The sequence below is a fragment of the Ictalurus punctatus genome, chromosome 14 (assembly GCF_001660625.3).
Source record: "Ictalurus punctatus breed USDA103 chromosome 14, Coco_2.0, whole genome shotgun sequence".
Lineage (NCBI taxonomy): Eukaryota > Metazoa > Chordata > Actinopteri > Siluriformes > Ictaluridae > Ictalurus > Ictalurus punctatus.
The window spans coordinates 20,492,876-20,621,436 of record NC_030429.2 but is presented as its reverse complement, the minus strand read 5'-3'; the positions used below and the strand labels follow the sequence as shown (position 1 = coordinate 20,621,436).

General features: G+C 39.1%; 4 protein-coding genes across 6 annotated transcripts; 2 read left to right on the top strand and 2 right to left on the bottom strand.

Moving 5' to 3' along the window:
• Positions 1–16,860: 16,860 nt before the first annotated feature.
• ciao2a (cytosolic iron-sulfur assembly component 2A) lies at positions 16,861–25,091 on the bottom strand. Its single transcript, XM_017486206.3, has 5 exons — positions 24,846–25,091; positions 23,772–23,936; positions 19,540–19,589; positions 19,208–19,253; positions 16,861–18,178 (listed from the first exon to the last, which is right to left on the bottom strand). Exons 1-5 carry the CDS (start codon positions 24,955–24,957, stop codon positions 18,078–18,080), a joined length of 474 nt encoding a protein of 157 aa, XP_017341695.1. The 5' UTR covers positions 24,958–25,091; the 3' UTR covers positions 16,861–18,077.
• A 337-nt stretch (positions 25,092–25,428) lies between these two features.
• spg11 (SPG11 vesicle trafficking associated, spatacsin) lies at positions 25,429–59,567 on the top strand. 2 transcript variants are annotated; one of them, XM_047159833.2, is made up of 41 exons: positions 25,429–25,865; positions 27,070–27,239; positions 27,670–27,897; positions 29,804–30,002; positions 30,224–30,361; positions 30,804–31,177; positions 31,384–31,529; positions 31,751–31,880; positions 33,555–33,710; positions 33,917–34,095; positions 36,245–36,421; positions 36,572–36,643; positions 36,876–37,003; positions 38,091–38,266; positions 38,508–38,718; positions 39,518–39,727; positions 40,913–41,019; positions 41,983–42,128; positions 42,381–42,545; positions 45,952–46,018; positions 46,160–46,325; positions 46,493–46,701; positions 46,868–46,976; positions 47,156–47,315; positions 47,909–48,181; positions 48,396–48,596; positions 48,856–48,963; positions 49,846–50,014; positions 50,156–50,370; positions 52,039–52,188; positions 52,336–52,879; positions 53,666–53,811; positions 54,316–54,520; positions 55,068–55,202; positions 56,696–56,829; positions 57,041–57,148; positions 57,233–57,401; positions 57,573–57,649; positions 57,774–57,929; positions 58,812–58,963; positions 59,115–59,567. In XM_047159833.2, exons 1-41 carry the CDS (start codon positions 25,651–25,653, stop codon positions 59,299–59,301), a joined length of 7,167 nt encoding a protein of 2,388 aa, XP_047015789.1. In that variant the 5' UTR covers positions 25,429–25,650; the 3' UTR covers positions 59,302–59,567. The 2 variants fall into 2 exon arrangements, with proteins under 2 accessions (XP_047015789.1, XP_017341540.1); XM_017486051.3 differs by having other exon boundaries at positions 55,065–55,202.
• Positions 59,568–63,332: 3,765 nt separating this feature from the next.
• LOC108274439 (neuronal acetylcholine receptor subunit alpha-7) lies at positions 63,333–88,321 on the top strand. Of its 2 annotated transcripts, XM_053685943.1 has the most exons (11): positions 63,333–63,558; positions 65,166–65,305; positions 70,865–70,909; positions 73,683–73,792; positions 74,120–74,199; positions 77,157–77,324; positions 78,380–78,574; positions 82,963–83,049; positions 83,890–83,999; positions 85,507–85,969; positions 88,245–88,321. In XM_053685943.1, the coding sequence occupies exons 1-11, from the start codon at positions 63,498–63,500 to the stop codon at positions 88,304–88,306; spliced, it is 1,521 nt and encodes a 506-aa protein (XP_053541918.1). In that variant the 5' UTR covers positions 63,333–63,497; the 3' UTR covers positions 88,307–88,321. The 2 variants fall into 2 exon arrangements, with proteins under 2 accessions (XP_053541918.1, XP_017340104.1); XM_017484615.3 differs by lacking the exon at positions 88,245–88,321 and having other exon boundaries at positions 63,336–63,558; positions 85,507–88,108.
• Positions 88,322–89,366: 1,045 nt separating this feature from the next.
• On the bottom strand, positions 89,367–96,059 carry si:ch211-284k5.2 (sperm axonemal maintenance protein CFAP97D1). Its single transcript, XM_017484891.3, has 5 exons — positions 95,773–96,059; positions 94,934–95,014; positions 93,544–93,662; positions 91,646–91,829; positions 89,367–90,356 (listed from the first exon to the last, which is right to left on the bottom strand). Exons 1-5 carry the CDS (start codon positions 95,863–95,865, stop codon positions 90,246–90,248), a joined length of 588 nt encoding a protein of 195 aa, XP_017340380.1. The 5' UTR covers positions 95,866–96,059; the 3' UTR covers positions 89,367–90,245.
• Positions 96,060–128,561: the final 32,502 nt, after the last annotated feature.

Sequence of the window (128,561 nt, the reverse complement as noted above, 5' to 3'; positions counted from 1 at the left end):
CCTCACACCTAAAGGGTTGGGGGTTCGATTCCCACTGCAGCCCTGTGTGGTCAGAGTTAGCATGTTCTCCCCCTGCTGCGGGGGTTTCCTCCGGGTACTCCTTTTTCCTCCCCCAGTCATGGATGGTAGGCTGATTGGCATGTCCAAAGTGTCCATAGTGTGTGAATGTGTGTGATTGTGTCCTATGATGGATTGGCACCACGTCCATCCTGTAAGATAAGCGGCATAGAAAATGGATGGATGGATATCATCCTATAATATTGTAACACTATCTTATTATATTTAGTATTGATTTCTTATTAGTATAGTATTATACAAGCAAGCAAAGGGTTTAAGTCAAACCTTGAATTCAAAAACAATAAATGTATGTCACTTTGGACCCTATGTGCTCTGTTAGAGAAAAGTTCAGGTATAAACAACTGTATAGCTCCTCTGAATAGCCAGAATATAATTGTACAAATGTAAATAATGAGCCTAATAGAGTATATAAATAGATGAATTCCATCCTTCCAGCCATTCTCTGTACCACTTATCCTACACAGGGTCATGGGGGAGCATGGAGCCTATCCCAGGGAACTTGGGGCACAAGGCGGGGGACACCCTGGACAGGATGCCAACAAATCACAGGACATAATAATACACCCGTTGACACTCTATAGACAATTTGGAAATGCCAATCAGCGTACAATGCATGTCTTTGGATTAGCGGAGGAAACCAGAGCACCCAGAGCACAGGGAGAACATGCAAACTCCACACACACAAGGTGGAGGTGGGAATCAAACCTCCAACCCTTCAGATGTGAGGCAAATGTGTTAAACACTAAGCCAACGTGCCCCCCTGAATAGATTATTTATGTTCATAAAGTGAATAAGTGCTAAATGGGTCTGTTTATTTTAAATGGTTCCCTGATTTGCATAAGTGACTGAACACTTACCGTAACTTTTCAGAGATGATGTAGACTGAAGACTGTATGGCCAAAATGACTAACAACCAATCAAAAGAGCATAGGGATCTCGTTTTTCATTTCATTTATATCACAATAATTAGCATGCTACATATCTGTAGGCGCCCTATAAAGATGTAGTGAATTAGGGTATCACAATGTAAATGACTACACATTGCATAGACTTTGTAGCTTATCATTATTATGACAGTTCAGTTAATTTCACTTAGCAACAGGGGGAAAATAACTTCATTATCTTATGCTGAAGATATATAGTATGCCACTGATTAGGTGTGATTCACTGATTTAGGAACATGGGCATGACAGGCAAATAACTACTAAGTAACTACTATGAATTATTCAGTAAATACCGTAAAAAATAATAAGAAAAGTATGTAGTTACAGGAGTAATGCAAGTCTGGTCCCTTTAATGGGTCCTGGGAGTTTAGTGCGTATATGATTCTAAAGGATCAGATTCATGCATCAAAAGCCAAATGGAGAATAATTGAGTTGAGAATAATGTATCTTCTCAACATATGCATTTAGGAAATATTCTCTAGTAATACATGGACATGTAAAAATGAAATAAAGAACATGATTTTAAAAAAATACTAGATTTCAAGATACAGATACTAAGTGCAAAGATATTGAAAGTATTCCTGTTTGACCTATTGCATTTGTGACTTACATGGCGACACACTCTATCCAGCTGTGGCTTCTTGGGGAACTATTTTATTGATGGAGCAAAAATAACAAACAAAATATTTGGCCATATTCGGTATGAAATTGGGTCAGCCTCTCAATATTAATTTTTTGTTGTATAAAAACCAAATCACACTCCTCACAATCGTGTATTACCTACAGTTGAATTGATACACAGCCATGTTGATATTCACTACAACAGCACTCTTGCTTGTGCAATATCGCTTAATTATATTCATCCATCCATATTCCATATCACTTATCCTACACTGGGTTGCAGGGGAGCCTAGAGCCTGTCCCAGGGAGCTCGGGCAAGCGGGGACACCTTGGGAAGGGTACCAACCCTTTGCAGGGCACAATCGCACACACACTACAAAACATTTGGAAATGTCAATCAGCTTACAAGAGCAGCACGAGGAGAATATGCAAGCTCCACACACACAGGGTGAAGGCCGAATTTGAACCCCCAACACTGTAAGTGCAAGGTGAACGTGTTAACCACTAAGTTAACCACTCTTTATCAGTCTCTGGGATCTCCATGAGAGGCAGGGATTATGAATGGAAATGCACCGAACTATGGAGTTATAAAGGGATTTGGTGATCAGGAATGTAATGCAAGTAGAATGGAGACGTCTGGTGTGCACGGTTATGGGAATGGTGCTCATCACTGCTATTCATTGCCCAAGGGTTCATCATCTATATCATGAATACTAAAAGGGTGTTTAACAGGGATGACAGGGAATTTCATTTGCTTGCCTACTTCCTCATCTGTGAACTTATCAGCTGCCACAGAATCTACACTTGACTTTGAGTACCATGACAAATAGTCTGGTGAAGTGCGTTTTTTAAAGAGATAGGCAATGGGCATGCTCACCTTGTCAAAGGTATTTTGGGGAAAATATTGATACTAATGTCCTTTTAGTACTCTTAGTTCTCTTTACTACTCTTAATGTAGCTTCCCCTCCACTGATAACATTGCACAGCAGCATAAACAAGCTCTACTGCATCCCTCTCTAATTTCCAATTTATCTCAATTAGTTGAGGGCTGGTAATTTGTTGGAGTTTTCTGGTCCTTAGCAGACTATTAGTTTGTATGGGCAGATAAATGAATTTATTTTAGGGGCATTTGCTCATCCTTGCAAGCTAATTTAGTTTGTAAACTCTCATTCAACCCACGATGAAAGACAGTACTCATGATGGGTTAGCAGCTTTCCCTTTCTTGACTGATAATATCTGCTACCTGGCATCTCTTCCATAAAACAGGCTGATCAAACACTTCCCAGAATGCTCGTTCAAACTGTTGGAAGGATAGTTGTAGGATCTTGGGTATAATAAATGATGGTGGTTCAATCAAAAGCACTTCCAGTGAGTAGTGATATTGGTAAAGTTATTTTGTTGATGTCCCAGGCGTAGAGTGATTAGGAGTTGGTGAACAGGAGCGAGAACCAAAGGAAGAACCCTATGTGTTCACCCAGGGCCCATTGTACTTTTCTGGTAGGGTTACGTGAGGCTTGGGCACGTTGATTTCTGGTTTAGTTGCCTGTACTTGGTTACTCATGTTTGCCTTTAGAACTTAGGAGGGAGGAGCATTCCCTTGACTAACGTGAATTAACTCCTCCAAGGAGATAAAAATATGCTGTAATTGTTGAGCATGAGCTCCCAGGCATAGACCTTGCGAGGCAATGGCAGACCATAACTCCTGAACATCTGCTGGATCCATGTGAAGTCTTTTGTAGTGAACCAGAATGTGGAGGTAGGTTAGGAGCCATGCGCAGAGAATTTTGGATTTATTTACAAATCCAAAACAGAGCCCAATAATCAAAACTGCAGAACAGGCAAGGGTGAAAACATGATCAGGCATGAAATATCAACATGATGATGATCCAAGAGTTATATAGGCAAAGGGTCACAACTTGCACAAGAATATTGGCAAGACTTTGTAATGAGTAGCTAAACTTGTAAGCTTAAACACATGAACAGGAAGTGAATGCCAGAGGTCTTGCCATTAAGGCTCTTCAACTGCAAAGCTTAGCTCAAGCCGTTTGCTAACCTATGAATGCACCTCAAACCTAAAGCACTTTTCCCGTGTTGCTATCTTGGCCTTTTCTCTAACTCATACACACTCAAATGGTGGAAAGTGGAAAATAGGCATGGGCATGTTTGTGTTAAGGGTTCAGAGCTATTGTCTGCCACTGGTGGAGTTGATTGTATTTGCAGATCTGCACAGTCATTATTCTATGGGGTTAGAATTGTTTCATAATTACAAATAAATAGATTACGATCCATAAATGAAAGCAGTGAGATTTATAACATTTACAAATGCGTTGAATGAGATGCATAAATATATGTTAGTAGTTTCACAAAAAGAAATTAAATTGACAAATAAATCAAATGAGATTTGCAAATATATATATATATATATATATATATATATATATATATATATATATATATATATATATATATATATTTTTTACAAATATGTTTTTATGTCACAAACACAACTCTGCCCTTCGTTCATTTGTGGATCGTGTCCTGTGCATTTGTGGATTTTGAAACATTTCTAGCGTCAAAATAGTGCACACATCCACAAATAGTTGAACTGCGCCCACCGTCTACTCAGGCCAATCGGATAACGACCACATCGCACTGACCAATCGTAGCACGTTCTCACTCCAACCAATCACGTTTTGTTTTACAACAGGACAGGAACAAAGTCATACTGCACTGAACTCGCATACTATGAAGGTTCACCAACACGGCAGATCAGGAGGAATGACAACAGGAGAGTGGATCTAACCATCTAACAGCATCACTGTAACAACATCTGAAAGAAAACCAGCACCGTTATGGGTCATAAATGCACTGTTATTATAGATGAGTGGTCTGATGGGTCAGTAATGATTGATTCACTGATTCAGTAAGGATTCGTTAGACTCATTCAACTCGGTAACTCCTAAAGTTCCTGAGTCTTGTAGCACAGTTCATTACAGTAGAATGTAATCCTTAGCCCGTGAATTGGATGACACTGGTCGTGCTGTTTTGTCAGGCTACATGCGAGGACAACATTTTCTTACCAGTGCCATCTTTTCCAGATACACAGTCTTTTAATCTCACCACACTCAATTTACTGTAAAATCACAACTCGATTTCGCCATGGATTTGGTGGTCATGAAGGAAACACTGATGAAAACACATATATTCCCTTAAAATAAAGAATGTACAACCCATAACGGTGCTGGCTTTCTTTGAGGTGTTGTTACAGTGATGCTGTTAGATGATTAGATCCACTCTCCTGTTGTCATTCCTCCTGATCTGCCGTGTTGGTGAGCCTTCATAGTATGCAAGCTGGTGCAGTATGACTCTGTTCCTGTCGTGACTGTAAAACAAAACGTGATTGTTTGGAGTGAGAACGTGCTATGATTTGTCAGTGGAATGTGGCCCTTATCCAATTGGCTTGAGTAGATGATGGGTGGAGTCCAACTATTTGTGGATTTGTGTGCACTTGACACTAGAAATGTTTCAAAATCCACAAATGCGTGCAGTGATCCACAGATCCACAGAGTTGTGTTTGTGACATAAAAACATATTTGTAAAAAAAATTTTAAATAAAAATTTGATTTATTTGTCAATTGAATATATTTTTGTGAAACGACTAACATATATTTGTGGATCTCGTTCAACGTATTTGTGAATTTGTTTCATTTTTGTAAATCTCACTCCATTTATTTAAGGATCATAACCTATTTATTTGGAATTATGAAACAATTCTAAGCCCATATTATTCTTGTAAAACAACAGATACAAAAAGAGGACCTTTTAAACTGTGAGAAAATAATAGAAGATAGAAAGTATGTGCTATTTTTTTGTTCCTTGGTCAATACCATAGGAATTTTGCAAGTGACAAGTAGTGATTATCAATCCCGGATGACTGATTAACCTCTCGGTCATTTTACTCACTTACTCTCCATGCTTTAAAAATATTACTCTTTCTGTCTCAGGCTTCTATTTATTCTTCGAAGTGACTCCTTGGCTAAGCAAAAACCCTTACATACAACTACCACACACAAACACACACACACACACACACACACACACACACACACATCCTAATCCCTTCTCTCTCAGACAGATGGAGACAGTGCTTATTCCTGTGCCATCATTGCATCTCGTTTCCCACGAAAAACAGATTAATGCACTAATATGACAACAATCAGGATTATTAGCCCTCACCCAACCTCCTGTTTACATACACAGAAAACAGATGAATGCTATTTTAATTCAATTTTCGTATGCTTTCACGCTAAGCATCAGTGGGTGATTGGAAACACAGGAGTGTTGACTGTGAGATTTATTTTGACTAATGCACAATAACAAGTGCAAGTCCAGCAACCGTAATTCATTTTGAGTTGTTCTTCCCATCCGACATTTGTCACTGACCAAACCACATAAACAACTTTATACACTGCTGTTGAATACTGTTCTTTTTGTACATTTGGCACATTTGGCCCCACACCTTTACAATAGAACTACTAATGTAGAAAGCCTCTTTTTATATAATGTCAAATGAGTAGTCATGCAGCTTTATCAAGCCTGGAGAAGATATGATTACAATATGTCAGGATCTAAATTTGTCCAAGGAATGGAAAAGGAGATATTCCAAAGACTAACATTTTCAGACACGTCTACAGGCTGAGAAATAACTGGACTAATGGTCAGTAAGAGCAGACCGTTGAATGCATCGTGCAGAACGCAGCACTGCTCAAATGCAAATTCCTCCACAAACTGTGTCTCAGGCAAATTTAGAAGTTAGTCTTGTCTCCAGATGTGGTGTGCATGTGAAACCACAATGAATCACAAAGTGATTGTTAATAATATTTAGGATATACAGTTATAATAGTAAAATAGCTTATAATATTATAATAGACACAATTTGTGGAGGAATTTTCATTTGAGCAGTGCTGTGTTCTGCACAATGCATTCAATGATCTGCTCTTACTGACCATTAGTCCAGTTATTTCCCAGCCTGTAGAGGTGTCTGCAAATCTTAGTCTTTAAAATATCTCCTATTCCGCAATTCTGCAATGTAAGCATATGACCTCAACTATAGGTGCAATTTATCTTAGCCAAACCATATACTGCCATGTTTTTAGGAGGTGGAAGGAAACTGGAAAGAGCAGAGGACATGTGGAGAACATTCACAGAAGCTCTACACAGACAGTAACCCGAGCTCAGGACCAATCATATGCCCTGGACCTGTGAGGCAACAACACTGCGCCATTGCACAGTACTACAGATGTTTAGACTGTTACTAAACATATTGATGTTTCTTAGATCTCGGAGAGAAAAAAATAAACGTTTGGCCTTTAGTATACAGAAGCCACGCAAGACTAATTTAGACACCAACCAGATATTAGAACAGTTGAAATTCTTTGAATGTTCTTCCACTAAATTCATCTCCTTTTATCACCGCCTTTTTTGACTTTGCTATCATGCTTTCCACACAAATACACCTCGGCATTTAATAGCATCCTTATTGTGTTTAGTGTTAAACGATTCTAAATGTTTATTTATTTTACATTAAATGAATATCAGAACATTTTGACTCAGAAACATGCAAATATACAGAGAGAGAGAGTGATAGAGAGATCATGTTGAGGCAGATAGCACATGAAAGACTACTACTTGAGTCTCATGTCAGACATGAGAACAGAATAGTAAGAGGCATCTTCACCTCATACTAACCTCTCCTCCAGACCTCCTGAAAGCGGTGCCTATCTAACGCAGGGTTTAAATGTCATGGTCGATAGCAGGAGCAGCAGATCAGCCCTTGTAGACTGCTTCTCTGATAAGAGATGAAATTGACTTGTGGCCCCTATCTTCTCTGTTCCTGTTAGGAGTGATGGCCACAAAGAGCTCTGATAACATTATATTGCTGAAAACAACCCAGCCAATGAGCTGATCTCCAAATGTGAATGTAAATATGCTGATTATTATGTCACTGTATATGACAGAGCAAAGCAATATATATATATATATATATATATATATATATATATATATATATATATATATATATATATATATATATATATATATATATATTTGTAAATAGGATCTGATGAATGCTCATACTGTTTCAAATGCAAACATTTTGAGTGTTAAAAATCTATTTTTCTTCATTTAGCATCCCATGTTTTAAGCTACATACAGTGTATTTACACAGCATTTTGCTCCAATACTCCCGTTTTCACCATCCATTTCTCTTTCAATTAACTATGTGTCCAGAGCTAAAGTGAATTATGCTTGTGGTGACCTTGTTAATGTCATTACGAGAAACAGCCAATGTTGCATTGTGGTCCCGCGAGAGACATTTGTGACTGTGTTATTGTGTGAAGTTTCCCATTTTTTTAGTCTGATGTGACCTCTGGTATCATTCTCTCTCTCTCTCTCTCTCTCTCTCTCTCTCTCTCTCTCTCTCTCTCTCTCTCTCTCCTCTCTTTCTCTCACTTTCTCTCTCTTTCAGATGATCTCAATATACAGTTGCAATCAAAATAATTCAACCCAAATTGCAAATCAGGTTTATTGTCAAAATGTACAGACTTTCAGCTGTTTGCAATGAACAAATCCAACAGAGGCAACTGCAATATTTCAACACAACGAATGCTTCAAGTGGTTTCCCCAAATTCAACTGCACTGTAAAACCGGATAAGTTCATTTAACTCAAACAATTTGAGGAAACTAATTAACTCAAGTTGATAAATCAATTTCTTTAAGCCAAGTACACTTAAATATAACAAAAATTTAACTCAAACTTGTTATATTTAAGTGTATTTGGCTTAAAGAAATTGATTTATCAACGTTAAAAAATTTGAGGTAATTAGTTTCCTCAATTTTTTTGAGTTAAATGAACTTATCCGGTTTTACAGTGTGAAAATGCAACCTATAATGATTTCTCCAGCTTAAACATTATTCAACCCCTTCATAGCAAGCATCTTTAGTACTTAATAGAGCACCCTTTTTTGCTGTTATGACCTGCTGCAAACGAGACGCCGCTTAGCCCATTCCTCATGAGCAATGGCTTCCAGTTCAGTAATATTTGGACATTGTCAAGTAACTAGTAAATGTGGAATGGGAAAATAAGTTGTATATACATTGCAAGGCTGCGACTCTTTTACATAACCTACATACAGTAATCCAGCAGATCTCAGCAGAATTGTACTGTTTCTTTAGTGCTGCATACCACAATATCACAATTGCTTCATCGGCTGTATCTTTCATACTAAAATGAACTTTTCTATACCAATATATTGTACTGTATCGTACTGTCCTGACCTTTACTGTATGTGAGACGGCACAAGAAAGAACTGCTTGTACACCTTGTACTTGGCGAATAAAAACATTTATTTATTCATTCATTCAGGTGACAGAGGAAGAGCCGTTCTGATCTTCTGGGTGACAGAAATGCTGTCCTCTCTTGTTCCCAATTTCATCATTCTCTCACTTAGTCCTTTTATCATTACCTTTCCATGGACTCTCTCTCACTCACTCACTCTCTCTCTCTCTCTCTCTCTCTCTCTCTCTCTCTCTCTCTCTCTCTCTCTCTCGCTCACTCATCATTTGAGAGCAAACTTCTTTGATTTGAGTAGCTCTGAGGTACACATGAATGGTTCCAGGTACATCAAGGCATCAAGGTTGTCTTTCTCAATGATGAAAGCTATGTAACAGCCATCTTGTATGTCCTTGAGGACAACAATAACCCGAGACAAAAAATTAACAGTTTTAGCACAGAATACCATTATCCATGACCTTTTATCACTGTGACCCTTCTAATGGTTCCTACACACTGATTGAATGGGGATGAATCTTATCCTTCATTTGATGCTAGATTTAATGCTTGGATGTGAAGCCCTGATATCTCTCACTATTTATGTCCTCTTATCCTTTTTTCTATTTCTCTTTCAGAATGGGAGCTTAGATATTCATGAATCTGAATGAGATTCAAAGTGGACGGTCTTACGAGGAGCCTAGCTACACAAGAATCTGAATGAGATCAAAAGCTTCTTTAAAATCCTTACACTTGGAATGACACTAATCAGTTTAGTAAACAAATCTTAATCCATTCACTGGCGTCTTTTATCCAAATGTTGCTCGTGCTAGCATTTTACACACAAAAAAAAAAACGTTATGTCCAAAGCTATACAGTATTTAGTCTTTTTTTTTCATAGATCATTTTCAAACATGCATTTTTTCCCCCTCAAACACTCATTCACAATTACCAGGTTTATCCCCATTAAATACTACAACCATGAAACAGTTTTGCTGAGTGTTTTTAATCCAAGAAGATTAAAAACATGCATATTCATTAAAATGAACCTGTCCGTTTCCATTTATAAAGTGGATAGTTTCTTATTAATATAATTCCATTAAGCAAAAAACGTCCCTCATGGAGGAGAAATACAGGTGTGACCTCTGGTATCATTCTCTCTCTCTCTCTCTCTCTTTCTCTCTCTCTCTCTTTCACATGATCTCAATATACAGTTCCAACAAAATTATTCAACCCCCATTGCAAATCAGGTTTATTGTCGAAGTTTACTGACTTTCAGCTGTTTGCGATGAACAAATCAAACAAAAGTGATTGAAATAGTTCAACACAACGAATGCTTCAAGTGGTTTCCCCCAAATTCAACTGAAAATGCAACTTATAATGACTTCTCCAGTTTCAAAATTATTCAAACCCTTCATGACAAGCATCTTTAGTACTTAGTAGAGCGCCCTTTTTGCTGTTATGACCTGCTGCAAATGAGATACACAGCTTCTGGCAGCGTTCCTGAGGAATCTTAGCCAATTCCTCATGAGCAATGGCCTCTAGTTCAGTAAGATTCTTGGGTTTGCGTGCTGCAACCGCCTTCTTCAAATCCCACCAGAGATCTTCTATGGGGTTCAAGTCAGGTGACTGTGATGGCCCTGTGATGGAGTTTTTCTCTCACCTCTGCTTGGAACCACACTGTGAACAATTTACTGTAGATTTTACAGTGACTTAAATTAACCCGAGTTGCTCCACCACCACGCCCCACCTAACCCTTAAATTTCCTGATAAAACCGCAGTGCTGTTTCGTGGAACGTGTGTAGTGTGAGTTGGAGGATAAGCAGGAAAGTGTCAGTTCCAATAAGATGAAAATGCAGACATTTGATCAGTAAGTAAGTAACCTCAGTGATATTGAGAAGTTACACTGTGACGTTTATGATTGTGGTCTCTATCGAGTGTGATTTGAAATGGTCTTTTTTTTTTCTTGATTTCGAATAAACCTATAAGAAATATAGAAATATAAAGCAGGAAGAATGATCAGATGCTATATAAAAAAAGGGCTGTAAGGGCATCAGAATTAAAGTGGCGTGAGTTTGGCTCTACTGCAGTGATTGAATGTTAATCAGAGTACGATTAAACCTCTGAAGCATGCTTACACAAGGAACAGAAGAAAGGGAGAGATGGTGTAAATGGGGACAGACATATTTCTCTTTTATGATTAATGAAAGTGGCTACCTTACATCTTAAGTAGCTCCCTCACATGTCCTTTTTAATTTTCTTCATTTACCCTATCCTTTTTCCTGTAAATGGCTTATCACATTTTTTCCCTTCCTTCTCTTTATTGTACACTCTCCTAACATATTTCACTCCAGTGCATTCCATGAATTTGTCTGTGTTTATGTGTGAGTGAATTAAGTTTTCTTTCATCTGTATGTTTTCAGGATTGGTGATTGCTATGACATGGTTCCAATTCCTTAATGAACTAATCTCATTAATCTGGATTACACAGCATGGTATAGAGAGAGAAAAAGACAGAGACACAACATCATTATAGAACATTGTTCCGCACAGTAATTGCGTTATAATGATATTTTTAAACAGGTCAACATCGTCATCATTGTGAATGGATAAGTATTTGTCCCTCACGTCAAATGATTGTCTTTCTTAGTTTGTTTAATCACATTTTACTGGCTAATATATTGAGAAATAGGATTATCCTATTGAAATACTACATTGTTTCCCATTACTGAAAGCCAGCTAGTTACACTCCTAGCTCAGGGATTTTGAGGTGACAGGCAATAAAGTTCTGGAGGAGAAAAAGAATGGCAGCTTCCTGCAGTTTCCTGCTTATTAATAGCGTCTAGAATCTTAATTATTTTCAGTGGAACTGTCTTAAAGGTATTTTATGGCAATGTTAGTAACATGGCAAGTTGTGGTTGAAGGTATATTACGCCTTAAGTGAATATGTCAGGGTTACATCGGAATCTGCGCTTGACTATATATCCCATCGGTCACTGCACTTTACTGGATCATGTCACATGACTGTTTGCACCTGTGTCACGTTTTGGTTTAAGTCCTGTCGTGCACCTTACTTATTGTCTACCTTTTGTCTTATGTTGTTGTTTGTTGTTACGTTTCGCTCTCTAGTCTATGAACGTTTGTTTGCATATGTCATGTTTTGGTGTCTAATTCTGTGCTGTCTGTACCGTTTGTTTCTCATTAAAATTGAGATCTGCACTTGCATCTGCCTCCTCTACAAGATTCCTGACAGATTAATATAACAACGATGTATCATAATTACTCCTACTACTGTCTGACATCCGTCCAAAAGTATGAGCACGTCCCACGAGTCTCAATTTAATCGTACCAATCACAGTGGGATTTTATTCTAGTATACTTGCTCATTCCTACTGAAATTCATTCCTGGTTATGCCACAGCACATATAATACATAATATGCAGAGCTCACTAGGAATGGTAAGAAGAAACCTGTGTATGAGAGATGATTTGTGATCATGTGGCTATAGAGCCCTCCACTAATATTGGCACCCTTGATAAATATGACCAAAGAAGGCTGTGAAAAATTGTCTTTATTGTTTAACCTTTTAACATTTTATTCAAAAAAATTCACAAAAATACTCTCCTCTCATGGACATCCAACAATAATAACTATAACTGTGTTTTCACATGAAGTCTATTTTGTTGAAGTTATCAGCTGTTCACTGATGGAGACTTGAGTGCAAAAACTGTTCATATCAATTGGAGTCCAAAGCCATCTTCATATACTGTACGTGCAATCCTCATAGTACATGGAAAAGATGGACAAGACCTCTACACTTATCTAAGGTCAGCATTTCTGTTTAAATAGTCTCATTTTGAGGACGGGTTCCCTTTTGAGTCTCGTTCCTCTCAAAGGTTTCTTCCTCATATCATATCAGGGAGTTTTTCCTCGCCTCCTTTGTCTCCGGCTTGCTCATTAGGGATAGATTCATACATTTAAAATCTATATTCTGAATTTACATATTTCTGTAAAGCTGCTTTGGGACAATGTCCATTGTTAAAAGCGCTATACAAATAAAACTGAATTGAATTTTATTCTGAAAATCTAAGCCTGTGAATCAAGAAATGTTTAACAAATCTTTCCTGAATTGAAAAATTTTAGAAAATACTATTTTATTGGAACAATTCAGATCTAATCTAATCAGAAATGGCCACTTGTTGCACATCACATATTTATGTTGTACAATTATTACTAGCACTGTCTAAAAGCTCTCATTTACTCCCATTAGGATCTGCGAGGGACTAGTTAATAAGATTTCCTTTTCCTTATTCAATTGCTATTCTGTATCGTTTGGTTTGATCTGTAATAATAGTCTTTAAACTGTAATAAAACATTTTAGAAAATCCTTCTGACTCGCAGGACACTGTTGAAACTATTAAAAATGTGGATAGATGGCTCACCATTCCTGTTGGCTCACTTGTTGCACAGCAACAAGCTTTAATTCAATTCCGTTTATTTAAATAGCACTAAGTTTTACAAAGCAGATTTACAGAAATCCAGATGTAGATTTCGGTCCCTGACGAGCAATCCAGAGGCAGCAGTGGTGAGGACAAAAACTGAGATGAGATGAAGAAGAAACTTTGAGAGGACCCAGACTCAAAAGGGAATTCATCCTTTTCCAGGTGGCACTAGATAGTTGGATTATAAGTTATTACTCTTCCACAGCTGAATAAAATACAGTTAAACAGTTCTGTGCGTTTAAAGGATCTTCATCATGAGCATGAGAGTCGTTTAGGGTTATAGAAGTTTTTTAGTTTCAAATCTCCTGTCTCCAAGTGATAGTATCCACTAAATAATGCGTGAGAGCTTTAGGGTGTCTGTATTGGACCATCCACAGAAATCTTTGCGGTATCCATTTGGGACTATCCTCAGCAGCAGTGACTGATTCTCAAAGGAAGGAAGCTGGAAGCAAAAGGGCATCAAGATGGGCTAAGTACCTTTGTTCTAATTGTTTAGCATCAAAACATCCCAAAACTCTCTACACCCTACTCATGAACCCTCAGATCTGCCCCTTTACCTAAGAGAAAATCTATTTAACAAAGAGCTTAACATTATAAACAGGATTTCAAACTACAGGCTGTCCCAAAAGTCTCCATTCATCAGTGGATGTTCGTAGATGTCCACTTTTTCTCGGTCGGTCCACATCACTTCCAGTCTTTTTGAATTTGTTCATAAGTTTGGCAGCTGTGTGTGGTGTGTGATGTGCTCGCCATGTTTTCTGTTAAAGTCTATCACAGCCTTGCGAAAGCTTCCCGATCCAGATATGAGAATGATTTCAGTACTTCTTCTTTTGTCAAAGGCATTCTTAAAGGATATCCAGAAAAAAATGATATATAATATATATAATCTGAAAACGTTTGGAAGACATTTTGCTAAAAAAAAAAAAAAAAAAAAAAAAAAAAAAAAGGGTTCCCCCATGTATAGAGACTTTCAGGACACCCTGAAGTATCTCAAACACTAGCTTTATGCTCCCTGTCTGCAGGAGTTTAGTCAATGGCTACTAGCACTAATGTAATTATACTATTCATGATAAGATTTAATTGTTTGGAGGGGGCACGGTGGCTTAGTGATTAGCATGACTGCCTCGCACCTCTGGGTTTGCACGTTGTCCCTGTGTTTCAGGGGTTTCCTCCAAGTACTCCAGTTTCCTCCCCCAGTCCGAAGACTTATGTTGTAGGCTGATTGGCATTTCCAAACTATCCATAGTGTGTGAATGTGTGTGTGATTGTGCCCTGTGATGGGTTGGCATCTTATCCAGGGTGTCCCCCACCTTGTGTCCAGAGTTCCCTGTGTAGGATAAGTGGTATGGAAAATGGATGATTGTAATCATTTTTGTGATTGCAATTATATAAGTTATATTTATACAAACAATGATATAATATATACTGTATTATATTTGCTTGTCCTGTAACAATTTAGGGACTGACGTCTTTGCAGACTCAACTAACATTTGTCTTAGAATCCAACGTCCAAGAAATTATTTCTACCTTGACTTCATAACAGCTTTTGAAATCACCATTAAAATTAGCCATGGACAATCCATTTTGTGAAATTAGAACAAAGCTCCATCCAGTTTAAACAGAGGTTCCAGACATGGCTGTCAGTTCAGTTCATCTCATCGTATGGTTGACTTTTTTTTCTGTGACTTTGACATTATCATAAGTTAATGAGGTTGATGGGTTGTTTGTTGTGATTTCTCTTGGTGAAGTGAACCTTCCCCATCCCCGTTTCTCTGTTTTAGTCAGGGTTTGAGTTCAGTGCAGCAATTATTCTCTAAGTCCCATCTGTCTGTATGAACTGTCAGAAACAGCAGTGCCTCTCTTTATCCTCCCTCACTCATCGGACTTTGAACTTTCATTCCACTGGCTCTTTTCAGATTTCAAGACTGTCAGTGAATTATGATTTCTCTACTTCTTTCTTAAATCTCATTATTTTTGTCTTTAGTAATTTACCATTGGAGAAATTGAGTACCATAATACTGTAGGTTCAACCAGCAAATACTCAAGTGTTCCAAAGCCAAGAAGACAAACAGTAAAGATTCTGAATAAGCGTCCGCCATCGCTCTGGGTCTTGTGTGTGTGTGTGTGTGTGTGTGTGTGTACACATGTGTTTCACTCTCAGGGTTCATCCCATTCACATTGTGTGACTGATTAAAGCTGGTGAAATCAATATGCTTCTGCATGTACTGTATGTGTGTGATTGTCTTGCTTAGTTATTGATTTGGTCAGTCCTCTTGAGCTGATAAATCAGGTAAATCAGGTGTATGTGTGTGTGCGTGTGCATATAAACGACACTGCTTTAAAAAAAAACAAAAAAAAAAAAACCAACCAGAGTACCTATGAATTGTACAAATGAAAAAATGAATATCCCATTTTCTTATCAATTTTTATGAGATAACGATAAATAAAAGATAGTTCCTATGGTGCATGCTTAAAAAATATAGAAACATTTAAGCCCAAAACGTGGCATTCTAGTGAAACGTTGTGTTACAGAACAAGAGATTTAAATAAAGGTGAGCATGTACTAATAATTAGCACCGGAGGCGACTATACAATTCTAATGTCTCAACTTTGGTAATTACATACATTGTCTGGAATTTACATTGAGCAAAAAGTAATATACATGCATTTAACCTTCACTGTGCCTAGTTCCATTGTTATTATAGGTTTCGCAGAAGGAAAAGTTAATTTGCATAAGTCTTTTCAAGGTAAAATGTCATGGGCATGAAGAAGTGGGCTTAATGAATTGGTAAGTGTTTCTTTTTTCTTTTTTTTAGTCTTAGCTTGCCTTTGAAGCTTCATAGATGTGGGACATGCTGTGCCTCTTTATCTCTATAAAACCAAAGGCAATTTGCCATGACATATGTTGTTTTTGAGAGCTTGATGTTTAGAAGAAAAAAAAAAAGACCTATAATGAAGTCTTGGCTGAAATAAAGTCTTACGAAGTATAGCAATTAAGCAAAACATAACCAACCCAAGCCTAAGTGGGCACCACCAAGTAAATATTTAAGTGACAGGACTTTGTCTTTCCACAGTCCACAGTTTTAGCAAACAACAACCTCGACTGATGTGTTCATGTATCAGAGGGTGGTTTACTGATTTGTAAAGCCAAACAGAAGAAATACCTTCTCTCTTTTTTTTTTTTTTTGTTTCCTGAGGGAGTGGGGAGGGGTTGTCTTTTGGCACTACAAGTCTCTGAAGCAACACACAATCCCATGACCATTTCACCATTTCATTCAGTGCAACTCACAGTTATGTATTGAGTAATATAGCCTTTTGCATTATTGTTCTGGGTCTGAAAACCTGTGATATAAAATAATGTATGTAAAATAATGCATGTACAAGATTTAAAACGCTGTAGTATGCTTTATTCTTGAAACCTTTTAAACAACTTTTTTTTTTTTACGATAACAAATATATTTACAAGTTATATAAAACAGGTTGAACAGAGATCAATAAGGAAGTTGATTTGATAAAATCAGAACTAGAGGTGGACGCCATGAAAGATGAGAGCTGACCCTAGAAATGGATAACAGGAAATTTCTCTCGGAGATGTACACAGACAGTAACAGCAAGCTATATAAAATTATGGCTGGGGAATTTCAATACTCGTGATACAATAAAGGCTGATGATGGTTAAGGATGATAACTGACTGGTTGGGAGGTTTACTCTGATCGCCGTCTGATAATAGGACAGAATATATTAAATAAAACTCAAATTCCCCATCAAGTTTTTAAATATTTGTTGAGACATCCTCAGACTGGAATTTTATAGTATTTCCACTACATGGTTTGATGAAATGCTGCTAAGAGAATCTGTCCATTTTCCATACCGCTTATCCTACAAAGGGTCACGGGAGAGCCTGGAGCCTATCCCGGGGAACTCGGGGCACAAGGAGGGGGGGGACACCCTCTTGGGTGGGGTGCAAACCCATCACAGGGCACAATGGTGCACACGCTCACACCCTACGGACAATTTGGAAACGCCGATCAGCCTACAACGGATGTCTTTGTACTGGGGGAGGAAACCGGAGTACCCAAAGGAAACCCCTGAAGCACGTGAACACACAAACTCTGTGTGGAAGGTGGAATTTGAATCCCCATCCGTGGAGGTGTGAGGCAAACGTGCTAACCTTTAAGCCACCATGCTGCCCGCTTAACAGAGGATTTATAAAAAAAAAAATTAAAAAAAAAAGACAAGTAAATTAAATGGTATTCAAGAAGTGCAGATTTATCCTCAACCCTGAATATAATCTTAACACTCCTGGGAAATTAAACCATCCACAGTTTAGTCTGCAGTCAAAACTCTCTGCCTGGCTTAACTCTCTGAAGAACTCTCTAAAAGACAGCGATCACTACAACACAGAGCTTACTGCTCTCTGATATTGATCGCGGTGTTGCCTTGTCAGCATAGTAATAGAAAAAGTCAACATTGCAGATCACTACCAATCAGCAGGACACTTATAATTCTGCACGTTTCTAAAAATACAGAGAAGTTTCACTACGTTTCAAGCCGTGGTTTTTAAACAAAATTGTGTAATGGACACTGTGTGAGATGAAGCTTTAGTCATCAGACTCAATAACACACTGCTCCACTATTTCCCGCAGGTTAGGGTTCTCCATCGCTGCCGCTACCCGCTCCTTATCGTTGATCTGTTTGTTAACTGCAAGAAAAAACAAGGCGCATGAATGAATTACATTAAAGCCACAGGCTCCAATGTCTTAACACATTCTCTCACAGTAAAATAAGGATTGAGAAGTGAGGAGGACAGATTTGTACATAAGTACATATTCACACATGCATAAATATACAATCTCTTCAAAAGAAAGGGATTACTTTATGTACTACAAAAAGTTACTTAGTTAGTTACAGTTATATTTACATAGCGCTTTTCTGGACACTTAAAGCTCTTTACATTGTGGCGGGGGGGTGTCTACTCAACCACCACTAGTGTGTAACATCCACCTGGATGATGCGACTGCGGCCATAGAGCGCCAGAACATCCACCACATACCAGCTATTAGTGGAGAGGAGAGAGTGATGTAGCCAATTCAGAGATGGAGCTTATTAAGGGGCCCTGATAGAGAAGGGTCAGTGGGGGAATTTCGCCAGGACACAGGTGGTATACCCCTACTCCTTTACGATAAGTGTTCCGGGATTTTTAATGACCACAGAGAGTCAGTATCTCGGTTTGACGTCTCATTGTAAATTTAGTAAAATAAAGTTTTTTGTTAAATTTTACAATATAGTGTCTCCGTCACTATACTGGGGCATTAGGCCGCACACAGACCACATGGTGAGCGCCCCCTGCTGGCCTCACTAATACTGTACCACTCCCAACAGCAACCTTAGTTTTCCCCAGTTTTCCAGGTACTAGCCAGGCTCGACCCTGCTTAGCTTCAGTGGGCCACCAGGTGAGAACTGCATATTGATATAGCTCTGGCTAAAAACAATTTTTCTGTATGTATTACTTTTTAAAACGCCAGTTCAACAGCTACTAGTCTAAGCCAGCATGAGTATTTTCTGTTCTCCAGCCACTTTCGGTTAAAGTTACAATAACTCATGTCAGCCTGGACCGACCCTGAATAATGTGATGTGATGTTAATTATAAAAGTCTAAAAGTCCAATTAAGAATTTTTAAGCACACTATTCAACTCCATTTCCTTGCATTTTTACACTGGTACACACTTACTGTCTTCCTCAGTTGAATGTGTTCCCTCCGTAATGTAAATTTCGAGCTGTGAACAGATAAACACAATAGAAAAACAATAAATGTGCATAATACTGGCTGTTAAAATGGAGCTTAAGCACTAGATGGACAATCCAATTTTGCACAGCTTTATTAACCATTTCTATTCCATCTCATTAAACACTCACAGCATGAAGCCATTACTGTAATGTCATTACAGAACGCTAAACATAGCATGAATCATATGAGCCCCTGGAATTAGTCTACATGATACTAGTTGAATTGAGATAATACCAAATAGAAATGTAAAGCTTTGAATCTGGATCAGTCTTTACCTTGTGCTTAAATGGAAGGCATCGCTGTAGTTTCACTTGTAAGCAGAGACCTGCAACACAAATCATTATAAAGAACCTAAACTGTTAATGTTGTCTGTCTAAAATAAAATGGCAGTTCAGCAGTTAAGGTTATGTGCTAGTAAAATGCTATAAATGTAAATCCCAGGGAAGAGCTTTAAAAAAAAAAAAAAAAAAAAAAAAAAAAAAAAAAAAAAAAAAAAAAAAAAAAAAAAAAAAGACACCACACAGGTGGGTGCTTTAGCTAGGCTCTGTTGTACTAAGAATAGCCCACTGCATTTTCAGGTCCTAGTTGAGGATTACTCAAGGACCCAACAGAAGTCTCTGGCAATCCTGGGACATGAACACAATCTTTGCTGCATTAGAACCTTCAAAGATAGAGAGAGCACACTGGTCATGTGATCATGTTTTTTCATGGACAGCCTGCTGCCATTAACAAAACTGGAATTGTCTGCCCTTGTGAAGTGCCCGATACCTCTGGATTGCTAGGACCAACATGTCTTTTTATTTTAACTGTTATGTAGCACCTCATCAGAAGCTTAAAAGTGACACCAGCCCCACATCTCTGCAATCTACAGTGCCCAAGACGGAGGCCGACTTTAGAGCTCGGTTTCCTGCTGGGTTTACCCTCCTGTCTCACCCTTACTGTAAACAAATGCTCGTGGTCTAATACTTAATAGACCTCCGGAGTTGCGGGTTCAAATCCTGCCTCTGCCCCATGTGATCGGAGCTTGCATGCTCTCCCTGTGCTTCAGGGATCTCCTCAGAATAGTCTGGTTTCCTCCCCCTGTCCTAAGACATGCGTTGTAGGCTGACTGGCATTTACAAAACTGTCTGTAGTGTGTGAATGTGTGTGCAATCGTGCTGTACGATGGGTTGGCACCCCTTCCAGGGTGTACCCCGCCTTGTGCCACGAATTCCCTGTGATAGGCTCCAGGCTGTGTAGGATTAAGTCAATGTTAAAGATTAATATAATTATAAATTATAATTAAGGAAATGTTTTAAGGAATTAGTCTAATTTCATGGCACATCCTCTGGATGCATATTCTGCGGATGCATATTCTGCATCCACAATACTGTAGGGCATAGTTTAAAAACAGCTGAAATGCAGTGCATACAGGATTACACAGAGGTTTTTATTTTATTTTTATTGTTGTGGACAAAAATGCTTGATTTTCAAAATTTGTGATGCAAGTTGATGAGTTTTTTGTGCTTTTCTTAAAAACTACTCGAATTGGAGAAATTACAATTGCACAAAATTTGCAATTTCACTACAACTTCTGCAGTGATGTTTGTTGGTAAATGAGACCTTTTAACTGTACTCATGTCCGACATGTGAATCAAAGAGGGCCTTGGCTGAATGCACGTTGTGATGGCAGATGGCGCTGTGGCGACGAACATGCACGAGCGGCTTCAAAGTGCGCACGTGCTTGAAATGCGCATCTACGTTAAGACTGTCAAGTGTTGCCAGCTGTCGGTAATTAAGAGAAGGGTGACTGGTTATTTAAACCCCTCGCGTTGCTGCGCACATCGCACGGTATTAAAGTAAAGAGTGTTTATGCCATGCCATAGTTGAGTGTGTTTATGCCATGCCTAGTTGGGAGTGTTCATGCCCAAGTTAAATGAGTGTTCTTACCTGAGTTAAATGAATGTTTCATACCTGAGTTAAGCTAGTGTTTCTAGGCATAGGCCTGTCCTAAGTTTTGTGCGTCATGTCTCATCCCGAGTTGAGGGAAAGGTTTTCCGTTGTAAGTCTTTAGCTTAAGTTCAAATAAAGACGTCACTCCTGCGCTTACTTCCTGTCTTGAGTCCTGTGTCGTAACAGTGGCATTGCAGGGGGTTCATGAGACCGTGATGGAAATGTCAATGTTGCATTAACTTAAATTTTAACAATATATATTTTTTTACAAGTAAAAAAAAAAAACTAAATGAATTAAAACCATTAATAATGTAGCATTTAAATGTGACCTCATAAATAAAAAGTGACAGAGGTTTGCTGCTTGGTTACTCATGGTTCATGTCATGAGTTTGTAGTTCTTTACCATGTAAGAGTTAAACGTAAATTACAGTAGTAGTTAGCTAAATCATTCACTGTCTCAAAAAGCGTCTTCATCTTTAGAACCCGTTAAAATCATTAAAAATGGGAAGCAAAAGAAAAACCACAAGAGGAGGAACATACAGGCTCAAGTTAGAGCTTCAAAGCAGGAAACGGTATATTTAACGTTTGGATTTACACGCAGGGTCAGTGACGAGGCCAAGGCCTTTCCCCAACTGTGTTTTCTAATGAAAGAAATGAATGTGTCGGCACAATTATATTTTTGTATACAACACAGTTTTCGAACATTTAATCATACACCTTCAGATCAAAAGGTTTCAAGATCATGAGAAACATTTCAGTCGAGTGTCCCAAAACTTTTGATCGGTAGTATATGTTTGACAAAAATATTGGTGTCTGCTTAATCTTTGACCACAAAATTATAATGGCCATTATTGGCTCACAAAAATAATAAAAGTCAGAGCAATACACCAACTCAACTGCATGGATTGCTCAATTGCCACATCAAACACTTCTCAATTTCATGAGTGAGTCATTTCTATAAATCCACTACAATGGTATTTTTGCATGATTTATATTACAGGAACCAAATGAACTAAAGCTAAAACTGTATTCCAAAAGGTTCCATGCTCCCTACAGACGTGTCTATGGAGTGTAATATAGGTCACCATTTGGAATTCAGCCTTTGGTTGAGTTTCCAGCTATAATTTTTTTTTTTTTTTTTTTTTTTTAAACAAAAACACTTACACTAGCATTTAGGTTGCATGTTTTGAGCTCATGAAGAGAGTAAAACAAATACACACCAAATTACAAGTATGTATGTTTGACTTTCCCCAGTGAAATGTACAGACAATAAAGCCATAATCTCCACCTGTCTCAGGATTCATTTAGTGAGAGTCATTCAGTTTAATCAGTCACAATTACTATTAAATAAACTGTATCTGTTATGCCAGGACACATAAGCATTGTAGTCTGGGGAAAACCCGCTGGATGCCTAAATTCTGGCAAATGGCAGAAAGAAAATCACTTTAAAATATTTAAAACAAAGAAAGTCAATGCTCAATATCTTAAATACCTAATATTCAAGATTCTGCACTATTTCTAGGTCTAAGCACCTAGAAATCTAAGCAGATGTCTGATACTGACCATGTTAACTGCTTTGTACAAAGGGTCAGATTTTCCTCATGTCTAATCTGCTCTATTGAAGCACGCGTTCTTACACGGGGAATGTCAGGCTTTCCCAACGACATAAATATAATCCTAATCAATGCAGTTTGTAATCAGAAATTGGCTGTCGAATTTGCCGTCATATCATCAAACTGACAAAAGCACTTATGTACTCTGTACAGACAACGGTTTTACCAGTCAAACAGAAATCACTGAATTCATCTGCGATCATTGCAGCACTTTTATCGGTTGAGTAGCGTTTACGTCATGTCAGGTGATAATACTAGAAAGAGTTCTGTAGTAGTGCTAGCTGATTGAAATGCTACAACTAAACGTTTTAAAATACACCCCCCCCCCAAAAAAAAATAAATAAAAAATAAATAAATAAATAAATAATCTATAATAGGATAATTGATTATTAAAATAATCCTTAGTTTCATCCTTAATTATTATGTCAATCTGAAAGCCTTAGAGAAGTCTATGTGAAGACTTAGTGAAGTGAATGTTCAAGCATTACAGGAGAGAAGACAAGGCTCTGTGCTAATGACTGGAATGTAGGGCTGGGTGAGATATATGGATATAATATTGCTAGAACACTTTTCTGAAATATTGTTGGTAAAGTGATGTATTTTTTTTAAATGTACATTTTTATTCATTGCAAATTAAATGGTACTGAATTTCTTCTTTGTTTTTGTAGGCATTAAAGAATAGTATCATTTACTATGAATGGTATCTGTTTATTTTACTACCTTTTTTGGACAGTTTGTTAGCTAAATTATATATATCGTGATGCGCATCGCGTATCGTAGAAATGTCCTCAAGTATCGTGATATGATATTTTTGTCATATCGCCCAGTCCTACTGGATCGTTGTGAGTTCAAGTCCCAAAATTGCCAAAGAGCCACTGCGGGGATACTACAACAGCGACGTGCTTCACTCGGATAACAGATTTCAGCCGTTAACTGAACATTTTCTTTATCTTTTCACCCACCTATCAGCGTGGCCAGAGAACAGTGTGGCACTGTAGGGGAGAACCTGATAATGATGAGGTACTCATCGTCTCCTAGGTCTTGAACTTCCACACATTTTTCAGTCACCACGTCCAGCTCCTCCAAAGTATTGGGTTTCTCCGGGTCCCGAATGGTGCGAATAACATCTAAAAAAAATAATAATAAATCAAATTCAAGGCCTTGACACTCACATACAAGACCTTGTCTAGAACAGCACCCCCTACCTTAAAACTCTCCTTAAGGCTTATGTTCCCTCACGCAATCTGCGATCGGTTAACGGCCGACGCTTAGTAGTGCCTACTCAGCGTGGCTCGAGGTCCCTTTCCAGAACCTTCACACTATCTGTCCCTCAGTGGTGGAATGAACTTCCAACCTCAATCCGGACCACAGAATCTGTCAGTACCTTCAAAAAAACTGCTAAAGACCCACCTCTTCCATGAGCACTTAACTAACCCATAAAACGAAGCCTACTCTGGATCTTACACCTCTACTCTGCACACTTTGCTTCTCTAGAACTCAATTATAAATCTTGTATAGTAGCACTACTTGTATTGTCCTCCGCTTGATATATCGCTTTGCTTGAATTTCCTCATTTGTAAGTCGCTTTGGATAAAAGCATCTGCTAAATGAATAAATGTAATGCAGATAAAGTAATTAATTCAAATATATCTTCTTTTACTGCTTTAGTGTATCAACCCACACACCGACATTTATCATGCAGTAATACTGTCCAGAGACTATAGTGCATTTAAGTAGGGTTAAGATGCTGGACTTCTGATCAGAAGGTTGTGTGTTCAAATCCCAGCACCACCAAGCTGCCCTTAAGCAAGGCCCTTAACCCTTATACACCTACTGCTGTAGAAATAAGCTGAATGTAAGTCGCTCTGGATAAGGGAGTCTACAAAATTCCATTATTTATTTATATTTACGGTTTCGAAGTAGCCAAAGTAAATTAAACAAACTTTACCAGTGAAGACTCCAACACTTCCTGGTTAATCAGTAAACGGTTCAGCACTGTTTCACTGTTAGCCGGTTAACCCTCCTGCCCCACTTACCATACACTTCTAAAGCCTTCTCCTCCATTTTTTGGGACCTCGGTACATTATTTACGCTAGAAAGTCTGGAAAGCTGAAAGACCTTATTTAAAACGCTGGAAATTATCTCCATTTTCTAAACGGCTCCATAATCGCGCTCTGTGACTTTGACACTGGAGAGTCAAGCTGCATTCGACTGTGCTGGTGGTGTCGTCTCAAAACACCTCCCTGTCCGCTAGATAAGCACACTTTATAGGCTACGACACAACGGAACACTAGAACACTAGCAGTCCAACAGGGAGCGATTTGGAATTCGACCTTAATAGTATTTACAGCCGTACCTTTCATTTCCGTATTTATATAAGGCTCGAGTAGATGATGACCGACTTGGAGGCGACAATAATAAAAACGAAAACATAAAAATAATACTTGTAACGTATTGTTCAGTAAATCTGTAGCAAAGAATAAAAATATTCATAATTATGATATTTCTTTAATCGAACTTGTCACCGTTTGTTCAATCTGTTATCTGTTGCTCTTGTCTAGCTTCCCTGAAACCTTAACTAGCTGTTGTTTTATTGGCTAAGCGACATCACGTGACGACACATGGCACGTGATTGTCAGCTGCGTTATGTTTGTTTCGTTTAAGAATGGTTTTCATGTTTACTAACACCAGAGGGATTTCAGTTTTCTGAGTTCCCCTAAAGCTTACACAGGAGACATTAGTTCGTATAGGTTATCGCGCAGTCTAGGCAGTGTCAGGTTTCTGAATAAATATATATAAACAGATGTTGCAGTGTATAGTTGTGTTATAAAACGTTAGATCATGTTAAGCAGGCCTGAAGCGCGTGCACAGAGTGCATTAGAAGTTGTTCTCGTACCTGACAGTGGATTATGTCGAGACGTCGAGCTGAGTGTTAAAGCCGGAATGGCCGCTGGCTGTTCACTGCTTTGCTGTCTGAATGTTGACGGGAAACTGATGCTCCGTGATGTTTCTCTACCTGGCAGTCCGGTGCACGTGCTTCAGGACTCATACACAGAGTGAGTTAATGTCTTTTCATAAATCTATAGCTTTTCCCTTTATATGGGCTGCCTCCTCTTCTTATTCATTCATTCATTCATTCATTCATTCATTCATTCATGATCTATCTTTATGTCTGCCTGTCTGTCTGTCTTTCTATATATCTACCTGGATCTATCTACATATCTGTCTGTCTGTCTATCTATCTGTCTGTGGGCCTGTCTGTCTGTCTGTCTATCTATCTATCTATCTATCTGTTTGCCTGTCTCTATCTATTTATCTATCTGTCTGTGGGCCTGTCTGTCTGTCTATCTGTCTGTGTGTCTCTTGATCTATCTGTCTGTGGATCGATCTATCTGTCTGTCTGTCTTCTGTTTGCCTGTCTCTATCTACTTATCTGTCTGTCTGTGGGCCTGTCTGTGTGTCTCTTGATCTATCTGCATATCTATCTATCTACCTATCTACCTATTTGCCTGTCTCTATCTATTTATTTATCTGTCTGTCTGTGGGCCTGTCTGTCTGTCTGTCTATTTCTCTCTATCTGTCAGTCTATCTATCTGTTTGGCTGTCTGTCTGTGGATCTATCTGTATTTCTATCTAGACAGATCTGTCTGTCTCTATTTCCGTATCTATTTATCTATCTGTCTGTTTTGTAAAATATCTATTATTCTATCTATTTATCTGTCTGTCTCTGTTTCTCTATCTGTAGCTGTCTATCTGTCTGTAGGTCTGTCTATCTTAAATGAGTGCTTTGTCCTGGTCAGGGTCACGGTATATCCGGAGCACAGGGTGTCCCATAAATTCAGCATCATAAGAGACCACTAAAACACAGCAAAATATAAGCATTTATTCACAATACTCACTCAATATGTTCACTTTGAGTAAAATCATTTGGATTTATTCTTCCTTGCCCAGATACATCATGGACTGTAAAAATATATTTTTAAAAAATATTATTTATCCCTGTGATGCTGGACTTATAGGACAGCATGTATATCCTGGGAACACTGGAAACTAGACAAGCTGGATCAAACCCACGACGACACAGGGACAAAAAGCCTAGAAAGTTTACACAGGCTGTAACGCAAGCTCCGGATTCATCAAAAGTTGCCCTCTTTTGCTCATCTACACTCTGTAAATCTCTTGTAAATCTTTTTTTCTAAACAAATCCTCAGCCATGATTGCAGTAAAAATCATATTTTTTTTCCTTATCTTGTTTGATAGCTTTCTCTGGGAGGTGTCCACTGAGCAAAATAAATTCGACAAACCCAGACTCCTGACTATGACACCAGGCTGTAATCTTAGACTTCATGAGATTCATTCAGAAAGGCAACCGACCTCAGTGTCCGAGTGTGCTACAGACCGACTCCTGCAGCTTGTCAGTAAGGAATTAAGTGAGTGTTAAAACATGTTTTATATAAATATTCATATACATAGCTGGTATGTTATGGTTCATTTATATTTTTCTTAATTGCTAAACAGTTAACGTCCTGCATGCATTTCACTGGTGTAATGCGAGAACGTTAGCCAGAGCCCTACAGGTTTAACTTTATGCTGTTTAACCAGTGGTCGGTAATGGATTTTTTTTATTGGGTAAATACTTCCAGAAGGCTGTCTACTTACTACTTAGATCCAGTTTTAAAGTATTAGTCTTGAGGAAGGATTTGGTTTACTTCAATTAAATTGTGAATCATTATGTTGTGAAAACATTTCTGCCTTCTCAATAGTAATATCAGACTGTTAAATAATCATGTCTATTATACTGTTGCTGCTGGAATAGTATTTAACTTTGTCCTCTTCAACCAATCACCGTTACTGTTCCAGATGGGAGTAAGCTGGCCTCTACAAAACTGCTGTCATTCATGGACGGCCTCTGTCACTTCCTGCTGAACGGATGTGTCCTGGTACATCTTCAGTGGCAGGAGGGCTCTGCTGAGCCAGAGTTGCTGTCTTCTTGTGTCCTCAGCCTGCCTTCTGAAACTCAGGAAATGTTCACTGACTACCAGATCTGCAAAGGCATTTTATTTATCCTAACCAGCCCTGGGTTCATATGTATCCTGTTTATTAACTGACATGTTGAGCAGATGTGAAACTGTGGTGTGTTTGTGTAAAACATTGTGAGTCTGTCGAGAAAGTAACTGATCCAGTGACTGATTGTAATTCATTTGCTTTTATGTTCGCTATATGGCCATAGGTTTGTGGACACCTGACCATTATATACAGTTATGGGCTTACAGTTGCCTAGAATGTCTTTGTGTGCTGTAGAATTTAAGAGGCCCAAACCTATACCAGCATGACAATTTGAGCTCCATGAAGTCATGGTTTGCCAAGGTTGGTCTGGAAGAACTCTGACCTCAATCCCACTGAAAACAATTAGAATGAACTGGAACACTGACTCTACCCCAGGCCTCCTCACCCTACATCAGTGCCTGACATCACTAATGATCTTGTGGCTGAATGAACACACATCCCCATAGCCATGCTCCAAAAGCTAATAGAAAGCCTTCCCTGAAGAATGGAGGTTATTAAAGTAGCAAAGGACGGACAAAATCTTAAATGGGATGTTCAACAAGTACATACGGGCTTGATTGGTCATGTTCCACATACTTTTGCCCTTATAGCGTACAAATAGTACACTACAGGACCACCACTGCCGAGATATTTTTTTGAGTCGTGAACCATTCTCACCACAGCACTGACATGGTAGCGACATGTTACACCGGTACTAGTGTACCGCACTTTTGCTGAGATCAACATAAAACCATCCAGGCAACAGCAGTCCTGTGGACAGAAACTGATCTCTACTGGAGTCTCAGCAGCACAAATGGCAAGGAAAAGGGACGTATATTCTATAAATATAAATCTACAATGTGCCGCAAAAAGACAGGTATTTCTAATAAAGTGGCCAATAAATATTCTCAGTATCACTGTTGTGCCTGATGTACATGTACCAGCACCACACATGCTACCATGTCAATGCTACTGCTGTGCTCAGAATGTTAAACACTCAGATAATATCTTGTCTTATGATTGTGCCTTTTAAATGGTAGAGTGGGTCTGAGTCATTGTGCATATAAGCAGCTGGGCTACCATCACTAATTACAAAATTTGCGATGCAAGTTGCTGAGTTTTTTATGCTTCTTTGTGGAAAACCACTTGAATTGGCGAAATTGTTTTGCACAGTCTTTCGCAGTGATGTGTTGGGTTTGTTTTGTCTGTTTTTTTTTTTTGTTTTTTTTTTTTGGGGGGGGGGGGGTAAAATGAGACCTTTTAGCTGTACTCATGTTCGACGCATGTGAATCGAAGGGGGCTTTTGGTGAATGCATGTTGTGATGACGTCACACCACGCGTCTTGGCCCAAATCTGCAGAAAATCTGCCGTAATTTTTAAAAATCGCAAGCTCCTCCGAATATTGAGGAGTTCGCTCGATTTTGCGTTCATTTGCAAAATGATTGCAAAATCCTGGAGGGACTGATTATAGGCTTTCCTGATAAAATGGCCAGAAGTGCAGGTACCTGGACAAGTTTTATGGCTGGATTATATTTGCTTTTAATTATGTGTACACGTACATAAGATGGCTGCTGTACCTATCCTGCAGCAGCTACTTGTCCACATGTTGCAATACCAGCGTAAATACCAGGGGCAGTATAGCACCATGTGACACTGTGTCCACAACTGACTAGCACTGGTGTATTAAATCGCATACTTACTGTACATACCTGTACAGTGTCCTAGACAGTTATTGAGCTGATTTTTCTATTACGTTTAGTGTTTGAATTTTTTTTTTTTTTAAATAATAAAAACACTTACATACCTATGAAATGTCTGTTTTGCTAACCTGAATTTTCTAGATTAATAAGTATTTTTCAATCTGAGGTCAGAGTTTTCGATTTAAGAAGCCGATCGTGACAACAATCACGATTTTTCACTCGGGCCTTTCCTTAACTGTATCTGTCAGATGTCTTTGACAGTGCAGATGGGAAGCACCTTGCTACAGTGGATCTCGCTGCTTACTACATATCAGGACCGAGAGATGCAGAGCTTGTGGAATCTCTCGCTTCCTTCTGCCTTCTCCACATCTCACAAGACCTCAGCATAGCTGTGGCTGCCACCAGACAAAACCAAGCACTGGCAGTTGATCTCAATGATTATTTCAGGTGTGTTTAAGTCCGTTTCATAATGCTTGCTTGTCTTCCATGTCGTTTCCCTAAATGTTATGGGGACATTTTTTAAAATGTTTTGTTTGCTGGCATATAGAGTAAATCTGCTCTTGCTAGATATTTTTGATAATGATATGAATGTGTAAATGTACTCACTTTGCATTCAATTCCTTCATTATGAAGTTATTTATTTATTTATTTATTTATTTATTTTACAGGATTCACATAAATCACTTGCACTGTCAGCAGGACCCCAGACCTCTTCCTCTCATACCCACAAAACCTTGTGATCAGGACAGCGTTGCTAACTCAACTTACAGTCAGTCTGTACTGGGTACCCACTTCCAAACCGATCAGTAAGGCAGTATATACCGTCACCTTTTGCATTCTTTCTTTCTTTTAAACAACTCCATATTCAGTGTGTGCTATCAGATCTGGTATTAAGTGCCAAATTATTATCATTATCCTGTTTCTGTGTTGGTACTGATCTACTGGTGGTCTCCGATTGGCTGAAACCATTCCTTGGTAGACACCCCTTGGTATTATTCTTTCCTGTGCTCTTTCGAGATCCAACTGAAAATATACCTTTATGTATGCAGAAATGTATCATTCTTCGAAATCCTTAACCCTTTTCTTTGTTTGTAAAACTGTAAAGTGATTTAGAGTGTCACTATGTAAAAGATGCTTCATAAACAAGGGGTACATTTTACTGATAAATAAATCAATGCTCTTTGATGTGTTCAACATGGTTTACCTTAGACCCTAACCACTTACTCAGTCTTAACGCTTTGTGTCCAGCTCATGGGAGGCAAGGCTGGCATTGCTCTATAAGCAAGCTAAAGCTCCAGTTCCTCCAACTCTACAGCTGCCGTGGTACAAAGACCTCCCTCGCGTTGAGTGCCGTCAAGCAGCGGCCACCGCCAAACTCAGTCAGTCCATTCTATCACCAGGGGGTGCTGTAATGTCTTTCAGTCTGCCTGAACGGACCACACCAACCGTGTTGACTGTCTCCGGATTTTCAGCAGTGCTTAGCTTTACCTCAGCTGGTAACAGCAGCACAACCCTGGCCTACTGGGACCTGGAAACTCAGAGTGTTACATATCATTATATCGATGTTCCAGCTTTGCCTGTTTGCTGGTCAGAAGAGGAACACCTCTCTCTGATTCTGAAAGGTGAAACGTGTGAACGTCACCATTTTGCACATACACGCCAGATAAATGCTGTTTTGTCATAAAGCATTGGTCTGACTGCTGCTGCCTGTGATTCGTTCTATTCCCTTTTGTTTGCACTTTTACAGGCACTTCCTAAGCAAGATGAAATGTTTGAGATTACAAAAAGTATGACTAGTTTGTGACGTGTCTGCGTGTGTTCGTTTCAGCATCAGGCATGTCTCTAGTGCTGTTCACGGTTTCTCAAGAGGAGCTGCTGAACAGATTGATGGTGTTTGGAAGTGCTGGGATGGTGGACTCACTGTGCCATCGTAATGCTTGGGGACGCTGTTCAATTCCTATCCATTCGCTGCAGGTGCACATAATCATCTCAGTTCTAACCATGAAAACAATGATTAAATCTGAAAGAGAAGTTTTTTAATCATAGGCTGTAATCTAAAAAAGTATGTATATTCAGTGTTTGTGTTTGAACACAAATCCAACAATTTTTAGTGTAATGGAAAAAACAACAACAATGTTTTATTGCATAATAGCATTATAGTATAAACAAATAGCTTTTTTGCCCCTTTTTTTTAGGCAGGACTAAAGAACCGGCAGCTGGACATGGTGGATTTCTTCCTGAAGAGTAAGGAGAACATTCTCTTCCCACCCAGGAGCTACAGTCTGCCTGAGCACTCAGCCACCGCTACACAGATACAGCTGAAAAGTAAGACTTTTGTGGTCTTTTGTAAATTCAAAAATGAACTTTTTTTGTGCATAAAATGAAGCTAATTTTTGGAACTTACACCGGTGATTCTCTCCAAATACTAGCTTATGTTTGTGAGCTTCTACAGAATCCAGACTGCAGTTCAGCACTTTCATATTTGAAGCTTAAAAGTCACCACTTACCCACATTATAAACCGTTGTAATTTCTAATACTTCGAAATACAGCATGTGTGGTAAATACTTATTGAAATAGCTGTGAGATTCGGACGAGCGTGTTATCACAATTAACGTTCCTGTATTTCTCAGTCTCAGAATTTCATAACACTGTCGCAGTGAATATCCTTCTAAATAATGTAGACTGAGTAAACATAATGTTCATTTTAGCATGTTTAAAATGTAAAAGTATTGGTGTATGAAATATACATGTGCATGGCGTACAAAATAATATCTTACTCCAATTAGCTCCGATGCGCTGCCCAGGTCTATGTTTTAGCTGCCCAGAAAATTACTAGGCTAAAATGTTGTAGCTAATATAATGTAATAACATAGAACAAGCTAATTAATTGCATCAATACAGATTTTGCATTATTCATTCATTCACTGATCTTCATTAACCACTTTAAACAGATTCTAAACGGTTTTTGAACAGAGAAATGATTTCTGACAGCCTAAATACATACTACTGAGTGTGAGTAATGAACAGCTTTAATTGGAAAGAGCAGTGGTAATTACTCACATGATTAAGCATACAAACCTAATCATAATATACTACAGATGATTTGATTAGACGGGCTGCACATTGAGGTAGAGGGAGGAGGAGTTGTTTGTTAAATGAGAGAGGAATGAAGAAAGCTGTGTACTCGGTTGACTGACTCTGTGTAGACATAGACTGTGTACTGAAGTGATGCATTCTGACATTGAGCTAGATTAACTTTGTGTGTGTGCGCTCATGCATTAGACTTCATATTAAACTATAATGAACTTTCCTTTACTTTCACACTATCCGTTGTTACCCAGATGAGGACGGGTTCCCTTCTGAGTCTGGTTCCTCTCAAGGTTTCTTCCTCATATCATCTTAGGGAGTTTTTCCTCGCCACCGTCTCGCTCAATAGGAATAAATTCACACACTTAAAATCTATATCCCGTGTTTATATGTTTCTCTAAAGCTGATTTGAGACAATGCCCATTGTTAAAAGTGCTATACAAATTGAATTGAATTGAGCTAGATTAACTTTGTGTGTGTGCTTGTACAGTATTCTTATTTATTTATTTTTTTTTTCCTTTTTGCTTTTTTTTGCTCTTTTCTATTTAGGTTGTCAGCATAAATATAATTTTTCCTTACTTCATGTAATGTTTATTTGATTCTTTGTCACCTTGCCTAAACATATATTACAAAAAAAAAAACCTGGACCTTTTCATCTATAAATAGATAGATAGATAGATAGATAGATAGATAGATCACGCGTCATAATTGAGGAACTCCGATTTCATTCTGCGTTTAATGATTAACCTTAAATGAAGTGATACAGAAGTTTTCATTATTTAACTCTGGAGTAATGTATTGTATAATTGTATTCGGTATGTGATTTAGTTGTAGGTTGACATGATAAGCTGTAACTTGTAACCACAGTTGCATGAGTCTATACATTATTGATTTATTTTTGTGCGTAATAGATGTTCAGGATCTATGTCCAGCATTGGATCTGCTTCAGTCTGCTATCCGAGACACAAACATCGAGGCTCAGAGTCGGCAGTTCTGCGAGCAGCTGCTCAGCATGACGCTAAACTTCCTCAATACACAAATCAGAGTCATCCTAACCAGCTCTCCAGGTAACATACGCGCGCAGTTTATTCACAAATGTTTTTAAGACTCCTACGTAGTGGTGTTACTGATTCATTCGAAGTATTCTCAATATGGTTGATGTGTAAAAGACATAATCTGTACTAAGCTGAAATGTAATAAAGATGCAAAAAAAGCATATAATGTCATGTCTAGTGATATTTTTCTGTACAAGTTCTTCATTCTGCTGTTGCAGAGCTGGATGCTAACTTGCACGAGTGTGTGAAGGTTTTGAATGGATATATCTCTGAACTGCGTACCTATTTGAGGAGGTACCCATGGCTGGAAGGGGGTGAGAGTCAGACTCCTGCCTCACATGCTGCCTCTGCCTCTGATACCACCATTGAGAATGAGTGGGAAACATGCTCCATTGAGGTATGGGCCTCTATAGGTGAAACACATCTATTGCCATGAATGTAGTAGTCACAAGCATTTCAGAAGTTGCTTTGATTTATATTATAGTCATAAACATGTTTCCTGTCTCTGTGCTGGTTCTAATTCTGGATTATTAGACGATTACTTGGATTGAATTTAGAAGTAATTCTAAATCAATATTTCTGATTTATTGGACAATTTAGAACAGCAGATTTATTAGCGAATGTGTTCAGCCTGAGACTTATTACATTTAAACCACCATATAAACCACCTCAGATTTCCCGTACATATAGTTAATAATAATAATATTTACATTTAGACAATCTATATGCAATTTTCATTCAAATGGAATGGAAAATCCTGGTATTAGTTTGAAAAGTGTCTGACCCGGATACACATTTTGCACATTATTTGATTGATTCAATGAAATTAAAGATATGCGTATGTTTCATTTTTAACATAATGAGTCTTTATTGGTCACATATACAGTAGAGCACAGTGAAATTTTTTTCTTCGCATACCCCAGCCTGTCAGGAAGCTGGGGTCAGAGCGCAGGGTCAGCCATGATACAGTTCCCCTGGAGCAGAGAGGGTTAAGGGCCTTGCTCAAGGGGCAGCTTGGCAGTGCTGGGGCTTGACCCCCCGACCTTCCGATCAGTAACCCAGAGCCTTAACCGGCAAGCCACCACTGCTCCTGAGTAGTAACGTGTAGTATCCCTCAATAACTGCTACATCTGAACTTCCATAGACTACTAAGGGGCAATAGTTTGATACACCAATCATGTTTTATGACAGCAGGACAAGGGTAAGCCCGTCAAATGCCTACTGAATGCTGACTGGCTGGTGGTGACCACAATTTTCAAATAATCAGGTTATTCTAAGAAAACCCCTTACAGGCTGAATTATAGATGCAGGAAACAAAATGTCAACCTATTCTGACAAGCAGTTATAAGAGAGTTATTTAACTGTTCCAGGGCCCCCTATTGACAGACACATCCCAAACTTGATGTTCGTCCTACAAGTTCAAGTTTTATGAAATCTAAGCATTCACACCAAGCTTATTGTTAATATATGAAAGCATTGTAGAAACATGGCCCCAGTTTCTTGCAGTGACATGATATAAGGTGTCAGAACACACAGTGTGCTGCATATGGGGCTGCGTAGCAGCAAACTGTCTGCCTCCGAAAGTGCCTGCAATGGGAACGTGAGCATCAGAACTGGACCTTGGAGCAGTGGTAAAAGGTGGCTTGGTCTGATGAATCATGTTTTCTTTTACATCATGTGGTCAGCTGGGTTTATGTGTCACTTACCTGGGGAAGAGATGGCACAAGGATGCGCTATGGGAAGACAGCAAGCTGGCAGAGGAAGTGTGACGCTCTGGGCAATGTTCTGCTGGGAAACCTTTGTCCTGGCATTCATGTAGGTGTTACTTTGACACGTACCACCTACCTAAGCATTGTTCCAGATCAAGTACACCCCTTCATGGCAACGGTATTCCTTAATGGCAGTGGTCTCTTTCAGCAGGATAATGCACCATGCTCTCAGAAATACAGTTACATTTATATAGCGCTTTTCTAGACACTCACAGCACTTTACATAGTAATGGGGGGGGGGGGGGGGGGTCTTCTCAACTACCACTTGAGGTAGCACCGACCTAGATGATGTGACTGTAGCCATAGTGCGTCAGAATGCCCACCACACACCAGCTATTAGTGGAGAGGAGAGAGTGATGTAACCAATTCAGAGATAGAGATTATTCAGGGGGAATTTCACCAGGGCACCGGGGTTACACCCCTACTCTTTTATGATAAGTCTCCTGGAAATTTAAATATCCACAGAGAGTCAGGACCTCGGTTTAACTTCTCATCTTAAAGGCGGTGTTGTATTTTACAGTATAGTGTCTCTGTCACTATACTGGGACATTAGGCCCCACACAGACCACTGGGTGAGCGCCCCCTGCTGTCCTCACTAATACTGTGCCACTTCCAGCAGCAACCTTAGTTTTCCCCAGGAGGTCTCCCATCGAGGTACAGGCCAGGCTCAACTCTGCTTAGCGAAGCCAGGCGAGAACTGCAGGGAGATATGGCTCTGGCGAGAAATAAGTGTACACGTGTCTCTTTGTGTGTGTTTTGTTTGTGTGCATATTGTAGGAGGTTGTCCAACATGCAGTTTTAAACAGGGAGCTCCCACGTGCACAGGCTTATCTCCGCAGGCGTAACTGTCCAGAGCAGAAGCTGGAGGAACTGAAGAAAACAGGCCTGAGACTGGCCTTCACTTGTCTCACACACCGAGACCTGCAGCAGGCCACAACACTGCTCACTAACATGGTACACATGTTCATGGACCATTACATATACACACTCTGGCAGACAGTTTCAAAATACTATTTGAAGTTTATGTGTACACATTTTTCACTTCTTGTTGTCTGGGTCTCTCTCCTACTTCCTTTCTGTCTTTTCCCCGTCACTCTTTTTCAGGGATTTAATGTGAAAGAGCAGCTCCACAATATCTGTGTTTACACGGCTGACCGAGACCTCAGGGCTTTTATGGTGAGTAAGCATGTCCTCAAATTATGACACAGACTGCAAACCAAAGCTGCCACATTCCTTTAAAAAAAAAATTCATAAGTTGATAACACTGCAGTCAAATTGAGGTCCCGGTTATAATTATGGGATGTAAATGGCCTGTCTGTTAACTATTTACACTTGTAGCTCAGTTTGAAGTTTGAAATTATCGGAGCACTTTTGCTGATTGATTTTTTTTTTTTTGCTAATTAAACAGGTAGAGGAGTTGAAAAGACTTAATCATCTCTCCACTGAGGACTTGAAAAAAGTGGAGTTCATTAAACAGATTGAAAATTTGTGCTCCAGACCAGCAACAAGATGTTCAAAGACTTTTGACAAGAAAAGGTAAGGCAATTCCTTAGGCCTTAGGGGTTAGAAATAAATCACACTATGATGTGAGTCATTTAAATGATTACTGTCCCAACCTATATATATTAAATCATACTATTTTGTGTTTTCTGACACAAATAAGAGAAGTATGTAGGTATGAAGAAGAGTGTAAATCTGAACCCACAGATTGTTTTTTTTTTATTGGTAAAATAATTTAAATCAGCCATGTAAGCCAGCTTTATTTGTATAGCACATTTTATATATTTGGTACGTATGAAAAATCATAAATTAGGCAAGAAATTTAAATGATGAAAAGCAGATAAAGAGAGATGATTATCGTACGTTAAAAGAAAATTAGAAACTATTTAGAAGATTTGTCAGGTAATTTCTGTGAGTATATTTGCGTTTTGTGTATTTGTAGCTGAGATGGCTTGCTTTGGTATGTAGTATTAGAGCTGGATATTTAACCCTCTCTCGCAGTAAACTGGTGTTTCATTCCACCAGCAGAATGGAAATCAACTTATCGGACATTTTCAATCAGTGTAAACGGAGGAATTATTTCACCGCCGCAAGTCTGTTATAAGATTAGTCAGGACACTGTTGGGTTTCTGTGTGTAGAGTATCATGTCTCTGTGTTTAGCTGGGAGATGGGAAAGGGGAGGGGTATGATCCCCCTGCTAGTTAAACAATTGACAACTTTCCACAATAACATTGGTACAGAGATAAAAATGGACAGCACGACTAAAGGTTTTTTTGACAGTAAGAAACCGTATATAATTGCCACAATAAAATTCCAACATTTCTAAAATAAACTTAAAAAATTCTTTTGAAAAACAAACAAATTCAATGCCGGACATGAGCACCCCCAAAACAGGCAGAAATTCACATTTGTGGCCTTTGGTAAAAAGAGTTAAACTGGTACAGTACATGTTGTGCTGTATAAAACACAAACAGAATAGTACTCAAATTATTCTTTGTTAACAGTTTGAAACCTGCCTACAGTTTCAATATCTCAGTGATCATTTCCGGTCGGGTCAGTTTGTTATGAAAATAAACGAGAGCACTGTATATAACTTGTGGATGTTGCATCTCCTGTGTATAGGGTTCTTCAGAAAAGCCAGTCGGAAGCTGAGAGCAGAAACCTGCTACAGGAGATATTGCATGAACCTGTGTCTTGCTCTATCCAGTCTCTGGTCGGCTCAGTGCGTCTGGACTGGGTCAGGCACTGGGACGATGATGCACAGGAATCTGTGCTGCTCTCCCGACTCCCAGACCACTGTGAGTGTATGAATTAATGTTACCTATGATAATTTATTACATTATTTAAGCCGCAGCAACAGAGCTTTTAGGAGAGAATGCATTATCTACTTAGGAACTAAATCACAAAAAGCCCTTCTGTTGCAAGTTCAATTTGGACAATGACCTTGTTTGTTTTGTGGAACCAGGGCCCATGTGTAAATCCAGTATAAAAGCTGTTTCGTTGTTTTATTGCTTTAATGCTTCTGCCGTCATGCTTTAGTGTTGGGCTCACATGATCCAGCTGTGCTGTGGTCCTACCTCACGTCCCTACATGACCAGGACAGAGTTACTGCATGGCTTACACACACAGCCACACAAGACAGCGAGAACACTGCTGCCTCCAAGTGGCCTGCGCTCACTGCTGCTGTTGTGGATGGAAACACCTACTGTAGTGATTATATGAAAGACCAAATTCTGGACATGCTTGCCAGGTTAGAATAATTAGCTAAACTGTAAAAGTAACCTAAAAGTTCAAGTTAAACTTCCTGTAAGATTTGTGTCTTTTGTATTTTCTGTATGGAATAAGTTTTGAAAAATGTCCCCTTTCCACCCAGAAACACTTAAAACACTTTATGTATGATACGCTTATGGTTAAACACTTACAATGTTGTTTAATAGGAGAAAACATTTTACTAACCTCAAAGATCAAAACAAGCGATAACGACCAGGTTTCACCGTTTGCTGTGAAAAACAGAAAAGCAAGAGCTTCTTTTCTCACTCATGATTTTTTTTTTTTTTTTTTTTTTAGTGGCGTTCAGTGTTACGTTAAGGAGAAATCTAACATGGAAGTAGTGAGAATAGAAGTTCCACGATGCTATACGACGCAGTTGCGATTTTAGTTTGCAATCTATGAGATGACTAGCTTGGTGAATAGCCACACCTGATTTTGTTTGACCAGAGTACAGATAAGAAGGTGAGAGAGCCGGACTGTTTAAAGGACTAAAGCACTGCTGCATCGTTTTCTTTAAGTAGAGATGAAGTCCCACAGGTAGTCGAAGATGAAAAGAAGAACCAAAAATGTCGATTCGGCACCCAAAAAAGTCAACAGAATTTCATCATAAAATAAATTTTGTACACATTTGAAGATCACATATTAATTCTAAATATTCATATGCAAATCATTTAGGGTGGATCTTTCCATTAATATCTTTTTTGTGAAGTCTGCTGGCAAATTTCTATCCTGCTGAATTAGAAGAAAACGAAGCTTTTTGTTGTTTCTGTGCTACACAGACAAGAAGTGTTTGTGCAGTCCGAGATGTCTGACTTTGAGCAGCTGCTGTGGAGGTTAGGGCAGGCCAGAGGTGTTATGCGAGACATCAATGGCCCTCCTGTCCCACAATTCCATACTTCCAAAGGACAGGATTTCCACACATGCTTTATTCAGCATTGTCTTGAGAACAACCTACATTATCTGCTCTATACCTACCTGCAGCATTACAGGTAAGTTAGTAACCTGTAGTTGGGCCAGTTTATTACAGTGTGCATTTAAGTACAAATCAATAGCATGTTTTGAATATGTATATTCAGAAAACATAGATTTACCTGGAGTAAGATCATCACATCAAAAACCTGATTGAGTAACTGTGTACAAAAGTTTGTTTACCTGACAGAAGCCGGTGTATGTAAACTCAGTAAAAAAAGAAAAAAAAAAAGAAACGTCCCTCTTTCAGGAGACAGTATTTTAAAGATAATTTAGTCAAATCCAAATAAGCTTTACAGATTTTTATTGGAAAAGGTTTAAACAATGTTTTTCATGCTTGTTCAATGAACCATAAACAATTATTGCACATGCACCTGTGGTACAGTCCTTAAGACACTAACAGTTTACAGGCGGAAGGCAATTAAGGTGACAGTTACAATAAGTTAGAGACCCTAAAGAGACCTTTCTACTGACTCTGAAAAACACTAGAAAGAATGGCTAGGGTTCCTGCTCACCTGCGTGAACATGCCATAGGCCTGCTGCAGGGAGGCATGAGGACTGCAGATATGTCCAGAGCAATAAACTGCAATGTCTGTAATGTAAGACGCCTGAGACTACAGGGAGACAGGAAGAACAGCTGATCGTCCTTGCAGTGGAAAATTACATGTAACCGTGTGTCCCCCAGACGCGATCGAGAACTTACAAATGCCTTGGTGGAAGAGTGGAGTAACATCTCACAGCAAGAACTGACCAATCTGGTGCAGTCCATGAGGATGAGATGCACTGTAGTACTTAAAGCAGCCGGAGGACGACAGATACTGACTGTTACTTATAATATTGACACCCCCCCCCCCCCCCCCCTCTTTATTCAGGGACTTATTATTCCATTTCTGTTTGTTGTCAAATGTCTGTGCAACTTGTTCAGTTTATGTCTCAGTTGTTAAATCTTTTTATGTTAATACAAATATTTATTTAAGAAATTTGCTGGAAATAAAAGCAGTCGATTGTGGAGTAAACGTTTCTTTTTTTTGCCGAGTTTATGTGCACATGTATGTAAGTGCAGATAGCCAATAAGATAACAGCATTAAGCGTTCTAAGTGTAAAAGTCGCCAGTCCAATTGGTGTTCATTTTATTCTACATGTAAAAGGCTGATGTAGTATTACTCTAAACTTTTTTTTCTGATTTTTCCCTCTCTCTAAATCAGATTGACTCCCAGTAACTGCCCTGCAGTTGGAGATAGAGATTTATACGAGAGTCACCCCTGGTTTGAGATGATGGTCAAAATGCAGAGCATTACAAGAGATCTCAAAAGTAAGTCTTAAGTTTCTAGAATAGCTACTGTATTGTGTTCAGTTAAAAGTTTATTGAAGGTAAAAAAAATTAAAAAAAACTCACATAGTGAGACTTTGTAATACTATTTATTGCACCATTGGAGCAACTTGCTTATTATGAGCATGCTAAAGTGTAAAAGAAAAATAATAATACATTTTTAAAAAATTCAAACTCACACCCTGATTAATTGTCAAGATGTAAGGTGATAAAACAATATTTGATTTGATTAATTAAGATTTGGTAAACAGTAAGAAAATAGGTTACTAAGCCCTAATAATTTGAGGCATTTGCTACGTCCCAATTCACCTACTTATACTATGCACTTAAAGAATGTACTCTTTTTGTGGAGAAAAAGTACATACATTTGAGTGTGTATCAAAAGAGTATGCAAGTACTCGGACATACCAACACGTCATGTAACAAAAGAGAATATTGTTGCCCGGAAGAGAACACTGTCACCGTAAACACTCCTCGTTGCATTTCAACTCGTCATTCCTTCTATAATTTAGAAGGATGTAATTATATACTATATCATTTAATTTACCGTTCCCTTGATTTATTTTTCCACGTTTCATTTACACCTCTCTAAAATACACACCAGCATTACTCTCGTCAGCCATGTTTGCAGGTTGAATTCAGCTAAGCAAACCGTCACAAAACTCCTCCGCCTCACTCACGCAAGGAGTCGTGGTCAATATTAGCTGAAAAAGTGTCCCCGGATCCACACTACAGAAATCTACCGGAAATCCATCGAGGTACATTTGAGATACTCATTTGCACGTACTACGATTTGGGACACAGTAATTCTAATCTCGGATACTGTTTAGGACGGGTAGTAGACGAATTGGGACGCAGCAATTGTGTGCACCTGTTATTGATTTTTGTGTATGTTTTGTGGATTTTATATCAGCAAAACAGTTGTTTGTTGTTGTTGTTGTTTAGATCCAGAGCGAGTGTTTCAGGCGAGTCTGACAAGTGCACAGGTGCTGTTACCAGGCAGTCAGGCTAGTGTTAGCAGCATGCTGCTGGAGGGACACAGCCTTCTTGCTCTCTCCACTATAATGTTTGCACCTGGGGGCATTGATCAGGTAGGGGCACTTTAGAATCTTCCAGGTCTTACCATTTAACACACAAGTAATTGGAAATTGGAATTGAATTAACCGTTAATTCTTCACACTTTCACATAGGACTTTTGCTAATTAGGTTTCTCCTCCCCCCTACTGTTAATCTGTTTTATAGCTTTCTTAAGAAGCCGTCAGCCTAAGGAAGGAAACCTTCAGAAACAGAAACCTTCTGGACTAATAGTATTCTTCTTAACTTTATTATATGTCTGTATGCAGGTGGTGACCGAAGGCGATAAAGGACAGAATGTCCTATCTAGAGTGGACCCACAGCTCCTGAGGATGGCACTGAGTGCATACCCCAAACTCAAAGCTGCTCTTTTTACCCAGACTGCCCCAAGAGTCACTTCAGTTTGTGATGTATCAATATACCACCTCATGCAGGTACGTACAGCATAAATTATTATGCCTGGCCCATTTATTATTACTTTATTTCAAACAAGTTATGCTCAGGAGTGTTAATAAACAACCCTAGAGTTACAGCACAGAGCAACATGCCACAAATGAGTTTAACCTCAAATGACCCAACACATTACTTAAACTACTTTAGAAGTTAGCAAAGTTTTTATTTTATTTTATTTTTTCCATTTAATTAGCAAGAAAATCCCTCATCCTGGGAGTTCTAAATGAATGGCTGTTGTCACTTAGTGTTGTGTGTGGGAAAAGGTCTACTAATCGCCTCGTCAGTGATCATGACACACTTGGACAAAACTGAACCGTCTGTCCACTGAGGTTCTTCAAACATCTCACATGGTCGTACATGTTTCAGAGTAATTAAAACAGTCTCATGTTGGAGAGAATTAGCATTCAGTCTTCATTACCGCCTTTCATTAGGTGTCTGTGTAATTGCTGTCCTCAAACACATCACACTCTTTTATAATTAGCAGTTCTACCCTGTTTGTAGGACTCGGAGACTTCTTGCATTTTTGGCAGCTTACACCCTCAGGCTAGTGATGGAGGCTAACGAACCGAACAGCCTCTCCAGATAATGAACGTCTCAGCTATTAACTTGTAGCAGGTTAAGTTAGGACTCCACTTTTTGCTGCCATGAAAGAAAGAAAAACTGTATTAAGATAAAGCGGACTTCCTGAAGCACTGCTGTCTGATTTCTCATTAAGATTGTCTTGTCATTTTCAGTTTGAATTGTGCCTGTGTGTTCGGATAATAAGCTAGAGGCAAGAAGATGCTGTTCAGGTTGAGCTTCATGTCTTTTCCTCGTGGGAAAATGATCTTGACAAGCCAATATTGTCTGAGACAGACAATGCAGCATTGCAGCCCTCAGAAAAATGCTAAGTTTCCTAATCCAGTTCAACTTTGATTTTGTGAACAAAAATGCAGAATTCAGAGGCTAACAAATGGTCAAATTCTGTACCCAAATCAGCACAGACACAGTTCATAAATTTTTTTTCATAATTAGCAACCAAATTAGCAGTATGTGATATTCTAGCAAATTATGTTTACACCTACCCAGAAATAAAACCCTAAGTAGTTTTCTTCCGTTGATCAAATCTGGCACGTTTCATACACCATATACGAATAAAAAGAACAATAAATATTCCAATTTTATTGTAAAATGGGGGAAACTGTAAACTCTCAGTGAATACCAAGAGAAAGCAATCAAAAAATAAGACTATATGCTTGAACAGTAAGTGTGAATATAAGAGAAGTTATAAATGTTCGATTTTTATCACCTTTTGTATTGGCTTTTATATTTTTTATTCATTTTTGTAGAGTGCTTTTATTCTGGCTCTATAAATGACCGCTTGTTTTCCCCAGCATTGCCCACCAGTAATTAATATTCATAAAACAGATCTCTAACGTTTATGAATATTTTTTAGCTAGCTAATAATAGTGTTCTCAGTGAAGGGAGAGGTGTTTTAACCCTCTTACCCCTTAGTTCCCACAGTATTATGTCCCACAACCCTATATTCCCCATAGAAACAGCACGCCAACCCTGAGTTCCCAGGCCAAAATTGGCCCCTAAATCAACATCTTAATTGTAACATTTTTAGGCCTTGAAACAACTTATAATAATGTATTTGTGTAATATTACTTTGAAAATGGAGCGGTTCAGTGTTTTTACTCCACTTAGAGCACAATTCCTAACTAGAGAAATGACGAAAAATGCTCGCTAAAATCCTTCTACTCGTTTAGAAGTACCATACGAGCATCAGCGTGGTCTATGCCTTTGAATAAATTCAAGTAAATAATTAATAAATAAATAAATGCATTTTAGCGCCAAAAGTCAAGTTTCTGGTGATAATCAGAGCAGCAGATAGAGTTTTCACGAATGCACAAAGATGGTCAGGTTATGACTCCAGACCCCTGCAGTGTCAGTTGCACTGGTTGATGCTGAAGGTGAAGACGGATCAGGGTCTGAATCAGGAGAGTTTGCGTCTATCAGTTTCGGTTTCGGTTTCAACATCGCCTGAACTTTCACTGCTGTCACTATCTAGAATCCTCGCTCTCGCCTGTGTAACTGTGTATGTTTTCTTTTTTTCCACTGTTTTAGATGTACCCGTGTTCACTGTAGGTGTAACTTTAGCTGGAACACGATTATCTTTTTTCGCTTTGGCATTTTTAGTTCACTTCTACTATTACACCTATGTTCACGCTTGGGTAATCTTCATCGTAATGACGGCGTAATAACGTTATCACGTCGTGACGCCATGACGTCATCAACCTTCCGGGTTAAAAAATAATAATTAAATAACTAAGGAATCATAGCAGAGTAATGCCGGTACACCGGCCTTACGGGGATAACATTTACACTGTAAAGCCGCTATATCGGCCTTACGGGGATTTGGCATAGACGACCAAGCCGGTATATCGTCCTTACGGGAATAGATCAAAGACGGGCAAGCCGGTTTTTCGGCCATACGGGGAAAGAGGGTTAAATGTCAGTACAATATATTTATATAACAAACCAATCTGCCATAACATTAAAACCACGTGCCTAATATTGTGTAGGTCTCCCTTGTGCTGATAAAATAGCTCTGACCCGTCGAGGCATGGACTCCACAAGACCTCTGAAGGTGTGCTGTGGTATCTGGTACCAACACGTTAGCAGCCGATCCTTTAAGTCCTGTAAGTTGCGAGGTGGTGTCTCCGTGGATCGCACTTGTTTGTCTGGCACATCTCACAGATGCTGGATCAAATTGAGATCTGGGAATTTGGAGGCCGAGTCAACGCCCTGAACTCTTTGCGAGGATCCTCAAACCGTTCCTGAACAATTTCTGCAGTGTGGCAAGGCGCATTATCCTGCTGAAAGAGACCACTGCCATTATGGACTACCGTTGCCATGAAGGGGTGTACTTGATCTGGAACAATGCTTAGGTAGGTGGTACATGTCAAAGTAACACCTACATGAATGTCAGGACTCAAGGTTTCCCAGTAGAAACAATATAAAGGATTTAAAGGATCTGCTGCTAATGTTTGGTGCCAGATACCACACGTCTTGTGGAGTCCATGCCTCAACAGGTCAGAGCTGTTTTGGCAGCACAAGGAGGACCTACACAATATTAGGCAGGTAGTTTTAATGTTATGGCTGATCTCTCTCACACACATACACACACACACACACACACACACACACACACAAGCACATTATTTAATGTAGTGAAACCTAGAAATAAATCAAATGTTGCAATCATTGTGACCTGTGTATGTGTAAAAAGCCAGGAGACCACTTTAAGGATCGCTAACAGAAAATCCATTTTTGATGGACCAATCATAAGACAGCAGAGTTTTTCCTGAGTGTTTCATGAGCATTTTTTTCCCCCGCATGCAGTCATTGCATCCACTGGATCCCTCCAGACTGTTTGGGTGGCAGTCTGCTAACACACTAGGCACTGCAGGTGAGCATTTCAGCATTTCAGTCACTGCTTAAGAAATTCGTTATTACAAAGTTTCAAAGTCACTATTTGGCCACTTTGGAATGTTTTGTTAAAAAAAAAAAAAGATCAAGTTTTAAACTCTGACGCTCAATCTTTCTATAGAAACATCAGCAGATCTTCCTCATTTCTCCAGCCCCCACCTGGTTAATAATTATGCACTCATTGAGAACCTGGACTTTTTATACTATCTCCACCATGGCAGACCTTCCTTTGCATATGGGATTTTCATTATTCAGCATCTGGCCGATTCCAGTAGTGCCAAGCTACAGTGAGCGTTCTTTATGATCTGTTAACATGCTTGTTTGTTTTATACACAAATTAATTTATTATTTACAAGCTAATTAATAATACAATGATCTTGTATCCCCAATGTAATTTGCCCATTCAATGAGATCTATATATATATTGTGTCATTTCCTTTTTAACATCATGCAGCATGAGACGGGCAGTGGAAGAGACGTACTCTCTGGGCCTCCTGAATTTCAGCTCTCCATCTATAGCTTCAGCGTGTGTGTGTTTCCTTGAGTTATTGGGTATATGCAGTCTGAAATTGAGGGTGGACCTTAAGGCTCTCAATCTTATCCTCAAGCTCTGGAGTCAGAACTGTGAGGAGAGCAGCATGGCCTCACTTAAACAGTCTCTGGGTAAGGCAAAGAAGAAATTTTGGGATATATTTTGGGCGTGAGTATATGCATTCTTGGGAGGGGGTTTGTGTATGTTCAAATTTGTGTGTATTTTTGTGTGAGTGCAATAGTTTTAAATGTAATCATGCATTGCTTTATTTCTCTTCCACTCTTTTCTTCGTCTCAGTGGACAAGGTAAAAAAGGTGGTGGCAGCTGAGAGACAGACTCTAGAGGAATTACTGTTGCATCTGGAGGGGGCAGTGAGGGACAGTGTGGAGAGCAGAGGCATCAGCAGGTTAGAAAGTTTTCTTTAGTTAACTCTAATCTCCACTAAATTTGCATAACGTTTTGTTATAAAAAAACAATGCCTTGTGCAGAGAAATGTTGAAAGCGCATATGTTCGATTCCTGCATAATTAGCAGGACTGTTTAGGTAAAACTCAAATGCATCACGTTCTCCTTTAATCATTTTAAGGTCTTCATATGAAGCAGGACAGGAGTGGGCTCTCCCTGTTCAGTTTTGCCACCTGCATGATTTGCCCCTAAGCACCCAGTACCTGCAAGAGTGTGCCACCGATGGCCAATGGCTTAACTTCCTGCTGTTTGTACAGATCCACCACTACCCTCCACAACAGGTGCCTCACAATTATTTCTAATTATAAGCCTTTGCAAAATAATCTCTTGAATCCCAGGAAACTTAAATTTACAGTTGATTTTTTTATTATTTTAAGCCAGCTCTATGAAGTTGGGTATGAATGTTGGTCTGAATGAAGGTTTAAATGAGGGTATGAATGAGTGTATGAATAACTGTATGAATGAGGGTATAAATGACTGTATGAATGAGGGTCTGAATGACGCTATGAATGAGGGTATAAATGACTGTATGAATGAGGGTCTGAATTAGGGTATGAATGAGGGTATGAATGACTGTATAAATGAGGGTATGAACGAGGGTCTGAATGGTGCCTTGAAAAGGTTTGTCTGCACTTCGCACCCAGCATTCCTGAATAGGCTCCGGATCCACAGCAACCCTTACCAGTATAAAGCAGTACAGAATACAAATTAATAAATTAATGAACTGAAGTTTGGTGTCATACTTTACGTAATTAATTTTTAACTTCATCACATAGTTAACGAAGTCTGTTACTTTGCTTCTTTTTTTTGCATACATCATGCTGTTTTTTTGTATGTTACATTTGCTTAATTGAAAGTGGTTCCTTTTGGACAGGTGAGATATCTGGCAACCAGCTTCAGCCCAGGTCTGAAGGCTCACCTCTTCCTGGCCTTCCAGGACCTTCAGCTAGTGCATTCTCAGCAAGCCCTGGAAGGCCAGAGAGACTCCCTGTGCCCATTGATGAAAGAGGAAAGCTTGGGATTCCCTAAGGATCTGTTCCAGTTCCTGTTTCATAGCCAGGAGCAGCCTAGCCCCTGGCAGTACCTGCTGGCTGAAGCTGTTACACTGCACAGTCCACCCCTTACAGTGCTGGCTGCTTGTCACCAGGTATGTGAAATTCATCAGGAATTGCAAATGAAAGCATGTAATAATTACATTTGAAATTCCAAAGTGTACAGTTGTGGCCTAACTCTAGAGCAGGTACACTGCACAGTAGGTTCCTAGACTAGCTAGTGTGTGTGTGTGTGTGTGTGTGTGTATGTATATATGTATGTGTGTATATGTATATGACTGATGCATTTGGTCTTAATTTAACTGACAGGATGCGGAGCTACTTCAATGCCTGTGTGTATGGATCCTGACCTCTGTCGATGATGACACTGCCCAGGAAGCTACCTCCCATATCAACGAAAGTCCTGGCCACCACATATGGAACCTTTATGACCTGTCAGTCTTATGGAAGACCCTCTTACAGAAGTGCAAGATCAGACCTCTGCTTCATGGCTTCCAGCTGTTTCAGACGGTTAGGCACTTTGATATACCCCCATTAACATTAGGGCCTGTAGGAGCCACTCCTATCGATATATGGTCTTGCTGTCCTCCATAAACCCTTCAAAATATTTTGTTTATTACAATCAATTGGTGTGTTCTGAGAGGATGATATATATTTTTATCTGTTATCTGTGGCATCACTTCCTTTAATCATCACTCAAAACCTGTTGCTGTGTGGATAACTTATAATGTCCAACTGTCTGACCTGTCTTTCATTTTCCTCCACTTAGGAATCTCCCCTGATCCACATGTTGCAGATGTATGAGCTCTGCTATGACTACAAAAACTACCAAGGGGCTAAAGACAAGTTACTGGAGTTCCAGAAATATCTGCTTAATGTGAGGGGGGGGGGAATACTGTTTTTCTCCATCGCTCTTTATTTTTGGGTTTCTGCCCATTTCATTTCATCCTTAGATCTCTCCTCTGAGCATGTAAATCTTTTTCCTTGCCAAGCTTTCTCTTCCACATAAATGAGCTCACAAGTGCCCACAATTTAGTAATTGACAGGGCAAAGACATTATGCCAGAACTCCCACCCAGACAGCATGACCAGTTTTGGACTCCCACGGCAGATGGCTGTGGCATTGTCAGGAATACAACTTGCAGTTTTAAACTAGATTTAATAGCATTCATTTTAGTAAAAGAAGATAACTGCATAAGAGAAACCTCTTGGACCATTCCTTTCTCCTTGAAACTGTGCTTACTTATTGATTTTGTTTTATTTTTATTTTATGTCAATTTTTTGTTTTTGTCCTTGCCTTCTATGCCAGTTTTTAAGTCTTTTTAAAAATAACATTTTCATCTCCTTTTAATCTCCATCTTTCCTTAGATCTGGAATAACTCTAGTCTGCTGAATGCTTTTTTTTTTTTTTTTTTTTGCTCACTTTTGCCACACCTGCACAAATTAGGGACTGTTTAATGTAAATTAGTTGTATATGCGTGTACACTGGGGCATTCTGTATGCATATGACGTGTAAATTAGTGACCAACTCTTAAATGCAATTAATCAACTGAGCTCAAATCACTTTTGATGTCATATGATGGCTTCATGTATCAGACACGGATTTGCTCATTCATTATTATGTGCAGTCATTTCTGTGCAAATTAAAGCCAGTGAGCAGAGCTGGAGCTGTGGCTTTACATGACGTCCAACTCCACATAAAGAGACTGCTACATTTGTTTATTTCCAAGCCTTTAATGGTCTTCTCACTCTCTTTCTAGCTGAGGAACAGTGGTAGTATCCTGGGTTCGGAGTGTCTCCCAGTTCAGTGGGTGGAAGCTCAGGCCTCTGTGCTGCTCATCACTCTGTTGCAGCAATGCGGGACACAGTATGAGCTGTGCAGGCTGCTGCAGCTACTAGCTGATATGGAGCGTATGCTTAAATCTAATGGTAAGTATTAGACATCATAACCAAGCTAAACTGTAAATACAACAAAAACCATGCTACACACTTGAATGAAACAGAATGAGTGTTGAATCAAACCGAGGATTTTAATGGGCCCACAACTCACTCTTGTCTTATTCCATCAAGGTCCTGACTTTAAAAAGCTGAGCCTGTTGAGCCAAATCCTGGCTGACACACCAGTGCCTCTGTCCCCATGCCTTCTGGAGAACTGTACCACTAAGAGCCTGCAGAGAGAGTGCCAGAGGATGCTTGAGGAGCTGCAGGACCTTGGTCTCTTCCCTCAGGCCAGGAAAGTGGCTGAGCTGGCAGGGCTGCCCATTGACCACCTGATAATAAATGAGGTGATATAATATTGATATGAGGAATCTCGATTGAATTTCTGTTCTGGATTGTTTGGAGTCTGATTGTTTTGGGGGTTTTTTTTTTCCTTTTCATTTTCTAATTTGATTCCTCTGCTGCTTTTTGTCTAGTCAATTAAGACTAAGAACTCGACAGCATATTTGTTTTTAATAGGTTGTTATACTGGTATTTTTCTCATCTTATCTACTTCCATACAGTCATGTACAGTGCTGTGAAAAAGTATTTCAAAATACAGTTTTTAAATGATAATGTTATTTATTGAAGCAAAACGTTATCCAATACCAACTGGACCCGTGTGCAAATGTATTTCTGGGGTTCAGCTGGCCTAGACACAACCAGGCCTGATTACTGCAAACCCTGTTCAATCAAATCAACACCTCAATAGAACTTTTTCAATAACATGAAGTTGGTTCAAATGTCTTACAGTAACACACGATGCGAAAATTGAAAGAAATTCCAGAAATGATGAGGGAGAAAGTGATTTGAATTAAATCAGTACAGGAAGGGTTACAAAGCTATTTCAAAGGATCTGGGACTCCAAAGAACCACAGTGAGATCTCTAAATGGAAAAACTCGGCACAGTACTGAACCTTCCCAGAAGTGGCCGGCCTTCCTAAATTCCTCCAAGAGCACAGCAACTACTCATCCAGGAAGTCACAAAAGAGCCAAGGACAGCATCAAAGGACCTACAGGCCTCTCCTGCATCAATAAAGGTCACTGTTCATGAATACACTATCAGAAAGACACTGGGCAAAAATGGCATCCATGGAAGAGTGGCGAGGTGAAAACCACTGCTAACCCAGAAGAACATTAAGGCTTGTCTGAATTTTACCAAAGCACACCTTGATGATCCTCGAACCTTTTGGGAGAATGTTCTGTGGATTGATGAGTCAAAAATGGAACTGTTTGGAAGACAGGGGTCCCGTAACATCTGGTGTACACCAAACACGGAATTCCATAAAAAGGACATCATACCTACAGTCAAGCATGGTGGAGGGAGTGTGATGGTGTGGGGATGCTTTGCTGCTTCAGGGCCTGGGCAATTTGCAATAATTGAGGGAAACATGAATTCTACTCTCTACCAGAAAATCCTAAAGGAGAATGTCCGGTCTTCAGGCTGTAAATTGAAACTCAAGCGCAGCTGCATTAAGCAGCAAAACAATGATCCAAAGCATACGAGTAAATCCACCTCTGGTTAAAAAAAGCAGAATTCAAGTTTTGGAGTGGCCTTATCAAAATCCTGGCTTGAACCAATTGAGATGTTGTGCAGGACCTTAAACTGGCAGTTCTGCAAAGAGGAGTGGACCAAAATTCCACCACAGTGCTGTGAAAGACTGGTCTCTAGTTATCGGAAGGGTTGGTTACAGTTCTTGCTCCTGAAGGTGGCACAACCAGATTTTAAGTTTAATTAGTTTTTCACTTGGGTGATGGGTGTTGGATTACTTTTTTTTTATTTTTTGCTTCAATAAATAAAAACTGTATTGTGTGTTAACACAGGTTGCCTTTGTTTTATGATGTATTTCATTTGAAGATCTAAAATTATTTAGTATGAGAGCTACACAAAAATAGAAAAAAACAGGATGGCGGTAAATACTTTTTCACAGCATTGTCCAAGTTTCCTTTACCATTTTCTCTGTCACCACTTGAAGCTGTTGAGGGATTTGAAGGTGTTAAAGACGACACGTCAGTGGGACAGACAGGAGACTCATCTGGCCTTCTGGAGGAAATGTCAAGAGCAGTTTAAGGCAGACTGCATTGGAGCAGAGTCAGCCTACCAGTTTTTTCTGTCCCAGGCTGAGGTTATATTCTATTCCATTCCATTATATTATATTACAGTGTCTTATTTATAAGTTTTATTTCTGAATTTATTTCCTTGTTTCTTCCTTTTTATACATAATTTTAAATGTCGGTTCTGTTTCATTATAATTTTTAATTTGTTTTTGCAGGATCCTGTGCAGAGAGCCACAGAGCTCCTTCAGGTTCAGGAGCGATGCCTTCTGTTGGCTTTAGCTGCTCATTGGCTTTGCCAGCACAGCCCCCCTGCATTGGAACGTTTAGCGGAGCTGGAGAAGCGCCAATGGGAGTGGCGCATCCGCCGGATGGTCCTCACCACAGCCCTGGAGCAGCAGAGCCTGTTCACTCCAGCCACTGGACCAAATGCTATTGACAGTCTCCTCAAAGAATACTCCTTTTCCAAAATGGCCATCCTGGACGATCGAGCATATTTGAACATTGAGGGTCTTCCAACGACAGACGAAGCTTGCTTGCTAGAGGAGGAGGAGGAGCGAAAGGCACTGTCCACTCTCATTGGTCAACTGTTAGACGAGGGGAGTGTTCATGAAGCGAGTCGAGTGTGTCGATATTTTGAGCTGCAGCACAGAGATGTCCGGCTGGTGTTGCAGTGTCGGGGTTTGGCCTGTGGAGAAATCCAGCCAGGACTGCAGGAGCTTCTCAGCTCTGACCAAGAGTCCAGGAGAAGCTTACCCAGCTGTAAGGATATTGTGCTCAAACTGTCATTAAATTGTGGTTGTTGTGTGGAATTAAAATGCTAGTACTGTTTGTGTGGTGGCCTGGGAAAACCCGTCAGATGTCGCTGCACATACTTTCTGGAATACAGTCAAAAATAGTGAAAAGTTTTGATTAAAATTTCTGCCATAGCACATTTGTCATCTGTCGTTTAAGAAAATATAAAGAGATTTTACCAAACTCTCTATTTAACACTGCAGTAAAAACAATCAATCTGCCTAAAGACAAGCGTTTGTTAGCTAATTTTTGCTAGCTCGGTTTGTTATTAAATAAATGTCATGCTTTGATTAAGTTGTTGGATACATGCAATAGCAAAATGGAGAGAATATTAAGACATTTTTAGAATAGAACTCACTGAATTACTTCCACACCAATATCAAAGCCAAGGATGAAATCACACGAGTGACTTTTACCTCAGGTAACAATGAAATGATAATGAAAGTGATGGAAATTCGTTTCTGATTGTAAACTGTACTTCTGTTTGAGACATATCCGAAAGGGAAACATTTCAGTTCAGGAAGACTTTTTTTTTTCAGAACTGTATATACCAGAAAAGAAAAATAAATTGGACACTGAACAGTTTTCCCATGCTGACACACACTTATGGTCAGTTTTGATAAAGTTTTTTGTTTGTTTGTTTGTTTGTTTTTTTTAGGGTAAATCATACTTAGGTATATCTATTTAAGAGGCAGTGCACTACTCAATATTTGGTTGCCATTCCACGTTATGCTTTGTTTCTTCTCCCTTCAGGCTCCAGCACAGGAAGTCTGTCCTCTTTTGTGGTGGTTTCCTCCCCTGAAGACCAGGCTCTCTCCCAGCTTCAGCTTCTAGTGGACCAGTGTCGTCACGGCAAGAGCTACTGCAAGCAGGTCCTCAGCCTGTACGAGCTCTCCAAGGTACGGAATAATTCTTTTTGCTTATATAGAAAAATGGTTTATATATATATATATATATATATATATATATATATATATATATATATATATATATATATATATTGACATTGACAAGAGCATAGCCATCATCTTACCAAAGCCAGATTTGCACATTTGTAAATTGAACAAATTATGAAGAAGACATTTTACCTAAGTGTACAGTGCATAGTGTCCTCCACTAATATTGGCACCCTTGGTAAATATGAGCAAAGAAGGCTTTGTAAAATTGTCTTTGTTTAAGCTTTTGATCTTTTGTTTAAAAAATTCACTAAATACTCTGCTCTTATGGATATCAAACAATTGCAAACAAAACACAGGTTTATATTAAAAAAAAAAAAATCTTGTTAAATATAGGTGTGCAACAATTATTGGCACCCTTTTAGTCAATACTTTGTGCTACCTCGCTTTGCCAAGGGTGCCAATGTTGGTAGAGGGCACTGTATCTTATCTGTTGCCTCCTTGCAGGAGCTGCATTGTCCCTACAGTGAGATCTCCTCTGAAGAGCCTGGGGAAGTGCTACGGAAAGTTCTTCTGTCCCAGCAGCCTGAGCGCTATAAGAAAGCACAGGCTTTTATTAGTGTGCAGGGCTTACAGCCTGACTCTGTAGCACAGCTCATCACCTCCACAGTGTTTGATGACCTACTGGCCTCCTCACAGGACAGAGAGATGGGTAACAAATTAGAATGGGTTTTTCTCTCTCTCTCTCTCTCTCTCTCTCTCTCTCTCTTTTTTCCCCCAGATTTTAAAAAATATTTTTGAGATTTTGTTTTTACTATTTCTGTCTTAGGTATTACATAATCAGGCAAGTTTACAGATCTGCTGTAAAACACATGATTTAGGTTTACAATCAAACTACCTCTAATAATGTAAGGAGATTTCCAGCTACTGCAATCTACAGAGCTGGGACTCTTTCAAAGAGCAGTTTTATTCCATTCACTGATTTTACATTTGCAAATCCAATTTCATAATGTTAGCATTTCAAATGGTTTGAGTGTTCAGATTTGTGTTAATTGCATTTCCCTTTATTGTTGCTCTTTGACCACTGCAACTTGCCTTGATAAATAATTTAAATAAAAATTAAACAGCTTATATTGTAATATCAGCTTTATACGAATGTAACCGATAACAAATGGGAAAAAAAAAACATACTGTGAGTATAATCCAGATTTCATGTTTAGTATGATGCTGATGCTTATTACCTGCTCATTTTACAGCAGAGCGGCATGTATACAGTCCATCTGAAGGCAAAGAGGCCTTCTTGCAACTGGCTAAACTGTGCGGTGACCCCAACTTGGTGGGCATTAAGTTATTGGACATCATCCCTACAGTACCTCTGGCAGAACTGGGATGCAGTAAGTTACACATACTTATGTCTCACTCACAGCACGTTCAGTGTCGAGTGTAATCCTTTAGAACAGGGGTGTCCAATCTTATCCAGAAAAGGCCGGTGTGTGCAGGTTTTCATTCCAACCAAGCAAGAGCCACTCCTGAGTCTATTGAAAGCCAAGATCAACTGATTAAACAAGTGGAATCAGGTGTGGCTCCTGCTTGGTTCAAATGAAAATCCACCAGTAAATGCCCCTTTTTGAGGTGAGAGCAAAAACACGCTGTTTTCGCGTGCGTCTCTTTAAATGCAAATGAACTGCTGCTGCCCGCCCCTTTCCGGAAGAGGGCTGTGCCTTTACAGCTCGTGTTTTGGATACTTCGGTAACAAAAAATCAGGAGAACCAATATGACTGCAACTGTAAATACCCGTGTTCAGCCTTATATGTATGATTATACAGACAGTAAGTGTTTTCAGGTTAAAAATAAAAATGACGACATAGCTCTGGTCTCTGTGAATACAATCAGAGACACTGCTAACTTTAGCCACGGAATCTGCTAACAAGCTCATTCGGAAAGGCGATTTGCAATCATTCACAATATGAAGCTGGATCACGAACAGCTGCTATTGATCCATGCCTGAGAATGAACTTTTCAGCAAATCCTGCTTTGTATTGACACTGGTTCACAAAGCAGTCTGGTGTAAAATGATTCTCACAAACATATACGAATGTAGCTATTTTTGGGGGCACATTTCCTTCAAAACTAAAACTACTCCACTGAGTCTTCAGTGGCTCTGATGCCGGGAGTACGTGAAAACTCTTGTTTTCGTTAGTACAGCCAACAACAGAACACTTACAAAGCTTACGAAGCTGAGACATTCTTCTGATCACTATAGCTGCTCAAGCACTGAGAACATGGCGGACTACGTGCAGGGGAGGAGCTATGCTAATAGGGCAGAGTCTGTCAAAGCTGTGGGCGGGGTCTGTTCCAACATGACATCACGACTCATTTGCAGACACCGTTTATGATTTCGGGCGAATATTAAAAAAAGGAAGGGGTGGATTTTAACCATTATAGGGTGGTTGTGTGCACACACTGCTCAAATGTTCAAACACCATGTAAAAGTCAATTTTGCATTATAGGTCTCCTTTAAATAGTGACCTAATAGTGAACAACTCAAGAGGAATCTTGATTATAGAGTCTTGAATTGTTTTAAATGGAAAAGAAATTAATGTTCCCAGATTTTCCATGTGGTCTCAGACATTTGGACCTCAGTGTGTGTGTGTGTGTGTGTGTGTGTGTGTGTGTGTGTGTGTGTGTGTGTTATGTTATGGAAAAGGTCATCCTAAATATTAGTCTAGAGGCAAAATAAAGCAACAAAATCTGTATTTGCAGCAGTTGCAAAATTTGTAAGTGCGTTATGTTTTTTGATTTATTTTGTTTAGGTGACATTTCACATGCAATTCATCCTGTGCTTAAATGTTTGAACTGCTGAGGGTGTGATGTTTGTTTCCTTTAGCTGTGGAGCTGCTTATCCTGGCACATGACTGCTTCAGTCTCACCTGTAACATGGAGGGCATTGTCAAGGTCTTGCAAGCAGCCAGACACCTCAGCCACACACATCTGGCCCATGGGGAGAGATATGGGCTGCTGGTGAGGAAGTTCCCCAATTCTCACTGCTCAGTTTGTGCTATCATTATCTTCTGTGGCCAAAAATTTTAGGCTTCATTCAGTTTCAACTTCCAAGTAAAAACCTTAAGGTGGTTGAAATTAATTAATGTTTCGTCTTACTGGGTTTTTTTTATTTAACAGCTATTGTTCTGTTTTTATTTATTTATTTATTTATTTATTTATTGTTCTGCAGGTCCGATTATTGACTGGTATCGGAAGATACAATGAAATGACGTACATCTTTGACCTTCTCAACCAGAACCATCGTTTCGAGATGCTGCTGAGAAAGAAAGTGGAGTCGGTAAAGTTGAGAGAGGCATTTTTCAAACTCAGCCATGTACTTTTCATCTTTGAGTGGGAGTGTGACTGTGCATATGTGTTACAGAACACTAGATTAAAGACCGCGCTTCTGGACTACATTAAGCGCTGTCTGCCGGGGGACAGTGAGAAATACAACATGGTGGCTCTTTGTTTCAGCATGCGCCGAGAGATCGGAGAGAATCATGAAGGAGCTGCTCGAACACAGCTGAAACTTATCGAGTCCCAGCCATGGGGTAAGCAAGGCGTGTAGTATTAATACGAGGCAGACCTCGGAATATACGCGCATTAGTTTAACATATTTATTAAAATACTCTATATTTTATGAAATAATGTTGATAGTGTGTTTTTTTGTTTTTCTCTTTGAAATAAAAAGTCATATTTGTCCATTTGTTTTCTTATATCAGTAGTTACCCCAGAGCTCAAAAGTGGCTTAGAGAAGGTCCTCTTTTTGCTGAAAGATGCGGCAGAAAGTTATTCAAAGGTACTGGTTAATCCGAAAACTTTGTTTAGCCTTGGGTAGTCTTCATGAATATATCTGACTGTGTGCGTGTGCGTGTGCGTGTGCGTGTGTGTGTGTGTGTGTGTGTGTGTGCGCGCCCCTGTAGGATTCATGCATGCGACAAGCATTGAGGTGTGTAAAAATGGCTAAACTCATCACTCTGCAGCTTCACTTCCTCAATCATGGACAGGACCATCGTGTCGTCAATCTCCGCCCATCAGAACTACTCAGTGCCATGATTGCACTGCCGCGGTGTTATCAGGTCTCCTGTTTACTCATCATTTTCTTCAAGTTGCACATATAATCAGATTTTTTTTTTTTTTTTTTTAAGCTCTTGCTCTGGTAATTTGAGGTTTTTTGTAAATTGACATGTAAATTCCTGTAAAATAATCATATATAATATACTAACTAATATTATATGTAAGGAATAAAACACAAGGGGGGTGTACTGTTATAGGACAATAATAAATGACAGGTGTTGTGGGCAGAGTTACTGTTACAACCACAAAGCTGATTTATTTTCCTATAACACCACATCCCAAAGTGTTTTGTTCCTCTTATTCTGCAGCAATTTACCAACAATTGCGTTTTTTATTTATTAATGAACGAGATATTACTTCTTTTTTTTTTTATAATTATGAAAAAAAAAATGTCTGTAAGAGAAGTTAGTTCCTGTTATCACTTACACTATAATAGCTTTTCCTCTTTACATTAATTAAAAAAAAAAAAAATCGTCTTACCAAGAATCTGCGAAATGGAAAGTCTTCCGTCCTGAAGACCGCCCCATGGCAGAAAACTTAAAGGAACAGCTTCAATTCTCACTCTTACAAAGCACTGACACTGGTGACGTCTTCCATATATGTCCCCCGAGCATCATCATATCAACAGTTAGATGTTTTTCTTTGTTAAATAACAGTTTTCAAATCCATTTATTAATAGAATTAGGTTATATGGAGCTTCCACCATGCATTATATTAACTGTTACCATAGAAAGTTGTTCACATATGAACACGTGAAGAATGAATCGTGAATGTTTAAACGATGCAAGAAAGATATACTGCAGAAGAGATGGATTACTAAAAAAAAACCTGGATTGGTAATTTCTTGAACTGATCTGGAATCTGTTCTGTTTTGTGCCACTCAGTCATTTGTAGTAGCTGAGGCATACGACTACAGTCCTGACTGGGCCGAGATTCTGTATCAGAAGGTGATTCTGAAGGGAGATTTCTCCTACCTGGAAGAGTTTAAGCTGCACAGACCACTTCCAGCGAGCCTGTTTGAAGAAATCTCTAAAAAGTAAGCTTCATTTATTTGTACTGCAATTGTAATTCACTGAGCTTGTAAAAACACAATTCTTCTTTTGTGTAATGAACAGAACATAAATTTGAGTCTCTTGATAGTTTTACTAATTTAACTTTTGTCTCTCCCCCACTCCCCCACCCCAAAGACTGTTAGTTAACAAGCTGCCGAGCACTGTGAGTCAGAACCTGAACCTGAAGAAGCTTCTGCAGTGTTGTGAAAACGTCCATACCCACTACAAACTGGCCTTTGATCATAATTTTGTCGACGTGGCCAACACGCTCCTACAGGACTCCAAAACAAGCAGTTACCTTAACGACCGATTAAGCAACTGACTATACCCTTAACACAGTTCATGTCAACATTCCTCTACTTTGACTTCGCGTGTAGTGCTTTGAGCCTTGTGCTATGATTTTGTGGCAAGCCTAAAAGAACAACATTTTGTACACATCTTGCAGTATTTTCAGCCATACTATTCTTTAGAATTTTTTTCAACTTTTTTTTTTTTTTTTATTAATTCTGTAATGATTTCAATGAAATTATAGAACTGATGATAAAAAATGTGCATATTTCAGAGATTAAATCTAACTTTGCTAATTTATTGGTTGCCCAATGCTCTGTTCTTTCTTGTACTGAGCCCATGAGTGAGGTTTGAATTTGACATTAATATCTTGATCCATGTTTAGCAGCAATGCAGAACATCTGTCTCTTCCCTAGATGCTGTGCTTAATGTTTATATTACCAAGCAGGGAAATGGTTTCTGAAAATGCAGCCCAGAGCCAGGAGTGGGTTATTCATTTTACTTTCACGTCCTGTCAGTATTTACGTAAGTGACGATGTATTTTATATTGAAATGTGGCACAGTGTCTCATATTATGATGTAAACATTGTAGCTGAAAGCACGAAAAACTAGAAACAAAGTGATCACGCTGATATTCATGTTTTGTTTCACCAAATTTTCAGCGTTTGAAATGGTTGCTATATATTTGAGGAATTTATATATTTGCTTCTCTTACATGGCCATCATAAAAATATACATTATGTTGATCCATGAGATATCTAACAACAAATTTGTTAACGTCATGATTCAATGTCAATGTAAAATGACTTGACACGGTTTGTATATGGCTGGAAACTATATAGTGTACTACAGTGAGATGCCATCTGTGCCCCTGAAATAGCAGGAAATACCCCCCCCCCCCCTTTTAAATATGACCTATGACCTTGTCCTCAGTTTGCCAGCAGTTATAGTATTTCCTCAGGTGTTGCCAAGTGGTACATGATCTGTCTTAAACTGCTATGTGTTTCACAATAGGGAAAAAAATTAGTTCATAATGATGGACATGTTTATGTCCGTTCATACTACAATATATGGCCAAAAGTTTGTGGACACCCGATTATCACACCCATATGTGCTTGTTTTAGTCCCCTTTGTTGTCATAATGACCACCACTCTTCTGGGAAGGCCTTCCACTAGATTTTGGAGCGTGGCCATGGGGAGACATTCTGTTGTCTATTGTGACATTCACTTGTGTGCGTAGAACTTTGTGGTAACAATTTGGGGATGGCCCACATACGGTTGTGGTCAGGTGTCCACATCATTTTGGCCATGCCTTTAGACATTTAGCAAAAGAAAAAATCTTGATGTAAAGTTTGATTTATTTGTGGTAATACTATTATACACTCACTAGATAATACTAGGTAGGGCTTCCCTTTGCTCTCAAAACAGCCATGGCATGGATTCCACAAGATGTTGGAAACACTATTTTGAGATTGTGGTCCATGTTGACATGATTACATCACGCAATTCCTGCAGATTTTTCAGGTGCACTTTCATGCTGTGAATCTCCCGTTCTACCAGGTCCCAAAGTTGTTCAGTTGTGTTCAGATCCCAAGTGTCCCAAGAAAACATTCCTCACACCATTACTCCACCTCCACCAGCCATGCTGTTGTCACTAAATTTTACCCCTACTATCTGTGTGCCTCAGCAAAAATTGAGATTCATCAGACCAGGCTACGTTTTTCCAGTCTTCAACTGTACAGTGTTGGTGAGCTGTGCCCACTGCGGCCTCAGATGTCTGTTCTTGGCTGACAGAAGTGGAACCTGATGCAGTCTTTTGCTGTTGTAGCCCAACTGCTTCAAGGTTTGACGTGTTTTTCTGACAATGCTTTTCTGCTTTTCTGTTGTAAGGAGTGCTTATTTGAGTTACTATTGACTTCCTGTCAGCTCAAATCAGTCTGGCCATTCTCCTGTGGTCTCTCTCATCAATAAAGTGTTTCATCCTGCAGAACCTCTGCTCACAGGATGTTTTTTGTTTGTTTGTTTGTTTGTTTGTTTGTTTTTCACACCATTCTGTGTAAACTCTAGAGACTGTTGTGTGTGTGAAATTCCCAGATCATCAGCATTTTCTGAAATACTAAAACCAGCCTGTCTGGTACCAACATCCATGCCACGATCAAAGTCACAGAGATCAGACTTGTTCTTCATTGTGGTGGTTGATGTAAACTTTACCTGAAGCAATGATTTTATTCGTTACGATTGGCTGATTTAGATAACTGCATGAATGAGTAGGTGTACAGCTGTTCCTAATAAAGTGCTCGATGAGTGTGTTGCACTTAAAGTCTTACTAATGTAAGCTAACTAGCCACTCATGGTATCTTCAGAAGTTGTTTATGTGAAAGTATTGCAATTTCTGAATGTGATACAGCTATATCTTGATGTTTTATATTTTCTTATGTGTTTAATGTGTCCTTTGTGTTTCAAAGCACATATTTGTGGTTTAGAAATGTATTTTAAAAACAATTAGCTTTACTACTCTCAGGAGAATGTACATTTGAAATGTATTTCTCTGCACGGGGAGCCCTAACGGGATTGATCTCGGATCAGCGTGATGTGAGTTTGGCTCTGCAGAAAGAACAGAGACCCCCATGGCCCCAAGAGGATCATTACAGGGGGCTTGACTGGAATACTGTGAGTTGGTGAGGAGAAGGAATTAGCTTGATATGAGTACGTCTAGGCCCCTCATGAGTGAAATTATACCTTGCTTGTTGATTTGATTCTTTTACTGTATTGTTATTTAGAATAATGTGGATATTAACACTATGAAGTAACACATGGGATTGTGCAATGACCAAGAAAAGTGTTAAACAAATCAAAACTTATTTATATTTTAAATTCTTATCAGTATTTCTGATTACAGTTTGGACACTCTTGACCTCTTCTCAACCAGCTTCATGAGGAAGATTTAGGTCTCCTAACTTGTATACGGAAACTAAGATTTTTTTTTTTTTTTACGTTAAAAACTACTTTAAAAAATAAATAAATAAATAAATGGATGTGGTTCTTCCCCAAAGTGTTGGCACAAAGTTGGAAGCACAAAATTGTATGAAATGTCTTTGTATGCTGTAGCACTACAATTTCCCTTCACTCGAACTCAGAGGCCCAAACGTTTTTCCACTATCACAATACTTTTGTACACAAACCAAGCACAAAGAAGACATGGTTTGCCAAGGTTGGACTGGAAGAACTCGAGTGTCCTACACAGAGCCCTGACCTCAACCCCACTGAACACCTTTGGGATGAACTGGAACACTGACTGCACCCCAGGTCTCCTCACCCAACATCAATGCCTGGCCTCACTACTGCTCGTGTAGCTGAATGAACGCAAATGCCCAAAGCCACGGTCCACAATCTAGTGGAAAGCCTTCTCAGAAGCGTGGACAGAAAAGGGGCAATAAATCTGGAATGGGATGTTCAATAAGTACATCTCTGGTGGGGGGGACCCAATAGACCTCTCTGTGAATTTGTACTGGTTTTAATGGTTATAATGGGAATTGTATTGTTTTTAATGGAAACTGTAATGGTCCCTGTGGGTCTCTATTGGTTATTTCTTGCCTTCGATTGGTGGCATGTTATGTCTAGTGGATACCATTAAGGACCAATAATGGTAATGGTTTTAATGGTTAGCTGATAGTTTGCAATGGTATTTGTAGTGGAAACCATTAGATTTTCTGCGATGGTTTCTACTGGGGTTTTTTTTCCCCCCAGCGGGAATGTGTGTGTGTGTGTGTGTGTGAGAGAGAGAGAGAGAGAGAGAGAGAGAGAGAGAGAGAGAGAGAGAGAGAGAGAGAGAGAGAGAGAGACAGACAGACAGACAGACAGACAGACATTCATTCTGATACACGTTTATACACAGTCAGTAACTTAATTATTTACATTATATAGCCTATTTCAATTTGAATAATTATCTAGCGTCTGCTAAATGCTCTAGTACCAAATATACATTTAGTGTGTCCAAACTTTTGACTGTATAAAAGTACTAATTTACTGTATCCTACAGTTCGGTTCACTTCACTATGGGGTTCCATTCATTCGTGCTGTGAATCGATTGGAGCGAATCGTTTAAAAGAGTCGTTCAAAAAGAACCGATTCCCTCACTACTCTCCCGTCATTACTACCCAGGAGCGTGTAAAAGCGCCGCGGCTGAGTTTCCCTTTCTGCAGACTAACCTGTACGGTGTATTCTCTCAGTATGAGGATGGGGAGAAATCATTTCACAGTGTATTTGGTGACCGCTGCCTTCCTGGTTCACGGTAAGCTTTCAATATGCGCTCAAATTCATCTTAGGTTTAGTCCTGACATGTAGCCTTGATTATAGTGTGTTGGACGCAGATCTTAGACATATGATATCATGTCAGTGGTATTCACTTGTTCTATAACATATTCGAAGTGGTGTTGCATAGATCATTTTGTATTATGTCTGGTTTTTAACCACAAAAAAAAAATTGGCACTTTTTAAATATATATATATATATATATATATATATATATATATATATATATATATATATATATATATATATATATATTGCGCTACTCACATAGGGTTGAAAGACACATTGTGATGTTCAGAAGTTCTTCTTGACAGCATTTCTTTCATTGATTCAGTCCTTGTTTCTGGTAACCATCACCAACGGTGATATCCAAATACCTCAAGACTGTTATACATAATTCAACACTGCTTAAAATCATTTTTAAAAACTTTCATAGAATTTGTAATGGTTTTAATGGAAAGTGTAATGGTCCCTGTGGGTCTCTACTGGTAATTTCTTGCCTTCTGTTGGTGTTGTAGTGGATATCATTAAGGACCGAGTGGATGTCTAGTGGATATCACTGAGGACCGGTAATGGTTTTAATAGTTTGCTGATGGTTTGTAGTGGAAACCATTAGAGGTGATGGTTTCTATAGTTGTTTTTGTTGTTTGTTTGTTTTTTAGCAGGGCAGCCTGTGTCTTTTATTATTCACTTGGTACTGCGCCCACTGAGCTGATGCAAATGACTGTAACACTGCTGTAGGACTGATATATCGGTATTAAATAAGGATATTGTCCTTTTTTATCTTTCGAACACACGCTGTCTCTTCATACGAGGACATATTAGGATCTGGTTTTATGGGCCAGAGGTTAGTTCCCTCGGCTTGCCTTCTAAGGCACTACAGGGAGGAGAGGTGAGCTATGTGGGGAGCTGTAGTGCTGCTGACGCACAACCCATTGTAGAGGATCTTAATCTAAGAGCTTTTGAGCTCTTAGTAGTTACAAATGCAGTTTGGAACAACAAACTGAAAGACGAGCGAGAACATATACATACAGAGTATACAGTATACATAATATACAGAGTGGTAAGAGAGGGTGTTTGTAACAGTAAGTCAATTTCAGAATGTACACCTTTCCATGCGCTTGGGCTATTTTGAGGTTTGAGATATGATCTCTATAAGAGACAATCATATATATTGTATATGCAGCCAAGTGTACAGATGGGAGATGCTTGATGAAATTCTCAGATCAATATGTTGCCATCTGGGCTGACTGCAGAAGATCTGATCTACCTCGTCTGATTTGTACGCCTTTCGCTCCCTTGCATTCAGAACGTTTACTCAGGGTCAATACCTAGCGCACAGTAATTTCTAACAGTTTAGCGGAGAATTTCTGGTTTGCCTGTTGTAGAAATTTTGGATCTGTGGAGGTATTGTACATAAAGTTATTCTAGCTGTAAAATTCGATTATGGATTCAGTGTTTTTCTTTTTTGTTAGTTCAGTTTTTTCCCCCCACTCTTATTTAGAAATGTAATCTAAAGCAAAACAAGATCGATGTCTGGATTTCATTCCTGTCTTGATATGTCTGCTGTGGGTGTGTGACCTTAGTGACCTTGCAAGGTGAGCACCAGCGACGTCTTTATAAGGATCTCATGCAGAACTATAATCCTTTAGAGAGACCTGTGTACAACGACTCTCACTCCCTGACTGTTCACTTTAGTATCAGCCTCATGCAGATCATGGATGTGGTGAGTAGCAGTACACACACACACACACACACACACACACACACACAACCAACCATCTGTTTATGCGTTCCATTACTTCATACAAATCACATAGTAAACATGTGCTGTGCACGACATGATGAAGCACCCACAGTCAGATGCTGTGAAAAATATATGACTGAATTAAATCGAAGGCCATCAGAAATCTCTCGCACATAAAATCATCTCTCGTACAGCCAAATCATCAAGTCAAGTTCAGAAATACAAAAGGTTAACACAACATGTGGGTAGTTATATTATATTTAATTGTAATAACTATGGTGGGGCATGGTGGCTTAATGGTTAGCACGTTTGCCCCGCACCTCCGGGGTTGGGGGTTCGATTCCTGCCTCTGCACTGTGTGGCTTGCTGTGCTTCGGTAGTTTCCTCCAGGTACTCCGGTTTCCTCCCCAAGTCCAAAGACATACATTGTAGGCTGATTGGCATTTCCAAATTGTCCGTAATGTGTGATAGGCTCCAGGCTTCCACATGACCATGTGTAGGATAAGCGGTATGGAAAAAGGATGGATGTAATAACTAGACAAAACTGGGCTCCAGGGTCTCAAGTCAGCTCAACATTATTGTCTGTGTGGAGATTTACCCATATCCAAGTAGGTTTCCTCTCAACTCCCAAAAACTTGCTGGTAGGAGGATTGGTTACGCTAAGATGTGAATGAGTGTGTGTGTGTGTGAATGGAATCCTGTGATGGAATGGCATATGCCATCCATGATGTATAACCACCTCACACACAGTGTTCATGGGACAAGCTCCGGATTTACTCCAAACTTGACCAGGATAAAGTAAAAAGGTAAATGGTCTGCACTTATATAGCGCTTTTATCCATAGCGCTTTACACTGTGTCTCATTCACCCATTCACACACACCAATGGTAGCAGAGCTGCCATGCAAGGCGCTAACTTGCCATCGGGAGCAACTCAGGGTTCAGTGTCTTGCCCAAGGACACTTCGGCATGTGGAGTCACATGGGCCGGGAATCGAACCGCCGACCCTACGATTAGTGGACAACCCGCTCTACCACCTGAGCCACAGTCGCCCCAAAGTGCGGCGCTTGTACCACATGATCTTATGCACTCACTTTAAGCATGGCGAGTCTACACTGGAAAGCTGAGAAGTTGATCCAAGTACTTGCTTGTAGGGAGAAGACAAAAAATGGTCCTAAACAATATAATGCACTGAATGTTACATTTCCTAACACTAAACAGTTGACAATGACATTTATGAAATGAACAAATAGATCGAGTGAGTCATGGCTGCATGGGCTCAAAACTTTGAAATGCCCAGTGATGCCTTACAGTTCGAGCATGTTTAATCAAGACCGATTTTCACCCACAAGTCGTTTATGAGCTGCTGTCAGCAGAAGAACAGAAACATTCCCATAACTAATTATTTAACCAGCCAGTAAATTTGCTTTGAGTGCTGGGGACACAACAGATGACGGGTCAACAAAAAAAAAACATTATTCTCAACGAAAGTGTTTTTACTTCTGTAACAAGCGCAATCCAAGGAAAAGATAACCTTTCCGTTTTAACCAACAGCCTTCTAACACTGCGCAGAAATAATGATATGACACATGCTTTGGAAGCTTTTTAAAATGTGGGTGTTATGGTTTACATGACCTACATTGTGTTGCACTGGGAGGTTGTTATAAAAAAAAAAGTAAACTGAAAGCCACACCTGGAGGTTGATTAAATTGGCCATTTAAATGAATGCTTCAATCTGCTGTATGAATATGAAAGCAGGAAGAGAACTGCTGCAAGATGCCTGGCACATTAGTAGCCATTCAAATGTGTGAGCTTGATCATAGGGGACACATTTTATTATGGATTCCAGCGTCACTGTGAACAGAGCTACAGTGAAGTTTTTTTTAGAAAGTATTATATTAAGTATTTTAACATACTATAGACTTTCAGTAAGTAGTAGGAACATCAAAAAATGGTGGGGACATGGTGCTTCCCAGCATCCCCAGTATAAGTTATGTTTATGTTGGTTTAATTTTTTTTTAAACTTTTTCTTAAACTGCAACGCTCTTGGCTTCAGTAATTCCAATGAGTCATGATTTACAAACAACCACAAGGAAAATGTAGCTACCATGCTCGTCTAGAGTAGTGTAAGAATTTAATAAATATACATGTCATTCCAGGGGGCACGAAAGTTTAGTGGTTAGGAGGTTTGCCTCACACCTCCAGTTGGCGGTTCGAATCCTGCCTCCGCCATGTGTGCGCAGAGTTTGCACGATCTCCCCGTGCTTCGGGGGTTTCCTCTGGGTTTGCATGTTCCTCCCCCAGTCCAAAGACATGTGCTGTAGGCTGATTGGCATTTCCAAACTGTCCTTAGTGTGTGAATGTGTGCGCGATTGCGCCCTGCGATGGGTTGGTACCCTGTCTACGGTGTCCCACACCTTGTGCCCCGAGTTCCCTGGGATAGGTTCCAAGCTCCCACACAACTCTGTGTAGGATAAGTGGAACAGAAAATGGATGGATGGATGGATACATGTTGTTCCTTATAAAATTGGTATCATTATTGATAAATTGTGATCTCAAAGCCCAAAAAAAAAAATCATGATTTCAATAATCCACCACTACAGGAACTTACTACACAGCCCATCAATGTCAAAAATCAATTGGCTCATTATAGTAAAAAACACACGGCCACAATGTCAGTGTCGTAAAGAAGGACGTGAAGGACAGAGGAAGCACTTTTTTTCCCCTATCTCAGGTACAATGAAATAAATTTTCATATGAATACATATTCATATATGGGAATTGAATCCTCATTTCTCATCTCCACGCCTTATATAAGCACCAATGTACTTTTGCACCACTGCGCATAATTATCTTGCGTATCTATCCTATTAATAGTAGTGACAGTTCATCTCTATGAGTCTCTCATATGCCTCGTTGAGGTATTTTGATAATATACTAATAATAAGCTGTAATATACTGTATGGAAAGTAAATGAATATACATACATGCATATGTACAAGTGAACTAGCCTCAGAATTTGACATCCGATATTCTTCTTTAGATGCGTGTGTATGCACAGCTGTGTTGTGGTGGAAGGGACATGCTGCTGTAGCTGTCTCCTGATAGCAAAACAAAGCGTAAAGTCTGACCGAATCAGATGCTATTAGACACAATTAACCCACCACAAAGCTCCTCTCTTGCAGCTGCTCGCCGTCTTATATGATGTAACTGACACTAACATAACTGCTTTGTTTACATGATGGGTCATTCTGTAATATTTTTCTAAATTACTCTAGTAGAATAATGCATGAATCACAAATGAGCTTTCGACTAAAGAGAAAAAATATCACCCAATTTCAGTTACCGTCGTGAACCCTCGGTTCACAAAAACAGTTCCCTTTTTGGAGGCATTCGCACGGTCATTACTGTAGCATTGTTACCTGGAAGCTTCATCAATGAAGCACCAAAAAGCACACAAGTTTCTGCCACACTTATCTCCCTGTTGGTCTGATCAGATCAGCGCCATGATGGACTGACAGAGGGATACAAGTGAAGGTTTTATTAAGAGAAATAAATATTAGTTAATCAGAGAGAGTGATGTACCCAACTCATGGATGGAGATTATCAGGGGGCCATGATAGAGAAGGGGGAATTTCACCAGGCCACTGGGGTTATACCCATACTCTTTTACGATGCTTCTGGGATTTTTAATAACCACAGAGAGTCAGGACCTCAGTTTAACGTCTCATCTGAAAGACGGTGCTGTTTTTACAGTATAGTGTCCCCATCATTATACTGGGACATTAGGACCCACACAGGTTGAGCACCCCCTGCTGGCCACACTAATACCACTTCCGTCAGCAACCTTAGTTTTCCCCAGGAGGTCTCCCATCCAGGTACTGGCCAGGCTCAACCCTGCTTATCTTCAGTGGGGAACCAGGTGAGAGCTTCAGGGTGACATGGCTCTGGTACATTAATGTAAAAATGGTGTAAAAGCAACATTATAACAGTTACTACTACTGCCAAGAAGAATAAGAATTGTACAAGTCCTTAAGTCATTAAAAAAGTTAAATAAAAGTTCAAATTAAAAAATAAGGTTCTCCTCACAATCATTACTGGTTTTGCTCTCATGGGAGTGCTTTGTGTGTGTGTGTGTGTGTGTGTGTGTGTGTGTGTGTGTGTGTGTGTGTGTGTGTGTGTGTGTGTGTGTGTGTGAGAATAAATGGTATATCGATTGAAAAGGCAAGGATAAAAACTAGCAAAACAAATGGCTCAGTAGGGTCACAAGCTGGGTTTCTATTCAAAAGCTCTGTTTCTAATGCTTCAGATGTTTTGTTATTTTGAAATGAATTTCCAAAAAGTCCACAAAAATACTAATGAATCTGTGTTTCCATCAGCTACAGTAATGTAATAGTGATCAGGGACAAAAAAAAAACCTGCATTACCCAAAGTTTTTGTCTATCGATGAAAAATAAAAAATAAATAAATAAGTAAAAAGGCGAAACATTAGCGAAATGTGTCGTTTGATGCATAAGTCTCTGGAGCCTTGTTTAGGTTTAATGCACTGAAACATTACATACATCACCTTTTCCTAATCTCATATTTATTGTTAGATATTTTTCACCTCAACCGAACATAAATAATTTTTTAGTGATATGTAGTCTTTTAAATTTATATGTATATATAGAGAGAGAGAAAGACTTTTAAATTTATTTGCTTTTTTAAAATTTGCATAAAAGAGCTGGATGGAAAACTTCATACTATGTGTGCTTACTGAGATGAGGTGTGTGCAGTAAGAAGTCAGGGCACTATGAATGAGAGTAGGTTGCTTGTAAGTCTTGTGACCGGGTGCAGAGTTGATCACCTGGCATTGCGTTGGCTGGGAATCATCAGCAACAATATGTTACATGACTATATAAAGAAAAATTCATGTAGCATGGGTAAAAATCACTGGTACAAAGGCTTTGGTTTATGAAAATGGCTCGAACACTATAATTCCACTATTTTTGAACAATATTATTTCTGCAATGCTTTTAGGAAACCAGGCCCAGATTGTTGCTGCTTATATTGTGTTACTATAATCAGTATCCTCACTTTGATTTATTTTTATCTGGAGTTACTTGGCATCTAGCATCATTTATTTCCTTTTAGACTGACAGAACTGTCTAAATGCAAGTCCAGTGATTTTTTATTTGGCACTGAAATTCAAATGACACCTCTAATCTGAGTCCAGCATTTATTACACGAATATCATGCAGGAATATCAGCTGGATTTTAGTACCATAGACAAGCTATATAATATGTAATAAGTGTCTGAGTCCTTTAAACTCCAATCTGAAGAGCTAAATCATCAGAATGGAATTCAGTGAGGTTAATACTTCCATTCAACACCATCAGGTCAGTAAGAATTTATAGTACCTGACATCATCTTGGCTTAGCCTTAATAAACCCACTTGTAGATTGCATGGCATTGAACAAGTCTAAAATGACAACACATTTTATTCAGTATGTGTATTGCATACATGTGTGTATTATAATGCATGGTTGTGTCTTCCAGGATGAGAAGAATCAGGTTTTAACAACCAACATCTGGTTACAACTGGTAAGCCTACTTACTCACACAAATATCACACACACACACACACACACACACACAGAGAGAGAGAGAGAGAGAGAGAGAGAGAGAGAGAGAGAGAGAGAGAGAGAGATTGATTTGCCTGTTCGTTCATGCAATTATCCAATCATGTGGCAGCAAAACAATGCATAGAACCATGCAGATATGGGTCAAGAGCTTCACTTATTTTTCAAACATCAATGGGCAAGGTGGGGGGGATTGGGTTGTGTCGGCCAGGCTGGTTTGAATGTTTCAGAAACTGCTGATCTCCAGAGGATTTTTCATCCACAACAATCTCTAGTTAAAGATTGGAAAAAAGACCAAGCGATGTTTTTTTCAAAATTTAATCGCCCTGTTTCGGTGAGCATGTGCCCAGTGTAGCCTTATATTCCTGTGTGGCTGGAAAGGAACCTGATTGCTGTCTTCTGCTGTTGTATCCCATGCACCACAAAGTTCTGCATGTTGTGTCTTCTGAAATGCTTTTCCCCTCACCGCAGTTGTAAAGATAGGTTATTCGCATTATGAGAGATTTCCTATCAGCTCGAATCAGTAGGGCCATTCTCCTCTGAACTCTTTTATCAACATGGTGTTTCCACCCGCAGAGGTGATGCTCACTGGATGTTTTTTTTTTTTCGTTTTTCACACCATACTGTCTAAACTCTAGAGACTGTCATGTGTGAAAATCTCAGTAGATCAGCAGTTTTTGAAATACTCAAGCTAGCCTGTCTGACACCAACAACCATGCCACAGTCAAAGTCACTGAGGCATCTTTTTCTCATTCCGATGTTTGATGTGAACATTAACTGTGAAGCTCTTGACTTGTATCTGCATGATTTTATTCATTGTTCTGCTGCTGCCACTTGATTGGCTGATTGGATAAATAAGCTGCTGTACAGGTGTTCCTAATAAAGGTTTTGGTGAGTGTATATAGGAACAGCCTCTAAACGGGACAGTTGTATTATCAGAAAGTTCTGTATCTTTAATACTTGTGCAACTCACGTTTTGTCACTTTGAAAGTGAGCCTTCGTTTACGTGTATATTATCCTTATATGTGTTTTGACTTTTACATACTGATATTTTTATATATCGTAACATGAAATATTGCTTAGTGGCCTAGAGGAGAAATCGATTGATTTAAAGAGATCGTCTTTGTCCAAGCCTTAATGGCCAAGTATGAGTAGCTGCATTCAGAACATTAAAGCTCTTAGTCTGAGATCATTACTCATTACCTCAGAAGGAGCATGGTCCCGATGCTAAAGGCGAAATGAAATCTTTTAATAACTGAATGGCTTCTCTTTGTGTACAGTTTGGCTGTTTAATGTTGTCTTCTTTTTGCTTGACCCAGTTTTTTTTGTGTGTGTGTGTATATGTGTGTGTGCTTTCAATCTCCCTTATTTTTCTGAAATTCATTGTTCTGATTGAGCTTCTTTATCATCGAAGGGGGGAATGTGTGCAAGTGGAAATTTGAGGTGTTTTGATATTTTATTTGAGGTGATTTGGGCCACTGTGAGCATTAATTATTCCTACAAGCACGGTTTCACACATACCAGTATACATACACACAAATGGCACAGGCAGAAGTTTAGTTCATAGTTGCTGTTCTTAAATAATGCAATTGGTTGAATTTAATGACTTTATTATCAGTGGTTCCTCTGAGTGTGAATACTTACACATTTAAAAGGTCCTGTCAAAATTAAGCTAATGTGACGGAGCTTCTGTAATATTCTCTCTCTCTCTCTCTCTCTCGCTCTCTCTTTCTCTCTCTCTCTCTCTCGCTCTCTGTCTCACTTTCTTTTTCTCAATGTTCTTTCATTCGTAAAGCCTCCCTCTCCATCAGCCATTTCAATGAATTCAATGCAAAGATTTTTTTTTTTTCTTAAGTGAATCAGTGAATTGATTGCCCATGAATATTTGTGGCCTCCTACTTTGTGAATATGGCTTATTTAAACCTAAGGGTTTATATTTCTTGCTTAAATGCTACAGTTACTGCTGTAGTATGCTGGGTTAATTATCCAATTATAACTACTACTGCCTTGTCTCAAACCCTGCAATAATGTCCAGGTACAATGGCTGTGTTGGCGCTCCACAGCCTCAGGATCCCAGTTTCAAGCAGCATGGTACAGTGATCCACTAAAACCGTTTACTTAAGAGAACATGGTAGCAAAACAGGAAACAGTATCTCACAAAAATGGGTACACCCCTCACATTTTCGTAAATATTTGATTATTGTGAATTTCTCCAGCCCCGTTTTTCCCCAGCAGAACACCAGATGCACATTATGTAATTAGGCACAATATTAAAGAAATTGACTTGGACCAGACCACTGCCTAGACTGATCTTTCAGCCTGATTACAGTTGATGAGGGTGGAGTGAGTTCGTGTTTGAGGTCATGCTGCACATGATTTGGAGGTTTAATATGATAACCATCAGCCCGATTGCTGACGCAATGTTGCACTAACCTACACAGGACTGCTCAAGCCACCGTACAGTGATTCTGATTTCTCTATTGTAAAATAAACATTGTATATTTAACCTTCACTTTACAAAACAGAATCTCCCCAAATCATTTATTTCTTCTGTGAAAAAAATAAATAAATCCTTACTATGGAATTATGACAAGGTAATGAATGAAATCAAGGACGTCATGTGTATAGATACATCTGCAGACTTTTTGCTGTTTTTTTTTTATTGATACTAATCATGAATTTACTGATTGATCTTTTTATATTGTAATTATAACCCCCTCTTTTTGCCCCTTCAGTACTGGGTGGATTATTATCTACAGTGGAACCTGAGTGACTACCCCGGAGTGTCCAATGTGAGGTTTCCTGATAATCAGATCTGGAGACCTGACATTCTCCTCTATAACAGGTAGAACTGCTTAGCATAGCTAAGAAAACATTGGCAAATCTGGAAAAGAAACAAAACAATTCTAAACACACTGTTGTTGTTTGTTTGATAACCAAAGGAAATATGAATCGTGTAAAGAGTTACCGGGAAATTGGATATAGCAAAAAATGGGCTACACTGGGTGACTGTGCATGTAAAATCACGGTAGTTGAGGCATCATGGTTGCAGTGACAGCTGTGTATGAGTTTTGTGGTACTTCATACAAAAAAATAAATAAATAGAAATGCTGAAAGAGGTTTGCATATCTTAAGAATTTACTAAAATGTCATATTTTGTGTGTTTACATAGTGCTGATGAGAGGTTTGATGCCACTTTTCATACCAATGTGTTGGTCAACTCATCTGGCTACTGCCAATATCTACCCCCAGGTAAGCTATACTAGATGACCTCTCACATCTCTTAAAGAAGCCTTCTTTGTTCTTTTAGCTTGTTTGATTGTGTATCTGTCTGTCCTATAATCTTCAGGTCTGTCCTGCAACCTATTCATACCGTGAGGACAAATAAGTATTCAAAGACTTTTGCTTTAGTTATTTAATATACTTCCAGTGCATATATCCCCTTCAAAGTTACACCCATAAATATGGACAGAAAAATATGGATTCGCAAGTGAAAAAAAGATACAGTCCATATAAAAAAATAGATAGATAGATAGATAGATAGATAGAAGCAAGCAAGCAAGCAATCATGGTAAAGGCGGAGGAGATAGTTTGATAGATAGATAGATAGATGGATGGATGGATGGATGGATGGATGGATGGATGGATGGATGGATAGATAGATAGATGGATGGATGGATGCAAGCAAGCAATCATGGTAAATGTGGAGGAGATAGTTTGATAGATAGATAGATAGATGGATGGATGGATGGATGGATGGATGGATGGATGGATGGATGGATGGATGGATGGATAGATAGATAGATGGATGGATGGATGCAAGCAAGCAATCATGGTAAATGTGGAGGAGCTTCCTTGTGTTTTTCGGGAAAGCATTATCAAACAACACTTAAACGGAAAAACCCTACAGAGCCAGAGCAAAGATCTTAAACATCCCTGTCAGTAGAATTGGTCTGATAATATGTCGGTGGCAAATTTGTGGAAACGCAAGGTGCACCATGCAAGATTTCAAAATGCGCTCTCAGATTACTGATAAAGACAGCAATGGCTCAAAACGAATTGCAGGACAACCTGAAAGTAACAAGAGCAACAGTTACAACAAAGAACCATAAGCAAAAAAACTGCGACAGAATCATCTCCATTTCTACACCCCACACAAAACTCTTCTGCTAAAAAAAATGAAGCACAGAGATGTGCGTCTAAAAGCATTTAGACGAATCTAAATATCTTTTGGAGCAATCTACTCTGATCCGACAAAACAAAAATAAACCTCTGGCAATAATTCAGGACGAAGTGTTAGGAGAAATACGGGTTGTGAGAATAATATGATCTCAAGAACACACACCAGTGGTGAAGAATGGTGGTGGGAGCATCATGATATGGGTCTGCTTGTCTTTAAATGGTTCTGGGGTATTACACATCATCAAAGGACACAATGTACAGAGACATACAGTATTAGAGGAGAATTTAATCTCATGGGCCAAGAAACAATCTGGGGAGAAGATGGATGTTTGAACAAGACAGTGACCTTACAGGCGAAATAGCTCAAGAACTTGCATGGCCTAGCCAATATCCTGCCTTTAATCCTATTAAAAGTTTTATGGAGAATTTTAGTTTTCCAAGTCCATCAGAGGGAAGCTCATAACCTTGGGATGTTGAAGTAATTACTTCTTGGTATAAATGTCTCAAAGCTACTAGTACTAATGTTGGTAATTTGTAGTGATTTAATTTTTTTAATGTACTGTATCTTATTTATTCTTTATAAAAACATACTTTTTTTTTTGTTCATATTTATGTCAGTGGGGGGGTTGGGGTATGGGGGGGGGTTGCCATATTGTAGCCATGCCCAAAGATATAGTGAGAATATGTAGTTCCCTCATGAAATCCCACAATACACTGCAATAACTTAGTGCCCAAATAAAGAACTCAAGGGTAGAGAATACCCATAATGCACTTATAGGGAAGGGAAGGGAGTATAACACCAATTTGGGATACAGCTCATCTTATCTCTCCTAATTCCTATCTGAGAACACTACAGAATGTACCTTGGCCTTTTGGTTGTGCATTGTGCATCGAAGCCTTCTATGGTCATGCTGGTGTTTTTCTAGTGCGTTAACCATAGAAATATATAAATGCTTTTATATCAGTAATGCATGATGGGATGCATGCAAATGAGTAATGTTGGTAGAAGATGTGGAACACCAAGAGTGTTTGGAGACCTTTATAAAAACCTTTGGGAAAACACTGTGATAGAGCAAGAATGGCTCAGAGAATGTGGAAAGAAGACAAGCCTGACACACTGTGCAGCTGCCCTGTGTTTGGGAATAAATTAGATTTATAAGTGTTTGTCTTCTAAAGACGGTGACTGTGAACGTGAATGAGACAGTTGGATGCTGTGTTTCTTGCTGGCCGTATTTGGTAGATGGAGTTTGACGCTGATTCTGGTGTTGACACAACATAACCTTTTAATTTGACTTGACAAACACTATGATTATGATATGATGTGAAACATTATGATTGGTGTGGGTTTTTTTCCCCTTCAGTGCCATCTTTCTCAGTGTGCATGGTAGGCAGCATGTTCATGGATCTCATTGCTGGCAAATGATTACAGTTTTAGACGGTATTTTAAGTGTCTGAAAATGTTCATTAATACATAGTTTGAGTGGAAAATGGAGTGATTGTATGTAATGTCTATTTTGTACAATTAATTTCGATCATAAAGGGTGCCAATAGTTCTGAAGGGCAGTATACCTGTTTCTAACTCTTATTTGCCATATTAATTTTTCTTATCTTGGTTGTGTAGTACTATAGTTCTAATGGCTAGTTTGTTCTTCCATCCATCCATCTTCTATACCGTTTATCCTTCCTTCAGGGTCACGGGGAAACCTGGAGCCTATCCCAGGGAGCATCGGGCACAAGGCGGGGTACACCCTGGACAGGGTGCCAATCCATCGCAGGGCACAATCACATACACACTCACACACCCATTCATACACTACGGACACTTTGGACATGCCAATCAGCCTACCATGCATGTCTTTGGACTGGGGGAGGAAAACCCCCGCAGCACGGGGAGAACATCGAAACTCCACACACACAGGGCCACGGTGGGAATCGAACCCCCGACCCTGGAGGTGTGAGGCGAACGTGCTCCAGTTTGTTCTTTTCATTATATAAATTGGTTCAACTGACTCTTTGAAAATCCGCAGGAATTTTTAAGAGCACCTGCTATATTGATGTGCGCTGGTTCCCCTTCGATGTTCAACGCTGTGATTTGAAGTTTGGATCTTGGACTTATGGAGGCTGGTCTCTGGATCTGCAGATGCTGGAAGCAGATATCACAGGCTACATAGGCAATGGAGAGTGGGATCTAGTGGGTAGGTTTATACACACTGATTGATTATAATGTATAAAGGACTGTTAGGAACACTGGAAAATGTTAAGATGTTTATGAGGGAAACCTGGCCAAACAAAGAATCAATACCTAAGGAGCTTGATGTTCTAACAAACCATTTTCCTAACATTTAATTAAGGGGGGAAAAATCCTTTTTTTTTCTCTCCCTGAAGATCACAGATGTAGTTTTTGTGTACTGTTTGGAAATAAGCCTGCAGAATGTCTTGTGATGATAACAGAAGTCATCAGATGTGGATGCTGTCTCTGTAGAGCGATTTGAAAATAATGAAAAGTTCTTGCTAGCAGATTGAACTATCAGCGGGCCTGGAAATGAATAGATTCTTTAGTCATTTGAATTTGGCAGTACTATTTGCATACTGTCATGCACAGTTTGCCAAAAGGGAGAAAACTATGCATTTAAAATAGAAAACAAGACAAAAATCTATTTTTGTGTTTGTACTATGGTCACTAAAAATCCATGCCTTACAATAAGTATTACTAATTGTTCAGGAAAAGTCAAAGACAAGCGGAAAATTTGTCCTTAAACACTGATAATGAATTAGTTTTTCTGGTCATGGCTACAGTCATGAGGCTTTGAGAAAGCTAATGCCAGGGTAATGAGGATTGGAGTCCTGCTTCGTGGTCAGTTAAGAGCTAAAGAACCCCTATTTCTTCAGGGAAATAAAGGAGCATATGAGGGAGGAAGAAGGAACAAGTGTCCCGAGTCAATGGGCCATAGAACACCCCCATAATTGAAAATAATTTCGAGATACAAGCATCCACTGGAGAAAATTGGATTATTCCTCTTTTTTTATTGTTTTTATGTTGTGCTTTGATGAATTTTACTGAGAGTACAAGTAACTGTGGGAGCTCGAACCTTATTTTCCATCGAGTTGGACAGTGTGAGTGGGCAACTAATAGACGTCTAATGTGTCTGGTATCTATCCATTTACATCTTCAAAATGAGGTACCTACTATATTAGTATGTGACAGGCATAGTAATTGTGCTTTTTTACTAAGAGTTCTAACTCATCTTAGAGGTTCCTGGACGGAGAAACGAGAGGTTTTATGACTGCTGTAAGGAGCCGTACCCTGACATTACCTTCACGTTAGTGATGAGGAGGAGAACGCTCTACTACGGCCTGAACCTGCTCGTCCCCTGTGTGCTCATCTCCACCCTCGCACTACTGGTATTCCTGTTGCCTGCTGACTCAGGCGAAAAGATCTCTTTGGGTAACATACACACGCACATCCAATGTAGAAATTTTGTTAAACACATGGCTATATATAGAAATTTGCTTGATATACAGTATAGACATATTGTAGGTATTCTGTTTCTGGGTCTAGAATGTTTTAACTGTTGATTATTTAGTAATGTCTTAAAGAAGGAGTTGCAACACTAAGTGTGTTGACTAGAAAAGAATATGCCATATTTCTGGGAGCATTAGGTAATACTACATGACTTGTGATTGAATGCAGTATCATGCTATCAATTTCGACCTGAGTGTGGATAAACTACCCATGAAGTGATCTACTTGGTCAGCAGTCAGATGTTTTTGCTGTTCAGATGTTCTTCATTGGGTATCTGGGGTTTAATTTGTGTTAGGAGAACATTCTCCACATCATCATACCACCACTACTGGCCCACAATGTTCACACCAAGCGTGGCCTCTTCATGGACCTACTGTATATTGCATGAAATTCTGGTCATTCTAACATTATAATACAAAAAGAAACTTTGATTTGTCTTATCAGATTTTTTTTACACTCCTCAGCTGACCAGTTCTGATGGTACTGGCAATTGTTCTCAGCACCTAACATGATCTTCAGCTTTAGCCCATTCCAGATAAAGTCTGATATGTGTTGCATTCTGACCAACACACAGATGCTAAATTCATACTTCAAACCATTCTTCAACCCCTTTGACCCTAAAGTTCTTTTCATTCTCTTGATTGCCGATCACTGTGAGGTTTTTTGTTTGTTTGTTTGTTTGTTTTTTGCACCATTCTTGCTAATCCCTTGGAACACCTGTGTATAAAATTCCCAAAATGACAGTCATTTGGCTGGTACTAGAACCGACACGAATATTCTGCCACGTCCAGATTCAATCGGTTTGCTCGTTATAACACTCAACTGAATGCTACACATGTGCTCTGTGGTATAAACAAGGCAGGCAATCAGTCATGTGATGTGTGACTTTGAATATACAATTTATGTAAAGCTAGAGGTTGTAACTAATAAACCAGCAGCTCAAAGTGGATGTAATTATGCAAAGGCAACAGTGACTAAAAAAATCTGTCCAAATTTCACTTAGCTTCATTAGGCAATGACTATTACCTAAATTTGGTTGGTGTTTGTTTGTTTGTTTAGTTTCCAATAAGGTGAAGACTAAATCATAACTTCTTGCAAGAGATTGTGTGGCGTGTTTGATCAGAAAATTAGAAGTCTAATAGCTTGGAAGATTAGTAGGCAAATGGGTTTGGCCTTTATGAATCAACTTTAGTGCAATGTGGCTTTGGAAAATCTTCTTTAGAACAAGAGCTATGCATGATAACCTTCACAAATGACATTTTATATTATTCGAGCCAAGTTAAAATTTCCAAACTGCTGGAGCGCCAGTACTTGATCCTCAACGTTTCAGTTTCATTATATTTGAATTGTTCCAGGTGAAAGTTACTGTGGATAAAAGTATCTTCCAAAAAAAAAAAAAAAAAACATTTAAAGGATGTATTGCTTCACTTCAGTTATATTTAGTTGTTAAGTAGTGATGTGATATTGTCCTATATGTCGAATTTTACTGTGTACTGACATGAAGATCATTATATTGCTATTTTAAAGCATTTTTAAGGCAGTGCTGCTAGACTTCAGTCCATTTTCCAACACCTAAAATTCAGCCCATGAAGGCAGTGCTCTTTAGATGATGAGTTAACACAGGTGTGTAAGATGATGGCATGCAATGCAGTGCTCTCGCCTTCGGATATTGCAGCCTGACACCCTGTTTTTTGGCAAGTGAAGATTCATTTTGTGCCGTAATTATGTGTTCACAGTGGCTTAACTGCATCATGTATAAATGCTGTGCATTACAGTGATTGGGAATTTAATGGGTACAGATGTGGCCAGGGTAAAGGGGATGGGGAAGAGAAATTCAGCTCATTAAGCAGCAGCCGGGAAGCATCTCACTAGAGAGTTTATAATCTGTGCAGACAGGAAAACACAGTGTACTTTACCAAGAATAGGCTGTATACGCCGGGGGAGAAGAGCGCTGGATTTCTGTATGAGGACATGAATGTTTTGTGCAAGTTCAGAGTGTTACAGCAAAATGCTAAATGCACACAAATGGGCACACAATCGAAGCAACAAGGAAAAGTGCTTGTGTGTGTATTTACACTGGGCTGTGTGTATATTTTGTATGTTGGGGTAGGGGTTTCTTTAGGATCAAAATGGCAATTTAAGTGAAATGGATAAGTGCTTATAAAAAAGTGTGTTTGACAGTGCATGTATGCATTGTGTCATGCAGTGGACTTGTGTTCCCGCCTCACGCCCAGTGTTCCTGCATGGGATAAGCTTCGGAACTACCACAACCCTGACCAGGATAAAGTAGAAAATCAATGAATGAATGAATGTGTTTTTGGTATTATTGTTGATTTGAAAATAATTTGTTTTCAAAATTTATAGTATGAACCTATCAGTTTATTTATTTATTTTGTAAACCCTTCTGGGATTTTTTTCTCTTTTTTTAGCACTGATATAGTGTATATACTTTACCTAGATGTAGTATATGTTGGTGTATCCTTATGTGTGTGAGATGGGAGAAAGAGAGTATTTGTATGTCTTTGACCTTGCTGCCTTGCTCCAGATTATCTTGTAAATGAGCTGAAATCACTCCATCAGATTCATCACTTGGACTTCTAGAGGTTTATTGATCCACAGAGCTCATTAAAGATCTTTTCACGCGTCTCCAAAAGCAGAAGTTCAACCTTTGCATTCTGTTCTGGATAAACCTGTGAGGTGTCTGTCTGATGCTGCTGAAATTTTGAAAACACCATCAGTTCGAATCCCACTGCGGTTCTGTTTGTGTGGAGTTTGCATGTTCTCCCCGTGCTGCGTGGGTTTCCTCCGGGTACTCCGGTTTCCTCGCCCAGTCCAAAGACATGCATGGTAGACTGATTGGCATGTCCAAAGTGTCCATTAGTGTATGAATGTGTATGTGATTGTGCCCTGCGACGGAATGGCACCCCGTCCCAGGTGTACCCCGCCTTGTGCCTGATGCTCCTTGGGATAGGCTCCAGGTTCCCCGTGACCCTGTAGGATAAGCGGTATAGAAAATGGATTGATGGATGGATTGATGGTGAAATTTCAAGTCAGGTGTTTTCAATCAATGAGATGACAATCAGGTGTGAGTGAGCACCCTGTTTTATTTAAAGAACCGGGATCTGTCAAAGTCTGATCTTCACAACACGTTTGTGGAAGTGCATCATGGGCATTAACTATGAACAAAAGAGATTTCTGACACCCTCAGAAAGAGAGCTGTTGATGCTCATCAAACCTGTTGCAAAATCATCTCTAAAGACTTTGGACTCCACCAATCCACAGTCAGACAAATGTACAAATAGAGGAAAATCAAGAACACTATAAGAGCAAAATGTGTAAAAGTCTGCGAGGACACAAAGGAGCCCAGAGTAACTTCTAAGCAACTAAAGGCCTCTCTCACATCGGCTAATGTTAATGTTCATGAGTCCACCATCAGGAGAACACTGAACAACAGTGATGTGCATGGCAAGGTTACAATGAGAACAAGTAAAATAATGCATTACGGCATAAGAACCTTATCCCATCTGTGAAACATGGTGGTGGTAGTATCATGGTTTGGGCCTGTTTTGCTGCATCTGGACCAGGATGACTTGCCATCATTGATGGAACAATGAATTCTGAATTACACCAGCGAATTCTACTGTAAAATGTCAGGACATCTGTTTGTGATCTGAATCTCAAGAGAAAGTGGGTCATGCTGCAAGAGAACGACCCTAAGCACACAAGTCGTTCCACCAAAGAACGGTTAAAGAAGAATAAAGTTAATGTTTTGGAATGGCCAAGTCAAAGTCCTGACCTTAATCCAATAGAAATGTTGTGGAAGGACCTGAAGCAAGCAGTTCATGTGAGGAAACCCACCAACATCCCAGAGTTGAAGCTGTTCTGTACTGAGGAACGGGCTAAAATTCCTCCAAGACGATGTGCAGCACTGATCAACAGTTACCGCAAACGTTTAGTTGCAGTTATTACTGCGCAAGGGGGTCACACCAGATACTGAAAACAAAGCTTCACATACTTTTACCACTCACAGATATGTAATATTGGATCATTTTCATCAATAAATAAATGACTAAGTATAATATTTTTTCCTTATTTGTTTAACTGGGTTTTCTTTGTCCACTTTTAGGACTTGTGTGAAAATCCGATGAAGTTTTAGGTCATATTTATGCGGAAATCTATAATATTGTAAAATCACAAACTTTCAAGCACCACTGAATGTATGTACTTTGGTGGAAAATAATAGTAAATGGCCTGTTTTGCTTTCCATTTAAAGCTCTCCAATGGTTTTATTCTATATATTATTTTTTCAGGAATCACTGTGTTGCTGTCACTGACTGTCTTTATGCTTCTGGTGGCTGAAATAATGCCAGCGACATCAGATTCAGTGCCTCTGATTGGTAAGTAAAATAGTCCAATAGATTCTCAATGAAACAGTTGGGAGTGTGGAAATGTACGTGAGAGAGAAGGCGGATAAGACAGCTTTTCAGCCTCTTTTGTTGAGAAGCGTGATTCCCCACTGGCCTCATTTGTCATCTGAAGCACTGAAAGTCAGCCTCTGTGGGCCATTTTTAAAGATATACACATTCAGTCACTCTGAGAAGGACCTAAAGTCATTGCTTTTTATGAGACTTAATGAAGTGAGCTGACTTTCTGGGAGACACGATCAGTTTTCTTTTCAAGTTCAGGTTTTTAATTTCACGTCATTACCATGATTTCAGGATCCAAGAGCTTCCCAGTGATCTAAGAATGCACTGATTATTTCATTGACAAGTTTAGTTCGGTGAGACGTTTAAAAAGCATTCGATAAGAGAAACAGTAAGATTGAAATTCCTTGAGCCCTTTAAAAGAATTCCTGCCTTGCACCCAGCATTCCCAGGATAGGCTCTAATCCCAAAATCTACTAAACCATGACTAGAATAAAGCACTTACTGAAGAATAAGTGATGAAATTCCATGAAAGAGTAGCAGAACATGCTGCTTTAAAACATTGCTGTATCATTATTGTGCACTCCATGGACAGGGTTAACCAATCAACAAACCTCTGTTTCTCACTTTCAAATAGCATCTTAGTAACGTCTTTAGAAATTCTTCATTCTTATGAATTTTATTTCACAGATAATTTTTTATTCTTTTATCCTGTATTTGTGTTATTTTAGGAGTGCTAAAAGTGTGTGTGTGTGTGTGTGTGTGTGTGTGTGTGTGTGTGTGTGTGTGTGTGTGTGTGTGTGTGCATTCTAGCTCAGTATTTTGCCACCACTATGGTGATTGTTGGACTCTCAGTCATTGCTACAGTGCTTGTGCTACAGTATCATTACCATGACCCAGATGGTGGCAGGATGCCAAAGTGGGTAAGTATTTTTCTTTTTTCTTTTTTTCCCCATCTTCCTCTCTCTCATACACACACACACACACACACACACACACACACACACACACACACACACACACACACACACACAGACACACATTCAGACCCACTCACACTCACTGTGTACTCTGGGTATGGGGACGATTTTATGCCAGATGAATTGGTTACTCCTCCCCAAACAACTTGTACTGATTCAGAATTACCCTGTACTGAATCAGAGTTACCTTGTACTGATTCAGAATTACCCTGTACTGAATCAGAATTACCCAGTACTGAATCAGAGTTACACTGTACTGAATCAGAGTTACCCTGTACTGATTCAGAATTACCCTGTACTGAATCAGAGTTACCCTGTACTGATTCAGAATTACCCTGTACTGATTCAGAATTACCCTGTACTGAATCAGAATTACCCAGTACTGAATCAGAGTTACACTGTACTGAATCAGAGTTACCCTGTACTGATTCAGAATTACCCTGTACTGAATCAGAGTTACCCTGTACTGATTCAGAATTACCCTGTACTGATTCAGAATTACCCTGTACTGAATCAGAATTACCCAGTACTGAATCAGAGTTACACTGTACTGAATCAGAGTTACCCTGTACTGATTCAGAATTACCCTGTACTGAATCAGAGTTACCCTGTACTGATTCAGAATTACCCTGTACTGATTCAGAATTACCCTGTACTGATTCAGAATTACCCTGTACTGATTCAGAGTTACCCTGTACTGAATCAGAGTTACACTGTACTGATTCAGTTACCTTGTACTGATTGAGAATTACCCTGTACTGATTGAGAATTACCCTGTACTGATTCAGAATAACCCTGTACTGAATCAGAGTTACCCTGTACTGAATCAGAGTTACCCTGTACTGAATCAGAGTTACCCTGTACTGAATCAGAGTTACTTGTACTGATTCAGAATTACCCTGTACTGATTCAGAGTTACCCTGTACTGATTCAGAGTTACCCTATACTGATTCATAATTATCTTGTACTGATTCAGAGTTACCCTGTACTGATTCAGTATTACCCTATACTGATTCATAATTATCTTGTACTGATTCAGAGTTACCTTGTACTGATTCAGCGTTACCCTATACTGATTCATAATTATCCTGTACTGATTCAGAATTGCCAAATACTGATTCAAAATGAACATGTACGGACTCAATACAATATTTAAGTTAAACACAATACATATTTACCTTGTATTGATTCAGATAGATACAGCATGGCCTTCATGAAGCTTCAAATATTATTGTTTTAGCTCAGAATCAAATGTATGTTTAAAATATTCTTAAGAGTTTTTTTAATTGATTTTTAATGTAGTACTATGATACTACCATTGCACAGTTAAGTTGCTCATACAGTGTACATTTGTTTTTATTATCGTAATATTTAAAATTATTTTTCACCTGTAATAGTGTCCGTCATGTCTCATGATTCAGTTCCTGTGTCATCTTGCTGTTGTTTGTAGACCCGTGTGGTGCTGCTGAACTGGTGTGCCTGGTTCCTGCGTATGCGACGCCCGGGTGAGCATCACGTCCACACAGCCTGCCACAACAAACCTCTACACAGAGGCAGTGTGTCCAGTGTGGAGCTGTGTGTTGATCAGGGGACACTCCAGGCCTCGAACACCAACACACTCTACATCGGCTTCAGAGGCACAGACAGAGTTAACTGCTCCAGCTCAGCTGAGTCGGCACTGATTTGTGGTCGCTTCATGCAAGCCAGTGAAGAGGAGGCGTTGCTGTCGGGGGCCACAGTGGCACCGTTAGGGGCCAGAGGCGGGCACCCCAGGGGTATTGTAGGAGGATCTGCAGTGACTGATTTAGCAAAGATTCTAGAGGAAGTGAGGTACATCACAAGGAGATTTCAAAACCGGGATGAAGACACAAGCATGTGCAACGAGTGGAAGTTTGCAGCAGCAGTTATCGATCGTATGTGTCTGATGGCTTTCTCATTCTTCACAATACTCTGCACTTTTGGCATTCTCATGTCCGCTCCTAACTTCGTCGAGGCGATTTCTAAAGATTTCTTCAGTTAGTAGAAAGAGCCGTATACACTCACATAGACATATTTTGTGGGGGTTTTTTTTGTTATTTTGTTGTTTTTTTTATATATATATACACACACACTACTGTATTTCTGCCATAACACTAACAGGAACAGTCAGTGACAGTGTTTCTGTGACCTGTGGGTTTATACACACAGGAGAAATAACATGCAGGTTTAAATGCAGTATTTTTCAAACTGATCTCTATGTACCACATCTGTGAATATGTACCAAAGGCAGTATTTTTGAAGCAGAGACTGACAGTTGTACTGTATGTGACTGTATAGCGTTCCCTTCTGAGTCTGGTTCCACTCAAGGTTTCTTCCTCTTAACATCTTAGGGAGATTTTCCTCGCCACCGTCGCCACCGGCTCGCTCAATAGGGATAAATTCGCACACTTAAAATCTGTATCCTCTATTTATATATTCCTGCAAAGCTGCTTTGAGACAATGTCCATTGTTAAAAGCGCTATACAAATAAAATTGAATTGAATTGAATTAAGCCACCATGAATAATACAGATTTAGAGATTAATATGTAAACACCTTTATAAACAACAACGGCCCTTATACTTGAATTAGAAATGAGCTTTGTGTAATCATGCACACACACACACACACACACTACAGATGTGGTAAATAGAGATTTTGTTGAAGAATGCTTGAGTGTTCGTTTTAAAGGAAGCATAATACTACTTCCCAGTCACATAAATAGTAAAGTATCACAGTGCTGTTAAAGTGTTCAATATTAATGTCACTGTGTGTTGTAGGTTTGCGGATTCATAATGGTGGAAATAGCTGACCTTCATCGCTCTGTCAGTTACTGTATACAAGTTCACATGAGTTAGCACAAATTCTCAGAGTATCTTTACACATCTGAGATTTTCATCGTTTACCAAGCACATCAATAGGAATTTGCCATATACATGCACAGTCCAAACTTGTTGAACTCCTGCAGTCTGATTTGATCACTTTTATTGCCATAGGTCAGTCAGAAATGACACAGAATAACAATTAATAAGGAAACATAAATCTTAGTATTTAAGGATGTATGCACTCTGAGATTCTAAATAGCTGATGCCCTCGTTCGGTGAATTACTTACTCACTATATGTAAGTAAGTAAGTCACTGAAAAACCTAGATTTGTCTTAAAGTTGATATTAGATCGCGGTTATATATTAGACAAATATATGTTGTGCCTAATTAGAGTGATCCAGATCTGTGTTTTCCAGTTAGAGCTAGAATTTTTTCCAATAAAAAAAAAAAAAAACACTTTTCGTATAAATCCATTTCTTATTTAGATTCCGTATTTTATACTTATTTTATTGTAGAATATTTATTAAATATTATTTTAATAATGAAAAAGGTTTATACCGGATGTTTCAAAATATTTGGCACATGCATGCACGCACACACACACACACACACACACACACACACACACACACACACACACTCACACGCACTAGGTATATACTGTATAGACCCTTTTCGACTTATCATGCTATGTATTTAACTTTTTCCATCCTTTTTAGCTCTCTGTCTAATATTAAAATAATAAAATGCCTTATTACACAATGCAGATGCACATTATTATTTTACTCGTAATTGTGTGTCTACAAATCCAATCTGGAAAAGAAAGAAAAAAGGATCCTGGCTATCAGAGACTGTTATGAGAACATTCACTAATGTATTTGTAAAGTCTGTGAGTGTTTGACTGTAATCTTATTAAAAGAACATTCCTGTTATAAAGCCGTGTTATTTATCTGTGATAAAGTTTCCTGTCGTTGGAGAAATACTAATCATATGGAATTGTTTGTTTTAATACTCATATAACTAAAAGTGTTGTATTTTCTGAAAAAAAAAAAAAATTCAAAGTTCTGCTAACTTAAAATGAGTTCAGACCTCATACATCCCAAATACATTATTTGTTTTCTTCTTTCTTTTTTCACTTCATGGGTTTAGAGATTTGTCTATTGTGGATTTGTGTGCTCTTTACAAATAAATGTATTTTTCTAAAAGTCAGATGCTATGCTTCTGTGAACCGTTTGCTTTTTTTTTTTTTTTTTTTGTATTACAAAGCCTTGCTAAAAGGTCATGTTTTCTTCACTATGGTTTATAGTAATATTCTTGTGTGTGACTATATTTCCTATGTCTCTAGTACTCGTGTCCAATAGTGCAGCAGTGTGGAGAGCTGGAGAATCTGCATTAGTGCATTCTTGAAGACATCTTGCTCAAGTATTCATTTCATCTACTGATCGTCTTATTTAATGATGCCAGAGCCAGTGAGGTGTGACCTCTTCCTGTCACCCTGCCCCTGTTAAGAACACCTCAAAACATCAGGGCAGATAGACAATCAGCAGGTAAAGCACATATTGGGAAGATGCTTTTATCAGTAGTAATGTATAAGGGGTAACAGCGACAGCTTTATCAGTCTTATTGTAGATTTACATTCAGGCGCATTTAGTCACGTTCCATTCAGCGTTATAATCTGTACTTCACAATACACATTATACACCAATAAAATTAAAACTACTCATAGGTGATGGGAATAACATTGATTATCTCATTACAGTAGCACCTGACAAGAGGTGGGGTATATTAGGCAGCAAGTGAACAGTCAGTTCTTGAAGTTGATGTGTTGGAAGTAGGAAAAATGGGCAAGCGTAAAGATTAGAGCGACTTTAACAGGGAACAAATTGTGATGGCTAGACGTCTGGGTCAGGGCATCTCCAAAACAGCAGGTCTTGTGGGGTGTTCCTGGTTTTCAGTGCTTAGTACCAACCAAAAGTGGTCTAAAGAAGGACAACCTGTGACAGGGTCATGGGCGCCCAAGGTTCATCGATGCGTATAGGGTGCAAAGGCTAGCCCGACTGGTCCGATCCTACAGAAGAGGTACTGTAGCACAAATTGCTGAAAAAATTCATGCTGGCTATGATAGAAAGGTGTCAGAACACACAGTGCTATGGAACAATGAAAGAAGGTGGCCTGGTCTGATGTCTGCATTCCAGCATAAGAACCTTATCTCATCTGTGAAACATGGTGGTGGTAGTATCATGGTTTGGGCCTGTTTTGCTGCATCTGGACCAGGATGACTTGCCATCATTGATGGAATTTCTGAATTATACTAGTGAATTCTGAAGGAACATGCCAGGATATCTATAAATTAACTGAATCTCAAGAGAAAGTGGGTCATGCAGCGAGACAACGACCCTAAGCACACAAGTCATTCTACCAAAGAACGGTTAAAGAAGAATAAAGTTAATATTTTGTAATGGCCAAGTTAAAGTCCTGACCTTAATCCAATAGAAATGCTGTGGAAGGATCTGAAACAACCAGTTCATGTGAGGAAACCCACCAACATCCCAGAGTTGAAGCTGTTCTATACTGAGGAACGGGCTAAAATTCCTCCAAGACGATGTGCAGGACTGATCAACAGTTACTGGAAACGTTTAGTTGCAGTTATTGCTGCACAAGGGGGTCACACCAGATACTGAAAGAATAGGTTCACATACTTTTACCACTCACAGATAGGCAATATTGGATCATTTTCATGAATAAATAAATGACCAAGTATAATATTTTTGTCTCATTTGTTTAATTTGGTCCTTTTTATCTACTTTTTGGACTTCTATGTGAAAATCATGATGTTTTAGGTCATTTATGCAGAAAGCACCACTCAAGCACCACTCTACATAACATACATGATTGTGTTTCATTTCAGCTGAATCTCATATGACAAAAACAACATCGTAGCGAGCAGGTCTAGGATGAGAACCTGTTGTGAATTTGTAGTAAAAAAGGACTCACTTATATGTAACAGTTGAAATTCTGAGAAATTCTACCTGCCTTCCAAGTCATTTTAATTAACAGACTCTTGAAAGCCCGAAGTTGTTCAATTCACTAGAAATAAAGTATAAAGTGTTTACTGCAGCTGAATGAATAACGTTATTCTAAAGTATTATGCTGCCACCCACTGGCCACCAAACACTAGATATGAAAGCCATCGAGATTTAGGAGCATAGTGGAATAGTGAGAATGTCTTCCTATAGAAATCCAGATGTTCCTTTTAATCCTGTATATACATTCATGGTCTTAATGTTCTGAAGGGTACCATGTCATCGCCTAGTTAGCGGTGGTAGGACCCTGGAAGAATGAGTCATCACTGATGTTGGAGATCTTCGTCTGTGGTTTCGCCATCTTCTGTTCTACTGGATGAGCTCAGCGTCCGGCCTGGTGCTCCTCCCAAAAACTTGACACTTTTCTTCACCTTCTGTGTAATGTATAAGTCAAGATACTGTCTGTTACTGCGCATCTAAGATTGTTAAAGACACCCTCAAATTTCCTGCATCGAGGCATACATTTAGCATCTACTACTAAAATGACCTTAATCATACATTTGGAGATTTTCCAAGCTCATCTAGAAAAAGTGTTTCAGAGAATTGGACTTCTGCAGTCTAGCCATTTTGTGTCAAAATAACAAACAATAAGTCAACAGCAGAAGTACTTAATGCTGAACACATTACAACAATACGTCATGTCGTACAGCCCCAGAGGGTCCTAATCATCGTCATGGTCGTAATTGCAGTTGTCGGTGGGGCCATGAACAAGTCTAGATGACCAAATTAATAGATATAATCGAAATGCAAACTGGCTAGCCATAATCTTAACAAGTGACCTAAATTACATAAGGTACCTGGTGTGGTAAATTAATTTTTACAACAGTTAACACCATTCTATTTACATTACAAGACCAAGCTAGCTGACGAGTGACAAATTAAAGAAAAAGCCGAGATAAATTGTCTTAGTAAGTTCCCGGTCCACCACAAGACACCAGAATAGTTTTAAAGTATGTTGGTGTAGATTCTACATGTCTGTGGAACTGTACAGCAGGGATGAACGCTCGTCTTCGTAAAGATACTCCTATCATTTGTGTGTTAATGATGGTGTGGGAGAGCGATAGATAAAATGTTACTTCAAAAGCTCCCATCAATGTTCAGTTAAGTTGAGATCTGGTGAATGGGATCATTTTCATTGTCATCAAACTATTCAGCGAGACCTCATGCCCTGTGGACGGAGCTGTCATCCTGCACGATACCTCTCCCACCCCGGGATAGAAATGTTTATATATATATATATATATATATATATATATATATATACAGTACCCACAAAAGTGAGTACACCCCTAAGTGAAAATGTCCTCTATATATAGGGGACAAGTGGACCCAAACCATAAAAGCAAAATGGCTCCCACAGCACAATAGAACTCCTAGTTAGAACTACCTTTACTTTGTCACCCATCTGTAGGTTTAACTTAGATACGTATGACTTTCTCCTCACAGTGAATAAATATGTAATGAGGTCCAGCTTGTTTGAAATAGAAATTTATCAGTGTTTCTAAATGGAGAAACATTGTAGTGTTTATATTAAACATAATGTGTTCAACCTTAATGTACTGAAACAAAATCTGGCAGTGTTTGAACATATATACTGACCTTAAAGTTCAAATGATTTTTAAAGACAAAAAAAATAAGTGTCCTCTGACTCTGTGTTGTTTACCTGCTTATCAGCCACTCCCCGTGGATAGCACGTAATACCATCTCGCCTTTGCTCGGTTTTTGCCCAGTTCTCCTCCCACAGTTCCCGTCTGTATTCAGATTCCTGTGCTGTAATCCGCTCATAGATGGTCCGATTCTCATGAGTCACCTGCAGTAGCTCGGCCCTCCTCCTCTCAGAGTTCAGACTGAATGAACAACATTGCCACTGACAATCTGATTTTATTACAAACTTTATTACAATGTCTAAGAAGCATTTTCAGTACTAAGTTCTCTTCCTCTAAACTCTTTACGCTGAACAGCAATGCTCTATTTGAACCAAACAATGAGCAATGTTTTCCTCGTTTGAATACAACAAGCATTCAGTGAACACTATTTCAATTCAATTCAATTTGATCTGTGTAGTGCTTTTAACAATAGACATTGTCTCATTGTCTATATGTCTTTACAGAAACATATAAACACAGGATGCAGGTTTTAAGTGTGTGAATTTATCCCTATTGAGCGAGCCGGTGGTGAAGGTGGTGAGGAAAAACTCCCTAAGATGATATGAGGAAGAAACCTTGCACTATTTCCAAATTTCTTTCATTCAGTTCTCACTCAGTGTCAATACTCAGCGAAACAAAGCTAAACTGGAAATCAGAGCAAACAATTGTTCACTCCATACCTTCCATAGATTTATGCAATATAGTGGATCTGCATTAACGGCAACAATTTTGAGTGTTTCTGAGGTAATTGTGATAAAGTATTCTTGTTACAAAAACACTACTGTCGACGTTTTGGTGGAACGAGATGTGAATGCAGTGTTTTGATCGCCGTAGAGCATTTTTGATCAATTGTTGCATGTTTCAGCGGAGAGCTGTGTGAAAATTCCATAAAATTTTAAATGCGCTACTGAAAAATACCTCTAACTCGATAAAATTACCCCAAGCTCAGATGGCTGTGTGAATTTGATTACGCTAACTTACATATTAATAACAGCTTGTGTGAGACCGCAGTAAGACCTACAAAGATAGAAAGGTTAGAATAAGACAGGTTTAACTCGACACTGGGGAATCTGCCTCTCAGTAATTCATGAGCACCCTGCTAAAGAAACATTAACAATTTACACCTACAGCTCATGGGTGAAGTGAACCCACATAAAACATGCTGTAAACAAAGCTTTAACTAAGGCAGCCCTTTCAAGTTCTGCAAATTTGTAGGCCACACACCTACACCTACACTTTACGTATTAGACTGTTTAAACTAATGCCCTGGCAGCCAAACAGATTCGTTTCAAAATATTTTACTTTACACAAAATGACCTGCCTCATTGTCTGCTTGTTTTGTTTTGTTTTTTTCAGAGAAAGAGCTGAAAAGAACATTATTTTACTCAGCAACTCTGACCCTTGCAATCTGGTGACAATAAGCCAACTGCAAAAAACACGTCATACTAAACACAGTACAGAAAAGACACAATAAATAATAAATATTGTTCAGCAAACGCTTTCAAATGATGCAGTCAGGGGTCATAGACCTAAATGTTGTTGTTAGTGAAGAGTGTGGACAAGTCTAGCTGAACCAACCAAAGAAATTTAATTATTAAGTGCTAAGTATACAATGACATTAAGCAGAAAGCTCTCAGTAATATGAATAATATCCATCCGTTTTCCATATCCTATACAGGGTCACGTGAAGCCTGGAGCCTATTCCAAGGAACTCGGGGCACAAAGCGGGGGACACCCTGGACGGGGGACCAGCCCATCGCAAGGCACAATTTTATACACATTCATACATCCATTCATACACTGCAGACAATTTGGAAATGCCAATCAGCCTACATGTCTTTGGACTGGGAGAGGAAATAGCTTCAATGTTAGTATAGAGGGATGTATTCTTTACACACACAGAAATGTTACTTACCTACGTACTGGATAGAAGTTCCTGTGGTCTATGCGCCCTTTAGAATGCTGAATATCAGCTAGTTTAGACGCTAGCAGTTGGTTATCTCTGTGGATGATGGCTTGCCGCTCCTCTTGAACCTTATACAAATATGACGATGTTATATTGAAATCATAAGTAACCATATTAGCCATCTTATCAAATAAATATATCTTGAATACAGTCACATTTATCTAATATTTCCTACTCTAAGATTACCATAAACCGAAGAATATTATTTAACTCTTAGATATCTTCACTAATTTCAAGTTTTGAATGTTCTTATTCTATTGGCAGATAATTTTGTTTCTTTCAAAATGAATGCTTAAAATGAACAATTATCTGGCAATAGAATAAGACGATTTCAAAAAATGTCCAGAAGTAGGTTTAGTAATGTTATATTTGGTTAAGTGTAATGTTATAATAGGAAATACTAGATACATTTAATTATATTCCAGATACTTTTCACTTTTTAACATGTTTTGCGGTGTAGCCGAGGAGATTTTGTTGAGCACACCCCATGTGGAGCGTTCATGCTTCTAAAACGCTACAGAACGCAAACTACACACTGCAAAAAATGATATATTGAAAATTATATTGTAAATCTCTTGAATTGGGGCAAATTAATACATTTTTTAATAATATGAGATTATTATACATCAACTACAGTCCCCTCTGAAAGTATTGGAACAGCAAGGCCAATTCTAATGTTTTTGCTATACATTAAAGACATTTGGGTTTGAGACTTAATAAAAAAAAAAATGAATGTGAGACGATAGATCAGAATTTCAGCTTTCATTTCCTCATATTTACATCTACATGTGTTAAACAACTTAGAACAGGGCACTTTTTGTTTTTTTGAGTGATCAAAAATATTGGAACATGCGACAGGTGTGTCTTGCTGCCCAGGTGTGCCTTGTTAAACTGATGGTTTAAAGAATGAACAGCTCTGAATGTCTGCTCTTGGTTTGAGCCCTAGGTTTCATTTGTTGTTAAAAAAAAAAAAAAAAAGATAAACCAACATGAAGACCAGAGAGCTGTCTATGGGAGGAGCCATTTTGAATCTGACTGAAATAGTTGTATCCTATTCTAAATTTCTAAAATGCTTTAAAATCGGAAACCTTTTATTCTATCTGCCAATAGTATAAGACTATTTCAAGCTTGTAATTAGCAGAAAATTTCTCAAAAATGTTTTGTTTATTGCAATCATATAATACTAGATAAATATGACAATATTCAAAATATATTTCTTTTTTTAATCAATATATTCACTTGCTAAGGTTTAATTGTTTTGCAGGGTTTTTTTTTTCTTTTTAGCACAAATAGTATATAAGCTAAATTAGAAATAATTTAACACATTATGTGTACATACCTGTGCTTTCTTTAGCTTTACTTGAATGTGGGTTGGCGTTCGGATCCCTTTGGTGTCTATTATGGGTTTGGCTTCCCTCACCTCATGGGTAAACAAAACTATTTTATTTAGAGCAGAACAACCAACTTCAAAGGCCTCTTACTGATCACGTACCACAATTATCTTCTTACACTTCCCCATCGCATTTTAACGATCAGAATTTATCGGTTTTCAAAGAACATTCCTCAGAATCCTCTAGAATTTGGAATACATCCTTAATCATTCACAACAAAATTAAGCCATGACAGGAAAACGAAAACACAAGCAGTTACACAGCTTTAAAAATACCGAAGCGCGTTTAGACCAGATAGATTGTTTTATATAATTCATTAATAATTAGTTTCACTCATTAATAAGTCATGCGGAGACAATGCCGGACAATTCCAGACCATGCTTCATGCATCATGTTGTTGATTTAGTTTTTATTAATCATAGCAGTAGTTAGCGCAAAATAAACTATAGAATAGAATAGTAGTCACTGTCTTGACTGGTGTGACATTGTTTAACCAGTTATAATTACATGAGCTAGTGTGAAGTTATCATCATTTAATACACACTAATCAGATAATACATACTCCCATAATACATGATGATACAGTACATATTCCTTTATTCACACCACAATTCCAAATCCTATATGAATAGGTATGATGTCCCATTGCATTTTGTTTGACAGTCTGAAAGTTGTGACATGTTTCTTGAATGCATTTAACAATCAATGCTCTTCAGATCCACACTGAAAAGGATTCAACTCAAACAGGAATATTTGCTCTCCGGATTGCATAAACACAGCTACATACCTTCTTTCGATGCTCTTCATAGTGCTCCTGGTCCCATTTGTTCTGCAGATATTTATTAGCAGCAAGTTTGAGTGGCTGGTATGCTTTATGCATGCCTGCTACAGATGCAAAGGAAAATTGCGCCGTAATTTAGCAGATTTCTCAATCCTATATGCTTTTCCTTTGTGTTCGTTTTTCTGAAGATTCTAAATATTCGTGTAATTTTGGGTTAATGGCATTGCAGTATTTGAATGCTTTTCCAGTAATAGTATTCCAAGATGATGTGGCGTGTGGGAGACTGTAATGGCTCTGCGGTATCTGCTGTGCTGTGTGCTTATGTGATGGATGTCCTTTAGAGCACAGGCCAATCGACCTGTAACAGACTCGGCGTGTGACTGAGAGAGCATCAGATGTCAATAAATTATTAGTGTTCACTCGCAGGACATCATACTCGGGCTTAGTACAAGGACGGGAGGAACTGTAGAGGTCTCTTAATGTTGCTAAATAGTTCTAATATGTTATTGATTCTATAGTAACAGCTCATTCAAAGGTATTGCACTCGACATAATTTAAGATGAATAATAAATAGATTTTTTTTTTAAAAAATAAAAATCTATAAATAAAAAGGTAAATGAGTAAAATGCCTAATTTGTAAAGAATGAGAGGTTTATTTCACATTTATGGAAGGACTGTCCAGTATCAGCACTTACACATTTTTTTGTAAGAGTACATTTGTCTCCAAGGGACGTTGTTCAGGACAACTAACAGGAACTAATTTCAATTCAGTTCAATTAAATTTTATTTGTAGAGCACTTTTAATAACATATATTGTCACAAAGCAGCTGTACAGAAATATATACATTCAGGATATTAATATTAATTGTATAACATTTTCCCCAAAGACCAAGCCAGAGGTGACGGTGCTGAGGAAAAACTCCCTGAGACGACATGAAGAAGAAACATTGAGAGGAACCAGACTCAAAATGGAACCCGTCCTCATCTGGGTGACACCGGATAGCGTAATTATAAATAATTCCCTTCTATAACCGAGTGCTACATGGTCCAAAAGTGCAATTGTGTAACCAGGAAAATTCATTATAATTTTCACATGACGTCTGTTTTGTTGACGTTATCGACTGCTCACTGATGGAGACTTGAGTGCAAAACTGCTCATGGTAATTGTAGTCCTAAAGCTATCACAGCAAAACTGTTCATATCGATTGCATTCCAAAGCCATCTTCATGGTTTTTAAGTGGTACCATCCTCAGTGATCTCACTGATTGATCGATCTTTAGGCTGACCGTGTGGGGCCATCATCAGTAACAGCGAGCGATTTCCCAGTGATGAGATCTCTAATCAGAAGTAGGGCATCAGGATGGAATAACTCGTCTTGTTCCGCTACATGAAAATGTAGCTATAAGGGTTAAAAACAATGACGTGTGATTGGTATGATTATTAAAGTTAAACACTGTCATTTGTTGTATAAGAGGAATAAAACACTTTAGGGTGTGCTTTTATAGGAAAATAATTAACTTCCACTCTTGGAGTGAAGTGTCTGATGGGTAAGCAGCCTCTATGTAATGCTCAGGCCAAACTCATACTGTATATTCACACTTACAGCATATTTAGGCTAAAGCGTTAGATTAATATACATTTTAAGATTAAAGCTAAGAATTGCCCTGTTGCATTTTTGTACAGGTTTCACCGGGCCACCTAACATATCGGTTACCTCTTATATAAAGTATTCATAATCAGTATTTTCATCGTCACTTTGGACCTAGGAAATTATTAAACAATGGATTAGTCACACACACACACACCCCCCACACCCCACCCCACATGGTCAGGAGTTAATTCCAGTCTGTACATCCAACTGATGCCAAATCATTTCTTGCCACCAGATGGCATATTTGCTCCTTTCTTGACTGGGTGACTGGCGGCCATGTTTTGCAGTGCAGATAGGCAATTCTTAAGATGTGAGGACGTGATGGAAACACAAATTTTTCCACCAATGGCCGTTTCTCTCCTAACATAATTATTAAGTCCCACTCTCTGGGTAGTATCACAACCAGAGGGATTAAACGCACTTCATCCAAGACACAAGAATGTTTTCGACCTGCTGTTCATACAATGTGACATAGCACTGGTCAGTGACAGAGGTGAGTGTAATGCCATCCCTCCCAACCAGACAGCAAGGACCTGTATATGCTCTTCTTGACTCCTGGCAACATGATGGATGGCTTTGCCATTAGGATTTGAGTATCTCTCAATGATAGGGCACTCATGAGCCTTCTATCTGGTATAGTAAGATTCTGACCAATTTGATCAAAACTTGGCTCCATGTGGCTCCACATACAATCATGTATGCAACCTGAGCGACTCATTCTTATATGTATGTTGCAGGGGAGATTTAGTAGTTGGTACGAGCAGAACCTAGGGCTAATTTTGTGCCTGAGAGAAAGTCGTTTAATTCTGTTCATCGTTCTTGCTGTCTCAAAAATCCCCCCCCCCCAACCTCCTCTCTCTCTTTCTTTCAGCCGCTCATTCAATTGGAAAATGTGGCTATGACAGCTTTAACATCTGCTCCCGTCACACAGTACACACAACCCCTCCCCAGCATTCTCCTCCTCTCTTTTCTCTCTCTTCTGTGTATGTGTGTGTGTGTGTGTGAGCGCTACTTCACATTAGATTCAATAACAAATTGACCCGGAGGGATGTGTTTAAAGGTTGCACACTGATTTTCTGCTGGCAGGGTGAAGAACTCCTGTTTAAACATGATTACTCCTCTTTACATTGTAGCCAGATAATTCCTGGGGTGTGAAGGCTGATTACAGCTTGAACAGATCTTGTTCGGCCATGAAGGTGCTTTAGTAAACACTCCGACCCTGTGCTCTTTAGGTAAAGACCTGTATCGCGCTCTTTTGAAGCCCTCGAGTAGATGAGATTAAAGAGAGGTGCACTGGGTAATTACCGTTGGCTCATTATTATTATTTGAATGAGATTACTGAAGGCTGTTCAGCACATTCTCTCGGTGTGTCTCAATCTTTCCTCGCTAACACAGCGTCACTCAATTTTTTTCCCATTCTCTTACAATAAAATAAATTGTTGGGCTGCTAGGTCTCTTTGTAGGGTAAGTGTACTTGTGCGTGTGGAAGGGGGTGGTAGTGCATGTGTTATATCTTGGTGGGGATTTCAACAGGAAAGAAATATCTGAGAGGTTTGACCTCCATGAGGAAAGAGGTTTGACCTCCATGAGGTCTCTCTTTTTTTTTTCCAACAAAAGGCAGATTTATTTATTTATTTTTAATTAATAACCAAAAGGTTCCTTTTTGGTTACTGAGGTTAAGATTAGGGTTAGCTTCAGGTGCCTCGTTGCAATAATTAGCTACATTAATAATTAGAAGGTCCTCACGAGGATAGTAAGACAAATGTACGTGTGTGTGCATGCTCTCAAGTATAAACTGATAATTCCCCCTGAGCACAGATCTCACCCGCCCACGCTTGTCTCCTAGCAGCCATCCTTGTCTGTAGTTATCTGTGTCTGAGTCTCAGTGAGTGGAGTGTGTGTGCCTGGCCCTTAAGTGCCTTTTGTTGCCGCGCCTGTCAGGCTTGTTCTGGGCAGAACAACACAAGCGAATGGGAGAAAACCAAAAATAAGTCGGCATTTATCCAGCCTTCTTACAGTACTGAAAAAGGTCAGCTGAAAAGTACTGATAAACAAGATGTTTATATGTAAATAAGATCAACACCACGTCCTTGCTGCTTTTTTGCTTTACATATTGCTGCATTCTCATGGAAACTTGTAGCTGGATGAGGATTTCTGTTTGCCTGTGTTCAAATCCGGGTGTGCGTTTATGTGTGGAAATCACCTCCTCTTTCTCACTCAGAGTCTTATCACGGCTTCTGTGTTTCATTAATAATTAGTCTTATCCAGGTGAAGGGGGGAAAATTCAATTAGAACCCACAGCTGAGTCACACTGGGTGGCCATTTAAAGATAAACGTCAATAATTACGTGCTGAAAATAAACACTGTGATTTGTGTCATCTTGTTTTCTCCCATGTAGCTCTTGATAGCTCCGAGTGTGACAGACGAACACACACACACACGCACATACAAAGTCACTCTCTCTTTCTTGTATAATCACACACACACTCCTCCACACACCGGAGATCTGAGCTCCAGTGATTGTCTTAAAGCATCTGTCTCCACTCCATTCCCGTGTCATGCTTTATTGTACTGTTAAACGATAATAAATGACTAGTTATTCTGGTCTATAATCTATGTCCTCAAATCAATTCCAAACTACTACAGTCTTGTCTTAACAACATGAAGTCAAAGGTCAGGGCTGATATTGAAAACCAATCCTCAAGACAATTTGCTTGTGTTAGGAGGCTGTGCAGATTCTCCATCTGTCCATTAGGGCTCTCAGGGGAGAAAGAGTGTTACTCGTTCATTCATTTTTATTCATTCATTCATTCATCCACTCATTCCTCGCTTTAAAATAAAAAGGGATTACAACATTGATTAAACACTTACAGTCTTACAATTTTGCTGTGTTGTGCATAATTTAATCCATCATAGCAAATCAAACGGGGTCACGTCCGAATCGGCTACAGAACAGATTTCCTCTCGTATCTACGTGTCACAAAAGCAATAACATTTCTGCTGTTGAATTGATTTGACCTTTGGGACAAATGCCTCAGTAATCTAGTTTGGAGGAGTAATTTCAGAAAGGTCTGACAGTAACCATTTTATGTTTCAGTGTTCTTCATGCCTCATAGGACGCTGCTTTGTCTCATCCTGTAGACGTCCACTGTGGAGATGGTCTTGTGATCCCCTCTCTCACCAGTGGCTGAATAATTTCCTGCTATCAGAAGTTCTGAGAATTTCAGGCTTTCCTGAACTGAAACATGTTTCTCTTTTGCATGTATTTGCTTTAAAAAGAAAACAATCCACGACAGGGTTGTGTGAGATATCCCAATGCAAATCAAAGTAGATTATTTTCCTATAACATCATGGCCCAAAGGGTTTTATCATGCTTATAATACACAATGATTTACCAACAGTGACACTTTTTTATTTATTAACGAACACCACACCTTGAGTTTTCATTGTTTATAGTTACGTGTAATGTTATGGAACATCCGTTAGACTCGTTAGTGCCTGTTATCACTTATGTTATAAAGGATGTAATCAGTAATTGTTTTACCAGCCTCTCTCTTTTCTCTCTCTGGAAGTTAGAGTGCAAATTAGCTAGCAAATTAAGAAATTCATTTTTTTTTTTAGACAGACTTTTATTTTCCTAATATGATCTCTGGAGGTATAAAGCATTTTATAGCCCTTTAAAATAAACAAAAACATTTTTACTACAATTTGATGATTCCCCCCCCCTTAAAGTAGCATGTTATAAACAGGAAAATCATTTGGATCAAAACATTATGTATTTATTTTTTTGTCCCAGCAACATCTAAACGGTTTTCCCAGACTCCCAGACATAATTATTTTTCCTTACTTATTCCATATGAATGAATTATTAATTCAATTCAGTTCAATTTTATTTGTATAGCGCTTTTTACAACAGTCATTGTCTGAAAGCAGCTTTACAGAAACATATAAACACAGGATGCAGATTTTAAGTGTGTGGATTAATCCCAGTTGAGCGAGCCGGTTATTAATGAAATGTATTTAGATGAGGGAGTCTATGAGACATACTCAATACACATTCATAATGAAGTATTTTTTCCAGATGACTTTGCACCTAACTGCAATATCTCAAAGAACTAGAATAGACTAATTATTATACAGTTGTTGACTAGGCGCTGTATTTCAGTCACGCATTTCATGCTGAAACTTCTGTTTAGGGCTGTAAGATAACAATAAAGGAACAATATGAAATACATAAATATGAAATGATTTATTAATTAATCATATTGTCTCAATCAGAGACACCGGATAAAATTAGGCTATGAACTAGACTTGTAAGCTGTAAGTGTTCCTGCTTTCAGCCACTATGGTTCTAGTTCATTTTGCAAAATAAAGTATGTGCTGTTTTGTAAGCTGATAAATAATGAGACAAAGTAGCAGTGATTGAAGTAATAATTACAACTAGGACTATTCATATGATCACAATACAGTACAAGACTCCTATTAGATGTTTATTTGAATGATTGCCATCTTCCTCATTCATAAAAAGATGGCAAAACTTTGTGGACACCTGACCATCTCACCTATATGTACATGTTGAACATCATATTACAGATTTAGTCCACCTTTTGCTGTTGTAATAAGCTCCAGACTTCTGGGAAGGCTTTCCACTAGAGTTTGGAGCATGGCTGTGGGGATTTGTGTTCATTCAGCTACAAGAGCATTAGTGAGATGTCGGGTGAGGAGGTCTGGAGTGCAGTCGGCGTTCCAGTTCATCCCAAAGGTGTTCAGTGGGGTTTAGGTCAGGGCTCTGTGTAGGACACTCGAGTTCTTCCACAACCTTGGCAAACCATGTCTTCATGGAGCTCGCTTTGTGCACAGGGGCATCGTCATGCTGGAACACGTTCGTTCCAGTGAGGGGACATTTTAAAGCATATAAAGACATCCTACACAGTTGTGTGCTTCCAACACTTTGGGGAAGGAACACATATGAGTGTGATGCACAGGTGTTCACAAGCTTTTGGCCATATAGTGTATACTATCATATTATGTCTTTTATTTATTCATTTTTTCATTATAAAGTGTCTTTTGTTTTTATGTTATGTCTGTTTGCAGGTGATAGCATGGAAACAAATGTAGTCTTGCTTTGCATGATCTATTCCCTGATTGTTTTTCAAGCCTAATGGCAAATGTTTGCGTTGGCTACCTCACAGGTGTGACCCAAATGCAGGTCATTTTAATAATTTGAATGGGCGCCTGCATAACCTGACTCTGAATAAAGAGAACTTTCCCTGTGTAAATACTAACTTTGAATACAACCTTAAGTGCATTGGTATTGTGAAGGCTTCTTTAAAAAAAAAAAAAAAAAAAAACTTTAAAAAAATAAATAAATAAAAATTCTCTTTTAAGACCATAAGCCATAAAGTTAACACGTTGCTAGGGGGAAAAAAACACACATCAAAACTCTACAATCAGAAAAAAATGTATTTAGTTATAAAGTACTATAAAGATTGCATTGATTATTGTAATGATATGATTGTTTACCAATTATCTGGACCCTCTTGCAGATCCTGGAGTTTAAGGGCAACAGAGACATAGCGTATATATGGATTCAGCATCCTCCCTTTTAATCATTTTGGTTGCAACTTCCTATTGAGATGTAGCGTAACCAAACTGAACAAATATCCATGTATTTCTACCAGGCTATTAAGAAGCACAGCCCTGAATCGAGCTCGAACATGTACTGATCACCAGTCTGCTCATTCTACTGTCATTCTACTCCATGTTTCATGGAGCATCCTCAGAGAGAGCGGCTTTCTCTCTGTCAACCTCCCCCCATTTCTCTCTCTCTCTCTCTCTCTCTCTCTCTCTCTCTCTCTCTCTCTCATTTTCTCTCATTCACTCTCTCCTCTGATTTTCCCTGCAGTTGGCTTCATTATCTGCTGTGTGCAGCAGTGAAGTATGGCCACCCCCCTCCCCCTCTTTTTGCTGTTCCTCCCTCCTTTTTCCTAGGCATTTTGCCATGAGGAGGTCACTCAGCGTGTTATTTTGCAGCACAGTAGAGGAGAGAATTGGGCGAGGGCTGCAGTCTGCAGGCTGTCTGACAGAACGAGCCTGCCACAAGCTCACAGGAGCGTGAAATACAACCAAACGGAGACTATCTGCCTCAGCCAGTGACTCAATTACTGTGAATCATTCAGAAAGAAGGCCTTGTCTTTCACTTCAGTCTCTTTCATTTGATGTAGTCAAGTTTCATATCTTCTGGAGAACACCCTTAAGTGTGCATTTTTTTTGAATGAATGAAGTGCCAAATGTTGAATCCTCCAGTGTTTTACAAGTGGGACTCTATCTCAACCTCACTCACTCTCTCTGTCTCTCTCTCTCTCTCTCTCTCTGTCTCTCTCTCTGTCTCTCTCTCTCTCTGTTTCTCTGTCTTTCTCTCTTTCTCACTCTGTCTCCTCTGCAGGGATGGAATTAATGGAATGTCTGTGTCTGCCAAGCATTTCACAGCAAACCTGCACTGAATTGAGGTCATGCAGATACTCAAGTCAGAAAGCTAGCACCACACTATGAACTTCATTTTTCCAAAAGGCAAAACACAGTCACATACTAAGGCCAAGCAGGCAGTAAAACTAATACACATCTTCTAAATATAAAGAGAGCAAATTTATGGCAATCATATTCACACATTTCACTTTGAAAATTCATTTTCAACACCATAAAATGATGACATGGTGAAGGTCAGTAGGACATGTTTTGAGCTGAGCCCTAGTGCTCCTGCTGTCATTCCAACACAAGCCCCTATGGCAGCTGAGTAAAAAAACAAGTCGGAGAGAGGTGAAAGCACAGCAAGCTTATGTTACTAATAGGTTTTTTTATCTGTATTTCATATACCTTATATAGATTAGTTTGGAAGATTTTTCATTTTAATTGACTTGGCCTTTATGAAGCATTTGGTCATTTTGAAGTCATTAAAGCAGAATGTATCTCATTTGTTTCTGTGAATACAAGTAATTATAATGATTATATACGAGTATACAGTTGAAAAAAATCTGCATACCCCTGTTAAATTGGCAGGTTTTATTTTTAAAAAATAATAATTGTAATATAATAATAATAATAATAATAATAATAATAATAATAATAATAATAATAATAATAATAATAATAAACATTTAACCAACATAGATCATGTCAGATCTTTCTCCACCTTTAATGTGATTATAGCAGCCAACAAAATTCAAATGAAAAAAACAAATAGAAATGTTTTACAGGGGAAAGAAAAAACAATAACCTGGACAAGTGTTCCACGCTTTTATAATGGGGCATGTGACTCTGTTCAAATTCATGTTCAAAGTAATCACCATGCACCTGTTATTAATGAAGTGATTTTGATTAACCCCAAATAAAGATCAGCTGTTTTAGTAAGACATCTTCTTGGTTTCATCTGACTGCTGAAGCCATGGTCAACAAGGAGCTTAGAAAGCATGTACAGGATCTAATTATCAAATGGAATTGATCAGGAGAGGGGAACAAATGAATTTCAAGCACATGTACCATACCATGAAGGCCATCATCAACAAGTTGTTGATGACATTATCAAGAACAAGATGTCCCTCTAAAACTGACAAAAAAAAACCCCACAAAGAATACCTAATGAGAAGCTGCCAAGAGACTTGTGCCAACATTAAAGGATCTGCTGGGATGTCTGTCAAGTACTGGTCTCCCCCTGCATGTGACAACAATCTCTCCTATTCTTCACATGCCTATGGAGTAGGGTAGATAGACAGAACATCCAAGCCATCCTAAATCACCCCAGGACATGTGGAAAAATGTGTTATGGTCTAATGAGATCAAGGTAGAACTTTTGGGGCATAATTGTTAGGTGAAAAAAGCAAGACAGCTTATTGCCCAACGAACACCATACCCACAGTGAAGCATGATGGTGGCAGTATCATGCTATGGGGCTGTTTCACTTCAGCTAGGACAGGGACTCTAGTCAGGATAGAGGGAATCAGGAATGCTCTAAAAAATCAAATGTGCAGGCCATGGCAGATTTCACCTTCTGGCACGATAATGACCCAGAGCACAAAGTCAACAGAGGATTGGCTTCACGAGAAAAGATGAGCAGAATGGCCCAGTCAGAGATCTAAATCCTATCAAAAACCTGTGAAATTATCTGAATGCTGCTGTGCACAGGAGATTCCCTCACAATTTGATAGATCTGGAGCATTTTTGCAAGGAAGAGTGGAATGAAATGGTCAAATCCAGATGTGCATTGTTGGTTGTGCTAAGAATGTATTACAAGCAAAAGGTGCTTTAACCAAGTATTTGTTAGGATTGTGCAGTTTTTTTCCTCTTTCCTTTTTTCCCTTAAAAAGTTTCTAACTGTTTTTCACTTTAATTGTGTCGGTTGCTATATCGCATTAAAGATGGAAAAATATTATTTAGCTTGGCTTCATTTCTTCATCACAAAAACCTGCATGTTTTGTTTTGTTTGTTTTTTTTTTGTTTGTTTTTTAAAAAGCGGGTGTGTATACTTTTTATATCTACTGTAATATGTCATAAAAGAGAAGTTCAAAAATAGTCAATTGTGTTGTCCTATACCCGTATAAACGATATCACAAAATATGCACCGAAATATGTATCTTCCCAAATCACATACATTTCAGATTAAACAGCATTTCTACATAATAACCACAGGAGCAGTACAAGGGAAACCACTAGAATATATCTTTTTTTAAATTGGTTTTCCTTGTAATACTGTGGCAGCATTATATGTCATTATTTAAAAAAAGAAATACAACCCATAATATCAGGTATAGCACGCCTAGCTATTTATAATAAAATGAACATGACAGTTCTTTCTCATTTATTGTACTACACCAATTAATATGTACCCATGCCAGTTATCCCACACTGGCGTGCTTATACAGAGTGATTATGGCTGACTGGGCCCATGTGCGTTTCCTCAACCTGTCTGTAGTTCTGGACTTCTGTCTCTTGTGTGAGAACTGTTCTACTGAACTGATTACATAGCTGCATTAGGACACACAGGAAAAGTTTGAATGAGTTAGCAAGTGATCTGGAACAACAGCTGGAAAAGAAACAGTTTGACTATTTTTAATAGGCAAAGAAAGAAAACACAGATTCCACTGTAAAACAAAAACCCCTCTTGCCTCTTTGAAGAACATTACTGTAAACTGACTTAATGTTACTAACAAAGACACAAGCATATGTACCAGCGCTCTGACTGTCAGGCTTTGTTAAATTATGTACAAGCTTTTGCACAGAAATTGCACCCTGTTGTATAATTTATATGCATTGTGCAATTTTAATTGAGTGGTTTTGATGCATAAAGGACAATATTGTGTTTTTTGGTACGGGATCAGTATTTGGGGAATTTGACACTGGGAGAGGATTGCTATTTTGCCGTTGTTATATGCGTGTGTTTGTGTGTGTGTTGACCTCTGAGTTAATGTACGTTAAATTGAGGTTACTAAGAGACTTCTTTCCTCAGTGACCAGTGACCTCTGAGTCTTTCTATGTTTCTTCCAGATTAGTGGAGAATCAATGGCCCTCCCCTCCTTCCCTTCGCTGTCCCTCTTTTGCTGTCTCTTTCGTTCCCTTTCTCTCTATCCGCTCTCTGCAGGGGTTCATTTGCACATCTGCATGTTTGCCATTCAGTCCCAGTCTCCATGCTGACAGAGGCCCCTTTTCCACACTCAGGCTTTTTCTGCTCTTTTTTCTTCCCTGTTATTTCTAGAAGAGGGCCTCCTCCTTCACAGTCTCTCCCTTGAACCATGAAGGCCAGTTGCCAGAGGCGCTTTTATTTGCCTGAGATTGAGTGCAGCCAGGCAGGCTGGCTGGCTGGCCGCACAGCTTCATAACAGCAGCCCCATAGTGGGGAGATTGCCTGTCTCTAGCCCGTAATTGCAGGGGGCTTGTGGAGCTGCTGTGTTATAGTGTGTATTAGGTGGGGATCACTGGCTCTGTTCTGCTGAAACCATCCTACACTCATCACTATCAGGTGTGTGTATATATCTAGTGTATATATCCTTAGTCTATTTACAGCCTGTGTATGTGTGTTTGGGGGGGGGGGGGGGGGGGGGGGGGGTTGGGTACTGATTGTATGACCTCTACCATATGGATTTTTATGTTGCTTTGCTGTTGCTGCTGCTCTGTCTTCCCTTCTCCTTCAATAGAACTGATGGAAACATGAGCGTAAGTACTGCTGTGGAAAACAAAATCACAGCAGAGTTTAATATTTCATAAGAGGCACCATGTGGAAAACTGCTCAAACAACTCAGCCTTTCAAAACTGATCTTAAGTTAAGCTTTGAAAAACCAAAACTGATCCACAAATGGCAAGCTTACTCTCAAACACAGTGAGAGTGTTTGTGGGACTAAGAGGGCTCGTTGCCATTTGGGTTATAGTCTAACCACATCGTGAACTAACGAAGTGCTGTGTGTGTGTTTTAATTTACAGTGATGTTTGTTTATTCTGGGGCCCAGGCATGTAAGGTGTAATGTAAGTGGAGAAAGATCTCCTTCCACACACACACACAACCACACAGATCTACCAAAATGTGTGATGTCATAGCCAGATGCCAGTTGGTTAACACGGTGTGGCAACTAATAAATAGACAGGGGTAAGCCAGAGTGATCTGCATAGAAGCAAGATCACTCAATGTGGTGCTTTTAGTTGATTTATGATTGAAGAAATTGTCTGCTTTCACGCTGTTTCAATGTGTGAGAACTATGAGAAGTAAATATACTATGATAGTAAATCAAACATGGGAAGATGTGTTTGCTACTTTAGACGCAGCGCTGCACTTAGCTATAGAAGCTAATGAACTGCTTCTGCCGCTCTCTCTTTCTGTTTCCTCCTCCTCCTCCTCCTCCTCCTCCTCCATCCCACGTTAATGCAAGTGTCCAGTTGTGTCTATTTGTGTGCTTGTGTGTAACATCACTTTTGTCTGTCTGTATGAATGTTTAATTTTATTTAAATACGGTTTAAAAATGTATTGCAGATTTTATTATAATACCCAAAATGTGCTTCAGAGTCAGGTATTGCACTCCAAAACTTTTCAGCAGTGTGGTTATGTAAGTAACTGAAGTTCTTTGAACAATGGATAAGTGCCAAGGGCGGTGAATATCAGCTGTATAACTTCTTGTGTTACTGTCATACAGACGTTGTTTCTCTGGAACCCAGGCAGTCATCTGTTGTTCATAGAACCACAGTTATATATGTAACTAGCATTCTATTTCACCAAATATGTCACAATAGTTGGCACACTCACAGTACTGGGAGGGGTGATGTTAGCCTTGTAGAAGGTGCATGGTGACACCCAGGTAGCAAAAGTGCAGATCTCATGGAGTGTTACATAATGGTCATGAGAAGAAGGCACTCTTCGTTGAGTGGCATGTCATAGTACAGGCCAGGCACCTGGCTTGCCTGTAGGGCAAGGTGATGACATTCATCACCATGTGGGCTATCCTCTGTTTAGATAGGGGAGTTCCTTGTGACTTACCTCTGTGGCAGTTGCAATCCCAAGGTTAATCAATTGGTTAATAAATGGAGGAGATATGAATTTAGGCAGAAATCTTGGGTTCAACCACAAGTTCATCTGCCCATCAAAGCCCACACATGTCTTGACAATGAGTCTGCTCCACTACTGTGCTGTCAAGCCAAGTTCCTATCAGTAAGGCTAACTGTCAGTGAGCCCACCTGCTGACCTTTTGTGCAAATCAGAAAGCACCATCTGACCTCATCCTGCCCTGGTGATTGACATATCCAACTGCCACAATATTGCCCGAATGGACCAGCAATCCTGAGAACTAGTAAGAACAATTTGAGGGCTAGATAATCTGCCCTCAGTTACAAATGGTTGATGAGTTATTCTCCCATACAAGTGTTCCACATGCCTCCTATGCGTCTGTGGAAACACACTGCACCCCAGACTGTAAGGGAGGCATTTGTAGTGAATATCTCTCTCCAGTGGGGCACTGGTCTAAAGTGGGCCACTTTTGTGAGAAAAGTCTCATGTGTCAAGTGAGCTGAAACTCTTGCCTATCTGGATGATTGTTTCTATCTGTGGTATTTGAACTTTAGCCACAAGCTGATAAACCCACTTAAGAAATCTTTAATTCTTTAATTCCAACTGACCCAAGGGAACTACTTTTTCAGTTGCAGTTAGAAAACCTAGCATGCTCAGCAGGATCCAGTTCCATACACAGTGACCTTAGATGGGGTGACAAGGTGGCTAGCATTCTTAATTAATCTTGCTTCACACCAATTAATTTTGTGTCCTGCTCCAGGATTAGTGAGACCAAGCACTGTAACCTGTGCTCAGAAGGTGGGTTTGTCCTGAATGGCCTGCTCCATGGTGGGGCCATATAGGAACCAATTATCCAAAGAGTGAACCTGGCAGACAGGGTACTTTTCACGGGGTTGATTTGCACATGTCTACCAGAATAACCTATACCAACCATAAACTAGATTGGTACTCGAGTTGTATTTGTAGCTTATTATTTTGAAACTGGATAAAACCCCTGGCAGGAGGGTCACTGTATCACATTTCTGGGTGTGCAACTGGACACACTTCCTTGCCTCAACCAATCAGCATTTGCCAGGTTTCCCAAAGTGACGACACATCTGCTTGGTCCAACCCTGTTTCTGGGAATCTGTGCGGTCTGACATGTGGGAAGAAAGTGGAGAAAGAATTTGAAGGGAAGAAGGTGAAGGACAACAAGGAAGCTGAGCACAGAGGACCATTTGAATAAATGGATAGCTAGTATATGAAAAGGGCAGCTAATGGATGTAGAGAGAGAGAGAGTAAGAACAGGGTGTCACCTTCTACTGGATATGGCTCCAGGTGGTCCTTCAACCACTGGAAGTTGCCTGCCAGTGACACTGGACCCACAAGTGCCACTAGGTCCACAATCTCTCCAGTGTTGCACTTATCAACCAGTAACCTCAGTGAACAGGTGTCTAAAAACTGTTGTACAAACATGAACAGGAGGCCAAGTTTATTGAGGGTCAAGGACTGAGTCATCTGCCGCTGTTACTCATGGGTACAACCAACCGTTTGCAAGATGACTTTTTTTGGGATCTTCTGGTTTGTGACAGGCAGCTGTTGTGCCATGAGATGGGTTTCCCCTGACAACAGGAGAAGCAGACAACTGGCCCATTGTGGTTCAGGGCATTCCCATGCCACCTCTGTACAGGCAAAGAACTCAACTAACAACTCAGGGTCCCGCTTTAGCACCATTTTTGTCAGGTGCTCAACTATGTCGGCATTTCGTTCTACTTGAGGAAGAACCAGTTCAAAAAAATGTCTCAAATGCATCTGCATTCTGTACTTCTGTGGACTCTGTGCTAGGTAGCATATGTCTGGAGATAACACTTGCCTTGTTGTGAAACCATGAGTGACACAATGAAATTGTCAGCAAAGGTGTTTGCCATGTAGCAGACAGTCCAAAACCTCCTTTAATATTCTCAGTATAGCCTTTACACTGTGGCACAGTGAAATCCATACAGATGAGAGTATTCAGTGAAATGTGCTGCATATCAGCATCTAGTCTGATTTGGGCTGCCACCATTTTGCGGGTGGCTGTCAAAGCCTATTAAGTGCCTGCCAGCAGTGCATGCAAGCTGGTTCAGCCAATTCAGATTCATTTCTGGACACTGCCAAAGCTGGACTTAAACATCACAGTTCAACTGTTGGATTGCTGTCAGACTGTCAGTCTCGGAGATGCAGCCATAGACAATGTATTCTCATATTCTTTGTGTAAGGAACACAAGAGGGATTCGGATTTTGGTCTATAAGGACGACAGAAGCTTCCTCTGTGTGTGGCTTCAGGATTAACGATTTCAACTGAGCCACATCTGTGACTCCTGTCTGAATCCTGTAGTATGGCTGGTTAGTCATTCAGTGGCAAAGCTGTGTACAGTGGTGCTTGGCTAACTTGTTAGCCTTACATGAAAAGTGTGCATTATGGCAGAGGGGAAAAAACACTCAAACAGAATGTAGCCATGGGCCCACTAGGCTTTGGATGGCAGGGGATATGGAAGCTGGGGAATGAAGCTCTGAGAGAGAGGAAAAAATGGCCTGGCAAAGAGAATGAGGGGTTAGCAGGGGAAACTCGACACTAGCCCCAGTGTGTTGTTACCAATTCGGCTTGGGGAAGATTTTAAAGGAGCATAGTGGATAACACAGCAAGCTCAAAAGCAGGCAATAAATTAAGTAAGACCATTTAATTATGTTAGCCATGCTTAGCCACAAGCACACTAGTCAGGAGACTGCTGAGACTGCGGGACTGAGTTGAAGTATTGAGTAAGATGGATATACTGGGAAAACAGGGACAGTCAACGTATTGACAGGACCGCGGGTCGCCAGGCAGTGGGCAAGATTTTTAGCACCGTTAGCACTGAGCATGGTAGTAGAGCATTGATAGAAATGTGAGGTTCTTGTAACTTACTAAACAACCAGCTAGTTTATTCAGTACCCAAATGCTTATTTAAATAATAATACAATGGTCTTTCACATTGTTGTCAATTTTTCAGTGACCTTTATTTTTGAAAATTGAAAGAAAAGAAAAAAACAGCAGCTTAAGAATTTCTGTGCTGGTGAGCCAAATGCAGCAGAATCCACATTGTTACACAACAGTAAAGGTTTATTTCTGTTTTATGACTTAACAAGAAAAGAACAATATAATAAGACATTAAATCATAAATCTGGTGAGACAAATAAAAGACTCAGAACACTGAGACAAAAAGCTTTTTGCTTTATGCAGCCTGGACACCCACTTATAAACGTTGAAATGGTTATGATGTGGGGAAAATTGCAAGCATAAAACACTTTATCATATTAGACTAGTAGGAAAGTGTTTGAGGTTTGCATATATGCATTAAAGGTAATGTTTCTTATGCAGAGCTGACCTGTTTAGGCAATCACAATTTAATTATTCCATTATATATTTTGTTTAGAGAGAAATATGACAGTAATTTCACATATCTAAGCAACGGTTAGAATTAAGTTCTCAAATATTTGTCTTGTTATGTGACAGGCCATTTTCTGAGAGATGTATACAGCATGGTGACTGATCCGCTCACTAGGTTGCCTCCATTAAAAGTTACAGTATCTCTATCATGTAATAACTTGTTTCAGTCTCATAAAAAGCCAACGTGTTTCAGCAGTCTTTTCATAAGTTCTTCCTTATATTCAGCACAGAGGAGATGTTTGACAATTGTAGATGTTATAAGTGACTATGGAAGTAGTGCCGTTTGAAGGGAAATTAGTATGTGGCAAAATATTTTTTTTAAATACTTTGTTTTATATATATATATATATATATATATATATATATATATATATATATATATATATATATATATATATAACAACACACACACACACACACACACACACACACACACAGTTATGTGAAAAAATAAGTAGGCCCCATGGAAATCCTCTTTGAAACAGTGCCTATTAATAAAGTTGTTACACTCTATCAAATGACACATAAAATTGATATTTTGTGGTAATTTTTAAAATTGAAATTAACAAAACAGATCGGTCACATGGAAAAAGTAAGTACACGCCCACATTTATCACACCTTCAACTCCATAAAATTAGAATCAGGTGTTGAAGATTGGGTGCCCGTGATTAGAAGCTGCTTAGGCACTGCAGGTGGAACTTGTCTTATTTATACCCCTCTCATGTTTAGTGTCTGGTGATCCCTTTGTTATTGAGGTGTGTGGTGTCATCATGCCAAGATCTAAAGAGTTCTGTAAGGCCTTCAGAAAAAAGGTTGTGGATGCTTATGAGTTTGGCAAAGGATTTAAAAATATCTCCAAATTATTTCAAAAACATCATTCCACTGTAAGAAAAATAATCTACAAATGGCACAGATTTCAAACGACTGCCAATTTGTCCTTCCTATCAAATTTAGCCCAAGAGCAAACTATCCAATGCAAAAAGAAGTCTCCAAAAACCCTAACATTTCATCACAGGATCTGTTAGTAAGTCTTGCAACTGTTGGCGTCAAGGTGCATACTTCTACATTCAGAAAGAGATTGCACAAATTTGACCTGCATGGGAGGCATGCCAGGAAAAAGCCTTTGCTGTTTAAAAAGAGCATTAAAGCAAGAATCAAGTTTGCCAATGAGCATATAGGCAAGACCAGGCCTTCTGGAATAATGTGCTCTGGACAGACGAATCAAAGATAGAGTTGTTTGGCCATAGTAACAGCAGACATGTCAGACCAAAGACAGCTTTTCAGGAGAAGCACCTCATACCAACTGTGAAGCACGGTGGTGGAAATGTTATGGTTTGGGGTCGCTTCACTGCCTCAGGGCCTACACAGCTTGCATTCATTGATTCAACGATGAATCCTGCATCATATTAAAGAGTGCTTAAAGATAATGTGAGGCCATCTGTCTGAAATTTGAAGTTGAACCAAATGTGATATTTTCAACAGGATAATGATCTTAAGCACACTAGTAAATCTACCGAGGAATGTCTCAAAAAGAAGAAATGGAGGGTTATGGAGTGGCCTAGTCAAAGCTTGGATTTGAATCCCATTGAAATGTTGTGGAGGGGTTTGAAACGGGTCGTACATGCAAGAAAACCCTCAAGCGTCTTGCACCTGAAAGAATATTGCATGGAAGAGTGGTCTAAAATTCCAGCAAGCCGATGTCAGAGACTGATGGACAATTATGCAAAACGCCTACAAGAAGTTATTTCTGCTAAAGGGGGCAATACTTGCTTCTGAGGCCACGGGTGTACTTACTTTTTCCACAGAAGAATATCACATCTATTGAAATTTCTGTTGAATAAATGATTGAAAAAAGCTATTTTCCCTTGTGCTTTTGTTCAAGTACTAGTAATAATAGTGTCAATAGGCACTGTTTCAAAGATGATCAAATGTTTAGTAGTTATTTTATATATCTAAGGAGTGTGAAGTAGTTGTTTTTCATATTCAATACTGGAGACTAAGCGTCCAGTTTCAAACAAGGTTACATTCTCCAAATCATTGCACCCCTGAGATTTTCTGGTAGAGAGAGTGTTCATTTATTAATCTTTGTGTTGTGATGCTTTTGGAAAACTTGCTCTGATATTTTTGACTATGAAGTTATGCAAGACATTTTGTCTGTGAGTCTTCACTGGGACTGTGGCTTAATGAGGTGTACAATTTTACCCTGTGTGGGTGCGACACAGCTAGAAAGACACTGGTAGGGCTAAGAAAGATTAGTGGTGGTATGGAGGCGAGCCACTGCAGAAGAAGCCCACAGAGGATCAAATTTGAATGCTTCTACTAAACCTTTTTTTTTCTCACTCCCTCTCTGGCACTGGCACATTGTGATGAGCAATTCTTCCTAAATACAGGCTTTTACACACACACACACACACACACACACACACACACACACACACACACACACACACACCACCCACTCTACTCCTTGCTTGTGACTGCAGGGAGTGAATTAGATAAGTCAGTCCTCTATCTCCAATGAGACTAGTGCAACAACTCCCTGTCATCATGAAGCTGTCACGGTGTTGTTTGGCCTGAACCTTCACACACATGGGGGTGTTTGCTCCCACACCTACCTGCTGTGTGTGCATGTGTATGCTAATATTATATAGAGACAGTTTAAAATTGCTCCATCTCCATTTACCCCCTTGTTCTGTTTTTATATCTGCCAAAACATGTCTGAAGTAATTCATAACAGCATTCGTGGCGTTATTTCGATCAGTGTTGCAAGCCTACCACGATGCCACTTTCCCTGGCAGCCTTTCTTAGCCATTTTATTTGGAGACCAGCCTTTGTGCATTGTGCACTGCCAGCTGGAGCTGCTTGTGTGCCATTAGTCAGGACAGCTGCTGCTCTCTCCCTGGGAGGAGGACACTTATGCACTAACATGCAGCCATACAGACTACTCTCCCTCAGCCTCAATCCATCAAGCTGAGAGAGGCGAGGAGAGGAAGAATAAAAAGAGGTCGCGGGCGAGTACTATGGGAAATATGCATTCACTTGTTCAGTTAGTGAGGCCAAATGGAAGGCCTCTTACAAAGAACCCTATTACATTTACAATTCACATTTATTTAGAGATTACGGTTATTGCAATAAGATGTTATTACACCCACATGCTGTTGTTTCTTGTGTAAAAAAAAAAAAAAAAAGTGCTTAGTGCAAAACGGCAGCTTTTTAATAGGGTAGAAAATATATCTGACCTTTTGAGCCTATTTTTGGCGCTCGAGTCATAAAATGTTCTAATTAATTCTGCAGTGTCTCTATTCATCCTTATTATGTATTGCTGAGAACAAATGTTCTTTTCTAGAGCAATGGATTGTGTACAAGGCAGAATGTGCAGTCTAATGGGCAGAAAGGTGCAAAGTTAAGGTGTAAACATTGCAGTCAAATACCGTTTCGGCCGGAGGTTTACATACACTCATCGTGGACACGAATCTCATGGCCTTTCGATCATTTCTTTGAACTGTTCTTTTTCTGCGGCAGAATGATTGTACAACATGCATCTTTAATATACATAAATAAATGAATAAAGGTTCTGACCCTGTATATATAATTTTGGTCCTGTGTTGATTACAGAAAACCCCAAATGAATAAAAACTTATGAACCAAATGATTATTTAAAATTATTATTAAAGATGTATGTCGTACAAGCATTCTGCCCCAGAAAATGAACAGTTCAAAGAAATGATCGAAAGCCCAATATTGCCATGACATTCATGCCCACGATGAGTGTATGTAAACTTCTGATGCCAGCAAACAGGCGGTGCTGTAACTGTTGAAGAGCTGAGTGAAAACATCGATTTTGCATGCACTCATTTATTTCATTTACTGTAATACGCATATGAAAATTACAGCAACATCTAAAAGACTAAAAGACGTGGGCTGAATCTATGTCCCTGAAACTGTGCAAAAACTATGGCTCTATTGCAATAGCAGGTAGCTGATGAGTAGAAATAAAAACACCCACTCAGGCTCCATGTGTTTACTTCATTTACTGAAAATATAAACTCTGATTTGCTCTTTTTTTTTTTTTTTTGGTTTGTAATATGTTGCAGAGCTGCTGTTATATAGGTTAAGACTTTGGAAGAAGTTTCTACACAGAACATCACAAAAAAAAAAAATGTTCGGGTCGCCTTTAGAGAAAGTAAAACATCCTCGACTGTGCAATTTCTATCTTATTTATCCATTTATTCATCCCCAGATGGCATTTTATCCTGGTTAGGGTTGCAGTGGATCTGTAATCTATTCCAGGAACACTGGGCGTGAAGTGGAAATGACACTCTGAATGAGATGGCAGTCCCTATCAACAGTCCCTCCAGGATTTTGCGATCGTGGAAATGAACTCAAAATCTAGGGAATATTCAGAGGAGCTTGCAATTTTTCAAAAATTACCACAGATTTTCCGCAGGTTTGGGCCAAGACGCGTCATGTCATGTCATGTCATGTCATGTCATCACGACCCGCATTTAGTCAAAGCTCTCTTCAATTCATACGCGTCGAACATGAGTACAGCTAAAGGTTCTCATTTACTAACAAACCTCACTGCGAAAGACCGTGCAGGACAATTTTGTGAAATTGCAGTTTCACCAATTCAAGTGGTTTTCCGCAAGAAAGCAGAAAAAACTCCGCAAATCACATCGCAACTTTTTTTTTTTTTAAAAAGCCATAGCAAAATTTTTGGCTGCAGCAATAACAAAAAACTGTATGGACTGATATCAAGGCACTATACACACATTCATGCATACACCTACTGGCATGTTTTTGGACTGTGGCATGAAACCAGAGAACGCAGAGGAAACCCACTCAGACATGGGGAAAACATGTGAAACCAGTGACCCTGGAGTTGTAAGGCAGAAACACTACCCACTGCGCTATCTTGTTTAATCCAGGCTATGTATATTTCAAATGGCATGTAGAATTATATGCATGACCTTTATGAGCCCTGTTTTAACATCATTACTGGCATCATGATGGGCAATTTAACTGCATTTTTCATGTCTCGCAGACCTTGTTGTTCTGACAAAGTGTATAAAGACAAAACATTGGAAATGAATTAAAGAATAAGTAGCTGTCCTTCACGGTGCTGTTCTTTATAGGCTCGGTGTTCTGTGCTGTCAAATGACGTGTTTTTTTTTTTCCTTCTTGAGTTTCTTTTTTATTTATGGCATCAGAAAGCTCAGTGGGATTATTCGCTGCAACACACAGTCATGCCCAGAGGCATCCAGAGAAAACATAGTTACATAGTGAAACAGCAGAGCATAAGAAGAAGAAAGACAAAAGCTGAAACTCATTCATCTTCTCAAAGCTCCTAGAATAACATACATTGAAAAACATTCTGGTTTCTTTCTCCCGTTATTCTATTTTTCTTCCCAATAAATGTCTCAATCTGTCTTTCTTTCCTCTGCGCACCTCTTTCATACCCAAAGAGGTGATTATTTATTTAGTAGAGTAGATTTTTTTTTTCTTCTTCTTTGAATGGTATGTGTGTGGAGATTCGGGCATGTGTTGTGGGGTTGGTTTTGATTTGAAACTAAAATGTCAATCATAGAACAAACACCAGTGCTGGCAGTTATTAGACAACAAAATAAATCATAATAAATCCCCACAATGCTGTTATATCAGCATACATGTGTGAATTAGTACTAGTGGACTAAGCTGTCTTTTAATGCATACTAATTAATTCTGTCCCATAATGTAGCAGTATATGCACGAGGTCTACCATAAAAAGGCACCGACTGCAATATTCACACATTATGACAGCTTCAGTCTCATTAAAATTGATTGATATCTAGTGCCTCTGGAGAGGTTTGTGCTGTAAGTGCCATTGCACTGAGTGTATTATTTCAGTTGGATTAGGAAACACTTCATGTTAATTTATTTTGGCTGAACTGCAGGAGGACAAGCCGTCTGACCAACGCTCCTCATCACAGTCATAATGTATTTTATTTGCCTTGGCGTGAAATGAAAGTGACAGATTTATTTAGCACCTGATTAATCGGTAAAGACAAATGGAATAGTGTGTGTACATGTGTGAATGTCTCTGCAGTACAGCTCCCAGAGCTCACAAAGCTCAAACATTTTTGTAGTCATTTAAGAGCAGTGGGAACAATATGAGCTGGATAGGAAAATTGAAAATATAAAAATAGTCTTGTATTTATACGAGTCCAAGGAGTTGTTTGATATTCCAGAGTATAAGCCTCTTCAGCTCTGGATGGTGTGTATGGATTTCCCTGCAGAGATCCAGAGATCTAGGACACACACACACACACACCCAGACACACGTTTTTGGCGTTTGGAACTTGCTCTGCTGGGCTGTCAGCAGATGTGTTCAGGTATATCATCAGTCCAGGTGGCTAATGGCTTTGGCTTTCCAACACACACTGGGTCTGGAATTTATATGAACATATCTAATAGCATGCAGGTTGAAAGTGAAAATGAAAACATGAGTTGATAAAATCGGTGTGAATTAAATCAGCACTGTTTAGTGTTATGGTTAAATTCCTGAGGGACCAGTATGGCTTGTATATTACCCCACATCTCGCTCTTTCTCTCGTTCTCCCACACACACACACACACACACACACATCGGTTCTGTCCCTGAGCTTCTCCAGCTGTGCTGGCGCATTGTACTGGGAATAAAGCCTTTCAGATATAAGAGTAAAACAGCAGCCTCAGGGAACCAGACGTTCAAAAGTTCATGCACTCAACAACAGCACAGGGCTTAACAATAACAGCAGAGCAGAATGAGGAGTCCTTAACATGGACCACGGTGTCCTACCTTCTTCCAGTAAACAGCAGAAGGTTAAACTCAACCAACAGTATGAGGAACACATACAGTACTAATCTAAGTTTCTTTCTCGGAAAGAGAATGGTACTCTGACGCATGTAGTCATTACCGACATATTTACACTCATTGCCAATTGATCATTAACAAAAAAAGTATCAAAAAGATGCATTTAAGAGATATACAATTACTCACTGTAGCCCATCTGTTATACTGCTGGCTCTGCTGTACTCATTCCCTCAGTAAAATAAATAAATAAATCAGTATATGACCAGCACTGAGCAGATGTTATTTGGATGGTGGACCATCCTCAGAATAGCAGTGACAGTGACTACATTTACATGCACATCAAATTCCGTTTAAGGTCTACGTTCGGGTTGCTGTCATATTCCGAATACGATGTTTATATGCGCAGAGCCATCGGAATATTCCTGTTACATGGTTGTTGTAAGTACAGCATGCCTGAGTTTCCATTCTTAAACACCTAGCCTACAGATAAGCATCTGTTAGAACCCACAATTCCGTGCGAACTGAGTACGCGCATATATCTCCTTTCAGTGGATTTTCTGAATAAGGTGTTTACATGGAACAAATTTCCAATGAAAACCGGCATATTCCAGGGGTGGGAGTCAGAATTTGGGGAATCAGAATATTGTCTTAATCTGAATCGGGCAATCGTATTGTGGCGTTTACATGATTAGAATATTGAATTTGAATTTTTTGATGAGATAAATGATAAATGAATAAATGATTATTAACAAACACTGTGCATGAAAAAAAAAACGGTCATGGTTAGCTGTAGGCCTTACATCAAGTTCAGTTACAAACTGTAAAACATATTATTCAGTAAGTACAGTTAAAAACATATAGGATGTGGGTGAAACAGTGACGCAGTGGGTAACATCCTGGTTAGAGCTCGGATTATTGTCTGTTACAGAGTTTTGCATTATCTCCCTGTTTTCGTGTGAGTTTCCTCTGGGTTCACCGGTTTCCTCCTGCTGTCCAAAAAACATGCAAGTAGCTGGATTGACTATGCTGGATTGCCCCTGGGTGTGAACGAGTGTACAATTGCATGTATACATGGCGCCCTGGCATCCCATCTAGGGTGAGTTCACTCGCCTTGTACTCATCATTACCATGATAGCCTCCACAACCCTGACCAGGATAAAACAGTCACTGAAAGTGAGTGAGGGAGTAAGAGAGGGATGTCATTGTGGACCCAACAACACACCTTGAAAAATAAAGGCGTTCGAATCCTAACAATACTGATAGCAGCACCTAACAGTCACACACACTACACCATGCCACCACTATTTTCTCTACATGTAGCTTATAAATACATAATGATATATATATATATATATATATATATATATATATATATATATATATATATATATATATATATATACTCAACAAAAAAAAGAAATGTCCCTCTTTCAGGAGACTGTATTTTAAAGATAATTTTGTAAAATCCAAATAAGCTTTACAGATTTTTATTGGAAAAGGTTTAAACAATGTTTTTCATGCTTGTTCAATGAACCATAAACAATTATTGCACGTGCCCCTGTGGAACAGTCCTTAAGACACTAACAGTTTACAGGCGGAAGGCAATTAAGGTCACAGTTACAATAAGTTAGAGACCCTAAAGAGACCTTTCTACTGACTCTGAAAAACACCAGAAGAAAGATGTCTAGGGTTCCTGCTCACCTGCGTGAACATGCCATAGGCCTGCTGCAGGGAGGCATGAGGACTGCAGATGTGTCCAGAGCAATAAACTGCAATGTCTGTAATGTAAGACGCCTAAGACGGTGCTACAGGGAGACAGGAAGGACAGCTGATCGTCCTTGCAGTGGAAAATTACATGTAACCGTGTGTCCCCCCAGACGCGATCGAGAACTTACAAATGCCTTGGTGGAAGAGTGGAGGAACATCTCACAGCAAGTACTGACCCATCTGGTGCAGTCCATGAGGATGAGATGCACTGTAGTACTTAAAGCATCTGGAGGCCACCACATACTGACACTTACTTTAAATATTGACCCACCCCCCCCCTTTTGTTCAGGGACTTATTATTCCATTTCTGTTTGTCAAATAATAATGGTATTCTATAGCCCTGCGATGGGTTGGCACCCCGTCCAGGGTGTCCCCCGCCTCATGCACAGAGTCTCCAGGGATAAGATCCAGGCCCCCTGCGATCCTGTGTAGGATAAATGGTACAGAAAATGAATGGATGGATGGATGGATGGATGGATGGTATTATTTATAAAATAAAAGTATGACTATATAATGTATGTACTAGTTGGGTGTGTGATAGCGAGGATAAGTGAGAGAGAGAGAGAGAGAGAGAGAGAGAGAGAGAGAGATAGAGACAAAGAGACTGGCTCACTTTGAAGTCATTTATATTAGCACATCAAACAGCATTGCCATTCAACTGCTGAGGGGAAAAAAATCTCCCATGCAAGACTCAAGCTGAAACACTCAAAATCCAGTGACAAATCCCTGAATCTCTCTCTGCCTCTCTCTCTCTCTCTCTCTCTCTCTCTCTCTCTCTCTCTCTCTCGCCATATCCTTTCCTCTCAAACACAATTTCAACATCTTCATTGCTCGCTGTGTGAGGTGAAAATGCCTTGTGGGTTTTCTTCCCTCCAGTCTAATCCCAGAGTAAGGGACATTTCCTGCTGTATTGCTCTGCTGACTTTTTGACCGCATGCTTTGTAGAGAAGAGCCAGGGCTATAAAGCCTCTCTTCACTCTCACTCACTCAGTCTCCTGTCAGTTTGACTCTCTCAAGACATGGGGGATGGGCAACCGACTCCAACATGGAGAATTTATCTATGGACAGTCTGCTGGAAAGCATGCCTAACAATCAATTACAAGAGAAAATCTCTGTTCTGGAAAGTTCTGAAAGCATCTTCAGAGTCTCCTATATGAACTCTTACTGGGTTAAGAGTTTAGAATAGTCGACATTGTCACTTCCCTGGAAGGAAACGACTCATCTATGAATGTAAACCTAACATTTCAGAAACGATTATTTACAACCCAATGTAGAAAACACTAAGAAGAAAATTGCTGAGTGGTGACCACAGCATGTCTCACACACAAGTGGTGGCTAAAGAGTTTTCCACTGGACCCAACTCAATTTCCCCTGTCCAAGGAAAGAAATGAAAAACTCTGTAGCCTCATTGTCATCTGGAAACACTTAGACCACAGTTAGAACACATTGAGAGGCTCATCCACTATATTTTGTCAGACTGGTTGTCATATTGATATAGTTATTCAGCATTTGGATGATGTTAATACTATAGCTGGTGTAAAGCTGTAGCATTTATAGATGTTAAAATGGGGGGAAAAGGCAATATAATGATGTAAAAACTCACAATGATGCCAGCTCTTACACTGAACAAAGAGATGGTTGGCAGAAATATTGATTTGGAGAGGACTAAGAATGGTTAATATTGATACGTTATCTGTTAGTCTTCACAATGGGGACTGGATTAACACAAAGAGAAAATCTAGAGACTGTAGGGATGCTATGCTCTCTCTCTCTCTCTCTCTCTCTCTCTCTCCCTTTCTCTCTCTCTCTGACTGACTAACCTGTAAAATGAATAACGATCCTTATCGTTTTCCCAAAGCAAACGTTTTGCATTCTTCAAATTCTTAAGTATTTGAAATGTTTTCCTATGGTGCCAATTTCTTTTCCATTTTATACAGCTTTTACACAAAGTCATGATGTATAGTAGAATGCTCTTAGAAAGACTGACTAGAAATCACCAAAATATTTCTCTCCTGGAAGAATGATAACGAGGTGAAACCATGTACTCTCCATAGACAATAACATTTGCAACATGCTTCAAAGTTCTTATTGTTTATGAAAACAATAACTCGTGCGTTAATCTGATAAGAACGATTGCGGAAGTACACTGTGAAATGGTAAACAATGCAACTAATCACGTTACTGATTATCACCTTTGCACCGTGTAACATTCCTGAAAAATAACAAATAAAGTATTTGACAGTTGTTTTAGTTGGTAGAACATTCCTCAGATGATCACATCAGTTAAACTGTAGCCAGACACGTCTGCTAAGCCAGATTTACAAGATTCCACAAAGACTAGTTCCCATTTGGAAAGTAGTTTACGATTAAATCTGCATCCACTATACCACTACCACTAATAGTTTCAGAGAAGCCTGTAATTGCAGTAAATAACAAAATGGATTCTGATAGAATTGAGTTATGCATATTCCAAGAAAATGCTGCTGATGATAATAAAGCTAAATAAAAGCATAGTTCATCTCTACCTCTCAAGCCAACTAACTTTGCATGCCTTTCACAGCATACGTAGTCACTTACCTGTGAAACCCATGAATTTATTCACTGGCAAATTTGAAAATATTAGACAAAAAACTCAGACTATTCATTTAAAACCAGACAGTCTTATAACTCACCCTGTAGATGGTAATACAGCAATATCAGATCAATGATTAGAATGTTTTACTCCCCTTAGAGAGACCGAACTAGCTTCATTAATCTCTGCAGTGAAATCATCAACTTGTATAGTAGATCCCCTACCTACATGCTTCTTCAAACAGATTATTCCAGAAGTAATCAAACCCCTTCTAAAAATAATCAATTCTTCGATGTTCCTAAATCATTTACTGATCTAAAAACCCTGACATCAACCCCAGTCAATTGTCCTGGTATAGGCCAATTTTAAATCTGCCCTTTATCTCCAAGGTCTTAGAAAAGGTTGTAGCACAGCAGCTATGCTCGTACCTACATAGGAATAACATTCATGAAATGTATCAGTCAGGATTTAGGCCTCATCATAGCACAGAGACAGCGCTGGTTAAAGTGGTAAACAACCTACTACTGGCCTCTGATCAGGGTTTAGTCTCCTTGCTTGTGTTGCTTGACCTTAGTGCAGCTTTTGATACTATAGGTCATACTATTCTCCTTGATAGACTAGAAAACGTTGTTGGCATTAAGGGAACTGCCCTCTCCTGGCTCAGGTCTTATCTGACCGATCGTTATCAGTTCGTAGATATAAATGGTTACTTCTCTATGCATACTGAAATAAAGTTTGGTGTTCCGCAAGGTTCTGTTTAAGGCCCACTGCTTTTTACTTTATAGATGCTACCTCTGGGTCAAATTAGCTTCCACTTTTATACTGATGATACACAGTTGTATGTTTTAGCAAAACCAGATGACAGACACGAGCTTAATAAAGTTGAGGAATGTGTAAAGGACATTAGACATTGCAAGCTTATTAACTTGTTTTATTTCATTCTGACAAGACACAAGTACTTCCAATAGGACCACATGCAGCTAGAAGTAATCTTTCTGATTACACAGTAACTCTGAATGGCCTTTCTCGTTCATCATGTGCAGCAGTAAAAGACCTCGGTGTGATTATTGACCCCAGTCTTTCATTTGACGCTCATGTAGATAATATTACTAGGATAGCCTTTTTTCATCTCAGAAATATTGCTAAGATAAGAGATATAATGTCACTACACGATGCAGGTTGGATTATTGTAATCAGGTTGGATTACTGTAATGCCTTACTGTCTGGATGTTCCAGTAGGAGCATAAACAAACTCCAGTTAGTCCAGAATGCAGCTGCTTATTAGAACCAGAAGATATGACCACATGACCCCTATTTTATCCACACTGCATTTGGCTCCCAGTAAATTTTCACACTGATTATAAAATACTACTACTGACATATAAAGCACTGAATGGTCTCGTGCCACAGTACCTGAGCGAACTTTTGGTCTTTTATGATCTGCCACGCCTACTTAGATCAAAAGGGGCAGGCTATTTGTTGGTACCTCAAATAGTGAAGGTTACAGCAGGGGGAAGAGCTTTCTCTTACAAAGCCCCACAGTTATGGAGCAGCCTTCCAATTAGTGTTCGGGACTCAGACACAGTCTCAGTGTTTAAGTCCAGGCTGAAAACATATTTGTTTAGTCAAGCTTTTTGTGAATAGTTTTTCTTTAGGTAAAGGAGCAGATCTAGAGGGCTCACAAGCATTGAGTGTTGTGGTGAACCAGGATGTTTGGATGCTGCCACCCCCCGGTTTAAAGTGTTCACCGAGGTTTGTTGATGGTGGAGCGCCTGGCCGTCTTATGTCCCGGGGAGCCCTCATGTCTGTGTTCCCGTCTGTGTGGCCGTCATAGCTAGTCTTGCCGGAATCCCTGCTTGCACTCACAGAAAGTACATTGTCCTTAACCATTATGAGACAATAAGCATACCTAATAATCTCTCTCTCTTTCTCTCTCTCTCCCTCTCTCTTTCTGTCCAGCTACACATTATGCTCCTGAGATACCAGTGATCCTGACCCCTTCTGCTCTTTGGACCTGCCCGATCCATCCTGATGACCTACTTCTGGTTGGAGTTTTCATCAATTGGAAGTCACATGCTTCTACTGATGATGCCCCACGTGGTGCAGCCTAAAGATCATTGAGATTGCTGAGGATGGTATCACTTAAAAACCATAAAGAAGGCTTTGGGCCTCAATTCATATGAACAGTTATGCTATGATGGCCAGGACTACAAATTGCTATTATAGCCTTAGCACTGCCATTACCACAAACAGTTTTGCACTCAAGTCTCCATCAGTGAACAGTGGAGAAGTTCAACAAAACAGACTTCGTGTAAAACTGTAATGAATTTTCCTGGCTACCCAGCTGCACTATTTGAACACGTAGTATTAGCACATTTAGAGAAGGGAATTATTTATAAATGCCAATTTATATATTTCCAATTATAAGATTACAGTAAACTATCTGTAAGATTATTAAACATATTTCAAGCCATTTGTACTTATTTCTAGACTGACATTGTTCTACTGGAAGATCATTTTGCTCATTTTAAGCATTTATTTCTAGAAAGAAGCAAAATGATCTGCCAATAGAATAAGAAAACTACAAGCTTGAAATTAGTAATAATGTCTAGAAATAGGTTTAATGATCTTATATTTTGTTTATTGTAATATTATAATAAGAAATGCAACACAACATCTTAGCAATATTTCCACATGCTAAGATGTAGTTTGTAAAGATGTAAATGTAAAGCTTAGTAAATTAGCAACCATTTCTAGTAATAGTTATACCAATCTTATATTGGTAAGATTGGTAAGATTGCTCATTGTAATTTTGAACTATAAACTGGACTACATTCAAAATGTTTTCACTTGCGAATGTGTCTTTTTTTCTTTCTTTTTTTGCAGTGCAAGAACACCAACTCAGTTGATTCTAGGTAGTTTCTATCTTTGGGGCTCAAGTTTCTAATAATACAAAAGTATGATCATTTCCTCAGGGATACTTTCGTTAGACACCTCGCCACTGCATTTTGCAGTCTAGTAACAGGACGAGAGGAAGCAAATTGCCTGGTGTGTCTTCAATGGTTAGAGGGAGACGGAGTCATTAAAGAGAAAGACGAGTCAGCAGAAGACATATTAGTACTTTTTGCATGCACACACATCTTCTTAGGGAAAGGTGATGCAAGCCCCAGGTGGTAATACTGGTGTCCTGTGTTTACTACTTGAGTGTTTGTGCAGTCTATTAAAGCAGACCTCACACTAATGTGCACACACACACACACACACACACACACACACACACACACACACACACGCACACACACCAGGCACCCATGGATCATGGGTGAATAATGCACTGTGTGACTGTTCCGACTGTATCTTCAAAATTTATAGTGTGCAATTACAATTCTGTGATAGTTTCTATTTGTAATATTGTTTGCTGTTGAAAAAAAAATGAAAGAAAGAAAGAAAGAAATATTAAATGTCCAGAGCTATTATATGTCAAACAGCTACATAATGTACATACACTACTAACTAGTTACAATAATTTGTACAGTGGCATGAATTAAAAAAGAACAAAAAGGAATACCAGAAGAATTAGATAATAATATGAAATATAATAATAAAGAGAGAGTTCTTGCAGTAAATATATCAGGAAATGTCAATAAAAGTCAGTAAAGGAGTTATTCACCATTTGAGAGCAGAGAGCGAGAGAGAGAGAGAGAGAGAGAGAGAGAGAGAGAGAGAGAGATATGTATTTTCCTTATTTCCTTATTCCCACACTATTTGAGAAACCTGTGGGTCAGGTTTGGTTATGCAGTGGTTCTGATGCTGTATGTCTTTTCTCCTTACAGGTATGGAGTTATTTATTATTCATACAAATGCTATTACATTTACCTGATAGTAAATTATAGTAATCTATACCTGTGCACTTTCAGTGACCTTGGATATTTATGATATGTGGAACATAGGAAGATACCTTATACAGAAAATTCAATTCAGAAACATATAAACTATATTCATTCATCCATCCCTTTTCCATACCACTTATCCTACACAGGGTCACGGGGAACCTGGAGTCTATCCCAGTGAGCTCAGGGCACGAGGCATGGGACACCGGCCCATCGCTTGGCACAATCCCACACACATTTACACACTATGGACAATTTGGATTTTCCAATCAGCTTACAACACACGTCTTTAGACGGGAGGAGGAACCCGGAGTACACCCCTAAAGCCCGATGAGAACGTGCAAACTTCACGCACACTGGGCGGAGGTGGGATTCAAACCGCCAACCTCGGAAGTGTGAGGTAACCGTGCTAACCACTAAGTCACCGTGCCCACTGTATGAAGCATATGTGGTCGATTAAAAATAAGACACATGATACTGTCTCATATTTTATTCCAAATAATGAAATCTTTTCTATTACTAATCCACGGAAAATCCTAGCGTTCTCACTGATGTTTCTGTTATTTGAGCATCTAATTGAAAGCTTCTCCTACAACAAGCTCTTCCACTAAAGGCTATAGCTGAACCTCTTTCTGGCAAAAATCGATAAGATCATGTAATTGAGAGCATCATTCTTCAGTGGCCCTCATGTCTAAATTACTTAATGCATCACTTCGCCAGGTAGAGGCGATTACTTGCCTTCTGTCCCTCACATTTTTTCTATCCTCACTGAATTTTCAGTCATGTAAAGACTCTGAATAAGGACTAGTGCACTTAGTAGGAAATGTTGGACAGTTTTATTAAACAGGGATCAATGCAAAGGTTGTAATAAATACTAGTGTTGCAGCTAAGTAGTGTAGCACAGCATTCTGTCTGCACATAGAAAAGTAGCTTGCGCCAGTCGGTGCTATTTCTAGTACATCCTTCTTCAGTAATGGAGGTACAGGCACAAAAGTTGGGCTCATTCATATATATATATATATATATATATATATATATATATATATATATATATACATGGACATAGCCATACACACTTCTTACTTGCTTGCTTGTAAT

What these genes read in the sequence shown, in the direction of transcription:
- ciao2a (XM_017486206.3), bottom strand. Translation starts at nt 24,957, where the DNA reads ATGGAGATAATTTCCAGCGTTTTAAATAAGGTCTTTCAGCTTTCCAGA. An exon ending in TTCTCTGGCCACGCTGATAG is followed by an intron (nt 19,590 to 23,771) that starts GTGGGTGAAAAG and finishes TTTGTGTTGCAG; the next exon opens with GTCTCTGCTTACAAGTGAAA. An exon ending in ACATTCAACTGAGGAAGACA is followed by an intron (nt 18,179 to 19,207) that starts GTAAGTGTGTAC and finishes TTTTTCTTGCAG; the next exon opens with TTAACAAACAGATCAACGAT.
- spg11 (XM_017486051.3), top strand. Translation starts at nt 25,651, where the DNA reads ATGTTAAGCAGGCCTGAAGCGCGTGCACAGAGTGCATTAGAAGTTGTT. An exon ending in GCTTGTCAGTAAGGAATTAA is followed by an intron (nt 27,240 to 27,669) that starts GTGAGTGTTAAA and finishes TTACTGTTCCAG; the next exon opens with ATGGGAGTAAGCTGGCCTCT. An exon ending in CACCTGGGGGCATTGATCAG is followed by an intron (nt 42,129 to 42,380) that starts GTAGGGGCACTT and finishes GTCTGTATGCAG; the next exon opens with GTGGTGACCGAAGGCGATAA.
- LOC108274439 (XM_017484615.3), top strand. Translation starts at nt 63,498, where the DNA reads ATGAGGATGGGGAGAAATCATTTCACAGTGTATTTGGTGACCGCTGCC. An exon ending in AGATTCAGTGCCTCTGATTG is followed by an intron (nt 83,050 to 83,889) that starts GTAAGTAAAATA and finishes TGTGCATTCTAG; the next exon opens with CTCAGTATTTTGCCACCACT. An exon ending in GTGGCAGGATGCCAAAGTGG is followed by an intron (nt 84,000 to 85,506) that starts GTAAGTATTTTT and finishes TGTTGTTTGTAG; the next exon opens with ACCCGTGTGGTGCTGCTGAA.
- si:ch211-284k5.2 (XM_017484891.3), bottom strand. Translation starts at nt 95,865, where the DNA reads ATGCATAAAGCATACCAGCCACTCAAACTTGCTGCTAATAAATATCTG. An exon ending in TAAAGCTAAAGAAAGCACAG is followed by an intron (nt 93,663 to 94,933) that starts GTATGTACACAT and finishes TATTTGTATAAG; the next exon opens with GTTCAAGAGGAGCGGCAAGC. An exon ending in AACTTCTATCCAGTACGTAG is followed by an intron (nt 91,830 to 93,543) that starts GTAAGTAACATT and finishes TTGTTCATTCAG; the next exon opens with TCTGAACTCTGAGAGGAGGA.